This window comes from Temnothorax longispinosus, chromosome 4 (genome assembly GCF_030848805.1).
Source record: "Temnothorax longispinosus isolate EJ_2023e chromosome 4, Tlon_JGU_v1, whole genome shotgun sequence".
Lineage (NCBI taxonomy): Eukaryota > Metazoa > Arthropoda > Insecta > Hymenoptera > Formicidae > Temnothorax > Temnothorax longispinosus.
In genome coordinates, this window is record NC_092361.1 from 16890564 (window position 1) to 17032603 (window position 142040).

The 142040-nt window shown below is 32.6% G+C and overlaps 15 protein-coding genes and 1 pseudogene across 40 annotated transcripts in view; 15 read left to right on the forward strand and 1 right to left on the reverse strand.

The window, feature by feature from the left end:
- Positions 1-1141: 1141 nt before the first annotated feature.
- LOC139811669 (uncharacterized) lies at positions 1142-6144 on the forward strand. The gene is made up of 2 exons (XM_071775991.1): positions 1142-3654; positions 4084-6144. Exons 1-2 carry the CDS (start codon positions 3455-3457, stop codon positions 4367-4369), a joined length of 486 nt encoding a protein of 161 aa, XP_071632092.1. The 5' UTR covers positions 1142-3454; the 3' UTR covers positions 4370-6144.
- Positions 6145-23633: 17489 nt separating this feature from the next.
- On the reverse strand, positions 23634-76845 carry LOC139811332 (putative odorant receptor 85d). 6 transcript variants are annotated; one of them, XM_071775570.1, is made up of 19 exons: positions 76243-76427; positions 75607-75999; positions 74436-74765; positions 74095-74296; positions 73742-73897; positions 72445-73347; positions 69617-69857; positions 69107-69277; positions 53579-53731; positions 52888-53090; positions 51930-52809; positions 49659-49792; positions 48814-49008; positions 47936-48061; positions 47715-47844; positions 45045-47325; positions 35774-42149; positions 35100-35486; positions 23634-32981 (listed from the first exon to the last, which is right to left on the reverse strand). In XM_071775570.1, the coding sequence occupies exons 2-6, from the start codon at positions 75966-75968 to the stop codon at positions 73291-73293; spliced, it is 1107 nt and encodes a 368-aa protein (XP_071631671.1). In that variant the 5' UTR covers positions 75969-75999; positions 76243-76427; the 3' UTR covers positions 23634-32981; positions 35100-35486; positions 35774-42149; positions 45045-47325; positions 47715-47844; positions 47936-48061; positions 48814-49008; positions 49659-49792; positions 51930-52809; positions 52888-53090; positions 53579-53731; positions 69107-69277; positions 69617-69857; positions 72445-73290. The 6 variants fall into 6 exon arrangements, 4 of the variants coding, with proteins under 4 accessions (XP_071631671.1, XP_071631672.1, XP_071631670.1 ...); XR_011731606.1 differs by lacking the exons at positions 23634-32981; positions 69107-69277; positions 69617-69857; ... (4 more) ...; positions 75607-75999; positions 76243-76427 and adding an exon at positions 58520-58655 and having other exon boundaries at positions 32993-35486; XR_011731605.1 differs by lacking the exons at positions 23634-32981; positions 69107-69277; positions 69617-69857; ... (4 more) ...; positions 75607-75999; positions 76243-76427 and adding an exon at positions 56899-57039 and having other exon boundaries at positions 32993-35486.
- On the forward strand, positions 48057-51846 carry LOC139811329 (putative odorant receptor 85d). The gene is made up of 5 exons (XM_071775559.1): positions 48057-49140; positions 49546-49881; positions 49994-50198; positions 51143-51298; positions 51639-51846. The coding sequence occupies exons 1-5, from the start codon at positions 48779-48781 to the stop codon at positions 51687-51689; spliced, it is 1110 nt and encodes a 369-aa protein (XP_071631660.1). The 5' UTR covers positions 48057-48778; the 3' UTR covers positions 51690-51846.
- LOC139811333 (odorant receptor Or1-like) lies at positions 52721-55463 on the forward strand. The gene is made up of 5 exons (XM_071775573.1): positions 52721-53082; positions 53419-53754; positions 53887-54091; positions 54236-54391; positions 54567-55463. The coding sequence occupies exons 1-5, from the start codon at positions 52721-52723 to the stop codon at positions 54612-54614; spliced, it is 1107 nt and encodes a 368-aa protein (XP_071631674.1). The 3' UTR covers positions 54615-55463.
- Positions 56923-60135, forward strand: LOC139811314 (odorant receptor Or1-like). 2 transcript variants are annotated; one of them, XM_071775524.1, is made up of 5 exons: positions 57150-58086; positions 58522-58857; positions 59148-59343; positions 59667-59819; positions 59940-60135. In XM_071775524.1, exons 1-5 carry the CDS (start codon positions 57725-57727, stop codon positions 60006-60008), a joined length of 1116 nt encoding a protein of 371 aa, XP_071631625.1. In that variant the 5' UTR covers positions 57150-57724; the 3' UTR covers positions 60009-60135. The 2 variants fall into 2 exon arrangements, with proteins under 2 accessions (XP_071631626.1, XP_071631625.1); XM_071775525.1 differs by lacking the exon at positions 59667-59819 and having other exon boundaries at positions 56923-58086.
- Positions 60282-71730, forward strand: LOC139812126 (uncharacterized). The gene is made up of 12 exons (XM_071776749.1): positions 60282-61466; positions 61678-62013; positions 62335-62539; positions 62639-62794; positions 63167-63219; positions 67861-67891; positions 68317-68322; positions 68919-69301; positions 69545-69880; positions 70013-70217; positions 70369-70524; positions 70700-71730. The coding sequence occupies exons 1-12, from the start codon at positions 61108-61110 to the stop codon at positions 70745-70747; spliced, it is 2274 nt and encodes a 757-aa protein (XP_071632850.1). The 5' UTR covers positions 60282-61107; the 3' UTR covers positions 70748-71730.
- LOC139811322 (odorant receptor Or1-like) lies at positions 63702-68167 on the forward strand. Its single transcript, XM_071775541.1, has 5 exons — positions 63702-65028; positions 65969-66304; positions 66637-66841; positions 67148-67303; positions 67681-68167. The coding sequence occupies exons 1-5, from the start codon at positions 64670-64672 to the stop codon at positions 67735-67737; spliced, it is 1113 nt and encodes a 370-aa protein (XP_071631642.1). The 5' UTR covers positions 63702-64669; the 3' UTR covers positions 67738-68167.
- Positions 76846-77079: 234 nt separating the features above from the next.
- On the forward strand, positions 77080-89581 carry LOC139811340 (putative odorant receptor 85d). The gene is made up of 8 exons (XM_071775582.1): positions 77080-77143; positions 83766-83803; positions 85403-85433; positions 85619-85826; positions 86685-87020; positions 87170-87371; positions 88789-88944; positions 89327-89581. The coding sequence occupies exons 4-8, from the start codon at positions 85681-85683 to the stop codon at positions 89381-89383; spliced, it is 897 nt and encodes a 298-aa protein (XP_071631683.1). The 5' UTR covers positions 77080-77143; positions 83766-83803; positions 85403-85433; positions 85619-85680; the 3' UTR covers positions 89384-89581.
- An 11949-nt stretch (positions 89582-101530) lies between these two features.
- Positions 101531-112611, forward strand: LOC139811330 (putative odorant receptor 85d). Of its 8 annotated transcripts, XM_071775563.1 has the most exons (7): positions 101616-101727; positions 101811-101823; positions 102033-102424; positions 107218-107553; positions 107710-107911; positions 108757-108912; positions 109297-112611. In XM_071775563.1, exons 3-7 carry the CDS (start codon positions 102063-102065, stop codon positions 109345-109347), a joined length of 1107 nt encoding a protein of 368 aa, XP_071631664.1. In that variant the 5' UTR covers positions 101616-101727; positions 101811-101823; positions 102033-102062; the 3' UTR covers positions 109348-112611. The 8 variants fall into 8 exon arrangements, with proteins under 8 accessions (XP_071631663.1, XP_071631667.1, XP_071631668.1 ...); XM_071775562.1 differs by lacking the exon at positions 101811-101823 and having other exon boundaries at positions 101531-101674; XM_071775566.1 differs by lacking the exons at positions 101811-101823; positions 108757-108912 and adding an exon at positions 108554-108681 and having other exon boundaries at positions 101574-101727.
- LOC139811336 (odorant receptor 94a-like) lies at positions 112484-115077 on the forward strand. Of its 2 annotated transcripts, XM_071775577.1 has the most exons (5): positions 112484-112608; positions 112851-113243; positions 114093-114425; positions 114563-114764; positions 114935-115072. In XM_071775577.1, exons 2-5 carry the CDS (start codon positions 112882-112884, stop codon positions 114935-114937), a joined length of 900 nt encoding a protein of 299 aa, XP_071631678.1. In that variant the 5' UTR covers positions 112484-112608; positions 112851-112881; the 3' UTR covers positions 114938-115072. The 2 variants fall into 2 exon arrangements, with proteins under 2 accessions (XP_071631678.1, XP_071631677.1); XM_071775576.1 differs by having other exon boundaries at positions 114563-115077.
- A 1311-nt stretch (positions 115078-116388) lies between these two features.
- Positions 116389-123705, forward strand: LOC139811323 (putative odorant receptor 85d; annotated as a pseudogene).
- Positions 123173-127922, forward strand: LOC139811318 (odorant receptor 94a-like). 4 transcript variants are annotated; one of them, XM_071775533.1, is made up of 7 exons: positions 123173-123786; positions 124187-124350; positions 124636-125027; positions 126368-126703; positions 126850-127051; positions 127256-127411; positions 127794-127922. In XM_071775533.1, the coding sequence occupies exons 3-7, from the start codon at positions 124666-124668 to the stop codon at positions 127848-127850; spliced, it is 1113 nt and encodes a 370-aa protein (XP_071631634.1). In that variant the 5' UTR covers positions 123173-123786; positions 124187-124350; positions 124636-124665; the 3' UTR covers positions 127851-127922. The 4 variants fall into 4 exon arrangements, with proteins under 4 accessions (XP_071631634.1, XP_071631633.1, XP_071631632.1 ...); XM_071775532.1 differs by having other exon boundaries at positions 123175-123786; positions 124187-124332; XM_071775531.1 differs by having other exon boundaries at positions 123176-123786; positions 124187-124478.
- A 145-nt stretch (positions 127923-128067) lies between these two features.
- LOC139811325 (odorant receptor 4-like) lies at positions 128068-131702 on the forward strand. 5 transcript variants are annotated; one of them, XM_071775545.1, is made up of 6 exons: positions 128068-128741; positions 129001-129427; positions 130002-130337; positions 130481-130682; positions 130895-131050; positions 131437-131702. In XM_071775545.1, the coding sequence occupies exons 2-6, from the start codon at positions 129066-129068 to the stop codon at positions 131488-131490; spliced, it is 1110 nt and encodes a 369-aa protein (XP_071631646.1). In that variant the 5' UTR covers positions 128068-128741; positions 129001-129065; the 3' UTR covers positions 131491-131702. The 5 variants fall into 5 exon arrangements, with proteins under 5 accessions (XP_071631646.1, XP_071631647.1, XP_071631648.1 ...); XM_071775546.1 differs by having other exon boundaries at positions 129039-129427; XM_071775547.1 differs by having other exon boundaries at positions 128068-128723; positions 129039-129427.
- A 151-nt stretch (positions 131703-131853) lies between these two features.
- On the forward strand, positions 131854-134616 carry LOC139811327 (odorant receptor 46a-like). 2 transcript variants are annotated; one of them, XM_071775554.1, is made up of 5 exons: positions 131854-132832; positions 133100-133438; positions 133675-133879; positions 134041-134196; positions 134478-134616. In XM_071775554.1, exons 1-5 carry the CDS (start codon positions 132471-132473, stop codon positions 134523-134525), a joined length of 1110 nt encoding a protein of 369 aa, XP_071631655.1. In that variant the 5' UTR covers positions 131854-132470; the 3' UTR covers positions 134526-134616. The 2 variants fall into 2 exon arrangements, with proteins under 2 accessions (XP_071631655.1, XP_071631656.1); XM_071775555.1 differs by having other exon boundaries at positions 133100-133252.
- Positions 134617-135989: 1373 nt separating this feature from the next.
- Positions 135990-138952, forward strand: LOC139811324 (odorant receptor 46a-like). 3 transcript variants are annotated; one of them, XM_071775543.1, is made up of 6 exons: positions 135990-136125; positions 136198-136405; positions 136687-137025; positions 137980-138184; positions 138346-138501; positions 138783-138952. In XM_071775543.1, the coding sequence occupies exons 1-6, from the start codon at positions 136044-136046 to the stop codon at positions 138828-138830; spliced, it is 1038 nt and encodes a 345-aa protein (XP_071631644.1). In that variant the 5' UTR covers positions 135990-136043; the 3' UTR covers positions 138831-138952. The 3 variants fall into 3 exon arrangements, with proteins under 3 accessions (XP_071631644.1, XP_071631643.1, XP_071631645.1); XM_071775542.1 differs by having other exon boundaries at positions 136044-136405; XM_071775544.1 differs by having other exon boundaries at positions 136044-136405; positions 136687-136839.
- A 369-nt stretch (positions 138953-139321) lies between these two features.
- LOC139811315 (odorant receptor 46a-like) overlaps positions 139322-142040 on the forward strand; it is a 3129-nt gene continuing 410 nt past the window's right edge. Inside the window, exons 1-5 of one of the 2 annotated variants that reach the window (XM_071775527.1) lie at positions 139322-140617; positions 140763-141098; positions 141342-141543; positions 141769-141802; positions 141885-141924. In XM_071775527.1, coding sequence (XP_071631628.1) covers positions 140256-140617; positions 140763-141098; positions 141342-141543; positions 141769-141802; positions 141885-141904 — 954 coding nt within the window. In that variant the 5' untranslated portion in view covers positions 139322-140255 and the 3' untranslated portion in view covers positions 141905-141924. Of the gene's footprint in view, positions 140618-140762; positions 141099-141341; positions 141544-141768; positions 141925-142040 lie in introns of both variants that reach the window. The other variant, XM_071775526.1, reaches the window with a different exon arrangement.

Genomic DNA, 142040 nt, shown 5'->3' on the forward strand with positions numbered 1-142040 from the left:
GTAAAACAATTTTTTTGCATTGTTGCAAGTTTACAATTCTTATACATTTCACTTTTGAGTGAAATATGATTATTGTCACATGGTGTCGCAAGTTTCTATATATTATATTCTTATTTTTCTTTCAATTCTTATCGTATTTCTTTCGTACATTTATAAATGAAATCTCAACGTTGTCAATATTGGTATTAACTAATATGTATAGCAGTACTTAGGATCTTTTTGATGTCAAGTCCGCATTCGTACCGCCGGAGATTGACGGCCGCATTTAAACGCAGTAGATCGGATGTGCGGGCGATTATAGTTCCGTATGATTTTTAATAAACACCGATCAGACAGCCAGATGTATCGTATGGTGCTTGACTCGACCCGATACGAAGGGCCACTCGTTCGGCTTATAGCCGGTGCCACTCGTGACGCACAAAACTGACGGATGGACAGACGTGCACTGTGCGTCGAACACATATTACGCGCGGGAGCGCACCGAACAAAGCTACGCCATTGTTTCGTGCCGTCAATAATCCACTTGCCGCGACTTGGAGGACCCGAGCGCACGGCACGGGGGCGGCACAATTGGAAAAAGGCACCCGGAAGAACCCGGGAAACCGGGACGCCCACCCTCCGCGAGAAAGAAAAGGGAAGACAAATCGTCGGGGTTTCGGAGCCAACCGTTCGTTTAAGGATCGCGTAGCTCCTCGAATATTGTTGTCGGATTTTTATTCGACCTAAGTCTATGATAGTTTTTTGCATGGAACTGTAAAAACTCACATCATGCTAATTACTGATGCATAAAACAGTTCAAGATAAAATATTTATAATTGTATGATTAACTTACTATATATACGTTCACCTTTATAACTGAGCTTCATCTTTATGCAAGTGTATTATTCACATAAGTTATGTCCTCTCTTTTTTGATACTATACAAGTAATAATTACATTTTTAGACGGCAGTTCTTAAAATAGATAGATTGGAAATTGCGAAAAATGGCATGCATGTGTAGATGTGTAAATAAAAATTAAATTTTAATTATATATTTTATAGCATTTTTATATTCTCTAAAGCATTTTCTAGACGCTTTAAAAAATTCAAGTTACTTCGCTTGACACTGCCAACGTTCGTAATTATGAAAATAGAGTGTAGTTATAGTACCCTTTTAAAGAAGTCGATGTTTCCGCACCAATTTTCTTGGAAAGAACTTCTCAGAAAAATTGAGAGAAATCCTCGATCTTCCAGTTCCGTGCAGAAAACTTCACGGGCTACTCAACGGGACGGAAAGTAGTAATTTAGACCTAATATTTAACAATCTGCGCAAATATATTTTACTAGCTCTGCTAATACAATAAGGTCATCGTTTTCTTTTGCTCTTAATGCCGCTATGTAACATTCAGTCGGTAGAACGAAAGAACAAAATTGCAAACAGTGATCTTTGGCACATCGCTTTGCGTAGAACGTTTTTATTCCTTATTATAATTATTTGCAATTAGGAGTATACTTCTCATATCCAGTTTGCCTTAGTCGCATATAAGAAGATTTATAATTTATATTATTACAAAATTATATATATCAACAATTTGTTTTGTAAAAGCACACTCAGGAAAAAAGTCGTTATTCAGTTTTCTTTTAAAATCTGTATTTTAACTCGATAAACTCGAAGTATATTCGACATTATGTAGAAATCACCGGGCACACACACAATAACTGCTCATTGATAACGGGAGATTTCTGCTTTCACGACAAAACACCTCGAATTAATCCACCGTTTGTTTTTCGAGACGTCCAATCGTCAAAATGATAAGCAAACAGTTAGATATCGACATCCTAGATATCGGCATCGCCACCGTGGCAGAAAGAAGGATCCGGAGCATTGGCAATCGAATGATTAAAGGCGGCTTCACTTCGGTTACTCCGGTAGAGCGAAACTCCCGACGGAAATCAGAATCGCCGACCATCCAGGCGGATTCCCTCTTTCTAGACACCAGGACTTCTCTTCGTTTTCATCCCTCTCTCTCCTCGTGCCTCTTCTTTCCCACTCCGACTTAAGCTTTAGCCCCCTTTGCCAGACCCATCCCCCGAAGTCGCCTAGCCATCCAAACCCGAACTCCTAAACTCTCTGCATCCCTCTCAGCAAACAGCGGGCTGCTCCGAGTATCGGAACAGAGCTCTGGAGTACATGTACATACATATGTATATACATATATATGAGTATGTATAATATATATACGTGTATGTGTATGTATATGTATATATATATTTGTATGTATGTATATATTATATATATATTTTTTTATGTAAAACGTGCGTGTGTCTGTTAGGGATGAGCGCTCGGACGAAGGGGCATATCGAGCAAAGTCGATACATATATCACACTCGCATATATCAAAGTTTATTGTTGTCGCTTTTCCACGATGCCGATTGGTTCTCTCGTTACATTTACTTCGTGAGCGGCTGTCGTCGCATATTTTGACAGTTATGTGTATCGAGGGATTAATAGTGTATTAGTAACAGTATAATATTAACCCTGGAACCCTAAACATGAGTAAAACTTAGACCAAACCCAGACCAAATGTTATCACTCTTAAAATATGAGAAGTTATCAGCACTACATTAGGCCTAAAATTAGTTTATTAGTCTTTTTATTGGAAGGCATGCATGACTTAGTTGCTTTGTCATCTAAGTGTTCTGAACAAGGAAAACAGTAAAATTTTATTTCGGTAAATTTTATCCAAGTTTAGGGTTTTTGTTCGAAAATTTACTTTTATATATATATATATTATTTTCAATATATAATATAATTATTTTTTTTCTACTTTTTAAAATTTAAAACTTAGTTGAAGACTAAGGGTTTGTCCAAAAACGCGACTGTTCTGTGCTGATATAATATGATTCCTATATAATATAATTTAATATAATATTAATATGACATAAAATACAATATGATTCTGTCTTTCATTTTGAACTAAAATGTCTTATTTTTTTATAACAAAACATTTTGAAATAGTAAAATAGCGAAGCGCCGCGCTTTGTACTATATTCTAGTTACACATAAAGCTTGAACAGCACAGTATGCAAATCGGTATACGCTCTCATCTTTTTGTTATTACGTGCGTAATACATACACGACAGAAATAAAAATAATAATCAACACCGCCAATGATATGTGCATGACGGCTTAATATTCTTTAATTCGGTGTAAAATATAATAAAAGATCAACTGGGAATAGTGAAGAGTGAAATATTTTCTTAGAAAATTAAGTGTCGTTTATAATTTTAATTTTATATAATTGTGCTCTTCAAGCATGTCTATGTGCGTCAGCGTATACGCGAAGCTTGTCATTCGTGAGAGATGCATCAAACTTCAGCGAGCTTTGGCATTCTTCATGATTGGCAATTATGAAATGGCTGGTTAGGTCCGATTGTAACAAATATTTTCGTAATAAGTCACATTTGAACAAGCATGGTGCGTCGATCCGCCCTCGTTTACGACCTGCTTCGTACCGAGCAACCACCCGATGGCTTTTCCAAGAAGGAAATACTGACGCACATCAGCGACAAATATGACATCGCGGTCGGTAAAACTCTTCGAAGAGACGTCGCCGTCGCTTTGCGCCGCGGTCTGGACTTCGGTATACTCGCTAAGAAGAGAAACAAATTCAGGTGCCTCTTCCTTGAAAAGCTCTTTTAGCAAATAACTTAAGATTCTTGGGAAAAATCTCCGAGCGAAACTTATATAACTGTGTCTCTGCGAAAGCAACTGCAGCTCTCTTCCAATAACTTCCTTCTCGATAAATCTTTAGTATTTGTTTTTATTTTGATAAAATAAAAATTCTGATAAAAACAATATTATAAAAAAATGTTGTATCATTATAACTTAAAAATAATTTGAAATCGTATTTTCAGAGAAATAGGTAATGCATAAAATTTTATTGTAAATTGTTACTAAATATCTTATTGCGTAAATTATAAATAGTTGCAACGGATATTTCAATACCTATGCGGAAGTTTATAATCCCAAGGATTCCAGCGAATTACATTCTCTCTCCACGTATATGTGTATATACATATATATACACATTACTTCGGTAGGTTTGATCCCGACTTTCATCAAACTACAAACTCAAGACGCAATATCGTCAGAACGAATACGAGGACAAAGAAGAGGAAAAGGAGCAGCAAGAAAAAGGCAACGGGCAGATCGAATGCAACTAAAGGACGACGACAGCAACGAAGACGATCTCCGAATCGCGATAGAGGTAGAGATCGCAAACAATCGAGCCCGGTACCGCGACCTAAATTGCCCAGACCGCCTTCGTGGTCTCCGAAAAGGCGACTCCTCATCGAGGAGCCTATACCGAAGGTTAAACATTCCTAAATCAGAACACGATCTCTCCATTTATAATTCTTATCAAATGACTCAATATTCGTTCAAGTACACGAATCCAGCGATCATAAAATGAAACATATACAAAATATACCGGTATAATCGCGTTACACATATATATCGTATAATAATGTTTTATACGCTATTTTCATTTTTTACATTATGTACTTATAAATACGTTTATGTGCATCGTAAATTACGAGAAGTGATTTGTCTTTGTATAAATATATTCTCCTTCTTTCTATATTTTAGTAGCCTTTTGTTAAAAAAGACTGTTATTATATTAGTTTTTTTGCTGTTAGTTAGGAATTTTTTTTATATTGACGCTTAAAAATATAAAAAGAAGAATGAAAACGAAAATGAAAAATGTGCGGTTGAGACATGAAGATATAATTATGCGACACGATAACACCTGCATTACGAAATATGTAGCTTTTAGTTCCATGTAATTAGTCATGCCGACTTTGTATTCTTTGGCGAATCCCAGTAATGCGTTGCGAAAGTGACCAGATCGAAGACGTCGGTGTGAACAACCCTGAGAATCTTGCCGAGGTGCTTTGGCCAGTCTACGTCTTTTAAAGCCGGTTCGATGCACCGGCCGTGGCTAATCGACGGACAAATCGTCCACCATATAGCCTTGGAAGATCCTTCGCGGTACGCGGGTGCAGTTCCTCCCCGGATCATCCCATGAGATTATAAGAATCCGGGATCTTGGATTAGTCGCATCGTTTGAAGCAGTCTCGCTTAACAGGATCGCGATCTCGGCCAGCGGAAGATTAATTTCATGGGAACAGATTTGTCGATCTCGAAAGTATCGAGATAGATGATTTCCCGTTAATTGTAACATTGATCGTTCGTGGAAGGTATACGAGGAGGTTTTCCGCTAATATCCGGTCATCGATTTCTCCTTGTAATATATATCCTGGATAAAAATTTACTTTTGTTAATTGTTATTTTCGCTTACAGTTTGATATAGTTGCCACATAATTATAGTCTTGCAGATCTCATAGTTGTAATTGACATAAGTGTCATTTTCTGTATTAGCAACGTTTTTAATTATTCCGGAAAGCATAGTTTCGTATTAATTATTTTCAATGTAACTAGTTCACGCTTCGATTTCTGTTTGTGTAGCGCGTTCCGTGAATGCAGCTTGCGCGTTTATGGTGTCCAACTTGTCAGTAAGTAATCAGCTACTATAATTTCTCGCGTTCGCCTAATGCCGTCGGCTCATAGAATAGCAACCCCCGATGGCGATGAATATTTCACCTAGCGTATACCGGGTTCTACCTCGTAAAGAGCCGCCGCATTGTTGTGGCGCAACAATGAGCGGGTATATCGTAAGCATCGGCAGCAACGTGCTCTTTTGTCCGCAAATTACACGTTGCGTAATATACCTACAACGGTAGGCGCGCGGGCCACTCGGGCCTCTTCTGTTCGGACCCCTATCGGATTAAGGGTGGCGACGCGAGCGATCGTAGAATCGTAAAGATGACCAACATATGTTCGACGGCTGTCCTAACTAATCAATTAGCAACTGGATAATCACACGGTCCGACGTGCGTCGCTCGGCACCGAGGGTATCGACAGAAAGGAAACGGTTTTCCGATCCATTCCGTCGGCTGGCCTTACGTGTGATTCTGATTTTTCCCAGGATTAATTCCGTAATCTTTTATGGAGGATTATGAGACTCTCCGAGAATTAAATTGGAATTCGGCGCAAGTTATTAACTCCTTTCGCTTGAGAGGAATATCGTTAAACACATTTGATCCGCCTTTAATTGTAGCGAAAAAATTAATATAAAGAATTCGCTTGTAATGATTAATTTATAATGATTAATTATTTGCCATATTTAATTTTTAATTATTAAATTAAGTGACCAACACATTGCAGATTTGATTCTGAAATCAGGCAAATTTTCATAATACTGTGAAGCTTGAATTGTTCGGGAGCTGTCTATAAATTCTTAACGTTGTTACATGCTAGATACAAATAGATAAATAAAATTCAATAATAGAAACATGGGATGAATAAACAAAATTCGACGCGGCAATGAGAGGCCTGAGGTTAACAACCTCGTATCTAATAATCTCGCGATCAACGTGAGGAAAGGTGTCTACACAGTTAGGCACAAAGAACGTCGATAGCTCGCGTCGCGTCTGCTTTCCATTATTTCTCTCACCGTCGCGCGTCGGCCTGTTATAAATATTTCAATGAACAAGTGCATCGTGAATGGGGGAAGGGGCAAGGGGCAAGGGGCAAGCGGGAAGGGAGAAGGGGACCGAACTCGAAACCGATGGAATGCGGTCTTTACATCGGTATGTATTGTCCACCAATCAGTCGTCATTTAGCTCACTTTCCGCCGTTCTTTTGAGAGGCAGGCCCGTGTCATGCGAGACCTCCCGCGTGCGTAGGAATAATCGCCGTTGCCCTCCTTCGGCGCCCGCTGCTTTTCCGTCGTCGTCGTAGCTCGAAGGAGTGGTGCACGCATAGATGATGCATCGCGGTGCATTTCGTGTGTCCGGGCGCGTGCCGCAGGTGTTCTCGATTCTTATCGAGATGCTCGCGACTGTTCTTCATTGCGGCACTCGCGTGGGTCGACTCCCGACACGTGTCACGAAACAGTATCCACTTCCGGCGTACACGATGACGAGCGGTCGTCGCGAAGGCCTGTTATTTTCAGCTGCTTTTTATTTTATCACGTTCAATATTGAAATGAAGTAATTGTAGTGACAGGAAATAGTAAGAAAAGAGCTAGGGATATAAAGTTCAGTTGAAGAGAAAGAAGTTTTATTGATGATTTAAAGTATACATATAATATTGTATAATAAATTAATGTATGAAAGTGTTAAATTAAAACTTGTAGCTAATATAACACGTAAAGAAACCAATTACATAAAATAAGAGAAGGTTTAAGTAGTACTAATTTAAAATTTAGACGGCGTATTGCACACAAAATTACCGTAAAACCTCCCGAAATTCTTCTACCGTATCGTGTTAACGCCCATTTGTCCGGAGTTTAACGAAACAACGGACAAGAGGTTGTCGATCGTAAAGACTGATTGCCGTGCTAAAGTTCCCGTATACGTGTCGCAGTGGGTCAGTCGAAGGCCGGACGAACGTTAAGGGTCGCGCAACAAAGAACAGGCCCACGTCGTCTCGAACGTCGTACCAATTAGGAGGCCCATTGTTATGCGGGGTCGGTTCATCCTATTGGCGTCAACACGTGATATATATCGCGAGATATATTACCGCCCTTGTTTCGGGACCTACATGCACGCGCGCGCGCGCGTCACGTCCCGTGAGTCATCTCACGGCTTTTAATCGGGCCTCGTTAACGTGAATAAACGCCACGCGGGTCTATGCAAACCCGCGCAAACCCATCGGCATCGTTAGCATCAACGACAGGTAAATATCGAAGCGCCAGCCTGAAATCGGAATCAGAATGTGCGAATCGCTGTCCGCGGAGTTAAGAGCTTTGATGCGCGTTACGCATTCTGACGGCTGATACACACCGATGAATAACCGGTTGCTCAATGAATGATCATTGAGCCCATGCTAATAACTAATTCATCGTGTTACGGGAGGACAGAGAAATGAAATCATATTTATGGCAGATATAATTGATAATTATGTTAGCACGAAAAATAGATTTAATAAATAAAAATTTATTTCAACGATTATGTGGGACGTTTTCAGAAAATTACTTTTATAGTCGTGGGAAAGATATAATGTAACCGAGGAGTATATCAAGAACAGATAATAAATTATCTGAGGATATTTTTTGAATAAAATGGTCGTAACCGAGCTGCTATATCTTTTAATGTTTGTCCAACAGTCAAACGTGAATTCGGTAACAACCTTGTTTCTCTTATAACCGTGCCTCACATCTGGACGCGATTATCTTCCTGTTATCTTACCCAAGGTTAGGTAGTCGCGTATTTGTTCTGCACCGTGTATTACTTTCTCTGCATTTCTGTCTTTGACCCTATCGAACTTCCCGTTTCTCTTCTACCTTCCCTTAAAGAACTTTCACAATGATTTCTCGTAGAATTGTGACGCGAAAAGTTTTCCTGGAATTTATTTCTTTACCTTCACCTACCTTTTTCTATTCTTATATTCTGTTAATATATTTCTAATCGATTCTCGTTAATTGTTCATTCCCTATAAGCGCATAATATTCCTAGAATATTATATGAATATTAAATTATTTATTTAATATTCTAAGGATATACCAAATTAATATCAAATAATATTACGCGCTTATAGGGTTAGAATTGAAATTTTTATCTAAACGTTGTCTAAAAGAACAACGTTTCTTATTTGTTTTTGCTGTTTATGAGAAATACGATGAAAAGAATATAAGTACGTTGCTTAGTAAAATTATTTGCAATTTTTAAATAGCACAAACAATATTTAAATATTTAATGACATTTTTTGTCGTTAAACATCAGATAGGTTTAATAAATTGTTTTTTTAAGATAACAATTGTTTAAAATTGTTACAGGTATTGTTAAACGTCGACTTGAATGAAGTAAGTTGAATAGAAGAAAGACACCGCAATGTGCGTTGCTGTAACCGAAACCAAGACTGAAGAAGGTTATCTAGAAGATTTCTCAGTGCTGAGAAGGCGATAACGCGGGCCTGAATAAACAGTAACGCCTTTACTTACATTAGGATGTGGGATAACACCAATTGGTGGTGAGTGGAACATATATTTCTGGGATATTACCTACGTGTTAGCAATATTAACCGCTTCAATAAATCATGTATTCAGCCGGTTATAAACGGTGGCGAGCGTTATGTAGCATCCAATGATAACTACGTAATTAGGTATTACATATAATCACGTTATTACGTGTGTGCGTTTTAAATAATATCAAATGGAAAGCAAAGTTTAATTTCCAAGTTTTATTTTAGAATTTTCTAAGAACGGTAATAAATGTAAATAACAGTGTTTTATCTGTATTATTCTTTTAAGTAGATATCCAAGTTTTTTAAATATCTTTGGGGGATGAACTTCTAATTTGTCTCTTCTGCATTCAGTACATTTCCATTTCCTATTTTTCAACGTCGGAATTAATTAGGTTGTCGTTAATTTAATATCAATACAAATCTCTAGCTTTCCATTTGAAAGGTAGCTAATCATCCGAAGGGATGTTTTCGTAACTGTGCGTGATTCTATGGAACGCGTAGGGCAAGGTCGTGGAATGATGGTATTTGGTCGGCGTCTCATTCTCAGTTATATCAGCGAGAATGATACGCGGTGTGCACGGTGGAAGATGGTAAAGTATCCAATGTTGGAGTGTGAGAGAAAGAGAATGTACGCGCGCTCAGAAGAGCGAGATGACAAGGAGGTGTAGAGAAAGAGAAAGAGCGACACGGATCAAGGATAGTCTTTGCCAAATACCAATATTTGCGACCGCCCTGTTGGTACCCCTGCTCGACTCGACCTAACCCGACTTAACTCAACCGATCCGGCCGCAACTCACCTCCCGTTTACCCCCTTCTACCACCCCCTCTTCTTCCCTCCTCCACCTCCTCCTCATCGCCTGTTCACAAGCTGCCTGTGGAATTGGGAACCGCTTGACGCGCCGCGACCTTCAAAAATTGCTCGGTCTTGGTTACCACGAAGAGGAGAGTACAAAAACTAACGGCCATAACATAATCCTCATGAAGAACCTGCGCCTTTAATATACCGTTCTTCAAACTTTATTCATTCATTCTGCATTATCTTCCTTTAACTCTTCAGTCATTCCTTCGTCTTATCTTAAAACTAGGCTTGAAGTGCAATGACCTTGGGCAGGTGTGAGATGTCGAGATGTAAAATTTAAAGAAATTTCAAACAACTGTCAAAAGTGTTACAACTACTTAATATATACCGAAAAGAATGGTCTCCTTGTTACTTCGATCGTACAATGGTATTTTTTTACTCGAGTCAGAAGAAAGTGCGTGGAAGATGGATAAGCCAGAAGTATAAATAAGTTATTATATGATTGGGCGGATTTATCCCAATCGGTTCTCCGTCTAAACATCATATAGCGACTATGAGCTGCGAAATTGTCCGCTCGTTCAACGGCGACAACCCAGATTGATTCCGGGCGTGTGCCGAATCGTACCCTGGCCTCGATTGGCTTTTCGCCCGCGGGCAACCAGGCGGAGAGTAGTGCCGGTCATATTACGTGGTGTGTCGCGACGGTTGGCGGTGCGGGCATCGAGCGCGGGTCGCGTCCGATGCAATAAATAATAATTAGGCGCTAATTAGCGGCGGCCATGTTGGCCGCCGGCAGTTGTTGGCGAGCCGCGGCAAGCGAGCGCCGCCGGGGAGGACAGGAGGAGGTTTTGGGGGCGAGAGGAGGACAGAGAGGGAAACGCGGGACGGTTGATGCGGCGAGGGTGGGCGAGGGTGGTTGCTCCCTGCGAGCGGAGGTAGGGAGGGAGGAAAGGGGGGGTTGGAAACGGGCGGTTTAATCACGTCACACACCGACGCGGTACATTGCCGGGGCGATAGTGCTCTCGCGTACCCCGAAGCACACGCCGATATCCATGCGCGCCTGTATCCACGCATACGTGGGGGTGTACGCTTGTGAGGGTGTGCGCGAGCGCGCTTGCTTGTTCCGGACATGTTGACGATGTAGGGGCTAGCCTGTGCGGCCGTACGATAATACAACGAGCACGAGGGCGGATAGTGGAATTGGGGGTAGCGGCGGAGAGAGAGGAAGATAGAGAGAAAGAGGGAGGGAGGAAGGGAGAAAAGGAGGAAGGGAGGGAGGGAATCTCGCAGGACGGTGGTATGCGGAGGAAGAGAGAGCGGCGGGGGTGAACGGGTGGAGGAGTAGTGCGAGGTGGTCGATTTCACGCGGTCGATTGCTGGACCTGCAGCTCCACCCCCGTGGAGGCCGCTTTTGGCCATTCGCCGGCATACGCTCCCAGCATCGTCTTGCCGCCTCGCGAAGATTGTCCAACGACCCTATGCACGCGCGCGCGCGCGATGCCGACAAATTTAGGTAAGATAAGTACTTGTATACACTAATAAGTCCGTTAATCGTTGAATCTCTCCTGTTATTAAAATGCAGGACATTACAATTTTTAATTTTTAAAAGTCAAATAATCTGATGAAAAGAATATGAAAAGAAATACAATGATCTTGATAAATATATGTATATATTATATATGGAACATAGATTATGATGTTAATAATTTTGGAGCTTCAACAAAAACCGTAATCAAGAAAAAGATTAAACACATAAATGTAAATAAGAAGTATCTTCTCTGTTTTTTGTGCAAGAAATAATTTTGAGGAATTGATAGACCTTTCTTAATAAGAAATTATTCTATATGTTCGTGATTAGAAATAAGGTTTTGGTTTCTTGCCATCTGCATATTGGCCTTGCAAATAAAACATTACGCCAACAAGATGATCGAATGTTAAGCATTGCTTGTCACTTGCTAGGCGCGGGGCCTATCCTCGTTCAACGCTAAAAGAATTGTTAAACCAACGCGGACGTTTCTGCTTTTACCTGCGAATCGTGTGAAACTTTCGTCGCCAGAGTTTCTGCAAATATTGAAATTGGCCGCGGTGCCCGATGCGTGCTGCATTCCCCTTTGGAGGAAAGACTCGAGGTCTCACGTACGACGCCATTTGCGCGAATCCGTTTCCTTGCCATTTGCGTCATCGTCGTGAAACGCCGAGGAAACTAGATAAAAGTCATGAAACCAAAATCAATTCGATATATATAGATAATTGGTAAAGTTACCGTAATATTAGGATTTATATATCATTGGCGGTAACACAATTATACCTAAGTGTTGATGAGTTCTCACACCCTGAGAACATTATCATCTCTCATTCCTCATCGTATTTCACACTCGCTGTAAATCTAACTTCAAATAACCGAGCTCATTATGAATTTAAAACTCATCACACGTACACCGAAAGCTAACCGGTGGACATTTTTACGAGCGGAAAACGTTTGTTAACGCGTCGACGATGAGGAAAGAGGGGAGCGAAGAGGTGGCGAGTGAATCGGTGGACTGAAAGGGATCCGGGGAGTGGCTACGGCCGCGTATCGTAATTCCGTCGCACATTACCATTTAGATTAGTTAGATTTGCAGGTAAACAGGACGCGCGCGGCGATCGCGGAGCACAAACACGAGCGAGCTTGCCGCCCCCGTTGACATTTTAATTTCATCGCGATAATTACTTTCAAACGGATGGCTTTTTAAGTAGATTAAAATATTCCCGTACCGCGCGCACGTCCACATTCGTATAATTAATGCACTTTCGGGCCGCGAGCGCGGCGACGGGGTGCGGATCGGGTGACAGAGGTTGAGGAAGCGGGGGCGGCGGACGGGGGCTCGGGGTCAAACCAGGACCGGACGATATATTCGTCTGGCGATATATCGCCATTCGTTGGACGAGTTTTAACGGGCGCCACGTTCATACGCGCGAGTGATTTTAACTCGATTTTAATTCGGCGTCATACAGCCAGTTGCGCGAATTTCATTATCGTTATTGCAGTCGCGAAATAAAATCGTCGGGGGCACGCCAATGAAACAATGACACCTCTGCCGTTCATTATATTTAGTTATTGGCATCTTATTTGCGGATTGCTGAAGATTAAAAGATATACAGTGTGATTTTATTTATGTTAGATATGAAGATATTTATTTCTATAAAATTATCACAAACATGTTTTAAGAAGAATTTTTATTAAGATAATGATATAATTAACTGAACCTAGTTATCGTAAAATCACTGCTAAAATGTAAAACAGTAACTGTCCGAAAAACATACAACCAACATTTTTTTCGAGATGGTACATTTTATTCTTCTTAAATAGAACTATCATAAAGAGATCCCTTTTAAAGATTTCGTTAGGAAGCATTGCATTTTTAACATTGAGCACTTGGTTGAAGTTGTACTCGCAACGAATATTAGACACCAAATCATCCGTGAAATGGCCGATAGAAAATATGAGACAATTATTGCGTTTACCAATAAACAGTTTTGTTTATCCAATCGGTGCTGTTTCCGCACTCCAACGATCTCCATGCTCATCCACCGGGATTTGTATCTCCGCTTTTTTCATCGCTACTTTTTTTTGCTTCGATAACCATGCGATGAAACGGGCTATTGGCAGAGAAGGGGGGAGAAGAGGGGAAAGAGAGAAAGAGAGAGACAGAGTTTTGTTCGATAAATAATCGTTTTTCGTCATACGATCTTGTTAAAGAAAATCACTTACAATTAGTTAGCGTCGCGAGAAAATATTTAGATTTTATATACATATAATATGAGACATATTAAAAGATAAAGAAGGAATATATTTTTTTGTTAACATCGACCATCAACTATAATTAATTCGAGAGTTTGTTTTTAACAATTTCATTATTAACAGAGGATCGAAGAAGAATAGATAGACGTACAGACATGTTTATTGATATCGTAACAATAATTGATATAAAACGGTCTAGTTCTTCGCGAAGAACGTTCACACATAATCTTGACAATTATTATCGGCGATCAATTCCCATGATTCAAATCCAACAAATTGATGTCGTCAGTCGTGTGGCGGCTGTTGTATGGGGATGGTTTAAAGCCAGGACCCCTTCCCACCTTCTCCTAAGGGATATGGCGGAAGAGGTTTCGCGACAGACGGGCTGCAGCTCGTGTAAACAATGGCACCACCTCCTTCGGGGAGGCCAGGCGTAGGTGGACGGGCACGCGTGTGCACGCGCGCGCGTGTGCGTGAGGTGCTTATTGGGTCCGTCGGGGGTGGGGTGCGCAGAAACAACCCTCTGGCCAAACATCGCAACATCAATCAGCACCAGTCACTCGAGCGCGGACCATTGGCGCCAACATTGCGATATTGCCTGCATTTACATTTGACTAGGAAAAAGATAATGGTGGTGCGATAGTATTGAACAACGGTTGACCGAGCGGCCAGGTTAGATTTAAAGTTTCAGATTCGAAGCTTACGGAAGCTAATTATCGCGATGTTTCAGTCTGATTGCGTGCGTCTGTGCGTGCATGTGGCGACAGAATACGCCGGGAAATTTCATTGAAAAATTCACGCAATTACAAATTTCGCAATCGATTTTGCAAAATCGCGGAATACGATAAACTTGCGTGCGGGATTGTGCGGGAATGTAATTGTGCAATTTTCCGTTCGCTTAATCGTTACGGGAGAATAAATTGAAGTACGATGAGGAATGTAAATAATGCATATTTATCAAACGCGGCGAAAATCATATAACAACTAATTACGAATCGCCTGACGTTAAAGGACGTTTGCGTATAACGGCAACAAATTGATATTACGCGACACGTTTGTGTTGAATTGACATTTACGAGTAGAGACGTACTAACCGCGCCCCAGTTACGCCACTGGCATTTCAAATAGCCTAAGGACATCCTCTGGGTGCCGTACAGATATCCTCCGAGGAATATCCCGGAACATTAAAAGAGCGAACAATAGCGCGTATCCTCTGTGCGCTCGAGTAAACTGAATGAGATATCCTAGAATTGCCCTTAATATTTCGGGAATACTTTATAGGGGAAGATATTACACTTTGAAAGAATAAATATAGCGTTACAAATACTTCTATGGGTTATAATGGAATTTATTACTTTTGATGAGAAAAATGTACTATCCATTGAATTATTTGCCAACGTTTTTTCTTTTTTTATTGAAAGATTCGTTGATAGCTCGTTTCGGATGAAAAGTAACCGGCTCTGTTTTGCATAGCATTAGCCCATATTATTGTAAGCCGACACACTTAATTCTCACCCTAACACGCGCCCTAACGATTTAAGCTCCTGCATGCCCCTTTGCTTCGACGATTCAACTGACACGCCACTCGATGTGACACATCGAGTTCTGTAATATCTTCAGAGAATTTAAGCACTTTGAACTACGCGAAAACATTTAATGCAATTCTTTTCTTGAGAATATTAATTTTTGATGAGTGGAAAATATTTATATTTATAACTAAATCATTATATGTTGTTATACATTATCATGGTATTTAAGTTACATGGTAGCATCTTTTTATTATTTGAAAAGTAAATAAAAACGCACTTATTTCTTCGTGCGTGTTCGGTCGATGCATCGCTTCGTTCCGCACGTGACACTAAACAACCGACTGTTTCTTCCCCACGGGTGATACCAGGCAATCAGCTGAGCTTTCGACCCCCTGCTCGCCGCTATGACGTAGATGAAGATGGTAGATCCACTGTTGTCGTAGTGAGTCAGTATTTGGACAAGAGCCCCGTGCTCCTTTGCCAACGTGCGATTCAACTTTTAACAGCTTACACCCCGGGATGTCGTTTTTGCAAGCAGTGCGCCGCCAGAGAAGGCCTGCTGCATACATCAGTTATGCTCAACTGAAGATGCTGGTAATACTGCAGAAATCCTTGTAATACGAAGAGCAATTGACACAAATACGTGATGAGGGTTCAAAGCTACGAGATGCTAAAGTCACATGATGGAGAACACCCTGAGACTCTTGGTATACGCTTATTTACATGTACGATCTTATGATTGCAATCAAAAGCTCTTGAATTTCTAGGAAGAACGTATCAAGAGATAAATAGAAAAGGATCATTTAGGATTTGTTACTCATGTGTGTGCAGTTTATTTAGATTAAATTTGAAAGACGACCAAATTTTTTTACATCCGAAAAGATGCATCGAAGAATACAAGAGTACGAATTACAGGGATCTAATTTCGAGTTAATGCACCATCCACTTATAATGTTACAGCCGATGGAGAAGCGTCGACCGAGTTAATACTGTGCAACTACTTCCTCGCAAACTTACATCCAACGCGCCGGCACCCACCTCCCATCTCTCACCCTCCCACCCCCCGCGCCGTTGGATATTCCTCCTCAGCACTCCGATCAAAGCCCCTCGGGCCCTCAGTGTAGACGTTGCAGGCCGTGAGCGAGCTCGCGCGCGCGCGCGTACACACACGCACACGTGCGCAGAGATGCAGCACACTCGCCGTCTCGCGTACCTGCCGGGAATAGATTAGGCGTGTGTTGGCGCATTGTCGTAGGGACACATGTAGGCTCTAAGTAGGTTGCGTGTGTTAGTTGCGCAAACATGTCTGCAGCGTTGTCAGGCGGGCAGGAAATTACGTCCGCCTTTAGCCGCTCTCTATATTACGCCACCCCCGGGTACACCCGCTCTCCCACGCGCATGCATATACGTACCCACACACACACATACTCAGACAAGACATATACACGCCTAACTCTTGCGCACCGTCACGTTCTGGCGAGGTTTATGTATGCGTATGTGTGTCCGCACGTACGTGTACGAGCGCACAAACCCACCCGGTCTCAGGACGAGGCGGGGGCCTCGTACCTATCTACCTACCTGCCTGAACCGGAGATATGTGTGTACACAGGCGTGTGTACCGCGCGGTATGGCAGAGATACCTCGGGCTAACAATAATGCGACTAGTTGCAAATGGGACGGATACCCGTATACCTGCCGACGTGACGACGTGTAAGATGGCAGCGGCATATGACGCCACCTCGAGATCCCGCGAGATCGGCACGTGGACGTGGAGCGCCATTAGCGTCCAGATATCGTGCCGCGATATCATGACGGCTCGCTGTCATGACATCGGATGTCGGCGTATAATGTAATCGTGAGGAAAACGAATAGCGCAAATGTGAAATTTAACGGTATTGCGCTACGACGATTAGGTTGAATGCAAATGGAGAACACAGACGTATTACGTAGAACATAGTTCGTGGATAATACGAGATGTCGTAAAGAATCGCGTTCTTTTTGTATTCATATCCAACTTGATATCGAGTCATACCTTTACTTTCTTTAATACCTTCAAATCATATTGCGGACATTACGTTTCTAAGTATTAGGTACGCGTATCTGTGTCGAAATGAAGACATCAACATTAATTGCGTGACGTAATCAATATCAATGCAGAAATGATTTTTTAATGCTCCAGTATTGTTGGTAAGAGATCTGCCGTTCTCGGTCGCCGCCGATATCGATTGACAACTTTTTTAGGACGATCGATCGACGGGACCTGGTTACCGGTCTAGGACATCAAACTGATCAAACTAGCTCGCCTCTCGCGCGCGTCGGCGTCGACGAATCACGGCAGATTTCCGCAGGTGCTCGAAAAGATGGACGTTCTCTTCATAGTCCTTTTATCCGCGCCGTCGACTCTGGTGCCTACCATTGAATCATTGAACATCTTATGCGGGCGTGCACGGGCCCGTCCAAACATTTCGGACAGCCTAAGGAAACACATTTGCCTGCGGGCAAACACGCCGCGCGGCGAGTTGCGTCTTGTCGCGCAGCCTCCGGCTCCAAAGTGGAACGCAGAATGTGTCTGGGACTCTGTTTGCACTGCAGGACAATATTCCGAGTCTTTTAAAGGACGAGGAGAAAGAGAGAGAGAGCGCGCGGTGTTATTGCGTTTTCTCTACGCGCGCGATCCCCTTTTCTTCCTTTCGCAGCGTTATCGCCACCTTTACTTCCGCTTTACGGATCTAAGCGCATTAGATGATTTTTCTTTTGATGTTTACGTGGAAGGCACCAAATTAAATATCGTTATTTTTTATTTATAATTTACATAAGTAATTATATCTCTTTTGCAACTTGAAAATAGAAGGAAGGTATCTGCGCATTTCATCTCTTCTGCAAAGTCACAAAATAATTTCGGTGCTTTTCGAAGATATTAAAAAGAAGAATCCTCTTTGTCGATCTTCTATTGTATTATATGGGTCGAGTTGGCTGCGTTTGAAACCTTGAATTTTATAATACGCTATCAACGGTACGTATATCTTAATTTCATAAAGAGATATGCGTTTCCGTTACAATCTGATTTATTCTCGCACAACGCATGACTACGTGTGCAGCGTGTGCTGCTTGGCCAGCAACCGCGGGACGAGGAAAAGGAGACGAAGAAACGTATGCAAAATTAAAGAGGCGCGGGAAGGCGAGAGGCACGATGCGCGCACCAACGGCGAGTTAACGTGACCTCTCTTCGTACTTGCCGGGAATTCCCCTTCTGCTCCCCGCCTATCAGCCGGCGACACCGAAATCCTCTGGTGCGGCGGGAAGTCGTTAGGCGTTTTCCGACGCGAGATAAAATTCCGGGAAGCACGTTGGAACGACTCTCCGCGCGCTCCACGGGGCTACGGGTATTGTTTTAACGTGTTTGAGTCAAATATTGACGCAAGTTGGGCTCGCGAGGCGGCCCGGAACGAAACGCTCGCGGAACAAGATGAGACGGAACGACCCACATAGCGTCCACGTCTCGGAGAACCGAGAACCGAGAACGCGCCGCGCCGCGCCGCGCCGCGCCGCGCCGCCTTCTTCGTAACGAAAGAGAGGCAGAGACGTAACGAGGGAAAGAAAAATAGTTTTCCTTCATTTTTCTTCTTCTCTCTCTTTCTCTCTCTTTCGCTTTCTTCAGGCGTTTTCCATCACCGTTGCTTGTGCGAGGTTACTGCCATCGGAATGTGTCGCATAATGCACAGGTTTTCTCTATATCGCTTACAATCGTGTTTGACTTTCTACAACAGATAGGGTTAAAGCCGAAGACTTAAGAAAGGAGTGATTTTTTTTAGCTTTTATCGAGACATCGCTGACTTCATTCTCGTTGTGTAGAAGACACCATCGACTATGTTCTATTATCGGTTCCATGAAGGCGCTTTTCGAATCACTCAATTATTTCACATCCTTCCTCGCTCATATCCTGTCAAACAATCGCGACCGGGAACGCGCTTCGGACGGGAAATTACCACGTCTAGATCATCAAATCCCACGAACAATGTGCGCTGCACGACGTGAGTCTCGGGAAACTCCAAAATGCAAGTTACGTGCGTCATCTTCGATTTCTGAGATTCTTAAATTATGCCACTTTATTTTAATTAATTAAAATTTTATTAAATTAGGTTTTATAAAATTGAAAAAAACCTATAAAATATAACAGCATGATAAAAAAATTATAGAATATAATAGTATAAAATTATTTCCATACATACATTTTTACATCTTTATTTTATGAACTTTATTAAAGAATAATTTTTTGTATTAAATTTCTGTATAATTTTTTAAAGTATTCGTAAAGTATTCGAACTTTTACTGTTTTGTTAAGTACTGTTATTACACTCACCCTTTTTTGAAACGAGCGTTTAAATTGACATGTGACGGCGTTATTACTTCTTGAGGCCTCGCGAGTACTCGTGCGACAGCCATTGCCGTTAGAATACGAAGAGAAAAGCAGATCGGAGGAGATCCAGGGCGCGTAAACCGCTTTGGCTCTCATAAAATCTCATAACCCCGGGGCGAGCGGCGGCGTGTAGCCTCGGATTCGAAATAGAAGAGGGGTCGATATATACGATGGGGTATCCCTGAGAAGAAAGCGAGAGACAGCGAGGAGGACTCGTTCTATGGCGACGAAAGGGCAGCAGCGCCGACGTTGTTGTAGCCTGCGGTGAATTTTCAATGGGGCACCATAGGGCCCCCGTGGGGGAACGTTTGTTTGGACTTCGGATCGCGTCTTTTTGCCGGAACCCCGGGATTCCGTCGCGTGTACACCCGCATGGAAATCTATGTTGTTTAGCGGGGGTGTGCTTCTGCAACGTGTCGCTCGCGTTAGCGAATAGAATTTTAAACAGGAAACAACGGATGAAAAAAGATGAAAAAGGTTTAATATTTAGTTTAATTCGATTTTTAAAACATTTTGTCGTGTCTGAAAGTTAGAAATCAGGTTGGTTTTCACAGAGAAGCAACATATTTTTGTATTGAATAATTTTATATTTAAAAATTTGCTTATTATATTATATTATGTTATATCACAGTACGCAATGTCGCGCGCTATAACGTGACGAATCACATTCGGTGATGAGATAATCCAGTTTTTAAATTTTCGATTTTTTATTCACCGATATTAATTATCAGTGATGATGCGACACATCAGGGTTGTCATACCTTCGTGTCCTTGTCAAAAATGGGCGACAGTTTTATAATGTCCATGCCAGAGAAGAGTGGCGTGACAGAAGACTTTTATGAATGAGATCCGTCTGTAAAGGATCCAGGCGCCAACGAAATCTCGATTCACTGGGCAACGAGTGTGACACCAGTCAGCGGTCATTCTCCTCGGCTATTTCTTGACCATTGCACGGCATTTAGGTGCCGTTTATCCCGAACATTTTCCGAAGTTTGAATGCCCGTGTAACACACTGTAAACATTTTGCCGTTGGCGGCACACAGCCGAATACAAGGAAGGGGGAAGGGGCAGAGAGGTAAAAGCGGGTAGCAGTGGGCTTTCGATGCAATTCTAAACCGGTGGACGACATTGTGCCTAATGTTTGGACATGTGTTCCGCCTCGGTCACGCCTTTTGTTATCATTTTTCATGCACGTTTGTCCGCTTAAAATGTTGTTTTAGCGCTCGCGCCATCACAGTCATCAGGGTTGTTCGCAAACGGCTTGACACGAGCCGACGTCGTCAATGAGATTCACCGTCTTGTTGATTCTTACGTCAAAAGATATCTTATCTAACTTCGACTTTTTTCGGAAATTTACTCCGGAGTACTGTATGATTTTCTAATAATGTAACACTTGGCTTCTATATACAAGATTCTGTTTCGAAATTTCCGTCATTTTTTGAGAAATTAAATTAAATATAAATTATAATAGTAATGATCGTATGCTTATATTGTCACTTGCATAAGTATCTTGTATATTGTTCTGAATCAGTTAATATTAGTCTGTCCAAATATTTTGCAAGTCACCTAGTTATGAAGAAATCTATAAAGCTAAATTAAAGTTCCACTTTTTCTATGTGACAAACAGCTTTTAGAACTATTAAACTTTCCTCGACGATCGGAAGTGCCGGACAAAATTCTCACAGGTTTGCTCATTTTCCGCGTGCTATTGCCGTCCGACGTCGATATATCATTCCGTAACGTATACATCCTTTCAGGCACCACGCCCCAACGATATACGATCGACATTAGTCTCGTAAGAGTGCTAGCGACGAAATTGCACGATCAGGGACTGGTAGAGGGGCGTTATGCTTTGAATACTGACATTTCCTAGGGGCGGTTTGGGCGGCGTAGGGGTATTCATCGAGTAACAGACAGCTCCGACAGATTGGCTGGGAAAGACTCTATAGATCGATTGTCGATAACACAATTTTTTATCAGACAACCAAAAATTTATTTGAGTCATGTTGAAAATTTTATGTAAAAATAAATCGTTAAAATATTTTAATCTGTCATATTAATTATTCTTATCTGATCGTTGATAAAAATTAATAATACAGTATCGAAAGACGTTAAGTTTAAAGTGTAATTTTGTTATATTAATTGCGGAAGTGACGTTATTTACTCATTATAATTACAATTTAATATAATTAATTTTCTTGGAAAAAAATATATGATTCTTTAGATAAAAATTAATTTTTTTGAAATTCGTGATTTTTAACAGTCGTTATTATCACATCCGAAATAATATTTGATTTTTCGCAAGAAGGAAATTGCGTTAGGTATTCTTTACTCTCAACGCTCTTTTTCATCACGAGAATTCTAATTGCCGATCAAATTTGTTTAGGGGATGTTTTCGTAGCCTTAAGTCCCTTAGACAGGCCGCGGCATTCTTCGCTGGAAATAAATATTTTCCGCGCAGGTACGAACACGTGGTTTCTCACAATCGATCACCGATCCATTACAAATCTCGTACACGACTCATCCCCTCCTCATCAAAAGACACCTTCCTGCTTCTCTCCCGTTTATCTCGCGAAGAAGCTCCGAGTCCGAGGAGACGCGCCTGGCCACGTTTATTGAAAGAAAATATGTCAAAGGAATTTACAAAAAAGGCACAACTGAATTTCACGACAGTTCAGTCGTGGACAATACGGTCCTGCATCCGGACATTTGACTTTTGTCCGGGGTTTCGACTATTACGGTTTCCTCTGCTTCTCGTCTCGTAGATCTTACGTTCAGGACGTTCACATCACTGAACGTTCATGATCCTGATCTCGAAGACGCTTCTTCTTGCCATTCATGACGTAAAAGCGGCGTAAAATTTATGCGAACATTGTTCGGATTATGCATGATAACTTGTCAAATCATGCATAATCCGAAAAGTTATCGATCTTTTAATTGATGATGTTAAATTAAAGTGTAAGAAACAGAATATTTTAAATATTTAAATAAATGTATTTTATAAAGTATTAAATATTTGAAGTAACATTTCAGGGAAATATGTTAGAATGGCCTTTGGTTGCAACGTACAGTTGTTTTGTACCCAAAGCCGCTGTGTTGTTATATCCATACGGCGAGGATAAGTAGGCACGGTATTACTCTTCAAGATAAGGTAGTACACCATCACGATAAGTACTGGCAATGAGACGCAAAACGCGATTCTCTTATAATTAACGATTATCAAGGAACGATTAACTAACTCTCGTAATTAATAAGTCATAATAGAATCAAGACAAATGGTACTTCTATCAGCAAATAATTATCTATTAGTTTTGTGTGTTTTACTCATTTAAAGTATTGTATAATTCAAGTTGATAGAGACTAGGAATTATAATTATATACGATATTACTTACGAACGATAATGACTTATTTAATTATTAACTGATTACTTAAATTTGAATATATCTTATTGTGTCATGCTTTAAATTTTAATAATTAAATATAATTTATTTAATAATTATTTATATAATTATTTACTATCTTTGAGCGCGGAGCATAATATGTATCATATTAATCTCATCGGATCGATAACTTAAGTGGCAGAAAATTGATATATCAATTTATATTATTTATTTATAATAAGTTATAAATTATAATGTACACATTTTATTGAATTTACACAATTGAATTACATTTTGCATATATATAATACTGAATTTTCAATTGCATATTTTCGAACAATCTTCGGACGCTGTTGCGTTCAATTATCAAACTCCATTTTATTAATCTCGTTGTTTCGTATAATTGTTAAGTTGAAGCTACAGATTTTACTTTAAAAATTTTCAATTATTTACGGAATGTAAATGAACGTAATTGACTCCAATGGATTGACTGCAAATTAAACGACGTGCTTAATTAGTAAGCCATTAATTAACTTTGCATTTTTATATTTAGTTACGTGGCATAAATTCGGGGTACATTGATAAATTATGTTCCCTTCGCTCGAGATTCGCCGTTACTAATTAATAAGATATAATTAATGTCAAGCGGATAATAGTTTCGTATATGAGCATACCTTTTCACTTTATTCTTTCGTCGCAATACAATACAATAAAGTGAGCGTCACATCGGGAGTGTAAAGTGTCGTGCGTGCAATTAACGTCGGGAGTGCCGTATTACGAAGTGTCTCGTATTCTGGTGATTAATACACGCTCGGTCGTAATTAACTGTGTTTTCGCGAGTGAGAATTGTACAAGTGACATGCGAAGGAGCCGCAATGGAGAAGTAAAAGAGGAGGAAAGGAGATCTAAGTTGCAACTCGACCGCTGCGCATCATATCCGTAAGTAATAGATTATATTTTATTATAATTTGAGAAAATGGATTTTTATGACGTTTTTATGTTAGATATACGTAAGATATGTATAGATGTATTAATGTAACATATATATAAATATATATAAATATAAATTATACAGATAAATATAATATCTCACAAATCCACTCATTTAAAATGTATATATGCAAGAACAGATTAACTTGTAAGTAAAAAGAACCAATTATATAAAACAAAGATAAGAATACATAGAGTAAGTTCTGGTACAAAGCAGTACATAATAGTCATTTTTACAAAAGATTGCTGTACAATGAATCTTTGCACTTATGTATCTATTACATGGTAGGGTACATTATTTTCTTTTGTTTCGCGATACTATAGGCTAGCTACTATAGGCTTTGATTATAATTTAAACACTATTGTGATCTTGACTTTTGTATTAGAATTTTCAATTTTAATTAATTTTTAGAATAGGTACGTTATTAAAGATAGTTGTGGGACATCTCATATATAAAAACATAAAAAGTATTTCAAATTTTTTGTATATGCGAAACAATATAAAGAATACTCCTGAATATTCTCCAAAAGCTTTTCCGGACATCCCTGACGAATCGCGAGATCGAAGTTGAAACTGCAGGATGTGAGCTTGATCGATAAGTCGACCTTGTGGCTACACAAGAATCTCGATTTCTAATCCTATCGTTAAATGTATCCCGTAGCCTTGTTCTTTTGCGCGTGTATCGGGATGTACGGGCGTTTCACCCCAAAGTTTTTGGGCTCCGCAGAAAGGGCAGAAAAGGGGCCGCTTGCCTCGAAGCACGGATTGGATTGGATCAGCTTAACGTTGATTTAAGCCAATCAGCAAACAACCGGTCACCAGTGCCGAATCTCAGCATTGATCTCGTTAGAGCTCTTACAACTCCAATGTTGCGTTCCACGCAGCAATAGACATCGCCATTCGATTCACACGCCGCGCACCGGTTCTTTTCAGTTCTTTCTACTTTTACCGTTTCCTTATAGGGCAGTTACATTTTACTTTAATTACAAGGTCTGGAACTATCAACCCTTTGTACTCGAAGCTACTTTCATAAAATTGAAAAGTAAAAATTAGTAATCGAGCAAGGCTTTTTTTAATACTACGAAATTTACGAATAATTATATATTATAATAATGCCCAAATAATTTTTATAAAGTAAGAGACATGGGGTAAAAGTAGACAATTTCTATAATTAGAAAATAATCACGATAGATAACAGTGACAAGCAATCCATAAAATCCATTATTTAACTTGGTTATATTAGAGAATTTAAAGCGTTTCGTGCTTTTATTGTTATTTCCATTTATGACGTGAATGAAACAAAGCCACAGATAGATTCGTGCCTGTACGTACATTTGATTTACATAACGTCATATTACTACCTTTTGATCAGACGAAACTGGATGCATAAGCAGCTAAGTGGTCGCGAATGATCGTATAATTTGGGCGAGTATTTCCGCGCTGGCGGCATAACGACGTGGCTAAACGCACTTCTATAAAGTCGCACACATTGCACGCAAATAATTCACACAACGGCGGAGGACGCGAGGTGGATGTTAGTATTTTAAGCCTATTTAAGTGTGTTTGTCGTATAATATTGACATCGTACACACAAGCAAAGAGAGCACGCGTACACCCTTGTTCGCGCGCGAGCGCCCGTTCCTCTCCGTCTTTTTCTCTCTATCTGCGTGCGCCTGCTCATCTCTCTCTCTTTCTCTCGTTTCTTTCGTATGCTCGTGTGACACTACGACCTGCACTACCCTCCTTCCCTCCATAAACTTATAGATGTGTATGCGTAGAGTCCCGCATATATACATATATACGCGCGCAAAAACGGGAAGAAGCCGAGGGAGCAAGTGAATCAAATCGCGTTGTGTGCTCGGCAAACGACGCTTGGCGTCGCGACGATTTTCTTGTAGGAACGAAGAATGAAAGTTTCTTACTCAGGAACTGACTCGCCGACTGATGCATCGCGATTACGGATTTGCATGTACTTAACACTTTATCCATTGACGCAGTGCCTACTGCGGATATTTTCAAAATTTGCCAAAAGAATCTTTAAAATATAAAATAAAAATTCTTAAAAAAATAATAAATTATTATTAATCGTACTACAATACGAATTACATAACATATGTATGGCAATGTAATAAATATATAATGTGTTATTTAAATATATGAATATATAATAAATATAACAATAATCAAATAATTAGGTTTAGCTTTATTTCTTCAGATTTTTGAAAATATAGAGTTTGAATTTACTAATTTATTTTTTTACAAAAAATTTATTAATGACAAGATAATGTTAATAGTTAATTTCTTTTAAACATATTTGAAAGCTGTACTTTTTATGTTTAAATTGGTATTATATATTATATATTGTGCAAGTAGCAGGTAAATTATTTATTGAATGTAAGGTTTATTGTAAGGAATTGTTTTCTAATATATTACTACTTTTTTAATTATCATATCTTGAACGATTACGATCAGTTAAAATCTAATAATTCGAAATAATCGCAAAATCTAATTGCAATTATTTGCTCCCTCGATAATTGTTTGCGGATTTTAAATGTTTCAAACGCGGTCGGCTGCTCGTTAAGCCTGATAATTAAAACCTGAGTCATCGAGCACATTCGATCGGCGCTACAATGAAAGTCGAGTTTCCGGTTCTTCGTCGTCTCGCGATGAGAGATGATCGGTATATGACATTCCTTTAATCCGTCTCATGCTCACGGTTCTTCCTACAAGGGAGGGAGCAACAGTTCCGCTTGTAAACGGTAGCCGAAAAGTTGTCAGCGAGACCGATAATCTCCGGGTAGTCATGACAAATTACGGACGAAATTATGGGCCTGGCAGGGTTCTGCGTCAGGACCCGCCAGGATAAATGAGCGACCTGGTGCCAGGTGGGGCGTGTTCGTCCCATGCTGCGAGGCGAACAATTACGTAACACCATAAAACGCGCCACGAACGCAGCGGGGATTCCCCTGGAAGAGCCACGAATCGATTTGTACACGAAAAGATATGTGTGCAGTCGGCATATCGCCATCTCTTTACACCCATTGTAAAGTTGTATGTCAAAAATTGTGAAAACGAGAACGGAGACAACTGAGAACTCGAGGGATACAATGTTTAATTTATATTAATATTTTTGTAACTGCACATACAATTTGACAGTGTCGTGTTATATTTTGTGGAAGGTTACATCAGTAACCTTCCACATGAAATGTAAAGCAATCGAATTTATGGAAGCGTGATGGTTTTTTTATTTCTTATTTATGACAATGAACATGTTTACGTATAATGACAATAATAAAATCCGTATTAAAGCTCCATTTTATTCGGCCCAGTGACGTGCACGCATATATACTTGGCGTAATGTTTTAAATAAATTCCTGAGTGCAATTTTTGAACCATGCTAATGCGATTTGATACGTCGAACTTGTTTTTGTTTGTCACAAATATTTGCGCGCTGCAAAATCACACGGGAAAAATCGGGGGGGGGGGGAGAGGCCCGGTTTCTCCAGTATGATCGAATCGGTGCATTCAGAAATCGGGTTCGTTTGCGCACGGGGGTCTGTAGTTAAGCGCGGCGGTCGCAAACTACCGCCGCCGCTCGTCGCCGTGCCGATGTTTAGGTAAGATATTCGTTCTCGCAAATATTTGGAGATTGTCTACAGCCTCTAACCACCGCGCACCACTCCATCGGCTCTTACATTTAATTAATGACGTGCACTAACGTCCGGGGCGTTAATGCGCCTTAACGCAAATGTCACTTTATCCGCGCTGTTTGCGTTCCGCGGGCATTGCTGACTTTATTACTATTATTATTCGGATAATCCGCGAAGCGAAACGTCGATTTGTCCTACGTAAATCACGCGATTCAATATTGTGATGATCTGTGGTTTGCACGGGAAATTTATACTATTAAAATACTGATGATGATGTAGAATAGAGACGTCAGATATATATTGTAGATAGATAAATTTATTATTATTTATTACTAAATACAACACTTTTAGGAAAGATTTATGAGGAATAGCATATGATTGAGAATCGAAAATACCTACCTTACAAATCCATTAGGAATATGACTCATGTTAATAAAACACGGAAAGAAAGTAACGTATTATTAATGCAGCTATAATATTTCTATGAATTAAAGTACTAAGTATACGTTAAAATATTACTTAAAATAATAGCAAATTTTTTTTATTATTTATATATTTTTTATTAATTTCTCTAAAATATATATTAAAGAATATTGATTTTTTCAGTGAGTTATATTAGTTAACAAGAATGGCACAATTCAATTTTATGATTAAAACTAGTATGAGTACAGTAGGTGCTTTAAAACTTTTTGATGAAAATGTAGCACATATATGGAACAAGACACAAGACAAACATGGAAAGGTGATTTTATAGTGTTCGGGTTAATCATGCGTGATCGTAAACCGCAAACCTTCGGGGTAGATAGAGGCTTCGTAAAAAACCGCAAGTCCTTCTGAATAATGTGGTCAACCATTAATCGGTTGTTAGGGTTGTCGAGGGCTACTATGGTATATTTCAACACCGATTATCCGTGAATAATCTAATTATGTAATATCAAGCGTACGATATAATTGATTTTAGTATAGCGTATTCAATTAATTATAAAAAACCTGTTATTAAAAACCTGTGACAGAATCAATAGAAAGGAATCTATATAATTAAAAAAAGAGAGAAAGAGCGAGAAGGAAGGAAAAAAAACCAATGCACATGTCGACCGTCGACTCTCCAATCCATCGAGGTTGTTTTGATTTATCCTTCCAATATTCCGTAGCCAATTCCACTACGGCCGTTTCTTTCATTTATAAAATGGTTTTTGGCCACGCACACATGTACGTATATTTCGGATTTCCATTGCAGGATATCGCGTCGACCGATTTCGGTCATAGCTCTTTGAGACATATGTGGGAATTGGTACGCGTCCACGAAATCGCGATTAATCCGAATTCACGCGCGGCTGCACGGCACGTCGCGATACGTAAATCGAAATCGCGGCGTGTAGGTGAATATATACGGTTTTTTTCATTTCGGCGCGAGTGCTCATGGTTTTTTCTGGAATCGTTGGGTGGAGATGGACGATCGCATGAAGGTAAACGCGATGCATGGTAGACGAACATGCGAGCACGGAGGACAAGCGAATCGGTTACATTAATCTTCAGCTATTATTAACATAGTAATGGACGGAAAAACAGAAATGAAATAAAAAGTCACAAAGAGATCATTCTTTAATTAAAAAAAAAATAATAATGAATAAAAATGAAAAACATGTTACAAAGTATATCTTTTGTAAAGTTTTATTTTATGTTTTAAACATAAAATAGAACTTTACAAAAGATATATTTTGGGGCGAGAGGCTGCCGTTAATACGAAATGCGCGCAAAATTTGTAGGATTGTGCACGTCGTACAGTTAGAAAAAAAAAGAGAGTCGTTGATTAAAACGGATTTTTCATTCGCACTTGTTTTCGGTTCTGCGGAGGACCGTTGTTGCAATCGAACGACTGCGCCAGGAGGCAACGACAGAAATGAATAGTTGATTAGCGCGCTATGTACGTGGTTGCGAGCGTCGTGCGGGCCGGCAACTCCACCGGTATCTGGTCACTTATAATGTATGGCCTAGTCAGGTTCGTGGCGCGGTCCAGCAGGGGGTTCGGTTGACAAATCATTAACTATGCATCGAGCCGGCCTGCAAATACACGTTACTAGTGCTTCTCCGTACTGGCCCGATCCCTACCCCGCGCCCTCCACGGTATACCCTTGTCCTACTCCTGCCCACGTCAACCTCTTGTTTCCTCTGGCCGTTTCGCGTTCGCCACCATCACTGACCTCCGGGTGCAATAGTCGACCTCCGCGTCAGTCCCCGAAATTGGCAATTCTAGTCGATCGGTTAAGCATTATGTATGATATTATGAAAAATTGTTACTTTAAGTCATTTCTCTCGCAATAAAGAGTTATTTTTTTTATTTAATCATTAGCCTTGGATTATACATCATAATTATAAGAAAATATGTAAAAATAGTACGTCTTGTGTTTACACTATAACATTGTAGACATACAAGAAGTTTTTGTCCCATATAACATCAACTTATTTATTTTTTAGAAAAATGCAAATTAATATTGAACGATTATAGTAATTATGAATATTCCTGTGATTGACAAAGGTAGAGATGCTTGTAAAATCCGAAGATAGAATTTGTAAGTAACAATAAATAATATGCTGACTATGGAATCAATTTTACAATTTTCACAATACTAAAATCCTTTTCTCTTTATATTGAAAAAGAATTCAGCTGATATTCCTTATATATGACTCTATATAAAGTGTTTACCTTTTTTCCTTTTTAAATCAGATCGTACAATATATAGCGTACAATGAGCGGAAAATCAGCGTCGCGAATAGTCGACAGTTACGATTAATGGGGATGCACCGTGGGCTTTCATCTCGCTAATGATCCGCTGCAATTTGTCGGCCAAAAGCACAATCGCGGTCGGGCCTTGCGAAAAAAACTCGTTAAAAGCGCGCTGTTTGACTGCGATCGGCATAGGTCGGTCAGCGCGACGGGGATAAACAGGGATAAAATAGAATCCGCGAGATGCGGCGCGGGCGGCGGGGTAGGACGCGAAGCCGCGGAGGGTAGCACGGGGCGGCTGATGATGCGGTTTGAAGCCACGCGTACACGGGAATTTGTTGTGCGTTATGCGGCCTCCAGGTACGTGGCGGCCCGGGGGATGAAGAGTCGGGGGGTGGTGGAAGGAAGAATCAGTGGAGGACCAGATCGGACCGGGGTTAGGGTCGGCACCAGGGTTGCTCTGCACGCTCGGATACCGGGGGGAGCGTCGCGGGAACGAGGGTGGCAAACCCCCTCGGCGTGAGGGTGAGAGCGAATTCGCGGCATTAAACATGGTGGACTCGCGCATTGGTTGCGCAGTAGCTGGGCGTTACGGGCCGCACCATCGACCAGCACGGCGCACTATACCGGTCCGCTGTATACCAACCATCCAGCGGCGTGTTCATCCCCTCTCATTGCGGAGAGAGAGAAAGAGAGAAAGAGAGAGAGAAAGAGAGAGAGAGAGCGAGAGAAATAGAAAGTGAGAGAGTCGGGCTTCCTCGCTTTCTCCATAGCTCCTAAGGCGAATTTGCACGGTGCATTTTTGATGATCAGAGGATGCATTATTTGTGTGATAAAACGCATGCTAGTCTTCCAATTTTCTAGGAAAAGCAACGCTATATCTATGGTAAATCTAATTATAAGAAAAATTTTAATTATAGATTATAAAAAATAATTATATTAGAGGTATATGATTAAAACTATACCATAATTATAAAATAAGTTCTGAACAAGTACATTAAAAAGCATCTTTTAATTTCTTAAAAGAAATATATAGAAAAGTATGAATAATAATAAAGTATAATAATCGGTTCAATACAATATCAAAAATATAAATAATTTTTCGTATATAAAATCAAGAATGTACTATGAAAATTTACTTTTACTTTATGTGCATGATATTTGTATCACTTGTATGTGAACGAATACGCATAATTCTTTCTTGAAATGTGTTTCTTGTCAAATTTGTCTGATTGTGAGTCTCATCAAGCCAGCTTTAGTCAAAGCCTGGAAGCATCGATCGTGTAACTTAATTTGATTCGATAATGTTCAGGATCGATTGTAATCGGTTCCGGAAGACGCTTGATTCTATGATGCATATTAATGCGATTGCGTGCTCGGGATAGGGCAATCGCATTAATATGCATCGGCTACTTAAGTATTCGTTTGTCGTTAAAAAATAATTGCCAGGCATTTAATGAAAGATAATGTATGCGTACGTAATTTTGTTCTATCATTAATTTTATAGAGGAAAATACAAGTAATAAATGAAGCTTGCACAATTACTGAAATTAGGATTTACGTGTATGCACGCGTATTTCCTCACCGAAAGTGCGTCGTAGGTAACGCCCGCGTTGCAGTACGTTTTAAACGTAATTCAAACAATATTCGCATACAATTGATATAGCCAAGTGCGATATTCAATAAAACGCGTAACCGGAAATATTTACTTTAGAAAGAGCTAGGAAATCGAATAAACGGCCAAAAATTAACTTGCAAATTTGCTTTGTAGTCTAGATATCCGCGCTGTAGTTCGCGTATCACTAATTAAAAAGACGTTACAAAATGCAACATTGAAAAAGACGCGATTAGTAAAAGTATGTTTGTTTAACTTTAAAAATTACACAAATCCCAAGTTATTCTAGTATGAAATAGAAAAAGTGAATTAATTATTATTTATTACATATATAATTTACATAACTTAATACTTAAATGAGTAAAAGAGTTTGTTCCTTGTCTTATTACATTTTATTAAGAAAGTTATAAAATACTTTCTCTATCTAAAGTCATTTTGTTTAAAAAGCGTTATAGCCTCCAAATATTTAGCTGTCTGAAAATAACTTATAAAAATTTTATAATCTTCTAATACACATGGCACATATACAAATACGGATTTATAATAAAAGGATTGCTACAAGATATGTTCTAGTTCTCTTTACACGAGAAAAATATTGTTTACACAGGGGCAATAAAAGTTACAAACGCAAAGATAATAAAAAGCACACGGAAGAATTATTTCAAGCGAGTGAGCCAGAGAGAGAAAGAGAGAGAGAGAGAGAGAGGGGGGGGGGGTGGACTGAAAGAGGGAAGGAGGAAGACGCAAAGGCGATTCGGCGGGTCTGATAGTCTGATAGAAGAACGAGGGCTTGGAGAGGAGAGGATGCGCGAGTATAATAAAGGGTAAACACATTCACCGGAGCGGCGGAGGGTCCTTCGCGATTTCGTGAGATTTTCAGTTAATTTTCTGGTTCTCTCTCACGGACCACTCCATCAGGCGCTCCTTCCAGGCTTCCTGGGCTATCTCCCGTCCACCATTTGGATCCTCGGCCCCCGAGCCCTACCCTTCCGTAAGAGTTTCCAACCCTTCCAGCGAGGTAGCCTGGTATAATATTCAATTACATAGCTGCAAGTAAAGTCAAACAAGCCCACAGGGCCTGCAAATCTTTCTCCCTCTCGCTCTTTCTCCTTCTGTCTCCTTCCCTCGTCCTCTTTCGCCCTCTTCCCGGGTTGGACGAGTGAGCCCGCGGGGAGTGGGAGGAAGTATACACCCACCCGGTGTATATACACACCGCGTTACTCCACGTTACTTTATCGTAGCGTTCGCGCAGTTTGCAGAGACGCCTGGCCATCGTAACGAAGAGAGTGCAAATTCTTGTTTGGAAAAGGAGGGACTGCAGGCTACTCCAAACGTAAACGCTCGTCTCATCCCGTCGCGTCGCGCCGCGGAGGAGTAGCGCGTGCAGTTTGCGAGGGTTGCACCGTCTCAAATCCCTCTTTGTTATGAGATGCAGAAACGATATCCCGTTCTTCCAAAATGTACGTAATTAGATAATAGCTAACTTGAGGAGAGGGGAGGGGGCTGGGGAAAACAAAATGCTATGGTCCCTTACTTTATCTAATACCATATGTGCGTAAGTGCTATAAAACGCTGAAATACATATAATTATTTTTTATTCTTTAGGAATACTAATTTATTATTTTTGCAAACTTGTATCATGTATTGATTAAAATATCCTGTAGCTAAGTAAATTTAACTTCAGTGGTGCCATCTGTAGAGATCTCGTGGAATGAATAGATCCTAAATTTATCTAGATTATCTAAGATCCTAGCTAAATATTGTGGGAATAAATTAAAAACACATTACTTTCAAATAATGCATTGACATTGCTGCACCTGATAAAATTAAAACTCTTTTTTGTTTAAAATGATTAGGTTTTAAATCTTTCTATTCGTTTATTATTATATAATATAAAAACACGTTTTATATTGCTAAAATAAATTATACATTATTGTAAAACAATAATGAGAAATTATTACAGAACTAAAAATAAAAAAATATATATAATTAACAGAATCAAATAAGAGCAGTGACATATTTAAACAAAATGTAATTTCGTATACTACGATTTACTCAAATAATAGCACGTAAGTCTCGAGTTATACTAATTCGCAAATTGAGGAGGGATGATTTACTTCTTTTCTGCCCCTCAATTATCAACGATGATGCGCCGACAATAGACCCCGAAGTCGCCCGGAAACGCGGTATAATATCTCACGTTTAACCGTGGCGAACCCCTACGATCGACGCCCGTAACTACCCCTTGACGTACTAGGTGAATTAAATATGAATAAGCAGAATGCCGGTCGACCGAGCAATTCTCATGGCTCGTCCGGCCGATGAGACAAATGGTCATTTAATGGCGCTCGTATGGGGTAATTGAAAGAGAGGATTATTGGGCCCGAATTACTCGTCTGCGTAATGTATTTTCGCGAAATCTAGTCAGCCTTGTAATTTAATCTTGCGATCAAACGGATACAACATTTAGCGTAATATATACATAGATCCGCTGCATGCACATGTGTGAAATCTGATTGAAAACGCAGATTGATTACATAGCATTTTTTTACGGATAAATATACCGTCATAAAGAAAAAGAAGTGTCATATCATTACATATGTCATTTTTATGAATTATTGATATGTAATAGTATGATATTTTTCATTCAAGGTGCGCAGATAAAAACAGTTTCCCGTGGATATCGTGCGCGTTACCTACCCTCTCTCGTGCGTCCTTAGTCTACCTCGACAAACGGAGTCGCAATTATATCTTGAACATCGAGAATTACATCGAGACGGTCGATTAGTCAGTCCGAGATTATCAGTGAGGAATAAAGGTTGTCTCCCATCTCGATTTCTTGCTTTTGCGTTTCTTCTGCCTCTCCTTTCGCCTTGATGAGGAATTCTCGCCGGCTCTCACGAACACCGGGCCAGCCGCCGCTTAATTCCAGCTAATTAATAAACTTTTACCATCTCCGTGTTTGTACTCATTCCCCGCGCGTACTCGTCCACCTTCCTCCCTCGCCCCCTTTTGTACACTCCTCCGTGAAGAGGGAGAGAGAAAGGAAGAGAGAGGGAGGTGGGAGGGGGAGAAAGCGAGAGCGAGAGCGAGAGAGAGAGAGAGAAAGAGGAGAGACAGCGTTCGAATTCATCTACTAACCAGTTCGCTTCAAAGGGTGGCTTTGCTCGTTCGCTCGGTCCTTTCTCTCACCGTTCTATCATCCTTTCTCTCCCTCCTGCGTCGTTTCCACCTCCTCTTTCTGCTTTTACTCCGTTTTCCCCTCAACTTTACCCTTTCGAGAGCGAATTCAATCCGCTTCAAAGACACCGTACAATCATCCGCCTTCTGGTATCCGACGTTCCACCTTGAGATTTTCTATTCCTTCTCCCTCATTTTCCACGCTGTGAAAGAACCGTCCATTGTAGCCGCAACATTTCCAACCCGTTCGTCGAGTGTTTCCAACTGCATGCGGATGATCCTCACATGTTCACACGCACACGCATATATATGCGCGAAGCGGTGTAATTGTTTCTCGTGACATGATAACTGTAAGATTATAAAATGTAATGTTAATGGAAACAAGCAGAATATCACCATTCAGTATACAATTATAATTTTAAGTATGCTTCTTGATAAAATATTATTTTGCTACTTGAACGATTGTGTGAATTTCTCAATTAAAATTTGAAGTATTTTTTATTTTTATTTTATTATTTATATATGTATGTATATCTCAATGTATAGCCAACAGAAATTATTTATGTAGGATGAACACACAGTAAAAAGATCTGTTTTAAGTTAATTTAATTATTTTTGCCAATAAAAGTAAGTACCTAGTCGCAAATAAAATGAGCGAGGATAAAACGTATTCGCGGTGTCTTTCATCGGTATTCATTAGGCGAGTGCGAGCGGGCGAATCCTGCGGTAAACGTGCTTTATCTGTCGACGGAGCGCAACGAGGACCCCCCCGAGGCCTTTATTGGAGCATAATTCCGCTTAACACACAGTACGATAGTTATTGCGGGCGGGACTTTCGGGGGGGGATGAAAGATCTTTAAGCCGCCGTTTCTCCGCCATGTGCCCTGACTCCTTCGCTCGTCCTGCCCCCCTTTCATACATCGTTGTATCGTAGGACAAACACTAGTCGTCGGGTCGCTAATAAACCCGACTTCGGGGGACGTGATTTACACCGTCGTCGTCGTCGTCGCTGCGAGAGAGAGGTAGAGAAAGAGTACAAGAGAGAGAAAGAGAAGATTGTGCACCAGCACAGTTTACACGCGCGTGTATATTTACGATCAGCTCCGACTACTGCCACGCACCTCCATATGTATAGGTATATACGTGTATGCACTCGGCTGTAACTCGAAAAAGTGCTCCGCAGCCGCTATTTGTTTTTCGGTTCACTCGAGCCGCCGGTTATGATCATCGGCGCGATGTAATTATCCGCGCGTTAGCTTTGAGCGCTTGTATACAGGGTCCCATCCTACTCGATGATAAAACTTGCTCGCGTTATCGCGCGACGTTTCTAAAATGCTCTCGAATGTGGGTACAACAAAATGATCAGCGATCGTGATTCTCTCAGTTGATCGTGTGGGATAATCTATAAATAATACAATAAGTAATTGACTAATTGACTTTGTAAGTTTTAAATCGGAACAAATGTTTCAATTAGAGTGTTCTAAAATAAAAACTCAATCTTTTAATCCTGGTAAGTCCCAAGTGTTTCGCACAATCTGTATCATTTATTCATATAAATGAGAGAAGCAGTCGCAAATCACCCTTTCGCGATTTATCTTCCTCATCTCGTTCGCTTGGCAGCGCGGCGCCTCGATGCGCGGCGATTAATTATTATTACACAGCGTCGTGTCATTACACGTGGATGCGATGTCCTCGATGTCCTCGATGTCCATCGTTTTCGCTTCCGGTCACGTGGACACCGCGGGAAAAAGAGGGTCAAATGTGAAGGGCCACCCTCATTAGGCGCCGTATATCAGGACATTGGCGCGTGGCGGCGACGCGTAATTGCGCGCCTCACCTGAAGCATAACCCGTGGCGTGTCACTCGTGTGTTACATTCGTTACATGCCGGTTGCGCGTAACGCGAACGTGTTCGTGAGCATTAATTGCGTAGGACCGGCCGCCTAATTTATTTGCTTCTTCGTGTCCTTCCTCCCAGACGTGTGTAAACCACTCGCGACGGAATCTTTTGAGTTTCCCACGCGACACGGGCACCACGGTCCTGTTTCATTTGCCCAGCACAAATATTTTGCCCGGCCGGCATCTCCCAGGTTACGCCGCGACGCCCTTACGCGAATACCGTGGAAAAAAGAGTAAAAACTGTGGGGGTGGAAGCATGAAAGCTCGAGATTGTTGTCTATACGGTAAATGCAAGCCAACCTTTCCCTTTTTCTCGCTCGGTTCTTGTCGATCAAATTATGAACTTAATAATATTGTTTACTTTGATTATATAAATTACGATTATAATTTATAAAATTGTAAAAAGTAATATATTATTATTTTAATATATTTAATTATAATTATCGGAAGTTAAAAATTAAAATACGTCGCTTGCTAATTAAGATACGTCTGGCCAATAACGATATAATAACTATAATTGCCTTGTGTCAACAAAATTCTTTTTCCAACAAAAAATAGGTATTTTTTTTTTATCTAACTGTATTCTTAATGTCTTTCGTCGATATCTATCGTGTGCCGCACAAACCGCGGTTTCATAGTTACCGTCGTTCTGGCAAATGCCAGGAGTCTCTTTCCCGGAAAATTTGCCAACTCGATCGGCCGATATATTATTCAATCCCATCCCCAAACACTATAATTAACCAGAGTATCTTTGCGGAGTAACGATGACAGCACGGGGGACTGGTTACAAGCGAAAAAACGACGAGCGGAAAGTGGAGCTCGCTTGCCGGTGTCTCGCTTTAAATCGACGCGCGGATGTCTATGTATCTAACGCGAACAACTATGTATATTTGCCAGACATAAACGGAATGGCACAGTGGAGGCACCATGGGGTTGCTGCACCGGGTATCTATGCCGCGCCACTACCCTGTAATAATAGGCACTCAAATATTTCCCGATTAAATATTTGATCTCGTTTTTATGCCATTTATTAAAAGCCACAAGTGAAACGCAAGCGCGCGGGTGCAATCGAAATTCGCTAGAGCGACGATTCTTTGATACAACGACGTTTGACTACTAGAATTCAGATTAGGCCGTCATTGGCATTATGTAGGGCGTAGGACGTAAGGCATCCAGAGATTTAATACCAAATAATTTTATTTTCTGTATTTTATCGCGGTATTATAGTGCGATGTTCCCCTTCCCCCCCAATGTTTTAAGCATAGAATACATGTGCGTAATTACTTTTTGCGATAGTGAATTGCACGTGAAAAATTAGATATATGCACGATATTAATGTGTAGCAAGTTCTATTTGTTGAACTTTAAAAACCGCCCACGCTGGTAAAAGGACGCGATTGGCATCTCTCGTCAGTGTAACTTCTTTCGCGATGAAGTCAAACGTTTCTATCGTCGTCATCTCTCTTTTTCCTCTCTCTTTACCTCTCTTCTCCGCTTCTCCTCGTCGTTTCTTTTTATAACTTTTTACCGTCGATGGCGTACGTCGTCCAATATCAATATTTTCATGCGCCGATGCGCATTTCGCACACATTCGTTAATTCGCGATTAAGTAAAAATTGCGATCGGTTGACCGGCGCGTTTTTTTCCTCCTTCACTTCTATATATGAGGTTATTTTTTTTACATTGGCATATTACCGTCCGCGATGGATTCCACACTTTCTCTCTTCTTCTCTCTCGTGCTATCCGAGCCGAGGATTCTTTATGGTCAGAATCAGTCAATATATTCGGGACGATGAAGAAGGGAGTGAGGGATCCTCGGTAAAAGGGACGGCAGAGAAGGGGTGCAAAACGTTCGCAAAGGGGGAAACGGACGGGCGAAGGGAATAGAAAGTGGCGGCTAGAGACACGAAGGTGGAGAAGTAGGAAGAACAGGAGAGAGAGATGGGTTGTACGATCGAGGGGGAGTGGCGCAAACATTTGCCTGCCGCCCGGTAAATTAAAAGCACACAGAGAGGAGAGAGAATAGAAACGAGAGAGGAGAGTGAGTAAGTGAATGAACGAGCGAGCGAGGAACGGATCGTAGGTGGCCATCGTTTTCTCTCTGTTCCCCCTGCTCCATCCCACATCCTCCTTCTTCTTTTCCCCTCCAACCGTGTCATTCGCTCTTCTCCTTGCCCAAAAAGGTCCATGTGAATGAAGAGACTCGCTTCCTACGCGGATACTTTTCTTCCTCTCCGAACCAAAGCGTGAGCGCGCGGTTATTTTTGGGAACCGAGTTTTTGTACCTTCTCCCCTAAAGAATCTTCCTGTATTGTGATAATTTTTACATAAAACATGATATTGTTGATAGAGACTAACACAAACAAAGTAACTTTACGTAATGTTTCATAAATTGTGAGTATTGCTAAACAAGACGAAAAAGTAGAGGGCTAGTAAATAGTAATTAATTGACGAACGCGCAAATATAGGAAATGAGATGGTTTTGATAATATACATACCTCGATACATACGTTTTAGTTTTTAGTATTATTTGAAATACCTGTTTTTCATAATCAGTTATTTATTCATTTTGTTTCCTATTTATATTGTATATAGTATTGTATTATTCTACATTACGAATGCATTCATGACAATCTAACTCTCTTATCTGTGCAACGTTCGGTTCTTGCTACTCAGCAACCGCGCGTGCAAACACCTCCGATCATTATCCCGCTCATCGCGGCGCGTTAGTATGCTGACAAACTGTCGTGATCGGGTCGGAACGCCGGGAATCGAGTTCTCCGTGTTCTTATCGCGCGTCGTTACCCTCCTCATTCCACTTTGTCTCTCAATCGGGCCCTTTTATGATTCGTTTGGTTGCCGTCCTCCTGCACCTCCCGTCAAACGTTCCTCTCCCTCGGCTATGCATGTCGTTTGCGGCGCGCATAGGGATAGAGCGGGATGGTAGCGCGAGCCTCTCTGTGTTGACAGGCAAATATTTGTCACGGCATACACCACCACCGTCAACCACCTCCGCCACCGCCGCCGCAGCCCGCCGTCGTTGCCTCCGTCTTCGTCTCGTCAACGCGTCCATCGTGTTCGCCAACCCTTTTCCCGCTCTCCTCTCCCGCCACGAGTCGCGTTTTCGCGCGACGAACCTGAGGACGTTATACGCTCTGAAAGACGCGCTGAAAATTCCCCGGTAATGCAATGATGACGTTCCGCTTCGAGAACCCTGCGTCCTCCAGCCTTCGTACAGTCAGCTCGCACGTATTTCGAGACACGCATATCTCGAGACCTACATACTTTGAGATCTGAAAAAGAAGAGCTAAAATGAATCCTCGTCTGAAAACATTGATAATAATAAAGATAAAATGTTAAATATTTGTGCTATTTTCTATCTACTTTTTGTTATTATTATAAAAATGAGATATTTATAGATATTATTCACAGAGATAGAATCTTTATAAAGATAAATGTGCATTCTAAGATTAATTTCAGTATGTTCTATCTTTATACGAATTTGCAAGTCTGGAATATGTCTAAGTGACTTAAAAGTTGCATGAGGTGTGCAGCACGATGAATATTAAGTATATACGGAACCTGCCTCACAATGAAATACAATGAATAAGGTCAGCGTGACCAAGCGTAACCACTTTAAAGCGGGAGGTTAAGTATCATTTTAAGTTTCCAGGTACGCTCGTGTGCTTATATCTACCTATACTTGAGCCAAGAAAGGCTGGCGCCACATGTAAATTCCGTCGCATTATACGCAAAGTTAATTAACATATATCAACAGTAATAATATTTTTTATGTAATTCATGTATAAAGGTAATAACGATTCAAATTTTCTCTATGCAAGAAACCTCGAAATATGAAAACTTACATTGTGTATTTTCACTTTCGTAAAAAAATTTTATAACAAAAATTCAGAGGACAGAGAAAAGAGGCAAAGAGATTCAATTCCTGTATTTGTTTAATAATGCTTTAAAGGTATAATTACATTTTTGTTGGAAAACTTTTTAAAATAGAATTTTGCACACATAAGACAGAAGACTCTCTCTTACAACTATAGTTATAAAAAGTTATACGATTAGATAAGATTTTATGAAAGATAAAACGACACAATTGTTTTCTGCCATTCTACCTATTTTATCTAATCTTTTCGCGGAATGTACGATTTACGAGATATTTTGGGACAACATGTACAACGTTGATCGAGATGAGAAATCGAGTGTTTGAGATCCATTATGATACTCCCGCGCAGCCGATAACAATATTGTGACAACGTGAAGTGTGTTTGACGGAAGGGTAAGCATTCGAATTAAGAACCAACTCAACCAACAAAATGACTTTTCGATGATCACCTATTGAAACACTCTTTCCTCCTCTCTTCTTCTTTCTCTATAATTGTATAGAAATAATTAATTATTTAGCAGAGCGAGCAAATTAGAAATCTGAATTTCAGTTAACAATATAAATGAGTGAAGTATAATTCAATGATTTTGTTTTAAAAAGACACATAAAAAATTGTTTCAGATTATTATTATTAGAATTGTGTTGCTTAAGCAGACATGACTTATAAAATTAGCGGAATTTTTCCTTTATTTATTACATAAACAGATTTACATGTAATATGTCAGCGTCGGAATCAAGTCAACAATTCGGAATCTAATCTAATTTTTCACGGTCGTCTCGCGCAGATCTCCGAGATTCGGAAACTGGATCGAGTTTGATCGGGTTGGCGATATTCGACGGCGCTTTATCATTCGATTAGCGACTGTGTGACGGAAACTGGGGTAGAAAAAAGAGAATTCTACGGGTGGGAACGAAATGCAATTGAGTCTTTGTTGCGCTTTTGACCCCGAAGTCGACTAGACTGGCTAGTGTCTGCCCGTGTTTGTCCCGCGCAAACTTTGTTTTTGCAAATAGAACCACGTGTTCCTCCGTTCACCCTCTATCCCTCCCTGCTCTCCGTGCACTTCTACCCCTCTTCGCTTCGTTCTCTCTGTGTCCCTCTTCACCCTTTCTCTCTCTTTCTCTTTCCTTCTCTCTCTCTTCTTCCCTCTCACATCCTCCATCTCTGAATCCACACCCCTTTGCGCACACATGCGACAGGTGCCCGACTGGTAAACTATAACAAAAAAGCAAGCTCATTCAGACGATTTGCGCACGATTGGCTTCGCTGTTTGATTAAGGAGTTTATCCGGCATCGGAATCCACGGCGATTTCGCCGCTTCGGTGTTCGTTCTCGTTCGGGCTGGTTCTCGCGTGCGAAGCAGCTAATAAAATTCTCCTAATGTACACAGTACTGACTATTAATTTACGAATGTTTATAAAGGATTAAATTGTGGGTAAAAAGATATCGCTACAAATAGTGTAAATCAATCCTCACGTACCAAAAATTGCAGAAATTGTATATAGTAATATTGGTACTGTGTACTGTGTTTTCCGTAAAATAACATTAAAAGTGTAATAAATCACATAGTTATTTTATGATTAAATTATAAAACGGCAAAGCAGTAAAATAGTCAATGAGATTTAATAACACGATTTAATGAAAAACTTCGAGTCAAACAGGAATGCTGTATACTCTTCAAACAGATTTCTTGTTTCCTTAAAATTCATTGTGGATATGTCTGATGAGACCGAGACGCTGCGTCACGTGACTCGAAACATGTGTGGCACATACTAATTGAAGGGCCGGTCAGAAGCAACACGGTAGCGAGCCAGGCGATTAACACTTCCCGAAGACCACACGCATTTCGGGTTCCACGTATTAGAAAGCCGTTTTTGTGTGAGAAAAAGAGAGTTGGATTCGAATGTACGAATTGAATGAAACACGATAGATGTATTATCAGATAATCGTTTATTAACGAGATCATGCGCGCGGACATTGCGACACAAATGATATAACGATGATACATCTAAAGTTAACATGTCTGAAGTTTTACTTCTTTAGGCCGCAGATCGTAGACGTGTGATTTTATAAGAAATGATGAGAAAAAAAATTTTCTCCGAAAATTTCTCAGATTTATTAAGGTGAACCTTCGACTGATAGGTTCTCTCATTTATTGCCCACACGCGAATTTATAAACTACGGGGTTTTAGTATTGTTATTTGTACAAACTATACACACCTCGCGCGAGCGCGCAAAAGGATCGTGCCGAGGATGGCAACGACAGGGAAGATGTGAAAAAGCGACGACTTTCGGAAGTTCATGAAAGTTCGTTTACACAACTCTTTCCCTCGCTGCGATGCATTATGCTCTCGAGACGTAGTGACCTGAAATCTTCGACCTCTGCCGCTCTTCTCGAGGGAACAGCAACGCGTCTCGTTATTCAGGTGTGCTTTCTATAGGTTTGCGTTATACAACGTGTTTCGAAAATCGTGTATAGAGAATGGTGAGATTTTCTATTATTAGCAAACGCGTAAGATTTCAGAAAGTGTTTCTGCTCTTTGGCAAAAATACCGCTTTCGAAGCGCCAAAAGGTTTACGTAGCAATATCGTATAACAATAACTTGTTCTTGTAGGTAAACAGAATTATTTCATAATTGTCATCATTATCTATGATTATATCGAAACCATAGGTATCCTAGATTTCAAACAAAGAAGGAAACTATATTATATATATGTCGAAAGTTTGCGAGATATGTGTAAGAACTTCTCTAAGAATTATGAAAAACTAATATTAAATGTGCATATAGACAGAAAAGCTTATGCAGTTTAATTACTAGACAAACATAAGAAAATCTACAATATATTATATATTTTGTCTCACTATGTATATAAATATTAATTTTATTTAAAGAACTTATTTGTTCTCAAATAATTTTGCCGCAAATACTTATTGTTTTATCATATATAGATAAACTTTGCCAACGCAGGCTGAAATCAGCAAGCTTGGCTTGTAATAAAATTTATGTATTATTGCACGGTTGTTGTCTAATTTTCGCGCAAACGCGAAAAGAGAAAATACGGTTCGAGAGTTCGATTTAACTGATACGAAACGTGCATCTCGAGACTGGTGTCATTTTCTACCCGGTATGCTGTCCGGCCGACTACTTCTTCTGATGGAGTGCTTCGTCCGCGCGCGCAATCCCGAAGTGCACTCGAGGCCGAGTCGAGAGAGACCTCTCTACATGGGTGGTCCATTCTTCTTACGCATGCATTATATAAGTCTTGTAAAGTTCACACTAAGGACAACAGAAGCCGGCCAGACGATAGGATTCGTTAATTGTACCCGGTGACCGACCCGAGAAGAATGCGGGGAATGAGTTCAATCCAGAAATGCGACAGAAATTGAGATTTCGTTGTTACGTACGTCTATGAACCATTAAATATTAATATGACGCGCTTAACGAGGAAAGGCAGTAATTTTTGCTTCGAGATACATTTGCATTCACCAATAAGACACGAATCTGAATTGCGAACGTAAGAAATTCTTTGGAAAAAATACGGTTAATCCCCGTAGCAATGGTATAAAAATTACTTTTGGAACACTCTATACATGGCGTGCAATTCAGACGAATACAGAATCCGTCGGTTGTGGTCATAACTGATGCTCTAAAGCATGACTTGAGAATATAAGAGATACATATGCTCAGAATCGGTTACCATACGAAGTTGTCACGTTCGTTGCTACTGATATGGTGATTTGTCATCTTCCCACGCTGGGATCGTGGGTAATAAAATTACATACATAAACCCTGCAAATTTCTTTCTTTCCTTCTCTTTCTCTATTTTAATTTTTGTAAATTGTACGTTAAAAGAGGTATGTCGAGAGACTGAAGTTTTATAATAAAAAGTATTTATAATCAGTTTTTTCAAATCTTAATCTAAGTTTTACTTACAAGAAAATTTATTATTTACTTTTTGCTTTAGAAAATGCTTATTGCGCACATAGAAATTAATTTATAAAGAAACAAAAGGAAAGAATAAACCCGAAGATTATTTGAAGAGCTTTGTTATCTTAAATTGTGTGATAGTTCGCTGTAAAATTAAAAAAGGAATTACATTTTACCGTACTTTTTATTCGCCAAAGTGACGCAAAAATATGTGTGACTAGGCGTGAAAATAACAGTTCATAAGCAGGATTAATCCTCTTTCAAAAATGGTCCAGAGCAATATGGCCGATTCATCATGGTGTGTCCTGTTCACTCTCCTCTTTTGGACTTTGGACAATGTACACGTGGGATCTAGAATTCTGGGAGAGAGCGGGGAGACATTGCCTGTATTTTGAAGATAAGGACAGACCCTATATCGTAACGCTGACAAGCCCGACCCTTTCAGTACGATCAGATTTATCTCGCTTGCCCTTTAGGTTTCGCTTCATCTTCACCCTCTCATTGGAATTTCACACGGCCACGGTCCATCCCGTGCAGATGTAAAATATGAGACGCTTATATAATTGATGACAAATCTCGATTTAAATATTAGACAATTTATAATTCATTCCAGAATTCAGAGAATTGACTTCTATTTATAATTTTATATACCTATCACATACTTTGACATTCTAGTGATGACTAAAAATTTGTTCAAAGTCTGAACCGTGATTGCACATACTTTGACATATAATTTATATTCTCTTTTAGGTATATACATATATTTCAAATGTTTAAATGTTTTCCACATTGTAGAATACATACAATTATAAAAATAAAACTTTGATTTGAATTACAGATTGTATAAAGTAATTTATTTAAAGCAGAGCTGGGATTTAGTTGCATATTTCGGGCTGATTTTGTTAACGCCTACTATTTCCCATTTTGCCACTCATGCCATAGCGTAACATAGATATTGCAATGTAGCATAGATATTGCACACAATTTTTTAAGACCGCTTAAAATTGCGGATAGTTTTTTAAGACCGCTTAAAAACGTGAGCGGTTTTTTTGAAAACGCATAAATGGGCGTTTTTTTTTTCAATACGCTTAACATACGCCGGAGTTTTTTTTAAAGCGCGTAAGAAACTCCAGCGTTTTTTTTTTTTAAGCGCTTAAAGTTGTCTAGTTAAGACTTTCACAATTAATAAATTGAAAGTTTTCTGCTATTAATAATTAACCAGATATTTCATATTGATTAATATGATTACATTTCTGTACATTATAGTACGAGCGCTCGTGAGTTGAAATATCCCGCGTTGTGTTTACACGCGTTTGCGGCTCGCGTTGTTAAGACAACGGCGTCGACAACGAAATCGGCCCGAAATGGGGATTTCGTTTAAATTTAAGTTCCAGCTCTGATTTAAAACACACTTGTTGTATCATGTCATTGTATCCAGCTAAATAAGTAGTATGTTTTTAAGTATATTGTAGCTACTATATACCGGTTATTAATTTATATAAACATTAAAAAGAAGTTTTCATATTTTTGACTAACAATATAGATTTTTTGATATAATTTTGTTGCTGAAAATTAAATGAAATATTGATTTTACTTTAGAGTAAATATTTTATATATGAAATATTAGTTTACGCAGATTGATTTTTATTAAAATTTTGTTTCATTATAAATGTTTAGAGAAAAACTAACAATTATTATAGTAATAGTATATATGTATACATAAAATGGAAGCTCGAGCTCGAATTTTTTTTTATTAAACTAAAAAAAGAAACATATAAAGAGCTCGAGCATTTACTAAACAGTAGAGTCATCTGGTAGATTTTATAAGAGATAGTTCAGGACGAATAATATGCCGTCAGTTTTGTATATCTCGAAGTTAACGATTGACGATAATTACGAAATAAAGATAATTAACTTATTAGAAAATACTGTGAATGTATAGAAATATAAATATATATTATTTTGGCTATTTATTATTATGCAGTAACCCTAGATCCGTAAAAATTTAGCTATAACTTTCACCAAGATATCTCAGAAGCTTGTTACAACACAATTTAATCATTTAAGATATGAGAACGATTGTATTCATATTAAGTTTTTTTATATTAATACTTTTTATATGCACAAGATGCTTAAATATTTTTCGTAACGTCTTTATGTATTCTTCTTTAATATTAAAAATTCTTCTAAATTTCCTTATTGACAAAACGAATTATTATCAGTCGGCAAATTCAATAGATGTTCGATCGCAATAGCGTTACTCTATAGATAATATTCTTTCGTTTCACATTTTGTACCTTGAATCAATAATCATTGCACCACTAACGTTGTTATCCTTAGTCGATCACCTTAGTCGACTTGTTTTTATTATATTATCGATCCTTTTTTAATTTATATATTAATTTATAAATCGATACAAAATTATGGTTATCTGGGTATATGTGATACTGACAGCGGATAATCTGAAATAAAAACAAAACTTTAAAAATTTCATTTGGCGGCAATTTAATTTGTAAAATTAAATTGCAAAATATTGTAAAATTAAACGCAAAATTCTAAATCTATACATATATGTTGCAAATATTATATAATAAAGTTTAAATAACGAATCTAAAATTAATAAGTAAATTGATAATTAAATTAAGTTAATGCATTTTATACTTTTACATAATTGCAATATTTTTAAAGTATCATTTTATGATTATTTTTAATGGTTTTTTGTACAAGGATATTATTATTAAATATTATTGTTGAAGATAACAAAACCTATCTGATTTACTTTAACAGTTATAATCATATATACATTTGTATAATACATATATTCTATATACTGTATTTTGTATTTACTTACTATATTTTCGATATGTTGTGATAAACTTTTATTGCACTTCTTTAACATATACAATTTTCATTTTAAGCAAATAATTTCTCTTTAGATGGTCTGGGATGATGTATACATAGATGTAGGTAGAGACAGGACACTGCAGGATTTAATAGATGTTAATTTATTGTGATTAATATTGTTCTCTTAACACTATATCTTTTTTAATCTTTCAACACGTATTTCCTTACAATGTATTCTAATGATTTTATCTATATCTTTAAACAACCACTTTCTTCTTTTGCTTTAACAAAAGCGACCGATTCGGCAATTTAATCAATGAATGTCGGGATGAAACATTCAACTGTACTTCGTGACTGCAATAAATAAAATATTTAAGCTACGTCTGCATCAAGATTTCATAACCCGTAATTGATAGTTTGCTGACATTGTGCGACATAACGTTGAACTGTAAGCCACAGTTTGGCATAAAAGTATAGCAGAGCACGACATCATGTATAAGATATGTATTTTAAAACTGTTGCGTGTGCGAAAACATCGTTCTGCGTGGGGACGCAAAACTGCAAGTTTTATGCCACGATAATAATATAGTTGTCGACTGCATAGACGGAAGTCGCAGATAAAAAATTGAATTGCGAAAATATAGACTTTTTTATGGTCAGTTAAATCTTCTTATTTGTCTACATTTGTGCTACAAAGAATTATATTCGTCGTATATTGCAGTGCTCAATACACCTGTATTTTTTAACTACCGATAATCAAAAGACACTAAATTAAAAACTATCACCGTTCTTTTATTTTACAATTAGTTTCTTTTTAACGAAAATTTAATTATGCATTATTATTTTACAGTTATTTAATATATGTATGTAATTTGCTAACTGAAAATTATGTTTTTGTAAATTATAATAAACATTTTATTTATGATGAAATAATCAGAATCTTTCTATGATATCGAAAGTAATATTTAAAAAAAATAAAAAAATATATATGAAACTTATATAATACAAGAACGTTTTGTATAATAAAATCTTTGCCTTATAACGTTACTGGGCACGACAAGTAAAAAAGAAATGAGCGTTTTGACTTTCACATTTAAAGTTCTTACCATTTGCGGATGTTGGCTACCAAATTCGTGGACGTCATGGTACAAACGTATCCTGTATGATGTATATACAATCCTCATAGGTTTGCTAGTAAATACATTTACGTTGTCACAATTGATGGATTTAATTCTATCTGTGGACAACGCTGACGACTTCGCCGAGAATTTCTATGTGACGCTTGCCAGTTTCGTGTCATGCTGCAAGATGTTTAGTTTATTGAATAATCGTAACAATATTGCGATGCTGATCGACACTCTGATGAAGAAACCATATAGGCCTACTGAACACGATGAGATAAAGATTCGACAGAAATTTGACAAAATCGTACAGCAAGTATTTTAATAATAATTATTAGTTATGCGTAATTAGTTAAACGTAATAATGTGTTATACAGAATTAAATCGTTATGTGAGAGAATAACAGTCACACAAAAAATATTGCGCATAATATAACATATTGTCATATAATTAGGCATTGTTCATATAGGACCCAAAGCCACAAATACAAAGCACCTTTTTTTAAAAATTGATTTATTCGAGGATTAATTTTACATGACGTTAAATTAAAGTGTTAGAGTGTATTGGTTACGGCGTTATGTACGTTTCTTGTGCGTTGACCTACGTTACGTTACGTTACGTTATCATACGAGAGTCTTGTGCGGAGGCTCTTACTATTGGTTGGTAAAGTCTAATGAAAAAGATGACAAAAAAAATCTGAAAATGTCTATTTTACAGAACAAATACGCTCTACTACGCAACTCTGGTCGAATTGACATGTGCATTTGCTTTAGTAACACGTGTGTTTGAAGACTACAGAAAACACAGACTAGCTTTCCGAGCATGGTTACCGTTCAACTATTCTTCGCCGATGCTATTTCGAATCGCTTACGTTCATCAATCGATAAGCTTGACGGCTGGATCGGTCCTTCATATTGCTTGCGACAGCCTAATTTGCGGATTATTGATGCACATTTGCTCTCAGCTGGAAATATTAGAGTGTCATTTGAAAAAAATCGTGGACAAGCCACATTTTCTTCGTGAATGCGTCGTACGGCATACATGCATTTTTCAGTCAGTGTTCTTTATTATTATTTTTCGAAACATACATATAAGAATATAATTAAAAGTATAAATATAAAAATATAACCAGAAATGTTTGAAAGTTACGTCCAATCAATTTTAGATTCGCATTAATGGTGAATGAAAGATTTAGATTAACAATCACCATCCAGTTTTTAGTGAGTATGTTAGTAGTGTGCTTCAATCTGTATCAACTAACGCAGACGAGCATGTTAAGTGCGAAATTTATTCAAATAATGTTGTATATGTTTTGCATGCTGGCACAAATCTCTTTTTATTGCTGGTACGGAAATGAAGTTAAGCTAAAGGTATGCATAGATATATATTTTTAATATATATAATTTTGTATTTTTTCTCGCATTTTTTTTTGTTTTTTTTTGTACATATTTGAGATAGTATATATGCATATATTTTAATGTCTAATACACTGAGAGAACAGTATATTAATAGTTAATATACATGCTTTGTCGTTAATGTAAGAATTTTTTATGTCCGTCCCTAATAAATATTTCTTCATAATTAATATATGCTATATTGCGTATCACTGAATATAACTACATTTATCAGTATAAAAATAATATTACTGCATACCTTTATTAATAATAAAGATTATTAGTAATAATATAACATTGACTTTCTTTGTCATAAATAAATGTATGTTTGCGTAAAATATTTTATCAATTTCGACAAATGAAATAATTTATTTGAGATTATTGATTATACTTATATTAATAATTAATATAAATTTGTTATTTACAAAGACATTACATTTAATATACATACAATTTCATATAAATTGATGGTATTTTTACTATACAGTTACGTATATTATTATTAAATATTACGAATTTACATTGACATTTGTATATTTCTGACAAAGATATCAAGTCTAAACTCATGGTATATTAATAATTAAAAAAGTATTTCTCTCAGTGTATGACAGTAACATGTTAAAGATATGTCAAATTGTTGTATCACAAAAATTAATTTATACATTATTAAAGTAAAATATTAAGAGAGAGACAGAAAGAGTGAGTGAGAGAAAGAGAGAGAGAGAGAGGGCGGGTGAAAATACTTATGTTTTGAATTAGTTTATAAATTTTATTTCATTTTATCATACTTTGTATACATATAGACATATAAAATCAATTTGCAAAAAATGCAATTTGAGTCTTTCTCTATTTTATTTTAAAATTAAAGTTAAAAAAATTGAAAAATGAATTTCTCTCTCTATATATATTTTTAAATACAGAGTCAGCAACTGGTCAGTAGTGTGTTCGAAATGGAATGGTATGCATTGGATTATCCAGTGCAAAAGAGTTTGTTAATAATTATGAAACGCGGTATGGTACCTATCGAGTTCACCAGTGCCTACGTTATCTCTGTGAATCTTCAATCATTTGTCAGTGTTAGTATAAAAATTGATTTTTAATCTAAAATTAGTGAGAAAAACTCTATTTTTAATCAACAAAATTAGTGATTGAGTTTAAATTATAACTAAATTTATGAAGGTTTTTTTGCATTTAAGTAAACATAAATATGCAATAAATTGATTTAAAATAGAATGTATGATTAAGTTAAACCTAACTTTTTTAGCGTTTTATGTTACACGGTTGGATAGTTTATTAAAATAATTTATAATTTAATTATAGTATTAATTTTTCCATGTTTTGTTTGTGTTGTTAAATATAAATTGTTAATTTATAATACAAGTATACATAGTAAGCAAATAATTTTATTTATTGCAGTTACTCAAGACATCGTATTCTGCGTATAATCTGCTTCAACAAATGCGATAATAAAATAGTAAAAGTACGAAAGTAAAAGAAAATTAATATTTATGTTTGTATAAACGTTATCTTTGTACGAAACAAATGTGCGTATAAAAGTAAAACATTAAGTTAGAATATCGTAATCAATAATTTGTGTATTAAATAAAATTACTAGATAAAAAGATATCTCATATGTTGTACAATATTTCCTCTTGTGCGCACCATTTATAGGCAATATCTTTATAATACTTTAAAACTTTTACTCACGGTTTATGTCAACGGTATGATTATCTTAATATGTTTAATATGTTTGTTAAATTGTTATTATGTTTGTGAGAATTTGTTCAATTACTTGTATTTTAAAAATCATGTATATATTAAAAATATTTAAAATTTTACTATTTGAAGAAATAGAGCAGTCAACATAAAGAGAGAAGATTTTCGCTACTGTCGCTACTGCCACTTATACAATCAGCTTGAAGTAAAACAATTTTTCAGTAAAAGAAATATACTTAATTATTCACGACGGTGATCGAGGACTTTTATTCTTTATTCTCAATACTTCGCAAGACATTATTTTATTCATGATTTTATTTTCATAGAGCTACATGTCATAGTAATATGAGACTTATATCTAACGATTGCATTTTTCTCTACTTGATATATGACAAAATTATCTGAGGAACACAGTTGTACAATTTGAATAATAAAAATCTTGATTCACAAAGGGAGGCAGAGAATATCTTCGTCAGAAAATTGCGTGGCTATAGATAACATCGTCAGTCTCTTCAAAGCTTTTATTGCGAGCTATACCACTGTAGAAACGATTTTGACGTTACTGCAATCAAAGATATTTTGTCGAGTGATAATTTTTCGATAGCTAAGTATTTTAATTACTAGTTTACATAACGTAGTGTATATAATTTATCTGTAAATTAATTTACGATAAATAATTATGTAATATGCTTATCTGCGACATTGTCTTCGAAATAAATGGAAAGAGATATATGTTGAACGTATCTTTCGTCACATACGGGAAATAGACGGAGAAAGTTACAATGCGCGTGTTAGATTTTACACTTAAAATCTTAACATTCTGTGGTTGCTGGGTACCGGATTCCTGGACGTCATCATATAAACGCGTAATCTACCATGTACATACATTTTTCGTGCTTGTGTTAGTAAACACATTTACCTTATCACAATTACTGGATATTATTCTTACCGTGGACAATGCAGACGACTTCACCGATAATTTTTACATGTTACTTACAACGACCGTCGTTTGTTGTAAAATGTTTAGTATGTTGGTAAATCGCAAAAATATTGCAATGTTAACCAATATACTTACGGAGAAACCATGTAGACCATTGGAATCAAAAGAAATGGAAATTTATTACAAATTTGATAAGGGCATGCAGTAAGTACCTTGAAAATGCCAAATAATTCTATAATTATAATTAAATTAACTGCTTAGTTATACGAAACATACGATATAATTTTAAAATAAAAACTAGAGATTTAAATATTTCTGGTCGATATTGTTCACATTTTATATCTCTAAGTAGTAAATTAAAATATGTATAATATTATAATTTAAAAAATACAATAATATTCTAATATTACTAAAATTACATATTAAGAATATTAAGAATATTAAGAAACATTACATATTAAAAAAAAAAATAGTAAATTGATATTAAGTGATAGATTGAATTACAAATGAAACGCGACAATGTCTACAGCTATTTTGCAGAGCAACCACGATACATTATGCAATTCTGGTTGAGACGACTTGCGTGTGCATTACGTTAACGTCGTTACTCACGGACTTCAGAAGACGGACATTGACATTCAGAGCCTGGTTACCGTATGATTATTCATCGCCAGTTTTATTTTACATCACGTATGCTCACCAACTGATAAGTTTGATAATCGGATCCGTCCTTCAAGTTGCTTGCGACGGCCTGATTTGTGGACTATTGGTGCACATTTGCTGCCAAATTGAAATACTGGAATCTCGTTTGAGAAGAATAGCACACGAGCCTGATATTCTTCATGAATGCATTCTGCAACACAATCGTATTTTTGAGTTTGTATTTATGATGTATTTATGATACAGTTAATATCACAAAAGTATTAATATTATTGTGTTAATAAAGATGTTAATGCAGTGGTATTTTGACTTGCAGATATTAAAATGACAAAATGTATTTAATTGCAGCTTTGCTATCACGGTCAATGAAAAGTTCAGGTTTACTATTGCTATTCAATTTATGGCGAGCACATTGGTGGTGTGTTTCAATTTATATCAATTGACTAGGTCGACCACGACTAATGCAAAATATGCTCAGCTGGCGTTATATATGTGCTGCATGCTGACGCAAATCTTTTTTTATTGCTGGTATGGAAATAAGGTGAAACTAAAGGTACGTGATTCTTTAAAATAATAATTATGAATAAATAATAATTTAAACAAATAAATCAATTAGGTATAGTAAATAATAATTAAATTAATTATTTTTTTATACAATTGATGTTAATATTTTAATATTATTTTATCACAAATATAGAGCCGACAACTTGTGAGTAACATTTTCGAAATGGAATGGTATATGTTGGATCAGAATGTTAAGAAAGCTTTATTATTGATTATGAAACGTAGCGCAATACCCATTGAATTCACCAGCGCTTATATTATTTCTATGAATCTTGATTCTTTTGTGGGTGTTAGTATAAAATGTTTGTTTTATCACAGGATTAAATGAATCTAATTGGATTTGCAATTAATAACAATATTATAAATTTATCCAAATAAAGTAAAATAAATTGTTTTAGTTTATTTTTGTATATTTTTTTCTTAAATTATTTCTAATTAAATTTTCTAATATTTATTTTTTACAGTTGCTTAAAACATCATATTCAGCTTACAATATCTTGCAGCAAGTGTAATACAAACTGATACGATAAAAATAGTAATTACAATAATTTATAACATTGTAATTTGCATTCAAATAATTTTAAGAAATAATGTAAACAGAAACAATAGAATATTATAATTAATATTGATTATGGTAAAACAGTAGTGTTTGTTAGTTAAAAGAATAAAAAGAAGTTATTTATGTTTATCTTTCTACGATAGTAGCAATCGAGTTTAGTAAGAAGATTATTATATGCTTGCGTACACGTAGTGTACGCTACGCGTTTATGCAGTGATGACCAAGAATTTGGTCGCCAACATCCACATATCGTTAAAAGTATAAAAGTCAAGTTAAGTATGCGTATTTTTTAAAAGATTATCTTCTTTTATATCACCTGCGAAGCACACAATACATGTAATTGTTTTCTGTAAACTTTGTGTAACGTACAATATTATTAATTAAACGTAACTTTAAAGTAATTTGCAATTTTGTCAATTAAAGAATGCTTCTATATTTATATCTTAAATGCCACCCGGGGTCCAGCGGACCCCAGACCCTTTAGAATGAAATGTTTTCAAATGTTCTTGCCAAAAATAGAGCTCATGCTCCCATTGATGATAGTTGAGTAATTGACCTACCCGTTTGTACACTTAGCAGTACTCGGTTTACTTAATTTTTTATACTACGTTGAAATTGAAATTTTAACAATATAAGCATTTTATTCTCTTTTCTAAGCCTTGAACAACATTGAAAATAATTTTCATAACTAAATATAAAAAAATCAATGAGTAAAAAGACATTTTTCATGCTGGGGTCTTTTAGACCCCATGTGTCATTTACGAGATTCTTGAGAGGTGTGGCATTTAAGGGTTAATAGATATTTCTTTATTTTCTATTATTTACAAATGATATTTGTAAATAATAAAAATATTACATTTCTACCCATATAAGCTTCCTAATTAATTTAATAATTGTAAGTAAACATTGTGATATTTGCCATAAAGAAATAAATCAAATTATTATTATAATAAAAAATACTTTAAGCGATCACAATTGGTAAGTATAGTAAACGCCAAAATCTTTAGACTGACTGGCAAATGTCGACAGTCTATACAGCTTTGTTGTCGGATCGAATTTCTTAGATGTAGATATCCATATTTGTGTCCATAATTCCACCCTTCGCAACTGGTAAATGCATGGCATTAAACATTTCATAACGTATCCCTCACAATATATTTTACCTCGTAAAATAATATATTTATGAGTCGATATGCGACATGGTAACAAAATTCACATACTTTACGGTAATATATCTTTAGATGCAATATTTTTCAGAAGCGGAGAAAGAGAGAGAGAGAGAGAGAGAGAGAGAGAGAGAGAGAGAGAGAGAGGAGGGGGGCAAATACTTATGTTTTGAATTAGTTTATGAATTTTATTTCATTTCATCATACTTTATATACATATAGACATATAAAATCAATTTGCAAAAAATGCAATTTGAGTCTTTCTCTATTTTATTTTAAAATTAAAGTTAAAAAAGTTAAAAAACTTAAAAAATAAATTTTTCTATATATATTCTTAAATATAGAGTCAGCAACTAGTCAGTAGTGTGTTTGAAATGGAATGGTTTGCGTTGGATTATCCAGTGCAAAAGAGTTTGTTATAATAATTATGAGACGCGGTATGGTATCTATCGAGTTCACCAGTACCTACGTTATTATTTCTGTGAATCTTGAATCATTTGTCAGTGTTAGTATAAAAATTGATTTTTAATCTAAAATTAGTGATTGATTTTATATTATATAATAGCCAAAATGAAGGTTTTTTTGCATTTAAACATAAATATGCAGTAAATCGATTTAGAATAGAATATATGATTAAGTTAAACCTAACTTTTTTAGCGTTTTATGTTACAGTTAAATTGTTTGTGTTGTTAGAAATAAATTGTTAATTTATAATAAATTGGTTATTATTAATTTATAATACAAGTACGTAAGCAAATAATTTTATTTATTGCAGTTACTCAAGACATTACATTGTATTCTGCGTATAATCTACTTCAACAAATACGATAATAAAATAGTAAAAATACGAAAATAGAAGAAAATTAATATTTATATTTGTATAAACGTTATCTTTGTACGAAACAAATGTGTATATAAAAGTAAAACATTAAGTTAGAATATCATAATCAATAATTTGTGTATTAAATAAAATTACTAGATAAAAAGATATCTCATATGTTGTACAATATTTCTTCTTGTGCGCACCATTTATAGGCAATATCTTTATAATACTTTAAAACTTTTACTCACGGTTTATATATATGTCAACGGTCTGATTTTTAATATGTTTAATATGTTTGTTAAATTGTTATTATGTTTGTAAGGATTTGTTCAATCACTTGTATTTTAAAAATCATGTATATATTAAAAATATTTAAAATTTTACTATTTGAAGAAATAGAGCAGTCAACATAAAGAGAGAAGATTTTCGCTACTGCCGCTACTGCCACTTATCATAGAATCAGCTTGAAGTAAAACAATTTTTCGGGAAAAGAAATATACTTAATTATTCACGACTGTGATCGAGGACTTTTATTCTTTATTCTCAAGTATACTTCGTAAGATATTATTTTATTCATGATTTTATTTTCATAGAGCTACATGTCATAGTAATATGAGACTTATATCTAACAATTGCATTTTTCTTTACTTGATATATGACAAAATTATCTGAGGAACACAATTGTACAATTTGAATAATAAAAATCTTGATTCACGGAGGGAGGCAGAGAATATCTTCGTCAGAAAATTGTGGCTATTTTGAGCGTGGCTATAGACATTCGATAACATCGTCAGTCTCGTCAAAGCTTTTATCGCGAGCTATACTACTGTAGAAACGATTCTGACGTTATTGCAATTAAAGATATTTTGTCGAGTGATAATTTTGTCGATAGCTAAGTATTTTAATTGCTAGTTTACATAACGTAGTGTATATTAATTTATCTCTACAAAATTAATTTACTATAAATAATTATGTAATATGCTTATCTGCGACATTGTCTCCGAAATAAATGGAAAGAGATATATGTTGAACGTATTTTTCGTCATATACGGGAAATAGACAGAGAAAGTTACAATGCGTGTGTTAGATTTTACACTTAAAGTCTTAACATTCTGCGGTTGCTGGGTACCGGATTCCTGGACGTCTCCCCACAGACGTTTGCTGTATCATGCATATACAATTTTTATATTTGTACTAATAAGTACGTTTACGCTGTCGCAGTTTTTGGACTTGATCCTGAGCGTGGACAACGCGGACGACTTTATCGATAATTTTTACATGTTGCTTGCAATGATAGTTTCCTGTCAAAAAATGCTTAGTTTGTTAATAAATCGTAGTGATATCGCATTGCTAACGGACATCCTTAGGAAGAAGCCGTGTGAACCGATCGATCTAGAGGAAGTGGAAATTCGACAGAAATTTGATAAAATTATTGAGTAAGTATTATGACGTAACAGCTTTCTAATTATTATAGGAATTAAATATAATTTATATTCGTATTATTTGAAATTTGCCATTAAATTTGACTATAGTAAACTATAGTGAATTTAGAATTAGTCAATTGGTCTTTCAGTATAATATTAATTTTTGTCAATACTAATTGTAAGTTATTAAATTGGAGCTCTATTACAAATCTCTCTTATATTATTTATAAAAGACATTATATGTTTAATTTTTTTTTGCGTCTGCTTTTACATAACGCTTTGTTTTCTATTAGATTAATTTAGTAAAAGCTCATATTAGTATAATTTTTTCGGAAAAATATTGCATACCACCACTTTATTTTAGAAAATATATCGATTGCAGCAGATAATATTGACGAAGATATTAAATAATAAGTGAGATGTAAAACCGCTTGTAGTTACTTACAGGATGAATACGCTGCATTATGCGATTTTAGTTGAATTCTCAAGTTCGTTCATGGGAGTAAGATCATTCTTTACGATCTACTGGGAGAAGAAGTTAACATTCAGAGCGTGGTTACCATTCGACTACTCAACGACAGTACTTTTTCACTTTACATATTTCCACCAATTAATAGGCTTGCTTGTTGGAGCTATTATGCATGTTGCTTGTGACAGCATAATATGTGGACTACTGTTGCATATATGCTGTCAAATAGACATACTGAATTCTCGCTTGAAAAAAGTCGTGTATAACCCAGAAATTCTTCGTGACTGTGTCACTCATCACAATCTTATAATGAAGTTTGTTTTATACAATTAATATTAAAATATTAATATTAACATTAATATTAAAATAAAAATTAGAATTTTGCAATTTATGTATAATTGTACATATGTAGCATAGTTTTATTTGCACAAAAGATAAATTACAAAAATGTTATAGAACAATATTGATTTAATTTTCTTGTATTCAATATAAATTTTTTAAAAAGTAAAATATCTTTTTTGTAATTTTTGTAAAATACATTATTTATATTTGTGAAGTTAATTTATATTTGTAAAAATTAAATAGTATATCTGATTACTTTCAGGTTTGCTGTTAAGGTGAATAAAAAGTTTAGGTTGACCATTACCTTTCAATTTATAGTAAGTTCGTTGGTGATATGCGTTAATTTATATCAAATGACCAAAACGAATGCAAAAGTCATCGAAATGGGATTGTACACGTCATGCATGCTGACACAAATTTTTTTGTATTGTTGGTATGGAAATGAAGTCAGATTGAAGGTGATACATTGTTAAAATAAATCTATCTTGTGCGGTCTTTTTATTTTGTTATTATATCTAAAAAAATTAAATATTCTACGTTATGTCTCTTGTACACTTTAACAATGTAAACTTTTTATTTTTTTAACATTATTTAAATAAGGTATTTAAACGATAAATATGTAACTGTTATGTATTATTGATGTGCAAGACTTCTCTTAGTTTTGTTTTAATACTTACATTTTTACATGTTCGATATCTTTTTTAGTATAATTGTTTAACTCGATACCTATTTTTATTACAATCGGGATAAATAAATAAACATTTTGTATCTTTGAATACAGAGTTTGCAATTGATCAGTAATCTATTTGAGATAGAATGGCTCAAATTAGAATCAGATGTAAAAAAAGATTTGTTAACAATTACAAGATGTGGTAGCATCCCTATCGAATTAAGCGTCTACACTATTCCTATGAATCTCGATTCGTTCGTGGCTGTTAGTACAAATTTATTTTGATTTGTAATTATGTCTCCATGTGGCGTGATGAATACTGATTTTTATAACAATTCTAAAATACGTATGTATTCTAAATTTAATTAAATTTGCTTGCTGCAGTTGCTCAAGACATCGTATTCGACTTACAATATTCTTCAGCATATGCGAGATGAAAGTATCGAAGACTAAATGAGAGATTATTATTTAATATTGTTATTTGTGCTTTTTATGTTCTTGGAGTAATTGGTGCGAAACCAAAAATTAAAATAAAATTTTCTTGACTCTATAATTTAATATTGTCATAATTGTATATTACACTCACATAAAAAGGAAATTATTTTAATAATGCCGTTATTTGTGCTATATTTTTTCCTCTTACACATCTTTACTTACAATATATATATATTTTCATATATTATTTTACATTATAATGTACACGTAAGATTATGGCTTATTACAATGTGACAGAATGTTAAAGGCTTGACTGGAATATAACTTGATGATACAGCCGTAGATATTTCCTAACGTTCAGCAATAGTTCCAACAAGTTATAGAATATTTACCGTCGATTAATAATTACCGTGGCCAAAATCAATATAAAGCTGCAAAATTTATTGCCACTTACATCCTCTGATCTCTGATTCAGAAGAATATCTAATACTGTAATATACAATATGTATGAAATGCTGCATTATCTAAAATTTTCAAACGTCTAATATTTTGCTTTGCTTTTTAATATTTTATATTTCTCCGGAAGTATTACTATATGTCAAGATACAATATTGTGTGTCTATATTTAACTAGAAAAAAAAAAGAAAAAAAGCACACTGAGAAGTTGATGCATAAAGAAAAATATTATTATCTGAAGAACATAGCAATCTGAATAATAGAAATTGCCGCATATGGGAAGGGGACATTAAGCAATACATATTATTATTGGGGAAATCGCAAGGCTATAGACGTTCTATGAACGTCAGTCTCCCTCAAGAGTTTACTGTGCACCATAATATTTCTCGAGAAAATATTTTTATTCTAACATGATCTGAACCTGAACTAGTAAATGGTGAAAATCCTTCAACGAGTTGTAATTTAACTTAATCAATTTCTTGTTGTTTTATATTGTGAGATACACGAGATTTCACGTTTAAAATAAGAAAAAATATACATATACATATATGTAGAGAGAGGATATTATAATCTCTAAAAAATGATATACGGGCACACGCGGTTTATCTGGAGAAAAGATACTGATTGAGACTCTTCGACGGAAATCAATTGAAGATTAAAAATGCAAATATTAGCTTTTACGTTTAGAATATTAATGATTTGCGGATGCTGGATACCAGATTCCTGGACGTCGTATCAACGGTCAGTTTATCACGTGTACACTATTTTCGTAATGTTACTAATACACACGTTTATGCTATCGCAATTGGTGGATCTTATTATGATCGTGGACAATTCCGATGATTTCACCGATAATTTCTACGTGCTACTCGCTATGATTGTTTCTTGCTGTAAGATGTTCGCTCTATTAATGAATCGCAGCAATATTGAGATGTTAATCGAGGTTCTTGTGAGTAAACCGTTCCAACCGGTTGAACTTGACGAGGTGAAGATTCGGCAGAAATTCGAAAAACTCATACAGTAAGCATCGCGAGCTAGCATCAGCTATTATTGCTCTACTAAAATACATACAACAATATTGCATAACCAAAATATATATTAACTTGCTTGCGCGCCGTTACATTAAGTTTGCTTTTTATTTATATGAATAAATAAATCAAACGTAACGCTTTAGCAATTGAAGAAAATATTGAATAAAAATTGAAACGCGAAAACGTGTATCATTTTACAGGTCGAATACGCTTCATTATTTTATCTTAGTCGAGTCATCGTGTCTATCTGTCGTTGTGGCGTCATTACTGACGGAATTCGGGAAAGGAAATTTGACATTCCGAGGATGGCTACCGTTTGACTATTCCTCGCCGCTACTTTTTCCATTCGTATACGTTCATCAATTGATAAGTTTTACAATTGGATCTGTACACCATGTGGCTTGCGATAGTCTCATATGCGGATTCCTGGTGCACATTTGCTGCCAGATAGAAATATTGGAGCACCGTTTGAAAAAAAGCCTATATGATCCTAACATTATTCGCGAATGTGTTCTTCAGCACAACCACATATTCAAGTTTGTTTCTATATTTAACATAAAATTATGTAGTACAAACTTTCCACTATTTTTTAGATATAATGGCATTTTAGGTTGTAAAGATAATAGTTTTGAAGATAAAGGAGTAATGAAGTTCCTTCTACTAAATATATTTCTTTGTTAAATTGTACATATTCATATACTTTTAATTGATGTATATCTACTTTACGTTAATTAAAAGTTTGTAATTTTTAAAATGAATTTTATCTGCTGTTTATATACTTTTATCGTACATTTTTTACATTTTTAAGTTTTATACATTTTTTCAATTATTGTATTATTACTTTTTACTAATTTTAGATTTGCTCGTACCGTAAATGAAAAATTCAGGATAACTATATTTGTCCAGTTTGTTGTAAGTACATTGGTGATGTGCTTTAATTTGTATCAATTTACCAGATTATCGGCGTTAAAAACAAAGTACATGCATTTAATATTGTATACGTGCTCCATGCTATCACAAATCTTTTTCTATTGCTGGTACGGGAACGAAGTTAAATTAAGAGTATGTATATTTAAAAAAAATAGATATTTCTTATAATTTAAATATTTAGTATATTATGTAGATAAAATAAACAGTAGGTCTTTTGATTGTTAAATACAGAGTCGACAATTAATAAATAATGTGTTCGAAATGGAATGGTTTAAGTTAAATAAAAACGCTCAGAAAGCTTTATTAATGATCGTAAGACGTGCTGCAGTTCCAATTGAATTTACTAGCGCCTCTGTTATTTCTATGAACCTGGATTCATTCGTGGGTGTTAGTATCGAAATGTGTTATTATATGTATAATTAAACAGAAGCCGTAAATAAAATTTTAATAACGAATGTACTTTCTTTTTTTAATAAGATATATTGTTTAATATATTTAAATACTGATATTCGTATGTATATTTAAATATTATTATTAAATATGAAACATTATGCTACATATTATTTAATATATTTTTTATATTAATTATATAATATTTAATGAGAAATATTATTTTGTGTGCCTATATGTTAATAGTAATTTAGATATTTAGTACACTTAATAAAAAAAAATTTATTTCAATTAATTATATATTAATATATATTAATTATAGGTTAAAAAATAATTATATATATTTACATACAATAATTTCTGTTGTAGTTGCTCAAGACATCGTATTCAGCTTATAATATACTTCAGCAAACGCAAGGATCGTAATGTTGGACACATGTAGTAAAGCAAAATATTGGTAATATAGTATACGCAATGTGAATCTATGTCACAAACATATGTATATGGATATAAATATCATACAATATATATATATATATATATTGTTTAATACTAACAATTAACTCTTGTATTGTTGATATTATTATTATTAAAAAAAAAAAAAAAAAAAAAAACACCTGAAATACTTGTATTACAATTTTTTTATTGCAATTTATCTTAACATGTGGGTTTTACTTACGTCATATGCTAGTAATACATTATACTTATGTTATTTAAGATTGTATACATATGTATTATATTAGAAATTGTAATTATGGGAAAACTGGAAAATCAATAATAATAGGGTCAATACAAAAAAATAGGAATCAAGTCAGTAGGAATCAAACAGAAAGAAAGAGAAAATCTATCATCTATGAAGTCGATAAACTAATATTTTTGTTATTCTATAATTTAATATTGTCATAATTGTATATTACACTTACATAAAAAGGAAATAATTTTAAGAATCCCATTACTTGCGCTATATTTTTTCCTCTTACGCATCCTTACTTACTATATATCTATATTTGCATATATTATTTCTTATTATAATGTACACGTGAGATTATGGCTTATTACAATGTGACAGAATATTAAAGTGCTTGACTGGAATATAACTGGATGATACAGCTGTAGATATTTTCTAACGTTCAGGAATAGTTCCAACAAGTTATAGGATATATACCGTCGATTAATAATTACAGTCGCCAAAATCAATATAAAGCAGCAAAATTTATTGCCACTCACATCCTATGATCTCTGATTCAGAAGAATATCTAATACTATATGTAATATATGTATGGAATGCTGCATTATCTAGAATTCCCAAACGTCTAATTTTTTGCTTTGCTTTTTAATATTTTATATTTCTCCAGAAGTCAAGATACAACACTGTGTATTTATATTTAATAACCAGAAAAAAAAACTGCATACGGGGAGGTTGATGCATGAAGATATTATTATCTGACGGACATAGCAATCTGAATAATAGAAATTGCCGCATATGGGAAGGGGACGTTAAGCAAAACATATTATTATTAGGGAGGGCTATAGACGTTCTATGAACGTCAGTCTCCCTCAAGAGTTCTCTGTGCACCATAATATTTCCCGAGAAAATATTTTTATTGTAACATGATCTGAACCTGAACTAGTAAATGGTGAAAATCCTTCAACGAGTTGTAATTTAACTTAATCCATTTCTTGTTGTTTTATATTGTAAGATACACGAGATTTCACGCTTAAAATAAGAAAAAAATATACATATACAATATATACATATATGTAGAGAGAGGATATTATAATCTCTAAAAAATGATATACGAGCACACGCGGTTTATCTGGAGAAAAGATACTGATTGAGACTCTTCGACGGAAATCAATCGGAAATTAAAAATGCGAATATTAGCTTTTACGTTTAGAATATTAATGATTTGCGGATGCTGGATACCAGATTCCTGGACGTCGTATCAACGGTCAGTTTATCACGTGTACACTATTTTCGTAATGTTACTAATACACACGTTTATGTTATCGCAATTGGTGGATCTTATTATGATCGTTGACAATTCCGATGATTTCACCGACAATTTCTACGTGCTACTCGCTATGATAGTTTCTTGCTGTAAGATGTTCGCTCTATTAATGAATCGCAGCAATATTGAGATGTTAATCAAGGTTCTTGTGAGTAAACCGTTCCGACCAGTTGAACTTGACGAGGTGAAGATTCGGCAGAAATTCGAAAAACTCATACAGTAAGCATCGCGAGGTAGCATCAGCTATTATTGCTCTACTGAAATACACATAACAATATTGCATAGCCAAAATATATATTAACTTGCTTGCGCGCCGTTACATTAAGTTTGCTTCTTATTTATATGAGGGGTTATAACCGTTTCTCGACCCTGAAAAGTGGTCCAATAATTATGAAGGATTGCCAGAAAACTATTAGACCGATTAAATTGAATCTTCTTTTATTGTAAAGAGTGTCTTTTGCAGGAAAGAAAACTTATACTAAAAAAAAAAAAAAATACAAAAAAATGTAGCGGCTTTTCGTTTTTCTCGAAACACTACTTTTCAAGACGGTGGGCATGCATCTGCCTCAGCATTCGTCCGATTAACTTCATATTTTTTATACATATGCTTAATGAGATTCTTTATCGTGCTACGAGAGCTTTTATTGATAAGTTCAATCATGTTTTAATAATAATAAAAAATGTAACAACTTTTTCAGAAAAAATCACGATAATTTTTTGAAAGTGTGACTATTTCCGTAATTTTTTGTTTTCGAAAAATCCCCCTCGATACACGAGAATCACGATCCCAAAAAGTAAAAAAAAATCCCAAAATTTTGTTTCAGACCAATCCTACGAGCTGAATCACGCCCACCGTTTGTGCTTGCGCGAAAAAAAAACGTCTTACGCCAATGCACGCAGCCGCTACATTTTTTTGTATTTTTTCTTCTTTATGTATGTTTTCTTTTCTGCAAAAGACACTCTTTACAATAAAAAAAGATTCAACTTAATCGGTCTAATAGTTTTCTAGCAATCCCTCATAATTATTGGACCACTTTTCAGAGCCGAGAAACGGATATGACCCCTTATATGAATAAACAAATCAAACGTAACGCTTTAGCAATTGAAGAAAATATTGAATAAAAAGTGAAACGCGAAAACGTCTATAGTCATTTTACAGGTCGAATACGCTTCATTATTTTATCTTAGTCGAGTCAACGTGTCTATCTGTTGCTGTGACGTCATTACTGACGGAATTCGGGAAAGGAAATTTGACGTTCCGAGCATGGCTACCGTTTGACTATTCCTCGCCGCTACTTTTTCCATTCGTATACGCTCATCAATTGATAAGTTTTACAATTGGATCTGTACACCATGTGGCTTGCGATAGTCTCATATGCGGATTCCTCGTGCACATTTGCTGCCAGATAGAAATACTGGAGCACCGTTTGAGGAAAAGCGTATATGATCCTAACATTATTCGCGAATGTGTTCTTCAGCACAACCATATATTCAAGTTTGTTTTTATAACTAACGTAAAATTATGTAGTACAAACTTTCCACTATTGTTTAGATGTAAGGACATCTTAGTTTTTAAAGATAATAGTTTTGAAGATAAAGGAGTAATGAAAAATTCTTTCTACTAAATATCTTTCTTTGTCAAATTCATATTTGTCATATTCATATACTTTTAATTGATGTATATATACTTTACGTTAATTAAAAGTGTGTAATTTTTGTAAAATGATTTTCATCTGCTCTTTATATACTTTTATCGTACGTTTTTTACATTTTCAAGTTTTATACATTTTTTTCAATTATTGCATTATTACTTTTTACTAATTTTAGATTTGCTCGTACAGTAAATGAAAAATTCAGGATAACTATATTTGTCCAGTTTGTTGTGAGTACATTGGTGATGTGCTTTAATTTGTATCAATTTACCAAGTCATCGGCGTTAAAAACAAAGTATATGCAATTAATATTGTATACGTGCTCCATGCTGTCACAAATCTTTTTCTATTGTTGGTACGGGAACGAAGTTAAATTGAGAGTATGTATATAAAAAAAATAGTATATTGTGTTACAAGTGCTGTAAGATGGAAATTGGACGTGCGGAGTGGAAGCACGAGCCGGAGGCGAGTGCGATCACCCGCACGTCCAATTTTCAACTTAACACACGTGTTACACACCCTATTTTATGTGGCAAGTGCCTGGAAAGTGGTCTATCACGCACGCGTAGCGTGCGTAATAAGGCACTTTCCATGCACGTGTTGCATAAAAGATATTTCTTCTAATTAAAATATTTAGTATATTATGTGGATAAAATAAAGAGTAGGTCTTTGATTGTTAAATACAGAGTCGACAGTTAATAAATAATGTGTTCGAAATGGATTGGTTTAAGTTCAATAAAAACGCTCAGAAAGCTTTATTAATGATCGTAAGACGTGCTGCAGTTCCAATTGAATTTACTAGCGCCTCTGTTATTTCTATGAACCTGGATTCATTCGTGGGTGTTAGTATCGAAATGTGTCATTATATGTATAATTAAACAGATGTCGTAAATAAAATTTTAATAACGAATGTATTTGCTTTTTTTAATAAGATATATTATTTAATGTACATATTTTATATTACTTAATATATTTAAATACTGATATTGTCTATATTTAAATATTATTATTAATTATGGGACATTATATCACATATTATTTAATATATTTTATTATTTAATGAGAAATATTATTTTGTGTGCCTATATGTTAATAGTAATTTAGATATTTAGTACACTTAATAAAAAGAAATTTATTTCAATTAATTATATATTTATATATATTAATTATAGGATAAAAAGTAATTATATATATTTACATACAATAATTTCTGTTGTAGTTGCTCAAGACATCGTATTCAGCTTATAATATACTTCAGCAAACGCAAGGATCGTAATGTTGGACACATGTAGTAAAACAAAATATTGGTGTAATATAGTACGCAATGTGAATCTATGGCTGCGGTCGACTTGACGCTACAAATGCTTTGAAGCATATTCCTCTTCTCCTTTCTTTCAAGGAAGAAAGAAGAAGAGGAAGGACGCTTCAAAGTATTTGTAGCGTCGAGTTGACCGTAGCTTATGTCACAAACATATGTGCATATAAATATCATACAATATATATATTTTGTTTAATACTAACAATTAACTCTTGTATTGTTGATATTATAAACGAAAAAAAAACCTGAAATACTTGTATTACAATTTTTATTGCAACTTATCTTAACATGCGGGTTTTACATACGTAACTTTACTTACGTACTTTTACTTACGTCATATACTAGTAATACGTTATAATTATGTTATTTAAGATTGTATACATATGTATAGATATTAGAAATTGTAATTATGGGAAAACTGGAAAATCAATAATAATAGGGTCAATACAAGAAAATAGGAATCAAGTCAGTAGGAATCAAACAGAAAGGAAAGGAAAATCTATAAAGTCGATAAACTAATATTTTTGTTATTTCCAGATAGAGGTAATATTTCCTAGGATACTGAATGTCTCCTAGTAGAAGCATGGGAGTTACCAATGTCAATATTTTATGCGGCGTACGGATATACATCTCGTTCATGCGACATTCGATTGTCATTTTCTTTTTTTCATCGGTGCTTTCTAACGTATCATTTATTTTTAAAGTATTAATATAACATACTACTATCAGACAAAGTCTATGCTTAACATTTGTGTTGCATGTGGAGGGACATCGTTACAAATTAAATATTAAAAACAGTCAGATAATGAGGGGTAAGTTAGAGGAAGGAACGAGGAGAGTATTCTTACTGGAAATTCACAAATCTATAGACATTCTATACTTGTCCTCCTCAAGAGTTTGCCGCAGATTAGATTATTACTTGTGCAGACAATTTTATGCAAATCATAACGTTTTACTTAGAGTTTTATTTGACAACATTTTTCTATATTTATTTCAACTTATTAGAAAAAATTAATTTCTCAATTTTTTTAGTTACTTTTATGTATCTAAAATTTCACATAACTAAAGAAAGATAAGAAAAAATATATAAAAAGTATATATAAATTTTTATTACGATTTAATTTTCACAGTAAATAAAATTTCAAAAAATATATTATAAAATGCGGGTATTAGATTCCACTTTTAAATTTCTAATAATTTGCGGCTGCTGGCGACCGGATTCTTGGACGTCATCATATAAACGCGTAATCTATCATGTGTATACATTCTTCGTGCTTGTGTTAGTAAACACATTTTCTTTATCACAATTACTGGATATTATTCTTACCGTGGACAATGCAGAAGACTTCACCGATAATTTTTACATGTTACTTGCAACGACTGTCGCTTGTTGTAAAATGTTTAGTATGTTGGTAAATCGCAAAAATATTGCAAAGTTAACCAATATTCTTACGGAGAGACCATGTAGACCGTTGGAATCGAAAGAAATGAAAATTTTCTACAAATTTGATAAAGGCGTGCAGTAAGTATTATACCTCGAGAACTCGAGATTTAAATATTTCTGATTGATATTCTTCACATTTTATACTTCTAAGTAGTAAATTAAAATATGTACAATATTATAATTTAAAAAGTACATAATATTGTAATATTTATATTTATACTTATACTAATATTACGTATATTAAGAAAAAGTAGTAAATTGATATTAAGTGAAAGATTGAATTACAAATGAAACGCGACAATGTCTACAGCTATTTTGCAGAGCAAACACGATACATTATGCAATTCTGGTTGAGACAACTTGCGTGTGCATTACGTTAACGTCGTTACTCACGGACTTCAGGAGACGGACTTTGACATTCAGAGCCTGGTTACCGTATGATTATTCATCGCCAGTTTTATTTCACATCACGTATGCTCACCAATTGATAAGTTTGATAATCGGATCCATCCTTCATGTCGCTTGCGACGGCCTGATTTGTGGACTATTGGTGCACATTTGCTGCCAAATTGAAATACTGGAATCTCGTTTGAGAAGAATAGCACATGAGCCTGATATTCTTCATGAATGCATTCTGCAACACAATCGTATTTTTGAGTTTGTATTTATATATAGAGATGTAGTTGACGCTATACAAAAATATTAGTAATCCCGTGTTAATGAAAATGTTAATGTAGCCTGTCATTTGGATTCGCAGATTTTGAAACAATTAACTGTATTTAATTGCAGCTTTGCTTTTACGGTTAATGAAAAGTTCAGGTTTACTATTGCTATTCAATTTATGGTGAGCACATTGGTGGTGTGTTTCAATTTATATCAATTAACTAGGTCGACCACGACGAATGCAAAGTATGGTGAGCTGGCGTTATATATGTGCAGCATGCTGACGCAAATCTTTTTTTATTGCTGGTATGGAAATGAGGTGAAACTGAAGGTAAACGTGATTTTTAAAATAATAATTATGAATAAATAATAATTTAAACAAATAAATCAACTAGGTATAGTAAATAATAATTAAAATAATTACTTTTTTATATAATTAATGTCTAATTTTATATTTTGATATTATTTTATCACAAATATAGAGCCGACAACTTGTGAGCAACATTTTCGAAATGGAATGGTGTATGTTGGATCAGAATGTTAAGAAAGCTTTATTATTGATTATGAAACGTAGCGCAATGCCCATTGAATTCACCAGCGCTTATATTATTTCTATGAATCTTGATTCTTTTGTGGGTGTTAGTATAAAATGTTTGTTTTATCACAGTATTAAATAAATCTGATTGGATTTGCAATTAATAACAATATGTATAAATTTATCCAAATAACGGAAAATAAATTGTTTTAATTTATTTTTGTATATTTTTTCTTAAATCATTTTTAATTAAATTTTCTAATATTTATTTTTTACAGTTGCTTAAAACATCATATTCAGCTTACAATATCTTGCAGCAAGTGTAATACAAACTGATACGATAAAAATAATAATTACGATAATTTATAACTAACATTGTAATTTGCATTCAAATAATTTTAAGAAATAATGCAAACAGGAACAATAGAATATTATAATTAATATTGATTCTGGTAAAAGTAGTTTTTGTTGGTTAAAAGAATAAAAAGAAGTTATTTATGTTTATCTTTCTACGATAGTAGCAATCGAGGGAGAGATAGAGAGAAAAAGAAAGAGAGACAGGGATAGAAAAAATTATTATATAGTTTAATAATATTAAACTATATTGTAGCATGTGTATATATGTCGAATGTATATAGATATTATAAATACATATAATGAAATTATATGCATATGCACGTTCAAATTTTTTATTAGAAGTTGTAGCATCAAAAGTCTACATGTAGAAAAAAGATGTATGGTATAATAGTATTATATATACATCTAGCATTTCGCTATGTAATAAAGGTAATATAAATGCTTTTTCTCAGAAATATATAATTTTACCTATACAAATAACAGTACATGAATATTATAACTATAAATGATTGAAATTCAATATTTGATTGTTTTTTCCTCTTTCGTTTTCTTCACTTCGTCCCCAAGAGCAAATACATTCGAAAATCGTCACACAAACGTGATATTTGTGCACTATACTTATATTTCTAATTCGTGATAATATTATATTGCAAAGCATATTATTGCAAAATAAATAATATAATTCCAGTGGTTATAAAAAGGTGGTTGAACAAGAAATATCACCATTTGCAAATCGACCAATAAAATTATATACATTTTTGTCAGTTAATCGTAAAATTATATATTGCGTCTTATTTTTTTATTCGTGTATGTTAAGGATACAATTTGGGAAGCGGCTCCGTTTGCCTACATTCCCGATTGTCAACAGCTTCGTTTGCCTACAACATTTTGTCGACAGCTTCGTTTGACGACATTCCCGATTGCCTACAGAGCGATTATAAGCATTATTCCGTACATGTAATAATTAAAAATACGAACGTTTGCGCACATGGCCTTATTATATGCACAAATACATTGCACACATTGCACACATGACTTTATTGCACACATAAAATAAGAAAATCATATTAACACTTTGCACACACGACTTTGTTGTGTACATACACTTTGCATACATGACTCTGTTGCGCACATACACATTATTATAAAATAATATTAAAATAGAAACATCACTTATATATGTATGACCAAAAAACATTAATTTTATGATTGATTGCTATAATTTATTTATTTAATTTAATAATGATTATTTATTTGTAATTCATTATTCTAAAATTGCGTACCTTTAGTTTTATTTAATTTCCATACCAACAATAAAAAATAATGTGCTACGCCAGCTGAACATACTTTTCATTCTTTGTGTCGACCTAGTTAACTGATATAAATTGAAACACACCGCCATTGTACTTACCATAAATTAGATAGCAATAGTAAACCTGAAATTTTCATTGACCGTGATAGCAAAGCTGCAATTAAACACATTTAAACACATTTTGTCATTTTAATATCTGTAAGTCAAAATGACTGCACTATAACATCTTTATTCACAACAATATTAATATTTCTGTGACATTAATTCTGTATCATAATAAATACAAATTCAAAAATACGATTATGTTACAATATGCATTCATGAAGAATATCTTTTGTACGAAATTTTATTTACCACTATATTTCCAAATTTTTGGCATCTTGAAAATATTATACTAGGAAACGAACAAAACATTCTTTGAACGAATTACAATCGTGGAACGTTTATAGATCGCACAATTTTTCTTTAAGACCACGTTGTCCTCACAGTTATGTTATTATCAATAATAGATATTGGATTTGAACCTCTCATTGCAGATATTCTATAAAAATATTTTTATCATGCCGTGGTATTGTAGGTCTCTAAAAATGTAAACAGTACCTACCTCTTTTATTCTGACATTTGTAACATATGACATCGTTTTTAGTTAGAAGTGGCATATAAGAAACGAAAGAATATGTGATCACTGTCGACAATTTTATCATTTTTATAAATTTTAATAAAGATAATGCAATTTATTACTTTTCTTTAGTTAAAAAATATTTTATTTTTTTTATAACCATTCTGAATAGTTGCCGTATATGATTCTGTCTTTGTATTGATTTTAGGTACTGTAATTTTTTATTCTCACCTTACAAACAGAACATGTGAAAATTACATTACAAAGTGTGTCACAGTACAGTAGGCAGGATAGGTAAGAAAGTATAAAATGTAAAAGACAAATACAAAACACATGTTAATAAATGTAAAAATATAAGAAAAATATGCAAAAGAATAAACAACACTTTTTGATCATTCTTTTCTATTTTTTTACTTTAATAAGGTGATACATTAAATGTAGTGTGTTAGGTGACAATAACTAATGCTAATTGTTACTACTAATTGCAAATATACTATCTTCTTTCTTCTTTTTTTGCCTCTTCTCAGATTTAATATTATATGATCTGAGTAGTGATCTAAGTCCATCAGTCTCTCATAAAATCACACTTGCATATTTTGTGTAAGTAAGTTGTAAGTGGAATAAGACATTTTAAGTATCTAAAATTAGTAAACAAATAATCTTCATGGTTATCTAAATAGGTTCAGTAATTAATAAATTTAGAGCTAATTTTGTCAACAATAATATTAGATACATTAAATTTTAACATTAAATACATATAGTGCTGAATTTGTTTATATTATTCCAAATAATGATTCCAAATTTCCAGTATTTTCCAAATTTATTTCATAAATAGCGTGAACAATTTTAATTTATTAAATACTTAAAATTAAATGACTACATATTTGTTTTTGTTAAAATAGTTTTAATAATATAATAAATTAATATCTATATTATAAATCATAAATCATAAATTTTTAAATGCATAAAACATATTTAAATATATCTAAAATTAAAATTTGGCGAAATTAGCTTTATAACATTTATACTAACACCCATAAAAGTTTCCAAATTTATGGGAACAATATAAGCACAAGTAAGCTGAATAGGTACAGTTGTTCGCCTCATTATTATCATTAAAGACTTTTTTCTATTTTTGTCCAATGTCAACCATTCCATTTCGTAAATATTGTCAATTATTTGTTGACTCTATTAAAATGTGTGTAATGTTTGTATAGATAACATTTGTGTAATAAACAAAATATATTTATATTACTGATACTTCGTAGATATTAAAATTATTTAATAGATACTATTAGAATTTTGCAACAAAAATACAGAACAGATTCAGCATTTAATTGAGAACATCTATACCTACCATACCAGCTAAATATCTATTACCATACCTTTATCTGTAATTCGTTCCCATACCAACAATAGAAGAGGTTTTGAATGAAAATACAAGCAATATATAATATCATTTCAATATGTTTGTCTTTCGTTGTTGCTATACTTGTTTGATAAAGGCAGAAGCATGTCACCAATATGGTTAATATAAAATGGATAGCAATAGTCAGTCTAAACGTTTTATTTACAATAAACGCAAGTCTAGAATTTAAAAAAATTTTCATATAATAACATATTTTAATAAAATATACTGGAAGAATGATATTCAGATGTACACGATATTAATTTAAAAACTAATGAATAAATTTTGTAAAATTAGCAAAATTGTGTAAAACTTAACCTGAATATATCATAATGATGACGCACGCAATCGCGAAGAACGTTTGAATGAGAAATTTTTCTCAAACGATAAGTTAAGATCTCAATTTGACAGCAAATATGGACTAATAATCCACAGATGAGAGTATCGCAACCAATACTAACAACTGCTGCGACAGCCATACCTATCATTTGATGAGTGTATGCCAGATAGAATAGTAACGTTGATGAATAATTAAATGGCAACCATGTTCTGTATGGCAATTTTCCATTTTTCAAGCTTGATAAAGAAGCTAATAAGAAAAATGCGAACGATACCGCTCCCAAATATACAAAGCGCCAAGTATTAATTCTAAAATAATTATTAAATGTTCCTCAAATACATACATTATCTTCATAGATTGTATATAAATTTTTTATTTTTATATTTATCTATTTATTTATTTATTTTTTACGTTCTTAAATCCTTGTAACTCCGTATGCAATAAAAATTTTTAGACCGCATTTGATACATACATATAAAGGTAATTTTTTTCCAAAAATGTAGTTGGCATTAAAGTGGGAGATCCGGAAAAAATATAAGGATTGAAATTAGATGTAAATAAGTAAATAACTTGGCCTATTTACTGAAAAATATTTAACTAATAAATAATTTTGTCTATTGTTTTAAGTAGAATTTATATTATAGGTCAATAATAATCATATAGATTTATTCTTCTCAAGAAGGTAGAGGAAATTAGTTATTAGTTGAATATTTGTCAGAAAGAGATAAAGATTACTTATTCCTTTACTTTCACTTTCAACTTTTGTATCTTCTTTTTCAAGTAATCCACTACATCGCTAACCAGATTTTTGAAAAGAGCAACTCACTTTATGCCAGAATACCAATGCGGTCCAAAAATTTTGATTAAAACTCAAGATACATGGTAACAAAACAGAAAAGTCTTCGAGAACTTCATGGGTTAATAAAAAAAAAACAATATATTTTTAATAACTCTTGCGCATGTTCTGTTGAATGTTTCTATTTACCGTACATTAATTTTATTAAACATTTAAATAGAAAAAGAAATATTTACGTAAAAGATCTAGATACGAAAAGTAACACAAAGTAAATTTCAATAGTTTTATTAATATTAAACAATAATAAAATATATTATGATATTATTGATGATTTGTTAATACTCTATACTTACTCTATACTTTTATCGAATTTATAGAGAATGTTTATTTCAGTCGATGTCGACGGTTCACATGGTTTCTTCATCAATATGTCGATTATCATAATAATGTTTTTGCAATTTATGAGCAAAATGAATACTTTAAAGCAACAATTTAACATGTCCACTACAAATAAGAAACTATCGCAAAAATCGTCGGCATTGTCCGTTATTAGGGTGATGTCTATTAATAGCGATAGCATAAAGGTATTTAGTAAGAAGATTATTATGCTTGCATACACGTAGTACGTTACGCGTTTATGCAGTGATGACCAAGAATCTGGTCGCCAACATCCAGCCATCGTTAAAAGTATAAAAGTCAACTTAAGTATGCGCATTTTTTAAAAAATTATATTTTTTTAATATTACCTGCGAAGCACACAATACATGTAATTGTTTTCTGCAAAAATTTAGTACAACGTACAGCATTATTAATTAAACGTATATCTTTAAAGTAATTTGCAACTTTATCAATTAAAGAATGCTTTTTGTAAATAGTAGAAATATTGCATATCGAACGATATAAGCTTTCTAATTAATCTAATAATTATAAGTAAACGTGATATTTGCCGTAAAGAAACAAATCAAATTATTATTATAAAAAAAGAATACTTTTTAAGTGATCACGACGAATAAATATAGCAAGCACCAAATTTTTTTGACTGACTGGCAAATGTCTAATGACAGTCTATAGTTTTGCTGTTGGATCGAATTTCTTAGATGTATAAGATACATCCATGTATCCATATATTTCCACCCTTCGCAACTGGTTACTTCATCATTCATTTTATAACGTATCCCTCACAATATGTTATACCTCGTGAAATAATATATTTATAAGGCGATATGCAACACGTATATATACAGTAACAAAATTTACATACCTTACGGTAGAAGAAGAACAAATAACAAGTAAGAAAAAACTTTGAGAATTCAACGCGGTTGCCAATGCGTAGTTTAACGTAGGTTATATCGATCGTTAATAACTAATAGAATACACAGCCATAAATCAAACGTTTCAGCTCCGCTATTCTAGAAGTATCTGTAAAGTCAATAGCTATAGCAAGATTAAAATTTCAAAGAAAATTTAAATATCTATAACTTAAGTATCATAAAATTCTAACCTATGCCGATATTAAATAAAGATATAATTATTTATTCAATATTTGAGAATTCTATCTCGTATTTTCTTTACTCCGCCTCTGAAAAACATTATTGCATCCAAAGATATATTACTGTAAGGTATGTAAATTTTGTTACTGTGTATATACGTGTTGCATATCGCCTTATAAATATATTATTTCACGAGGTATAATATATTGTGAGGAATACGTTATGAAATGTTTAATGCAGTTACCAGTTGCGAAGGGTGGAATTATGGACACAAATGTGGATATCTACATCTAAGAAATTCGATCCGACAGCAAGGCTATAGACTGTCATTAGACATTTGCCAGTCGGTCAAAAGATTTTGGTGCTTGCTATACTTATTCGTCGCGTGATCGCTTAAAAAGTATTCTTTTTTTATAATAATAATTTGATTTGTTTCTTTACGACAAATATCACAACGTTTACTTATAATTATTAGATTAATTAGAAAACTTATATGGGTAGAAATGCAATATTTTTATTATTTACAAATAACATTTGTAAATAATAGAAAATAAAGAAATATCTATTAAACACTTATAATATAAATATAGAAGCATTCTTTAATTGACAAAATTGCAAATTACTTTAAAGTTACGTTTAATAATATTGTACGTTACACAAAGTTTGCAGAAAACAATTACATGTATTGTGTGCTTCGCAGGTGATATAAAAGAAGACAATCTTTTAAAAAATGCGCATACTTAACTTGACTTTTAAACTTTTAACGATATGTGGATGTTGGCCACCAAATTCTTGGTCATCACTGCATAAACGCGTAGCGTACTACGTGTATGCAAGCATAATAATCTTCTTACTAAATACCTTTATAATATCGGTATTAGTAGACATGACCCTAATAATAGACAATGCCGACGATTTTTGCGATAGTTTCTTTGTGTTAATAGACATATTAAATTCTTGCCTTAAAGTATTCACTTTGCTCATAAATCGCAAAAACATTATTATGCTAATAGACATACTGACGAAGAAACCATGTGAACCGTCGACATCGACTGAAATAAACATTGTCTATAAATTCGATAAAAGTATAGAGTAAGTATTAACAAACATCAATAACATCATAATATACCAATAATTACTTAATATTAACAAAACTATTAAAATTTATTTTGTGTTATTTTTCACATATAAATTTTTTACGTAAATATTTCTTTTTTTATTTAAATGCTTAATATATTTAATGTATCGAAAATAGAAACGTGCAATAGAACATACCTAAAAATTATTAAAAATATATTGTTTTTTTTTAATTTAACCCATGTTCATGAAGTTCTCGAAATCTTTTCTGTTTTGTTATTATGTATCTTGGCTTTTAATAAAAAATTTTAGAATGTATTGATATTTAGGCGTAAAATGAGTTGCTCTTTCTGAAAATCTGGTCGGCGAGAGAATGGAATATCTGAAAAAGAAGATTTAAAGTTGAAAGTGAAAGTAAAAGAAGTAAGTGGTTAGGTCTGTACCTCCCTACTGACAAATATTCAACTAATAACTATATAATTTCATCTGCTTTCTTGAGTAGAATAAATCTGTATGATTATTATTTGAGTGACCTATAATACCTGTAAATTTTACTTAAAGCGATAGACAAAATTATTTATTAGTTAAATATTTTTCAATAAATAGGCGAGATCACTTACTTATTTACATCTAATTTGAATCTTTGTATTCTTTTTGGATCTCCCACTTTAATGCCGACTTCATTTTTGGAATGAGCAACTCCTTGATTTTACTATATAAAAGGCGGTCTAAAAATTTTTATTACAACCGGAGTTAAGGATTTAAAAGGGTATAGACCGTATTTTAAAAAGTGCATATTATAAATAAATAAATATAAATAGGTAGATAAATAAAAAAATTTATATAAAATCTAAGAAATAAGATTATTATATATGTATATGAGGAACATTTTATAATTATATTTTAGAAATAATACCTGGCGCTACGTATATCTGGAAGTGATAACATTATTATGTACGATGTTATCTCTTTTATTCATGAACTTCAGAAATAGAATATTACCGTACAGAGCATGGTTTCCATTTGATTATTCGTCAACGTTTCTGTTCTCTCTGATGTTCACTTATCAAATGATAGGTTTCTGTGTCGCAGCAGTCGTTAATATTGGTTGCGATACTCTCATCTGTGGATTATTAGTCCATATTTGCTGTCAAATTGAGATCTTAACTCATCGCTTGAGAAGAATTATATCTCATTCAAACGTTCTTCGCGACTGCGTGCGTCATCATTATGATATATATAGGTTAAGTTTTTTCCAATTTTGTCAATTATATAAATTTTTACAATAGTCTTTAAATTAATATATATCGTTTACATCTGAATATAATATCGTTCTCATCAAGTATATATTTTATAAAAATATATGTTATTACACAAACAAAATTATTAAATTTTAGGCTTGCGTTTATTGTAAATGAAAGGTTTAGACTGACTATTGCTATCCAATTTATAGAAACTACATTGGTGGTATGCTTTTGTCTTTATCAATTAACTATAGCAACAACGAAAGCCAGATATATCGAAATGGTATCATATGTATCTGTTATTTTGATTCAAAACTTCATCTATTGTTGGTATGGGAACGAATTAAAAACAAAGGTATGGTAATAGAGATTTAGTATTAGGAGTGATGGGTATCAATGCTTTTAATTAAATGCTGATATTATTCTGTATAAATTTTGTTGCAAAATTCTAACAGTCTGTTATCAAAACATTTTAATACTTACGAAGGAGAGGGTCCCGTTTACCTGCAATTGCCAGTAGCTTTGTTTGCTTACAACATTTTTGTCGACAGCTTCGTTTGCCAACATTCCCGATTGCCTAGAGAGCGATTGCCAATATAAGCATTATATTGCGCACTTGTAGTAATTAAAAATACGAATGTGCGTTCGCGCACATATGGTCTTATTATGCACAAACACATTGCACACATGACTTTATTGCGCATGCCGATTGCGCACATGACATTATTGCGTACATACACAAAAGTTGGAAATCCGTGTATGTGCGCAATAACGTTATGTGTGCAATGTGTATCTCTTACAGAAATTTAATACTGGAAGTGATTATTTGGCTAGTGATTAATTATTCATTTTGAGTATTAAAAGCATTAAAAACAGTGCTTTTAATACTAAAAATAAGTAATTAATCACTTGCCAAATAGTCACTTACAGTATTAAATTTCTGTAACGGATGTGCGAAATAAAGTCATGTGTGCAATGTGTTTGTGCGTAATAAGACCATGGGCGCAAATTTTGTTCGTATTTTTAATTATTACATGTGCGCAGTAATGCTTGTAGACAATCGCAAATTGCTCTGTAGGCAATCGGGAATGTCGGCAAACGAAGCTGTCGGCAAAATGTTGTGGGCAAACGAAGCTGTTGGCAATCGGGAATGTAGGCAAACGGAGCTCCCCCTCCTCTACAAGGTATCGGTAACATAAATATATTTTGTTTCTTACACAAATGCTATCTATGAATACATTGCGCACATTTTAATAGAGTCAACAAATGATTGACAACATTTACGAAATGGAGTGGTTGACATTGGACAAAAATAGAAGGAAGTCTTTAATGATAATAATGAGGCGAACAACTGTACCTATTCAGATTACTTGTGCTTATGTTGTTCCCATGAATCTTGAAACTTTTACGGGTGTTAGTATAAATGTTATAAAGCTAATTTCGCCAAATTTTAATTTTAGATATATCTAAATATGTTCCATGCATTTAAAAAATAATTTATGTGTCTGTGAAGTTGGCATATCATTTTCCAGCAGATCAAAAATAAAAGGAAGTTCTTGTCGCATGTAGTCGAGTTCTATAGTTCCTGATACATTTTAGTAATAGTTCTGGCGATTTTACCCAAAAACCAATCGATCGAAAAAATGATCTGCTACCTTCCCGTAGCAGATCATTTTCTAGCAGATAAAAAATAAAAGAGAGTTCTTCTCGCATACAGTCGAGTTCTATAGTTCCTGATACTTTTTAGCGATTCATATTCAAAATGGCGCAACAGTCCTATATAGTCGGATCTGGGCCTCCCTCAAAGTCATGTGCTTGTGGTGCGCACGCTGGTTGTACACATCAAGCACATGAAACCTACAGTTTTAACGCCGAATCCGAACGGCAAAAGTAGAGGGGGTTTCGAGGCAAGGGATACTCCTGACGGGCTGCCATTCCGTCGAAGAAGAGAGACAAGCGATACAATTTTATTTATTTTGGTTTCTACCAGGACTGGATTCGAACCTGAGATCTTTGCTTTAGCAGACCAGTGCGCTGTCTGCTACGCCACGCTCGCTCTCACTTTTTAGCGATAGTTCTGTTAATTTTACTAAAAAAATCCATTGAAAAAATTATCTGCTAGTTTTCCATAGCATAGAGTGAGATGCCGACGAAATCTCGGTTTATATAAAACATTTTTCGAATAGTTCTGAACATACTGAAGCATTTTCTAAAAAGTTCCCGGCACCACCAATATTGTATGATTTTTTAATAAATTAATACCCCCCGAACGCCGAGTACTTAGAAAGAATAGAGTGATATGCTGTGCAAAATGTTGGAGTTCCGGTTTATCTAAAATATTTTTCCGGAACTATGACATTTCGTACAGCATATCACTCTATTTTCTCAAAATACGCATTGCTCGGGTGATATGAATTTATAAAAAAATCTTGCAATATAGCTAGTGTCGGGAACTCTTCAGAAAATGATTCAGTATGCTAAGAACTATTCAAAAAATATTTTAGATAAACCGGTTCTCCGACATTTCGTACAGCATATCATTCTATTCTCTCTAAGTACTCGGCTTTCGGGCGGTATTAATTTATAAAAAAATCGTGTAACATTGCTAGTGCCGGGAACATTTTAGAAAATGCTTCAGTATTCTCAGAACTATTAAAAAAATATTTTACATAAACCGTAACCCCGAGATTTTGTCGGCACCTCACTCAATGCTACGGAAAACTAGCAGATAATTTTTTCAATGAATTTTTTTGGCAAAATTACCAGAATTACCGCTAAAAAGTATCAGGAACTATAGAACTCGACTGTATGCGAAAAGAACTCCCTTTTATTTTTGATCTGCTAGAAAATGATATGCCAACTTCACCGACATATGATTTGTAATATATTGATTTATTATATTATTAAAATATTTTAACAAAAACATAATATTATATCCTTTTAATTTTAAGTATTTAATAAAAAATTCTTCACGCTATTTTTATGAAATAAATTTGGAAAATACTGGAAGTTTGGAATAATTATTTGGAATGATATAAACAAAAATTCAGCACTATATGTATTTAATGTTAAAATTTATTGTATCTAATATTATTGTTGACAAAATTAGCTGCAAATTTATTAATTACTGCACCTATTTAGATAACCATAAAGATTATTTGTTTATTAATTTTAGATACTTAAAATGGCTTATTCCACTTACAACTTACTTACACAAAATATGCAAGTGTGATTGTATGAGAAACTGATGGACTTAAAGTACTACTCATATCATAATATTAAATCTGAGAAGAGAAAAGAAAAGAAGAAAGAAGATAGCATATTTGCAATTAGTACTAACAATTAGCATTAGTTATTGTCACCTAACACACTACATTTAATGTATCACCTTATTAAAATAGAAAAATAGAAAAGAATGATAGAAAACTGTTGTTTATTCTATTGTGTAATTTTCTTATATTTTTACATTTATTAACATCTGTTTTGTATTTGTCTTTTACATTTTAAACTTTTTTGCCTAACCTGCCTTCTGTGACACGTAAATATAATATAATTTTAACATGTTTTGTTTGTATCGTGGGAATCAGAAATTACAATGCTTAAAATCAATACTGAGACAAAACCTTAAATCACTTTTGCAAATAGGGAATGTGGGACAAGACACGGTATTTAAAGTTTAACCATGTGAAATGAGCACTAAGCATAAGTATAAAAAAAACATCCACTTTTTCAACACACAAATCCTGTTATTGTGTATCCTTCTTTACATGTAAAGATGGTTGAAACTAATAAACATGTATATGAATATGATTGGTTTAGAAAGCAATACTTGAAAAAACGTCTTTTGCAGCGCCTTGCAAATAGGTAGGACAAGACGAGGTACTTCCATTTACCCGCCCTAAATATTTAAATTTAACATTGAAAAGTCAAAATAAAGGAATGAAATGTTTATTACTAGTTAAGACAATCGTAAATATTCCATATTTATTTATTTCTCACATAAAACGCATGCAGACATGAACGTCTTTATCCTTATTGTCAATACCTGCGCAAGAGTTATGTGCCCATCGCGCACAAGCGGTGCAACGAATCCACTCGATCTTCGTCGAACTAATTATGACACTGGTCATCTTAAACAACTTCGCTACAAAATGTTGTTGGGGTATAGTACCTAGTACCCCGTCATGCCCCATCCAGTTTTGCCGCGAAGCAACACTTTTATGTTATTTCATAATAATGCAAAACTTGTGCATTAAAAATAAAAACGTCGACTGTTTTGGAACTCAGGAATCCATGTCGCAAGATAGTGCAAAAAGAGAGCTAACAATAAGAAAGTAAGAAGATTATTATGCTTGCATACACGTAGTACGCTACGCGTTTATGCGATGATGACCAAGAATCTGGTCACCAACATCCAGACATCGTTAAAAATATATAAGTTAATTTAAGTATGCGCATTTTTTTTAAAGATTATCTTCTTTTATATCACCTGCGAAGCACACAATACATGTAACTGTTTCCTGCAAAGTTTGGGTAACGTACAATATTATTAATTAAACGTAACTTTAAAGTAATTTGCAATTTTGTCAATTAAAGAATGCATCTATATTTATTATAAGTGTTTAATAGATATTTCTATTATTTATAAATATTATTGTTAACTATTGTTAACAAATATTATTATTGTAATTTATTTTTCAGTAAATAGGCGAGGTTACTTACTTATTTACATCTACCCGGTAAATATTTTTTATATAATAACATCTAAATATATATATAATCATATAATGTTATATAAAATATTATATAAAATATCTCTATATATGTTTTTTTCTCTTGTATAATCTCTGTTCGTATGTTACAAGAAAAATAATAAGAGAAAGAATTGGAAAATAATTAAAAAGATAATTTTTGCATAGTTTTTTTTATTGTTTTTGCATTGTTCATTTATTTGCCTATATGTATATAATCATTTATAATCGTATATATAAATATAATAATACATATAAAATTTAATTTTCTCTATCTCTATACATATAAAAATGAATGTATGTATGTTTGTCTGACTGCGAACTCATTCATTCATTAATGGACCGATTTTCTGGAAACCAGTACCAAAATTTGTTTAATTTTTCGGGGGATGGTATCGAGATGAAGAATAAATTAATATAAAAAAATAAAAATAAAAATTAAAAAAATTAAAAAAGGGGCCCTATATATATATATATATATATTATATATTACAAAATTATATAAAAAAGGTTCCTTTTTTCAAAAAAAAATTTTTAGGGGTAAATATTACTATTCGGGGAAAAAACATCGTCTACTGTCTAATAAATATAGCCCGCAGAGGGTTTTGGGAAGGGGTTGAAGCGAGGGGTAAAAGTCTGCTGGAAAAGAATGTTTATTAGCATCAGTTGCGTTTAAAATTTGATGATCAATTTAATTTGTGATATTATTATTCTACTCTCACAGTTTTCAAATTAGAACAACCAAATTTAGATTATCTCTGATACTAACTTAGACCGTAGAGAGTTTTTGGAAGGGGTCTAAGCCCGGGCCCAGCAAACGAAAAAAGATTGAAAAGAATTAAAACAGGATTGCCAGGAATTCAATTAAGGTCTTTCCGAATTCCATTTTGTCCAAAAAAGGGTTGAAATAGTTTCAATATCATGGAATTCCTTATTTTGGAAAGAATTTGTCTTTTTTGAATCCTATCCAATTCCGACACAAAAACGTAACGAAATGAATACCACTGAATGCCAGGTTAGGGATTGGAAAGTTTCGTCATGAATTCCATTGAATACCATTGATTCCGTCAACGAAATGAATACCATTAAATGCCAAACTACGAATTAAAATTTTCCGTATTAAATTCAATGGAATTCAATGGAAACTCTTTCAACTCTTTTTTTTTGGACAAAATGGAATTCCTGGCAATCTCGTTTTAATTCTTTTCAATCTTTTTTTGTTTGCTGGGGGGACAACGGGCCCCCATACAAAATTGTTTAAAAAAAGTCACTTAAAAAAAAATTTTTTTGGGGTGAATGTTACTATTCGGGGAAAAGAAGGAAGAGCTGCTGAGCCCGCGCGAAGCACGGGCGAAAAAGCTAGATATAATTACATATGAGCAAATTTTTCACATTTGCAGACTTTTTTTGTAAAAAAACAATGCAAAAATTTTCCTTTTAATTATTTTCTAGTTCTTTTCTTATTATTTTTTTTGTACATATTAAGCACTTATAATAAATATAGAACCATTCTTTAATTTACAAAATTGCAAATTATTTTAAAGATACGTTTAATTAATAATGTTGTACGTTACACTAAATTTGCAGAAAACAATTACATGTATTGTGTGCTTGGCAGGTAATATTAAAAGAATATAATCTTTTAAAAAATGCGCATACTTAAGTTGAGTTTTATACTTTTAATGATGTCTGGATGTTGGCGACCAAATTCTTGGTCATCATTGCATAAACGCGTAGCGTACTACGTGTATACAAGCATAACAGTTTTCATAATAAATACCTTTATGCTATCGCTATTACTAGATCTCATTCTAATAGTGGACAATGTCGACGATTTTTGCGATAGTCTCTTTGTACTAGTAGACATGTTAAATTCTTGCTTTAAAATATTCCTTTTGCTCATAAATCGCAAAAACATTATTATGATAATCGACATACTGACGAAGAAACCATGTGAACCGTCGACATCGACTGAAATAAACATTGTCTATAAATTCGATAAAAGTATGGAGTAAGTATTAACAAACATCAATTAACAAACATCATAATATACCGATAATTACTTAATATTAACAAAACTATTAAAATTTATTTTGTGTTATTTTTCACATATAAATTTCTTACGTAAATATTTCTTCTCTTATTTAAATGCTTAATATAATTAATGTATCAAAAATAGAAACGTGCATAAGAACACACCTAAACATTATTAAAAATATATTGTTTTTTTTAATTTAACCTATGAAGTTCTCGAAGTCTTTTCTGTTATGTTATTATGTATCTTGGCTTTTAATAAAAATTTTTAGAATGTATTGATATTTAGTCGTAAAATGAGTTGCTCTTTCCGAAAATCTGGTCGGCGAGAGAATGGAATATCTGAAAAAGAAGATTTAAAAAGTTGAAGGTGAAAGTTTCTTTTGAAATAAGTGGTTAGGTCTGTACCTTTCTGCTGACTAATTTCATCTGCTTTCTTGAGTAGAATAAATCTATATGATTATTATTTGAGTTATCTATAATACCTATAAATTTTACTTAAAGCGATAGACAAAATTATTTATTAGTTAAATATTTTTCAGTAAATAGGCGAGGTTACTTACTTATTTACATCTAATTTGAATCTTTGTATTCTTTTTGGATCTCCCACTTTAATGCCGACTTCATTTTTGGAATGAGCAACTCCTTTATTTTACTATATAAAATGCGGTCTAAAAATTTGTATTACAACCGGAGTTAAAGATTTAATAGGGTAAAAAATGCACATTATAAATAAATAAATAGGTTGATAAATAAAGATAAAAAAAATTTATATGAAATCTAAGAATTAAGATTATTATATACGTATTTGAGGAACATTTTATAATTATTTTAGAAATACTACTTGGTGCTACGTATATGTGGAAGGGATAGCATACTTATTTACGGTGTTATCTCTTTTATTCATGAACTTCAGAAATAGAGTATTACCATACAGAGCATGGTTGCCATTTGATTATTCGTCAACGTTTCTGTTCTCTTTGATGTTCACTTATCAAATGATAGGTTTGGCTGTCGCAATAGTCGTTAGTGTTGGTTGCGATACTTTCATCTGTGGATTATTAGTCCATATTTGTTGTCAACTTGAGATCTCAACTCATCGTTTGAGAAAAATTATATCTCATTCAAACGTTCTTCGCGATTGCGTGCATCATCATTATGATATATATAGGTTATGTTTTACAATTTTGTCAATTTTATAAATTTTTACAATAGTTTTTAAATTAATATGTATCGTTTACATCTGAATATAATATTGTTCTCAAGTATACATTTTATTAAAATATATGTTATTACACAAACAAAAATTTTAAATTTTAGGCTTGCGTTTATTGTAAATAAAAGGTTTAGACTGACTATTGCTATACAATTTATAATAAGTACATTGGGTGTATGCTTTTGCCTTTATCAATTAAGTATAGCAACAACGAAACCCAGACAAATTGAAATGGCATCATATATGATTTGTTTTTTGTTTCAAACCCTCTTCTATTGTTGGTATGGGGACGAATTAAAGACAAAGGTATGGTAATAGAGATTTAGTATTAGGAGTGATGGGTATCTATGCTTTTAATTAAATGCTAATGCTATTCTGTATAAATTTTGTTGCAAAATTCAAACAGTCTGTTATCAAAACACTTTAATATCTACGAGGGAGAGGGTCCCGCTTACCTACATTCCCAATTGCCAATAGCTTTGTTTGCTTACAACATTTTGTCGACAGCTCCGTTTGCCAACATTCCCGATTGCCTAGAGAGCGATTGCCAATATAAGCATTATATTGCGCACATGTAAAAATTAAAAATACGAATGTGCGTTTGCGCACATGGTCTTATTATGCACAAACACATTGCACACACGACTTTATTGCACATGCCGATTGCGCACATGACATTATTGCGTACATACACAAAAGTTGGAAATCCGTGCATGTGCGCAATAACGTTACACAGTAAAAAATAAAATGTTAATCGTAACATTTTTCAAATGTCCCAGAAAGTCCACTCTAAATTTTGAGTTAAAATAACTTATTCATCGCGTGTTACTTGTTGACAAATTAGAAATGTTAATTTATTGACACTATATTTTACATTTATATTTGTTCTTTTAACTTTAAGTATAATTTTAAAATAACTTGTAAAAAATGTCGATATAACATATTTGAATAAACGATAGTTATTTCAACTTAAGAGAAATGTTGTTTTGAACATTTGATTGTAGTAAATTTGATTATTTTGTATGTCAAAGTTTACGATTATTTGAAGATTTACTTTAACTTTTGTTTATGTTAAAATAACTTTAAAGCGTGTTGATTTTTTGAAATAATTATGTTAAAAGAACTCAAAATAATATTCAATTTCTAACTGACATACATAAAGTGTTAAGTTTTCACGTTGACATTAATATAACACATAAAAATGTTACGAAAATAATAACATAGCTGTTGTATGTTAATTTTACATTGAAATAATAGTCAAATCTTGGTAACACAAGAAAATTTTAACATTTGGACGCACGATTTTTTACTGTGTATGTGTGCAAAGAGTATGTGCGCAATATAAGCGTGAGTGCAAAGGGTTAATATAATTTTCTTATTTTATGTTTGCAATATGGCCATATGTGCAATGTGTATGTGTGCAATAAAGTCATGTGTGCAATGTGTTTGTGCGTAATGAGGCCATGTGCGCAAACTTATGTTCGTATTTTTTATTATTACATGTGCGCAATAATGCTCGTAGACAATCGCAAATCGCTCTGTAGGCAATCGGGAATGTCGGCAAACAAAGCTGTCGGCAAAATGTTGTGGGCAAACGAAGCTGTTGGCAATCGGGAATGTAGGCAAACAAAGCTCCCCCTCCTCTACGAGGTATCTGTAACATAAATATATTTTGTTTCTTACATAAATGCTATCTATGGATACATTGCACACATTTTAATAGAGTCAACAAATGATTGACAATATTTACGAAATGGAGTGGATGACATTGGACAAAAATAGACTAAAGTCTTTAATGATAATAATGAGGCGAACAACTGTACCTATTCAGATTACTTGTGCTTATATTGTTCCCATGAATCTTGAAACTTTTATGGGTGTTAGTATAAATGTTATAAAGCTAATTTTGCCAAATTTTAATTTTAGATATAGGTATTTAAATATGTTCTATGCATTTAAGGAATGATTTATAATATATTGATTTATTATATTATTAAAATATTTTAACACAAACAAATATTATCCATTTAATTTTAAGTATTTAATAAATTAAAATTGTTCACGCTATTTATGAAATAAATTTGGAAAATACTGGAAATTTGAAATCATTATTTGGAATAATATAAACAAGTTCAACACTATATGTATTTAATGTTAAAATTTAATGTATCTAATATTATTGTTGACAAAATTAGCTGCAAATTTATTAATTACTGAACCTATTTAGATAACCATAAAGATTATTTGTTTACTAATTTTAGATACTTAAAATGTCTTATTCCACTTACAACTTACTTACACAAAATATGCAAGTGTGATTGTATGAGAAACTGATGGACTTAAAGTACTACTCATATCATAATATTAAATCTGAGAAGAGAAAAAAAAAGAAGAAAAAAGATAGTATATTTGCAATTAGTAGTAACAATTAGCATTAGTTATTGTCACCTAACATACTACATTTAATGTATCATGCACCTTATTAAAGTAAAAAAATAGAAAAAAATGATCGAAAAGTGTTGTTTATTCTTTTGCATATTTTTCTTATATTTTTACATTTATTAACATCTGTTTTGTATTTGTCTTTTACATTTTATACTTTCTTGCCTATCCTGTCTTCTATGACACGTAAATATAATATAATTTTAACATGTTTTGTTTGTATCGTGGGAATCAGAAATTACAATGCCTAAAATCAATACGGAGACAGAATCTTAATGCACTTTTACAAATAGGGAACGTGGGGCAAGACAGGATATTTAATGTTTAACCACGTGAAATGACCACTAAGCATAAGTATAAAAAAAACATCCACTTTTTCAACACAAATCCTGTTATTGTGTATCCTTCTTTACATGTAAAGATGGTTGAAACTAACAAACATGTACACTGAAAAAAAAATGATGTTGTATCAACAGCATCAGTGTAATTGAAATAAAATTGGTTGATGCAACATCAATATTAATGAACGAAATGCATCAGATAGTCAATTCATAATCCAGACATTTGGTCCAATAATATCATTGTAGTTGGAATATCTCGTTATATCAATCATATATCTACTCATCCCAAACACATAATTCTTTATTATAATTACATATGAATTAAATAACTTTCTTGATGTATAATTGAATACCATGTAATCTATGTAACTACATCTGCTGTCACTTCAACTGCGTGAAATACTTAAAAGAAATCAACGGTACGGTTAATGTTATTATGGTTACTACATATGCACCATCTTATTGATTCAAATATAAATTTATTTAATCTGTATACTTTGTGTATATTGCTACAAATCAGTTATTTGTCAGATATTGCACTTAAATATTATTGATTTATATGCAATGATTTTTTAGAGGAAATAGAAATGTGTGTATATTAATTATACAAATGCTCGATGCAATCGACACGTGTAATCCTTAATATCTTTGTGTATATATATAGACAAAATATTATAAATACATGTTTTAATCGTATCAAACGAATGTGTAATCAATATGAAAACATTTCTATTTCCTCTAAATAAAAAAATGCATATGATTCAATAATATTTCACTATAACACCTGACACGCGTAATGCTGTTAATTTAAGTACGGCAACTACGTAAAATACTTAAAGCAAGTCAACGGCACAGTTAATATTATCATGGTTACTACATATGCACCATCTTGTTGATTCAAATATAAATTTATTTAATCTGTATACTTTGTGTATATTGCTACAAATCAGTTATTTGTCAAAAATTACACTTAAATATTGTTGATTCATGTACAATTGTTTTTAGAGGAAATAGAAATGTGTGTATATTAATTGTGGCGGTTCACGCCACCAGTGATACACGCCCACGCGGCAACTGTATTACCGGCAGTTCGCATTGACGCCGCTAGGCGTCGCATCGCCTATACATTCTTTCGAGTTCAAGATTCTGCACCGACTTGTATAAGAGAAGACCCCCTACGGGAATAAATCATATATTTGTAGGCGCTAGTCGCCTTAGGCAAAAGTGCTTGGACGCTACGTCTACCCTACGAGTATAACATATTTAAGTTTAATGTAATTATAAATGTGTAACGTAGTTTGAAGCTTGAAGCTTCATCTATATGAAAAATGTAATCAAATAATTTTGTGTTTACTTTTAAAACAAACTGATGAAACTGATACATTTCAAATAAAAATACTTTTAAAACAATTACTTTTTTATTCTCAGGGCAAGCGACAATAATAATTAAATCAATCTTACGTATAAAACAACTAAACGTATAATTTGTATATTGAATAACATATTTAATCAATTAAAATATATTTAGGTTTAATATAATTATACGTAACATAGCTTCATCTGTACGAAGAATTCAATCAAATAATTTTGTGTTTAGTTTAAAAACAAACTGATACATTTCAAATAAAAATACTTTTAAAACAATCACTTTTTTATTCTCAGGGCAAGCGACAATAATTAAATCAATCGTACGTATAACACAACTAAACGTATAATTTGTATATTGAATAATATATCTAGTCCAATAAAATATAAATTGATATATATCAAATAAAAATGCTTTTAAAACAACTATTTTTTTATTCTTAGAGCAAGCATCAATGTTCATTTAATCATTAATATAATCGAGCGAAACGTATAAGTTATATATTGAATAACATATTTAATCAATTAAAATATATTTAAGTTTAATATAATTATACGTAACGTTGCTTCATCTGTATGAAAAATGTAATCAAATAATTTTGTGTTTAGTTTAAAAACAAACTGATACATTTCAAATAAAAATACTTTTAAAACAATCACTTTTTTATTCTCAGGGCAAGCGACAATAATTAAATCAATCGTACGTATAACAAAACTAAACGTATAATTTGTATATTGAATAACATATTTAATCAATTAAAATATATATAAGTTTAATATAATTATACATAACATAACTTCATTTGTATGAAGAATTCAATCAAATAATTTTGTGTTTAATTTTAAAACGAACTGATACATTTCAAATAAAAATACTTTTAAAACAATCACTTTTTTATTCTCAGGGCAAGCGACAATGATTAAATTAATCGTACGTATAAAACAACTAATTACAATGTAATTCAATTCGTAATTTAGTAGCGTTCTTACAATTCAATATACGTTTAATGCAATATCCTTATCATTAATTGAAATTTATATATTGTTCTTTTAACATACATATTTAAAATAACAATCAATAGCAAATACTATTAAATGAACTATTTATTTTTGTGGATGCCCGTGACGTCGACGTTTAATTGAAGCAACCGCATTTTTTTTTAATTTAGCAGCATTTTTTTTTCAGTGTATATGAATAATTGGTTTAGAAAGCAATATTTGAAAAAGCGTCTTTTGCAGCGCCTTGCAAATAGGCAGGACAAGAAGAGGTACTTCTATTTACCCGCCCTAAATATTTAAATTTAACATTGAAAAGTCAAAATAAAGGAATGAAATGTTTATTACTAGTTAAGACAATCGTATAAATATTCCATATTTATTTATTTCTGACATAAAACGCATGCAGACATGAACGTCTTTTCCTTATTGTCATTACCTGCGCAAGAGTTATGTACCCATCGCGCACAAGAGATGCAACGAATCCACGCGATCTTCATCGAACTAATTATGACACTGGTCATCTTGAACAACTTCGCTACAAAATGTTGTTGGGGTAGTATCTAGTACCCCGTCATGCCCCATCCCGTCTTGCCACGAAGCAACACTTTTAGGTTATTTCATAATAATGGAAAACTTGTGCACTAAAAATAAAAACATCGACTGTTTTGGGAACTCAGAAAACCATGCCGCAAGATAGTATTAAAAAAGAGCTAACAATAAGAAACTATCACAAAAATCGTCGGCTTTGTCCACCATCAGGGTGACGTCTATTAATAACGATAGTATAAAGGTATTTAGTAAGAAGATTATTATGCTTGCATATACGTAGTACGCTACTTGTTTATGCGGTGATGTCCAAGAATCTGGTCACCAACATCCAGACATCGTTAAAAATATATAAGTCAATTTAAGTATGCGCATTTTTTAAAAGATTATCTTCTTTTATATCACCTGCGAAGCACACAATACATGTAACTGTTTCCTGCAAAGTTTGGGTAACGTACAATATTATTAATTAAACGTATATCTTTAAATTCAAAGTAATTTGTAATTTTGTCAATTAAAGAATGCATCTATATTTATTATAAGTGTTTAATAGATATTTCTATTATTTATAAATATTATTGTTAACTATTGTTAAAAAATATTATTATTGTTATTTATTTTTTAGTAAATAGGCGAGGTTACTTACTTATTTACATCTACCCGGTAAATATTTTTTATATAAAAACATCTAAATATATATAATTATATAATATTATATAAAATATTATATAAAATATGTCCATATATGATTTTTTTTCTAGTATAATCTTGTTCGTATGTTACAAGAAAAATAATAATAGAAAGAATTAGAAAATAATGAAAAGGATAATTTTTGCATTGTTTTTTTATTGTTTTTGCATTGTTCATTTATTTGCCTATATATAATTATTTATAATCGTATATAAATGTAATAATACCACATAAAATTTAATAATATATAATTGTATATGAGCAAATTTTTCACATTTGCACAGACTTTTTTTTGCAAAAAAACTGCAAAAATTATCCTTTTAATTATTTTCTAGTTTTTTTTCTTATTATTTTTCTTGTACATATTAAACACTTATAATAAATATAAATTCTTTAATTGACAAAACTGCAAATTACTTTAAAGTTACGTTTAATTAATAATATTGTACGTTACAAAAAGTTTGCAGAAAACAATTACATGTATTGTGTGCTTCGCAGGTGACATAAAAGAAGATAATCTTTTACAAAATGCGCATACTTAAGTTGACTTTTATACTTTTAACGATATGTGGATGTTGGCGACCAAATTCTTGGTCATCACTGCATAAACGCGTAGCGTACTACGTGTATACAAGCATAATAGTTTTCATAACAAATACCTTTTTACTATCACTATTAGTAGACATCACTCTGATGGTGGACAATGCCGATGATTTTTGCGATAGTTTCTTCGTACTAATAGACGTATTAAATTGTTACTTTAAAGGATTTATTTTGCTTATAAATCGCAAAAACGTTATTATGCTAATCGACATACTGACAAAGCAACCATGTGAACCGTTGACATCGACTGAAATAAACATTGTCTATAAATTCGATAAAAGTATAGAGTAAGTATTAACAAGCATCAATGTCATCATAATATACCGATAATTACTTAATATTAATGAAACTATTAAAATTTATGGTAATTATGCAGTTTAGGGGAAGCACTTCCGATGACCTTGACCTTGACATATGTTGTCAAGGTCACCCTCCTGAGTGACCTTCAGAAGGTTTTAGCCGTCGCTCGTTTTTTATTAAAAAGTTATAAACAAAAAAGTTTCAAAAATATAGCAGTTATTTTAAGTACTGAGAGGCATAAACGACTAATATTACGTTTTTCTTTAAAGCAGAGAATACTTTATTTCGCGAGAAAGTCGCTGCTTTACCAAAACACAACATTTAAAGCAGTAAATTGTTGATAAATTGAAGTCTTTTTGTTAAAGCAGACAATACTTTATTTTAAACGTCGCTGCAGAGAATAAAGCAGAGAATACTTTATTTTGCGAAAAAGTCGCTGCTTTACCAAAACACAACATTTAAAGCAGTAAATCGTTGATCACTAACCTACATAGGTTAGTTGACGCGCTAACTAACCTATATATATGCACTTATATATACTATATTTTCCAAACTTTTTTTGTTAATAACTTTTTAACGAATAGCGAGCGATGGCTAAAACCTTCTGAAGGTCACTCGGGGTCATGACCTTGACAACATATATCAAGGTCATTGAAATCGGTGAGGTCGCCAAACTTTTTTTTGTTAATAACTTTTTAATAAAAAACGAGCGACGGCTAAAACCTTTTGAAGGTCACTCAGGAGGGTGACCTTGACAACATATGTCAAGGTCAAGGTCATCGGAGGTGCTTCCCCTAAACTGCATAATTACCAAATTTATTTTGTGTTATTTTTTACATATAAATTTTTTACTTAAATATTTCTTTTTTTTTTTTAAATAAATGTTTAATATAATTAATGTATCAAAAATAGAAACGTGCAATAGAACACACCTAAAAATTATTAAAAATATGTTGTTTTTTTTTATTTAACCCATGAAGTTCTCGAAGTCTTTTCTGTTTTGTTATTATGTATCTTGGCTTTTAATAAAAAATTTTAGAATGTATTGATATTTAGGCGTAAAATAAGTTGCTTTTTCCGAAAATCTGGTCGGCGAGAGAATGGAATATTTGTACCTCTCTACTGACAAATATTCAATTAATAACTAATTTCATCTGCTTTCTTCTGAGTAGAATAAATCTATATAATTATTGTTTAAATGACTTGTAATACATATAAATTTTACTTAAAGCGATATACAAATCTATATATTAGTTAAATATTTTTCAATAAATAAACGAGGTTACGTACTTATTTACATCTAACTTGAATCTTTGTATTCTTTTTGGATCTCCCATTTTAATGCCTACTTCATTTTTGGAATGAGCAGCTCCTTTATTTTACTATATAAAATGCGGTCTAAAAATTTTTATTACAACCAGAGTTAAGAATTTAAAAGGGTAAAAAGTAAATTTTATAAATAAATAAATAAATAAATAAATAAATAAATAAATAAATAAATAAATAGATAAATAAAGATAAAAATAAAAAAATTATATAAAATCTAAGAATTAAGATTATTATATATGTATTTGAGGAACATTTTATAATTATTTTAGAAATACTACTTGGTGCTACGTATATATAGATGGGATAGCAGTCTTATTTACGGTGTTATCTCTTTTATTCACGAACTTCAGAAATAGAATATTACCGTACAGAGCATGGTTGCCATTTGATTATTCGTCAATGTTTCTGTTCTCTCTGATGTTCACTCATCAAATGATAGGTATGGCTGTCGCAGCAGTCGTTAATATTGGTTGCGATACTCTCATCTGTGGATTATTAGTCCATATTTGCTGTCAAATTGAGATCTTAACTCATCGCTTGAGAAGAATTATATCTCATTCAAACGTTCTTCGTGACTGCGTGCGTCATCATTATGATATATTCAGGTTAAGTTTTACAATTTTGTCAATTTTATAAATTTTTACAATAGCTGTCTTTAAATTAATATATATTGTTTACATCTGAATATAATATCTCGTTCTCTTCAAGTTTATATTTTATTAAAATATATGTTATTACACAAACAAAATTATTAAATTTTAGGTTTGCGTTTATCGTAAATGAAAGGTTTAGACTGACTATTGCTATCCAATTTATAATAACTACATTGGTGGTATGCTTTTGTCTTTATCAATTAACTATAGCAACAACGAAAGCCAGACATATTGAAATGGTATCATATGTGGCTTGTATTTTAATTCAAAAATTCTTCTATTGTTGGTATGGGAACGAATTAAAGACAAAGGTATGGTAATAGAGATTTAGTACTAGGAGTGATGGGTATCTATGCTTTTAATTAAATGCTGATGTTATTCTGTATAAATATACCTACGAGGGAGGGAGTTTCGTTTACCTACATTCCCAATTGCCAATAGTTTTGTTTGGTTACAACATTTTGCCGACAGCTTCGTTTGCCAACATTCCCGATTGCCTACAGAGCGATTGCCAATATAAAGCATTATTGTTGTGCACTTGTAATAATTAAAAATACGAATGTGCGTTTGCGCACATGGTCTTATTATGCACAAACACATTGCACACATGACTTTATAGCGCATGCCGTTTGCGCACATGACATTATTGTGTACATACACAAAAGTTGGAAATCCGTGTATGTGCGCAATAACGTTATGTGTGCAATATGTATGTGCGAAATAAAGTCGTGTGTGCAAAGAGTATGTGCGCAATATAAATGTGTGCGCAAAGGGTTAATATGATTTTCTTATTTTATGTGTGCAATATATGGTCATGTGTGCAATGTGTATGTGTGCAATAAAGTCATGTGTGCAAACTTATGTTCGTATTTTTAATTATTACATGTGCGCAATAATTCTTGTGGGCAATCGCAAATCGCTCTGTAGGCAACAATCGGGAATGTAGGCAAACGGAGCTCCCCCTCCTCTACGAGGTATCAGTAACATAAATATATATTTTGTTTCTTACATAAATGCTATATATGGATACATTGCGCACATTTTAATAGAGTCAACAAATGATTGACAACATTTACGAAATGGAGTGGTTGACATTGGATAAAAATAGAAGAAAGTCTTTAATGATAATAATGAGGCAAACAACTGTACCTATTCAGATTACTTGTGCCTCTATTGTTCCCATGAATCTTGAAACTTTTATGGGTGTTAGTATAAATGTTATAAAGCTAATTTCGCCAAATTTTAATTTTAGATATATTTAACCCGTAGTAAAACTTTCTGAATTTGCTTGAAACTTGTTACTCGGAGGTTTCTGGGGTCGCTGATTACGAATCCGAAGTCAGATGTACAAAATTCACAATGGCGGATTCAATATGGCGGATCAAAATTATAAAAAAGGTCTGATTTTCATGAAATTTGGTACCTTTATGTTTTTTGGGTCTCTAAATCCGAATATAAAGTCAGATTTTCAAAATTCAAAATAATAATAATAAAATTCCGTCTATTTTTTGTAATTTTGATCCGCCATATTGGACCCGCCATTTTGAATTTTGTAAATCTGACATCATATTCGGATTCAGAGACCCAAAAACATAAGGGTATCAAGTTTCATAATAATCCGATAAACTTTTTTTTCAATACACTTTTGGCCCAAATAGTAAAATTCTCTTACACAGCCAATGGGTTAAATATGTTCTATGCATTTAAGGAATGATTTATGTGTCTGTGAAGTTGGCATATCATTTTCTAGCAGATAAAAAATAAAAGAGAATTCTTTTCGCATACAGTCGAGTTCTATAGTTCCTGATACTTTTTAGTAATAGTTCTGGCGATTTTACCCAAAAAACAATCGATCGAAAAAATAATCTGCTAACTACCCGTAGCAGATCATTTTCTAGCAGATAAAAAATAAAAGAGAGTTCTTCTCGCATACAGTCGACAATTAATATGCCAACTTCACCGACATATGTGATTTATAATATATTAATTTATTATATTATTAAAATATTGTAATAAAATCAAATATTATCCATTTAATTTTAAGTATTTAAGAAATTAAAATTGTTCACGCTATTTATGAAATAAATTTGGAAAATACTGGAAATTTGGAATCATTATTTGGAATAATATAAACAAATTCAGTACTATATGTATTTAATGTTAAAATTTAATGTATCTGATATTACTGTTGACAAAATTAGCTGCAGATTTATTAATTACTGAACCTATTTAGATAACCATGAAGATTATTTGTTTACTAATTTTAGATACTTAAAATGTCTTATTCCGCTTACAACTTAATTACACAAAATATGCAAGTGTAAGAGACTGATGGACTTGGATGACTACTCAGATCATAATATTAAATCTGAGAAGAGGCAAGAAAAAAAGAAAGAAGATAGTATATTTGCAACTAGTAGTAACAATTAGCATTAGTTATTGTCACCTATAATACACTACATTTAATGTATCACCTTATTAAAGTAGAAAAATAGAAAAGAATGGTTAAAATGTGTTGTTTATTCTATTGCATATTTTTCTTATATTTTTACATTTATTAACATCTATTTTTATATTTGTATTTTACATTTTATACTTTTTTGCCTATCCTGCCTTCTATGATAGGTACACTTTGTAATATAATTTTAACATGTTTTGTTTGTATCGTGGGAATCAGCAATTACAATGCCTAAAATCAATACGGAGACAGAATTTTAATTTATTTTTGCAAATAGGGAACGTGGGGCAAGACAGGGTATTTAATGTTTAACCATGTGAAATAACTACTAACCATAAGTATAAAAAAAAACATCCACTTTTTCAACACAAATCCTGTTATTGTACATTCTTTACATATAAAAATGGTTGAAACTAACAAACATGTATATGAATAATTGGTTTAGAAAGCAATATTTGAAAAAGTGTCTTTTGCAGCGTTTTGCAAATTGGCAGGACAAGACGAAGTATTTTCATTTACCCGCCCTAAATATTTAAATTTAACATTGAACAGTCAAAATAAAAAAATGAAATGTTTATTATTAGTTAAGACAATCGTAAATATTCCATATTTATTTATTTCGTACATAAAACGCATGCAGACATGAACGTCTTTATCCTTATTGTCAATACCTGCGCAAGAGTTATGTGCTTATCGCGCACAAGCGGTGCAACGAATCCACTCGATCTTCGTCGAACTAATTATGACACTGGTCATCTTGAACAACTTCGCTACAAAATGTTGTTGGGGTAGTACCTAGTACCCCGTCATGCCCCATCCCGTCTTGCCACAAAGCAACATTTTTAGGTTATTTCATAATAATGCAAAACTTGTGCATTAAAAATATAAACATCGACTGATTTGGAAACTCAGGAAACCATGCCGTAAGATAGTGTAAAAAAGAGTTCAAAATAATACTCACGTTTCTAGTCCAAACAGTATAAAATATGAAGTCGCAATATTGTAACACGGTGCACAAACTGGACGGGCGCGACGGTCTGGACGCGACTCATGGAAACAACGCCTCTGAATCTGAATGAAGTCAGCGACTATCGAACCAAATGCTGGTTTTTGCATGATCAAATTCCAAAAAATCCAATGGATATCTCCACGTCGTGGAAAAAACCAGGTGCCCCGGGTTGCTCTACGTTCCCCTATTGGTAAATATTTGATATTATCACAGTACATTAAATTAATCTGACAATATCTGCATTTAATAATAATATGTATAAATTCATCCAAATGAAGTAAAATAGACGATTTTAGAAAATTTTATTTATTTATTATATTCTCTCTTAAATAATTTCTAACTGACATTTTAGTATTTATTTTATTGCAGTTGCTTAAAACGTATTTAGTTTATTTACAATATAGATATTGCAGCAAGAATAATACATAGTGATATAATCTAAATAGTAATTAAAATAATTTATACCATTGTTATTTGCATTTAAATAATTTTAAGTAATAATGCAAACAGAAACAATGGAAAGTTATAAGTAATATTGATTGTCGTATTGATTCTTGGATCTTTTTTATTCCGTCTCTCTGAGAGAAATACACTCGGAAATTGTCAAACAACCGTGACATTTGTGCGCTATAGGTATGTTTCTAATTCGTGATAATACTATATTGTAAATTGCATATTATTACGAAATAAATAATATGATTCCAGTGGTTATAAGAAGGTAATTGAACAAGCAATATATCACTAAAACATCTGCAAATCAACCAATAAATTTTTATAAATTTTTGTCAGTTGATCGTAAAATTATATTACGCTTTATATTCTTTTATTCGTGTACAATTTTATTACAATTATTCTTTAACTATTACTAAATTATTTGTTAATTATTTGAATTAAATTATTCTTTGACCTATATAATTCAATTAAATCTTCATTAAACTAGATTAAAAAATTACTATTTAAATAAATGTTTTTAAAACTATTTTTTATTCAATTGTATATTTTATATTACTATTACTACTACTATATATCATAATACATTATTAATCTCTTTTTATCTGTAATGGCTTATGCAGAATGAGAAAAATAAGGAATAAGAAATTAAACACAGAGAGAGTTTATAGTCGCATCTTTTTTCAACACGGTTTTTTCTCTTTTTTCAAGACACGGAATTCTTTCTTTATTTAATTCCTTGTTCTTTATTCCTCTCATTGTGCATGAGCCCTAAAGGTATATTTGAAGGATAAATGCTGCTCTACTTCGACGTTATGATTTCATGAAAAAAGGAAGGGAGATTTGAGCACCAGTAAAAAAAGAACAAGAACAAATGACAAGTAAGAAAAAGCTTTGAGAATTCAACGCGGTTATCAATGCATAGTTTAACGTAGGTTATATCGATCGTTAATAATTAATAGGATACACAGCCATAAATCAAACGTTTCAGCTCCGTTATTCTAGAAGTATCTGTAAAGTCAATAGCTATAGCAAGATTAAAATTTCAGAGAAAATTTAAATATCTATAACTTAAGTATCATAAAATTATAACCTATGCCGATATTAAATAAAGATATAATTATTTATTCAATATTTGACAATTCTATCATGTATTTTCTTTACTTTACCTCTAAAAAACATTATTGCATCTAAAGATATATTACCGTAATATATTTAAGTTTTGTTACTGTGTATATACGTGTTGCATATCGACTCATAAATATATTATTTCACGAGGTATACTGTATTGAGAGGGATACGTGAAATGATTAATAAAATTACCAGTTGCGAAGGGTAGAATTATGGGAACACATGCATGTGGATATCAACATCTAAGAAATTCGATCCGCTACAGCAAGGCTATAGACTGTCGACATTTGCCAGTCAGTCTAAAGATTTTGGTGCTTGCTATACTTATCAGTTGTGATTGCTTAAAGTATTTTTTATTATAATAATAATTTGATTTATTTCTTTACGGCAAATATCACAATGTTTACTTACAATTATTAAATTAATTAGGAAGCTTATATGGGTAGAAATGCAATATTTTTATTATTTACAAATAACATTTGTAAATAATAGAAAATAAAGAAATAAATCTATTAAATAATTATGATATAAATATAGAAGCATTCTTTAATTGACAAAATTGCAAATTACTTGAAAGATACGTTTAATTAATAATATTGTACGTTACACAAAATTTGCAGGAAACAATTACATGTATTGTGTGCTTCGCAGGTGATATAAAAGAAGATAATATTTAAAAAAATGCGCATACTTAACTTGCTTTTTGTACTTTTAACGATATGTGGATGTTGGCGACCTAATTCTTGGTCATCACTATATAAACGTGTAGCGTACTATGTGTATACAAGCATAATAGTTTTCATAATAAATACCTTTATACTATCGCTATTAGTAGAAATGACTCTAATAATGGACAATACCGATGAGTTTTGCGATAATTTCTTTTTACTAATAGACCTGTTAAATACTTTCTTTAAAGCATTCATTTTGCTTATAAATCGCAAAAACATTAGTATGCTAATCGATATACTGACAAAGAAACCATGTGAACCGTCGACATCGGCTGAAATAAATATTGTCTATAAATTCGATAAAAGTATAGAGTAAGTATTAACAAGCATCAATAACATCATAATATACCGATAATTACTTAATATTAATGAAACTATTAAAATTTATTTTGTGTTATTTTTCACATTTGTAGGTAAATTTTTTTTTTTATTTAAATGCTTGATATAATTAATGTATCGAGAATAGAAATGTGCATTAGAACACACCTAAAAATTATTAAAAATATATTGTTTTTTGTATTTAACCCATAAAGTTCCCGAAGTCTTTTCTGTTTTGTTATTATGTATCTTGGCTTTTAATAAAAAATTTTAGAATGTATTGATATTTAGGCGTAAAATGAGTTGCTCTTTCCGAAAGCGGCGAGAGAATGGAATATCTGAAAGAGAAGATTTAAAAAGTTGAAAGGGTGAAAGTAAAAGAAATAAGTGGTCGGGTCTTTCTACTGACAAATATTCAATTAATAACTAATTTCATCTGCTTTTTGAGTAGAATAAATCTATATGATTATTATTTGAGTGACCTATAATACCTATAAATTTTACTTAAAGCGATAAACAAAATTATTTATTAGTTAAATATTTTTTAGTAAATAGGCGACAATATATATAAAAGGTTAAAGCTCTCGCAACAATAAACAATTACAATATAGGCAAATGAGAGCCAAAACGTCGGTAGCAAGGCGACAAAATTAACTGTATTTAAACACTTATATAAAGAACGATCAAACGTTTCGATCCTTTGCTTTGGACCATCCTCAGTGATGAAATATAAAAAAAATTACATGCAATCAAGTCGTCGTCAAACAATAAAAGATCGCCATTTCAGCCATGCCGTCAATTCCGCAGAGTTCGCATTGCCATAAATCCTTCGATCGAGTACGTCGTCTCAATTCGTTAAACAGCGGAACGATGCAATTTCCCGGGGCAACTGTTGCCTTAATTAAACACAGAACTATTACAAAATCTGACCAATCAATCAGGAAACAGAAGACAAGCAGTATTACCTGACAATCACCACGTGGAAATTAACGGACATCGTCATCGAAACGTAACTTATTATCATTGTGTTTACTGTAAAATGTATAGGTCGCGTCGTTATTGCGGGAGAGCGAAACTAATACTGTTCACGGGAGACACGACGTGTCGAGCACAACAAATAGGCATTAAATATTATATAACCCCGAGAGGCGAAGTTACATATGCGAAATTCTCCCGATGATCGGTAAATAAACGCTGGTCGTCTTTGCCGTGTCCTCCTGCAGATTAATGCCATTGGCTTGGCGCTTAATGTGAACCATCTCCAAGACGCTCCTTCGGGTATAAGATCTCTCTCTGTCCAAAATCGTGACATTATCCCAATCGAACTCATGTCCTTCTAAGCGGTGCTGGGAAACGACCGACAAATTTTCCGCCCTTCCGCTAAGCTGATTACGGTGTTCTTTAACCCGCGTGCCAGACTGTCTCTTCGTTTGGCCAACATAAGAGGCGTCGCAATCACGTCAGTTAATTTTGTAAACCACCCCACTCTGTGCAAAACATCCTTGTGTGGCTTAACAAACCGATTTAGCTTATTTATACCGACGAATGCTGTGCGGCAGCTAAACTTTTTTAACGTGTTGCTAAGGGCGTTAGAAATTTTGTCAATATAAGGAATGACAAAAAACTGATCAAATTCCCCATTCTTAGGAGTCGAAATACGCGAATCCGTTACCCCCGTCCTCCTCTGTTCGTCGACCAATTTGAGCAACCTTGTCTTTACGTGCTTAAAAATGAAATCCCGAGGATACCCGTTGACCAAAAGGATATTGACAAGTTTACTCAAATTTTCTTGGTGATATCTCGGGTGAGACAATAAAAACGACCTATCAACCAGCTAATAATCGTGCCTATTTTTTGACAGGTCGGGTGGTGGGAGAAAAAGCTTAAACATCGCTCCGAAAAAATTGGCTTGTGATACCAATTGAATTCAACGATTCCATTGTTGATCATTACCGTGGTATCAAAGAAATTAATCGCCCGATTACGTCCAACTTCAACCGTAAATTGTAATCTCTTATGAAAGGAATTAAATATTTCCAAAACTGTCTTGACAAGTGAGAGCGCGATGGACATCAAAACGTCGTCCACGTATCTGCGATAGATCGGTGTAAAAATGGGGAGGCGTTCTAATGCCTTTCTCTCCAAATCCTGCATTACTAAATCAGCCACCACAGGAGACAGAGAGGATCCCATCGGTGAACCAAACGTTTGCTTATAAACTACCCCATCAAAAACAAAATACGTTGAATCCAGTACAAACTGGATAGCTCTCAAAAATTCTTCCTGTGGTATCGTAGTGTTAGCCGCGATGTAAGGCCACCTATCCTTAATACCAGTCAGAACTAACTCCGTAGGAACGTTTGTGAACAGCGAGACCACATCAAGGGAAATCAGCTCGAAATGGTCTTCCAATCGTGTACCCGCCAGGCTCCTAATTAGCTCGAAGCTATTTTCCACGCGACTGTTAGCTTTAGGCACGCTCCCCTGTATTATATCTTGTAAGAACTTAGCTAATGGTTGTAGCGGACTGTTAACCGACGATACTATGATCCTGAGCGGACAGTTGGCTATGTGAATCTTCGGAAGACCATATGCTCGTGGGATAACGTCGTCAGTGCAATTGAGGAAATTATACTGTCTCTGTGTGATAAATTTCTTTCCTAGCCACGCTTTAAGGAGAACCTTGAGATCTGTAGTTATTTTACCTGTAGGGTCCTTATTTAACACTAAATACGTATTCTCATCTCCGAGCATCTCTTTCATCTTCCCCATGTAAGTGTCCCTGTCCAAAACTACAGTGGGGTTACCCTTGTCAGCCTTAGTGACTAATACGTTAACATTATTTTTAAGAAATTCCTTTGTCTCACGGAGCGCTTGAATTAATGGACGATCGTGGAGCTGGATCGGCATATTTCCGAAAACTACTTTCTCGATGGCTTGTATACAGTGCTTGCGAACGCCTTGACGAAAGTTGGGGGAAAAACAATTCACACTCGACTCGACGTACTTAATAAATTCACACGCTATTTTTCCCCCGCTTTTAACCTGTTGCATGGAAAAATTTGGACCTAATTGTAACAGTCCTTGCACCGCGGCTGGCAATGTGACGGACGAGAGATTGGTTAGCCATTAAGGGGGTAGCCTGGTGTAGAACGCCAAAAACAAGCTCTTTTTCTGGATTTTTTTTAAAAGAAACTACTTAATATATATTTTTGCAATTAACACCATTTATTGTGTACATATTGAAATGTTCAAATTAATTTTTTTGAATAAATATATGTAAGTACACAGGAGTTATGCGATCAAATACGAAGGTGGCTTCGAAAATTCTTTCTGAATGGCGTACACTCTAGCACTCCGTAGAACAATCTGACACAAAAAAAAAAATTTTTTTGTAAAGTTTATGAATGTAGTTTCTAGTTATACCTAAAACATGCTTTGTTTTATCATAAAAAATTTTAAAAATAGTGGTTTGAAAAAAAAAATTTTTTTTGCATGAATTTTGCACTTTCTTTTGTTTATAACTTTTTTTGAACAAAATTTTTAGTACATATTATAGGTATAAGTTCAAGGCAATTTAATTACCTTTAATTTAAAAAAAAAATAATTTGGATCCATAAAAAATATTTTGAGTTATTGTGTACGCCAATTTCAAAAACATGGTTTTGAGAAAAACGCGTTTAAAGTTTTCGAATAAGAAAGAAGGTTGATAAAAGCTTATTATTATTGATTTACCTAATACTTTTTGGTCAATCTGCTATCCTTGCTCCATATAATATCCCCTCAACTTCTTCATACAGCTCGTTGTGCTCCAACAGCCGTTGTTTATGTATATTTTTTAGTTCGCGAGCAATGATTTTACTTCAACGATTCTGATCGAACGGTCGTACGGCTATTATTAATTTTGTCGGCATAATCTCTGCATGCTGTCCCAATAACTATTTCCAAATCTGACATTGTGTTTAGCACTGACAGATAGCCTTCGTTAAATATTCCAGCTGCTATGTAAGCAGCAATCTCTATGATCTTCCGGCTGCAGTGGAGGTGTTTTGGAGCAAACCGCCAAACAGTAGAGTTGAAACTCTCGTTCGCATTTTGGATATGCCCACCCAAACACCTTTCGAGCAGCTCTTTCTTCGACAAATCTTCACAAATCAGCCGGCAACGAGCCTTTTCAAAGACCGTTGAGAGCTCCCCCCCAGCATCCTGCTCTTCGGAGCGCTCGACCATGCGCACCGATCGAGCTCATTTTAGCCCGCTAAAATCTAAATTCATGCTTAGGGTTTAGAGAGCGTATTCTAGAGATAGAATACTATCGATTTAAGCAAAAAAATTCGATTTTTTGAAGCCGCTACACCAGGCTATTCCCTTAAAGCGAAGGACCGAAACGTTTGATCGTTCTTTATATAAGTGTTTAAATACAGTTAATTTTGTCGCCTTGCTACCGGCGTTTTGGCTATCATTTGCCTATATTGTAATTGTTAAATAGGCGACGTTACTTACTTATTTACATTTAATTTGAATCTTTGTATTCTTTTTGGATCTCCCACTTTAATGCCGACTTCATTTTTGGAATGAGCAACTCCTTTATTTTACTATATAAAATACGGTCTAAAAATTTTTATTACAACCGGAGTTAAGGATTTAAAAGGGTAAAAAGTGATTATTATAAATAAATAAATAAATAAATAGGTAGATAAATAAAGATAAGAATAAAAAATTTACATAAAATCTAAGAATTAAGATTATTATATATGTATTTGAGGAACATTTTATAATTATTTTAGAAATACTACTTGGTACTACGTATATCTGGAAGTGATAGCATATTTATGGATGGTGCTATCTCTTTTAATCAATAACTTCAGAAATAGAATATTACCGTACAGAGCATGGTTCCCATTTGATTATTCGTCAACGTTTCGGTTCTCTCTGATGTTCACTTATCAACTGATAGGTATAGCTGCGGCAAACATCATTAATATTGCTTGCGATACTCTCATCTGGGGATTATTAGTCCATATTTGCTGTCAAATTGAGATCGTAACTCATCGCTTGAGAAGAATTATATCTCATTCAAACGTTCTTCGCGATTGTGTGCATCATCATTATGATATATATAGGTTAAGTTTTACAATTTTGTCAATTTTATAAATCTTTACAATAGTTTTTAAATTAATATACATGTATCGTTTACATCTGAATATAATATCGTTCTCATCAAGTATATATTTTATTAAAATATATGTTATTACACAAACAAAATTATTAAATTTTAGGCTTGCGTTTATCGTAAATGAAAGGTTTAGACTGACTATTGCTATGCAATTTATAACAACTACATCGGTGGTATGCTTTTGCTTTTATCAATTAAGCATAGCAACAACGAAAGCCAGACATATTGAAATTATATCATATGTATCTGTTACTTTGATTGAAATCTTCTGCTATAGTTGGTATGGGAACGAATTAAAGACAAAGGTATGGTAATAGATATTTAGTACTAGGAGTGATGGGTATCTATGCTTTTAATTAAATGCTATGTTATTCTGTTATTCTGTATAAATTTTGTTGCAAAATTCTAACAATCTGTTATCAAAACATCTTAATACCTACGAGAGAGGGAGTCCCGTTTACCTACATTCCCAATTGCCAATAGCTTTGTTTGCTTACAACATTTTCCGACAGCTTCGTTTGCCAACATTCCCGATTGCTTACAGAGCGATTGTCAATTTAAGCATTATATTGCGCACATGTAATAATTAAAATTACGAATGTGCGTTTGCGCACATGGTCTTATTATGCATAAACACATTGCACATGCCGATTGCGAACATGACATTATTGCGTACACAATACACAAAAGTTGGAAATCCGTGTATGTGCGCAATAACATTATGTGTGCAATGTGTATGTACGAAATAAAGTCATGTGTGCAAAGAGTATGTGCATGCGCAATATAAGCGTGTGTGCAAAGTGTTAATATAATATTCTTATTTCATGTGTGCAATGTGTATGTGTGCAATAAAGTCATGTATGCAATGTGTTTGTGCGTAATAAGGTCATGTGCGCAAACTTATGTTCGTATTTTTAATTATTACATGTGTGCAATAATGCTTGTAGGCAATCGCAAATCGCTCTGTAGGCAATCGGAAATGTCGGCAAACAAAGCTGTCGACAAAATGTTGTGGGCAAACAAAGCTGTTGGAAATCGGGAATGTAGGCAAACGGAGCTCCCCTTCCTCTACGAGGTATCAGTAACATAAATATATTTTATTTCTTACACAAATGCTATCTATATGGATACGTTGCACACATTTTAATAGAGTCAACAAATGAGTGACAATATTTACGAAATGGAGTGGCTGACGTTGGACAAAAATAAAAAAAAGTCTTTAATGATAATAATGAGGCGAACAATTGTACCTATTCAGATTACTTGTGCTTACATTGTTCCCATGAATCTTAATACATTTATGGGTGTTAGTATAAATATTATGAAAGCTAATTTCGTCAAATTTTAGTTTTAGATATATTTAAATATGTTCTACGTATTTAAAGAATGATTTATTATATATATTGATTTATTGCATTATTAAAATATTTTTACAAATTCAAACAAATTTTATGAATTCAATTTTAATTATTTAATAAATTAAAATCATGTATATGCTGTTTATTAAATAAATTCGAAAAATACTGAAAATTTGGAATTATTATTTGAAATAATATATAAACAAATTTCAGCACTATATGTATTTAATGTTAAAATTTAATGTATTTAATATTAATATTGACGAAGTCAGCTGTATTAATAACTGAACACATTTAGATAAAGATTAAGATTGTCTGTTTACTAATTCTAGATACTTAAAACGTCTTATTCTTTTTACAACTTACTTATACAAAATGTGTAAGTGTGATTTTATGAGAGACTGATGGACTTAGAGCACTACTCAGATATTAATATTAAATCTGAGAAAAGGCAAGAAAGGAAGAAAGAAGATAGTATATTTGCAATTAGTAGTAACAATTAGCATTATAGTTATTGTCACCTAACACACTACATTTAATGTATCACTTTATTAAAGTAGAAAAATAGAAAAGAATAATTAAAAAGTGTTGTTTATTCTATTGTATATTTTTCTTATATTTTTACATTTATTAACATCTATTTTTATATTTGTATTTTACATTTTATACTTTCTTGCTTATCCTGCCTTCTATGATACACTTTGTAATATAATTTTCACATGTTCTGTTTGTAAGGTGAGAATCAGAATCAGAAATTACAGTGCCTAAAATCAATACGGAGACAGAATCATATACGGCAACCTTTCAGTAACACGCAGAATAATTATGAAAAAATAAAATATTTTTAAACTAAAGGGAAATAATATTATAATTGCATTATCTTTATTAAAATTTATAAAAATGATAAAATTGTCGACAGTATTCGTATTCTTTCGTTTCTTATATGCCACTTCTAGTATATTTTAAAAATGCTAAAATTTTGGAAATATAATGGTAAATAAAATTTTTTGCAAGAGATATTCTTCATGAATGCATAATGCAACATAATCGTATTTTTGAATTTGTATTTATGATACAGTTAATGTCATAAAAATATTAATATTGTTGTGTTAATAAAGATGTCAGCGCAGTCATTTTGACTTGCAGATATTAAAATGACAAAATGTGTTTAATTGCAGCTTTTTGCTGTCGCTGTCAATAAAAAGTTCAGGTTTACTATTGCTATTCAATTTATGGTAAGTATGTACAATGATGGTGTGTTTCTATTCATATCAGTTAATTAAGTCGACCACACAAGGAATGAAAAGTACGTTCACCTGGCGTTATGGAAGTATGTATTATAGCATATGCTGCATGATGAGTGACGCAAATCATTTTTTATTATTGATATATAAATGAGATAAAACTAAAGGTACGCAATCTTCGAAATAATAAATTATGAATAAATTATTATTAAATAAAATAAATAAATAATAATAATTAATTATGAAATTTTAAAGCCTTGTTTATACATATAATTGATGGCTATATTTTAATATTATTTTGCAACAGATCTATAGCCGGCAACTTGTGAGTAACATTTTCGAAATTGAATGGCATATGTTGGATCGAAATGTTAAAAAAGATTTTTATGCAACACGTGCATGGAAAGTGCCCCATTACGCACGCTACGCGTGCGTGATAGACCACTTTCCAGGCACTTGCAACATAAAATAGGGTGTGTAAGCCGTGTGTAAAGATGAAAATTCCCGGGTGCGGAGTTTACGCACGAGCCGAAGGCGAGTTTTCATCTTACCTCACTTGTTACACAAATAACTATTCCTATTTTATTATTTCCTAACGCAAGCGTGAAATGGGCCGCTTTTCGCGCTTGTTTTGAGTGAGCAAAACGATCCATTTCTCCAGTAGTTGAAAAATGGAGCCATTTCTCAACTAGTGGAGAAATGAAATTGTAAAACAAGCGCGAAAAGCGGCCTGTTTCACGCTCTTGTTAGGAAAAATAGTATGAACAACTCGTGAGAAGAGTGGTCGAGCCCAAATGAGTGTGATGGTCGCACTCATTCAGAATCGACCACTTTTCCCACTAGTTGTACAATATACTAATTATTGATTATTAAACGTAGTACAATGAATTCATTAGTGCTTATATTATTTCTATTAAATCTTGATTCTTTTGTGGGTGTTAGTATATATAAAATGTTTGTTTTATCACAGGATTAAATAAATCTGATTGAATTTGCAATCAATAACAATATGTATAAATATCCAAATAAGGTAACATAAATCATTTTAGTTGTTTAGTTTTAGTTATTCGTGTACGTTAGGGATTCAATTTTATCGTCGCTACAGCGGACTGCGCTATAGAGTAACAATACAGTAACAAAGGAAAATAGATTCCAACTGTTAAATCATTTTAAACTATTCTTAATTAAATTATTCTTTGACTACTAATTTAATTAAATTTCTATTAAATTAATATAAAAACTTATTGTGGGGATGCGTGTGTCGATGTCGATCAGGGATGATAGCGATGGAGAGGATCGAGTGTATGATTGGAGGTAGCGATGGTATGTGGAGGATGCGTCCCCAAAAATACCATATGACTCTTCGGCGAGTCGCGATGGTGCCACTCCACTATATGCTCGTCTAACTCTTGTCCGATGAGGCGTCGGTGAGAGTGTCGATCGGGGCAATAAATGTTGCTGTCGAATTTGTTTATACATTTGGTCGGCGCGTTCGAGCGCTCGCGAGAAAACGTGGCTGAATGTGTTGCTGTCTTGGTAGAGGCGCACGCGCGGCCGCCACACTTATTATTTTTAAATAAATGTTTATATAAAAATGTTTTTTATTCAAGTGTACATATTTCATTATTTCTACATGTTATTATATTAAAATCAATTATCAATCTTTTTTTATATGAAAAGCTATATTTGAAGAATAAATGCTGCGCGATTTTGACGTTATAATTTAATGGAAAAGAAGGAAAAGAAGAATTGATCACTACAAACATTCTAAAAGAAGAACAAGTGACAAGTAAAAGAAAGCTTTAAAAATTCAACGTGGTTGACAATGCGTTAACGTAAGTTATACCGATCGTTAATAATTAATAGGATACACAATCATAAATCTAACGTTTCAGCTCCGTTATTCTAGAAGTATCTGTAAAGTCAATGGTTATAGAAAGATTCAAATTCAGAGAAAACTGAAATATCTATAGCTTAAGTATCATAAAATTGTAACCTATAGGTACCGATATTAAATAAAGATATAATTTTTTATTCAATATTTGAGAATTCTATTTCGTATTTTCTTCACTTTGCCTCTGAAAAACATTATTGCAACCAAAGATATATTACCGTAAGGTATGTAAATTTTGTTACTGTGTATATACGTGTTGCATATCGCCTCATAAATATATTATTTCACGAGGTATAACATATTGTGAGGGATACGTTATAAGGGATACGTTATGAATAATGAAATTACCAGTTGCGAAGGGTGGAAATATATGGACACACATATGGATGTATCTTATACATACTAAGAAATTCGATCCGACAGCAAAGCTATAGACTGTCGACATTTGTCAGTCAGTCTAAAGATTTTGGTGCTTGCTATACATATTCGTTGTGATCGCTTAAAAAGTATTCTTTTTTTATAATAATAATTTGATATTTCTTTACGGCAAATATCACAACGTTTACTTATAATTATTAGGTTAATTAGAAAGCTTATATCGTTAGAAATGCAATATTTCTATTATTTACAAAAAACATTCTTTAATTGACAAAGTTGCAAATTATTTTAAAGATACGTTTAATTAATAATGCTGTACGTTGCACTAAATTTTTGCAGAAAACAATTACATGTATTGTGTGCTTCGCAGGTAATATTAAAAGAATATATTCTTTTAAAAAATGCGCATACTTAAGTTGACTTTTATACTTTTAATGATGTCTGGATGTTGGCGACCAAATTCTTGGTCATCACTGCATAAACGCGTAGCGTACTACGTGTATACAAGCATAACAGTTTTCATAATAAATACCTTTATGCTATCGCTATTAATAGACATCACCCTAATAACGGACAATGCCGACGATTTTTGCGATAGTTTCTTTGTACTAATAGACATGTTAAATACTTGCTTTAAAGTATTCATTTTGCTCATAAATCGCAAAAACATTATTATGATAATCGACATACTGATGAAGAAACCATGTAAACCGTCGACATCGACTGAAATAAACATTCTCTATAAATTTGATAAAAGCATAGAGTAAGTATAGAGTGTTAACAAATCATCAATAATATCACCAAATATTTTATTATTGTTTAATATTAATAAAACTATTAAAATTTACTTTGTGTTACTTTTTGTATTTAGATCTTTTACGTAAATATTTCTTTTTCTCTTTAAATGTTTAATAAAATTAATGTACGGTAAATAGAAACATGCAATAGAACATGCGCAAGAGTTAATAAAAATATGTTGTTTTTTTTTAATTAACCCATAAAGTTCTCGAAGACTATTCTGTTTTGTTACCATGTATCTTGAGTTTTAATCAAAATTTTTGGAACGCATTGGCATTCAGGCATAAAGTGAGTTGCTCTTTTCGAACATCTGGTTGGCGATGTAGTGTGGATTACTTGAAAAAAAAGATACAAAAGTTGAAAGTGGAGATAAAGGAGTAAGTGATCTCTATCTCTTACTGACAAATATTCAACTAATAAATAATTAAATTCCTCTACCTTTTTGAGTAGAATAAATCCATATGATTATTGACCTGTAATATAAATTCTACTTAAAACGATAGACAAAACTATTTATTAGTTAAATATCTTTCAGTAAATAGGCAAAGTTATTTACTTATTTACATCTAATTTCAATCCTTATATTTTTTCTGGATCTCTCACTTTAATCCCAACTACATTTTTGGAAAAAAAAATTACCTTTAAATGTATGTACCAAATGCGGTCTAAAAATTTTTATTGCATACGGAGTTACAAGGATTTAAGAGCGTAAAAAATAAATAAATAAATAGATAAATATAAAAATAAAAAATTTATATACAATTTATGAAGATAATGTATGTATTTGAGCGAACATTTTATATAATTATTTTAGAATTAATACTTGGCGCTTCGTATATTTGGCAGCGGTATCGTTATCATTTTTCGTGTTATCTTCTTTATCATGCTTGAAAAATGGAAAATTGACATACAGAGCATGGTTGCCATTTGATTATTCATCAACGTTACTGTTCTATCTGGCGTTCATTCATCAAATGATAGGTATGACTGTCGCAACAGTCGCTAGTATTGGTTGTGATACTATCATCTGTGGATTATTAATCCATATTTGCTGTCAAATTGAGATCTTAACTTATCGTTTGAGAAGATTTATATCTTATTCAAACGTTCTTCGCGATTGCGTGCGTCATCATTATGATATATTCAGGTTAAGTTTTACAATTTTTCCAATTTAACAAAATTTACTCAATAATTTTTAAATTACTATCGTGTACATCTGAATATCGTTCTTTCAGTATATTTTATTCAAATATGTTATTATACGAACAATTTGTTAAATTCTAGACTTGCGTTTATTGTAAATGAAAAGTTTAGACTGACTATTGCTATCCAATTTATATTAACTACATTGGTGCAATGCTTCTGCCTTTATCAAATAAGTATAGCAACAACGAAAGCCAAACATATTGAAATGATATTATATATAACTTGTATTTTAATTCAAAACTTCTTCTATTGTTGGTATGGGAACGAATTAAAGATAAAGGTATAGTAATAGATATTTAGCTGGTATGGTAGGTATAGATGTTCTCAATTAAATGCTGAAATTCTAATGGTATTAAATAATTTTAACATCTACGAGGTATCAGTATATAATATAAATATATTTTGTTTCTAACACAAATGCTATCTATGGATACATTTTACATATTTCAGTAGAGTGTCCAAATGATTGACCATATTTTCGAAACGGAGTGGCTGACATTGGACAAAAATAGAAAAAAGTCTTTAATGATAATAATGAGGCGAACAACTGTACCTATTCAAATTACTTGTGCTTATATTGTTCCCGTGAATCTTGAAACCTTTATGGGTGTTAGTATAAATAACTGTTATAAAGCTAATTTCGCCAAATTTTAATTTTAGATATATTTAAATATAGAGATGTTCTACATTTAAAGAATAATTTATAATAAATCGATTTATTATATTATTAAAATAATTTTAACAAATTTAGACAGATATTTTAATTTTAATTTTAATTATTTAATAAATTAAAATTATTCACGCTATTTATGAAATAAAGGACCCCGCAACGGTCATGGGGGGTTTTGGCTCCCAGTCAAATTTGACAATAATGTAGGATAATGTAGTTCATAACATGCTGATAAAAAGTGTCCATAGGCACCAAGCTCAAAAATGGACAGTTTCCGAGATATAAACCATTAAAGAGTGGAAAAATGAGGGTTTCAGGTTTCAGCTAATGGCAGTTTGCAACTGGCTGAATGCCATGCTTTCACTAAAACATTTACTTGATTGCTGAATTATACTTATGCACAGTATGCGTGTTCACACAGTCAAGTCAATAATCAAACCATATACGTAATATAATGTCATTGCATCGAATGACATGTATGCTACATATATAGCAAGCAAGAATCATTTACTTATTTAATGTTAATTTTTGCAATGTATGAAAAGTACAATATAATATTATAACTGTAATTCACAAGTCGGTTTAGTAGTATTATATTGTACTTTTCATACATTGCAAAAATTAACATTAAATAAGTAAATGATTCTTGCTTGCTATATATGTTGCATACATGTCATTCGATTCAATGACATTATATTACGTATATGGTTTGATTATTGACTTGACTATGTGAACACGCATACTGTGCATAAGTATAATTCATCCAGCAATCAAGTAAATGTTTTAGTGAAAGCATGGCATTCAGCCAGTTGCAAACTGCCATTAGCTGAAACCTGAAACCCTCATTTTTCCACTCTTTAATGCCTTATATCTCGGAAACTGTCCATTTTTGGGCTTGGTGCCTATGGACACTTTTTATCAGCATGTTATGAACTACATTATCCTACATTATTGTCAAATTTGACTGGGAGCCAAAACCCCCCATGACCGTTGCGGGGTCCTTTGGAAAATATTGGAAATTTGGAATAATTATTTAGAATAATATAAACAAATTCAGCACTATATGTATTTAATGTTAAAATTTAATGTATCTAATATTATTGTTGACAAAATTAGCTGCGAATTTATTAATTACTGAACCTATTTAGATAACCATGAAAATTATTTGTTTATTAATTGTAGATACTTAAAATGTCTTATTCCACTTACAACTTACTTACACAAAATATGCAAGTGTGATTCTATGAGAAGACTGATGGACTTAATGTACTACTCATATCATAATATTAAATCTGAGAAGAGAAAAGAAAAGAAGAAAGAAGATAGTATATTTGCAATTAGTCATAATAATCAGCATTAGTTAACTTTCATCTAACATAGTATTTAACATATCACGTTATTAAAATAATAGAAAAAAATAATCGAAAAATGTTGTTTATTCCATTGTACATTCTTCTTACATTTTTACATTTGTTATTAGCTGTTTTATATTTGTATTTTACATTTTATACTTTCTTGCCTATCCTGCCTTCTATGACACGTAAATATAATATAATCTTAACATGTTTTGTTTGTATCGTGAAAATCAGAAATTATAATGCCTAAAATCAATACGGAGACAGAATTTTAATTCACTTTTGCAAATAGGGAACGTGGGGTAAGACAGGATATTTAATGTTTAACCACGTGAAATGACCACACTAAACATAAGTATAAAAAAAACATCCTTTTTCAACACAAATCCTGTTATCGCATTCTTCTCTTTACATATAATGGTTGAAACTAACAAACATGTATATGAATAATTGGTTTAGAAAGCAATATTTGAAAAAGTGTCTTTTGCATCGTCTTGCAAATAGGCAGGACAAGACGAGGTATTTCCATTTACCCGCCCTAAATATTTAAATTTAACATTAAAAAGTCAAAATAAAGAAATGAAATTTCTTACTAGTTAAGACAATTGTAAATATTCCATATTTATTTATTTCGTACATAAAACGCATAATGCAGACATGAATGTCTTTATCCTTATTGTCAATATCTGCGCAAGAGTTATGTGCTTATCGCGCACAAGCGGTGCAACGAATCCACTCGATCTTCGTCGAACTAATTATGACACTGATCATCTTGAACAACTTCGCTACAAAATGTTGTTGGGGTAGTACTTAGTACCCCGTCATGCCCCATCCCGTCTTGCCACAGAGCAACATTTTTAGGTTATTTCATAATAATGTAAAACTTGTGCATTATAAATATAAACATCGACTGTTTTGGGAACTCAGGAAACCATTTCGCAAGATAGTGTAAAAAAGAGTTCAAAATAATACTCACGTTTCTAGTCCAAACAGTATAAAATATGAAGTCGCAATATTGTGTAACACAGTGCGCAAACTGGACGGGCGCGGCGGCCTGGACGCTGGACGCGCCTCATGGAAACAACGCCTCTGAATAAAGTCAGCGACTATCGAACCAAATACTGGTTTTCGCATGATCAAATTCCAAAAAATCCAATGGATATCTTCACGTTGTGGAAAAAACTTGGTGCCCCGTCTTGCTCTACGTTCTCCTATTGGTATATTTTTGATATTATCACAGTACATTAAATTAATCTGACAATATCTGCATTTAATAATAATATGTATAAATTCATCCAAATGAAGTAAAATAGACGATTTTAGAAAATTTTATTGATTTATTATATTCTCTCTTAAATAATTTCTAACTGACATTTTAATATTTATTTTATTGCAGTTGCTTAAATCATATTCAGTTTATTTACAATATAAATATTGCAACAAGTATAACATATAATGATATAATCTAAATAGTAATTAAAATAATTTATACCATTGTTATTTGCATTTAAATAATTTTAAGTAATAATGCAAACAGGAACAATGGAAAGTTATAATTAATATTGATTGTCGTATTGATTCTTGGATCTTTTTTATTCCGTCTCTGAGAGAAATACACTCGGAAATTGTCAAACAAACGTGACATTTGTGCGCTATATAGGTATGTTTCTATCGTGATAATACTATATTGTAAATTGCATATTATTACAAAATAAATAATATGATTCCAGTGGTTATAAGAAGGTAATTGAACAAGCAATATTACTAAAACATCTGCAAATCAACCAATAAATTTTTATAAATTTCTGTCAGTTGATCGTAAAATTATATTACGCTTTATATTCTTTTATATTCGTGTATAATTTTATTACAATTATTCTTTAACTATTACTAAATTATTTGTTAACTATTTTAATTAAATTATTCTTTGACCAATATAATTCAATTAAATCTTTATTAAACTAATTTAAAAAAATTACTATTGAAATAAATGTTTTTAAAACTGTTTTTTATTCAATTGTATATTTTATATTACTACTACTATATCATAATACATTAGTAATATCTTTTTATCTGTAAGGGATTATGCAGAATGAGAAAAATAAGGAATAAGAAATTAAACACAGAGAGAGTTTATAGTCGCATCTTTTTTCAACACAGTCTTTTCTCTTTTTTCAAGACACAGAATTCTTTCTATATTTAATTCCTTGTTCCCTATTCCTCACATTGTGCATGAGCCCTATAGATATATTTGAAGGATGAATGCTGCGCTACTATCGATGTTATGATTTCATGAAAAAAGGAAGGGAGATTTGAGCACTAGTAAAAGAAGAAGAAGAACAAATGACAAGTAAGAAAAAGCTTTGAGAATTCAACGCGGTTATCAATAATGCATAGTTTAACGTAGATTATATCGATCGTTAATAATTAATCGATACACAGCCATAAATCAAACGTTTCAGCTCTGCTATTCTAGAAGTATCTGTGAAGTCAATAGCTATAGCAAGATTAAAATTTCAGAGAAAATTTAAATATCTATAGCTTAAATATCATAAAATTATAACCTATGCCGATATTAAATAAAGATATAATTTTTTATTCAATATTTGACAATTTTATTCTGTATTTTCTTTACTTTACCTCTAAAAAACATTATGTCATCTAAAGATATATTACCGCAATATATGTAAATTTTGTTACTGTGTATATACGTGTTGCATATCGACTCATAAATATGTTATTTCACGAGGTATACTGTATTGTGAGGGATACGTGAAATGATTAATAAAGTTACCAGTTGCGAAAGGTGGAATTATGGGCACACATGCATGTGGATATCAACATCTAAGAAATTCGATCCGCTACAGCAAGGCTATTATCGACTGTCGACATTTGCCAGTCAGTCTAAAGATTTTGGTGCTCGCTATACTTATAATACCAGTTCTGATTGCTTAAAGTATTTTTTAAAATAATAATTTGATTTTATTTCTTTGACGGCAAATATCACGATGTTTACTTATAATTATTGGATTAATTAGAAAGCTTATATGGTTAGAAATTGTAATATTTCTATTAAACCCTTATAATAAATATAGAAGCGTTCTTTAATTGACAAATTTGCAAATTACTTTGAATTTAAAGATATACGTTTAATTAATAATATTGTACGTTACACAAACTTTGCAGGAAACAGTTACATGTATTGTGTGCTTCGCAGGTGATATAAAAGAAGATAATCTTTTAAAAAATGCGCATACTTAACTTGACTTTTATACTTTTAACGATAACTGGATGTTGGCGACCAGATTCTTGGTCATCACTGCATAAACGCGTAGCGTACTTCGTGTATGCAAGCATAATAGTTTTCATAATTAGTACCGGTATGCTATCGGTATTAATAGGTCTCTTAACAGTGGACAATGCCGATGATTTTTGCGAAAGTTTATTAATACTAATGGACATGGTAATAACTTGCTTTAAAGTATTCACTTTGCTCATAAATCACAAAAACATTATTATGATAATCGACATACTGATGAAGAAACCATGTAAACCGTCGACATCGACTGAAATAAACATTTTCTATAAATTCGATAAAAGCATAGAGTAAGTATTAACAAACATCAATAATATCATAATATATTGTATTATTATTTATAATAATAAAACTATTAAAATTTATTTTGTGTTACTTTTATATCTAGATTTTTTACGTAAAGATTTATTTTTCTATTTAAATCTTTTTATATAGTTAATGTACGGTAAATAGAAACATATACGCAAGAGTTAATAAAAATAAAATGTTTTTTAAATTAACTTATAAAGTTCTAGAGTTTCCCCACAATGTTTCTGGAAGATTCCGCATTTTTCTGTTTTATTACCTTGTATTCCAAATCTTATAAATTTTTAGAACGTATTGGTATTTAGGGGTAAGATGAATTGCTTTTCTGAAAAGGCCGTAGCCGGTTTTCATACGGCGAAATGCCTCCAGCGATATCGGGCTGATTTTCACACATAAGAGACCACATAAGGGACTCATGACCCAACACTAAATTATCATTTATACCAGCTTCTGGAACAACGTGGTTCCAGAGTTATAATGTAAAACTCAAAATCCAAAAGTTTTTTTTTTCTTCGAAACGAAAAAAGTTAGGACCTTGAAAAAAATCTGGGGAGTAGGATACCTTAGAAGGGCTCAAACAAGTATGGTTTAATTTGATTCCGACATCTATAGGGTGTTCAAAAAAATATTTTAATTTTTAAAACAAGATTCTTTTAAACAATCCACGTTGTTTTAGAAGGTGGGATGAATGGTAATTAGTGTTGGGTCATGAGGTACCTTATGTGTAAAAATCAGCCGATATCGCCAGAGGCATCCTGCCATACGAAAACCTGCCTCGGTCTTTAGTCGGCGAGGGAATATCTAAAAAGAAGATTAAAATTTGAAAGTGAAGGTAAAAGAAGTAAGTGATCTCTACCTTTTTACTAACAAATATTCATCTAATAATAATTTCAACTTCTTCTTCAGTAGAATAAATCTATATGATTATTATTATTTGAGTGGCCTATAATATAAATTATATTAAGAAGATAGACAAAGTTATTTATTAGTTAAATATTTTCCAGTAAATAGGCCAAGTTACTTATTTACTTATTATATCTAATTTCAATCCTTGTAATTTTTTCGGATCTTTCGTTAATGCTAACTACATTTTTGGAAAAAGCAACTCCTTTTACCTTTATACATATATGAAATACGATCTAAAAATTTGTATTACGACCGAGGTGACAAGGATTTAAAAGCGTAAAAAATAAATAAATAAATAGATAAGTAGATAGAGATAAAAATAAACAAATTTATATAAAATCTATGAAGATTATTATATACGTATTTGAGGAAGTTTATAATTATTTTAGAATTAATTCTTGGCGCTACGCATCTTTGCCAGCAGCAGCATCATTATCTTACCTGATATCTACTTTATTTATGAACCTGTTCAGAAACAGAACATTAATATTCAGAGGATGGATGCCATATGATTATTCATCAACGTTACTGTTCTATCTGACGTACACTTATCAAATAATAGCTATGTGTGGCGGAGCAGCCGTTAGTGTTGGTTGCGATACTCTCATTTGTGGATTATTAGTCCATATTTGCTGTCAAATTGAAATCTTAACTTATCGTTTGAAAAGTTTTATATCTTATTCAAACGTTCTTCGCGATTGCGTGCGTCATCATTATGATATATTCAGGTTATGATATATTCAAGTTTTACAATTTTGCCAATTTTACAAAATTTACTCAATAGTTTTTAAATTACTATCATGTACATGATAGTAATTAAAATATCGTTATTCCAGTACATTTTATTAAAACATGTTATTATACGAACAATTTGTTAAATTCTAGACTTGCGTTTATTGTAAATGAAAAGTTTAGACTGACTATTGCTATCCAATTTACATTAACAACATTGATGACATGCTTCTGCCTTATCAAATGAGTGTGGCAACAACAACAGAAAGACATATTGACATGATGTCATATGTGGCTTATATTTTAGTTCAAAACTTCTTGTATTGTTGGTATGGGAACGAATTAAAGATAAAGGTATGGTAATAGACATAATTTAGCTGGTACGGTAGGTATATAGATTTTCAATTTAATGCTGAATCTATTCGGTCTAAATTTTATTGCAAATTTTGACAGTATCTGTTATAAAATCATTTTAATATTTACGAGGTGTCAGTAATATAAATATATTTTATTTCTTACACAAATGTTATCTATGCATACATTTTTCATGTTTCAATAGAGTCACCAAATGATTGACAAAATTTTCGAAACTGAGTGGCTGACATTGGACGAAAATAAAAAAAAGTCTTTAATGATAATGATGAGGCGGACAGTTGCACCTATTCAGATTACTTGTGCTCGTATTGTTCCCGTGAATCTTGAAACCTTTACGGGTGTTAGTATAAATAAATGTTATAAAGCTAATTTCGCCAAATTTTAATTTTAGATATATTTAAATATGTTCCACATTTAAAGAATAATTTATAATAAATTGATTTATTATATTATCAAAATATTTTAACAAATTTAAACAGAAATTTTCATTTTAATTTTAATTATTTAATAAATTAAAATTATTCACGCTAATTATTAAATAAGTTTGGAAAATATTGGAAATTTGGAATCATTATTTGGAATAATATAAACAAATTGAGCACTATATGTATTTAATGTTAAAATTTAATGTATCTAATATTATTGTTGACAAAATTAGCTGCAAATTTATTAATTACTGAACCTATTTAATAACCATTAAAATTGTTTGTTTACTAATTTTAGATACTTAAAATGTCTTATTCTGCTTACAACTTACTTTCACAAAATATGCAAGAGTGATTCTATGAGAAATGATGGACTTCAAGTACAACTCATATCATAATATTAAATCTGAGAAGAAGCAAGAAAAAAAAGAAAAGATAGTATATTTGCAATTAGTGATAATAATCAACATTAGTTAACTTTCATCTAATATAGTATTTAACATATCACGTTATTAAAATAATAGAAAAAGATAATGAAAAGTATTGTTTATACTATTGCATATTTTTTTATATTTTTACATTTGTTATTAGCTGTCTTATATTTGTATTTTACATTTTATACTTTCTTGCCTATCCTGTCTTCTATGACACGTAAATAGAATATAATTTTAACATGTTTTGTTTGTATCGTGGGAATCAGAAATTACAGGGCCTAAAATCAATACAAAGATAGAATCTCAAAATTTACTTTTGCAAATAGGGAACTTGGGGCAAGACATAATATTTCATGTTTAACCACGTGAAATGACGACTAAGCACTAAGTATAAAAAAAACAATCCACTTTTTCAACACAAATCCTGTTATCGCATCCTTCTTTACATGTAAAGATGGTTGAAACTAACAAACATGTATATGAATAATTAATTTAGAAAGCAATATTTGAAAAAGTGTCTTTTGCAGCGTCTTGAAAATAGGCAGGACAAGACGAGGCACTTTCATTTACCCGCCCTAACCGTTTTCAACACGGTCTTCCCTTTTTTTTCAAGACACGAAATTCTTTCTATATTTAATTCGTTGTTCTTTATTCCTCTCATTGTGCATGAGCTCTAAACGTATATTTGAAGGATGAATGCTGCGCTACTTAGACGTTATGATTTCATGAAAAAAGGAAGGGAGATTTGAGCACTAGTAAAAGAAGAAGAAGAACAAATGACAAGTAAGAAAAAGTTTTGAGAATTCAACGCGGTTGTCAATAATGCATAGTTTAACGTAGGTTATATCGATCGTTAATAATTAATAGGATACACAGCCATAAATCAAACGTTTCAGCTCCGCTATTCTAGAAGTATCTGTGAAGTCAATAGCTATAGCAAGATTAAAATTTCAGAGAAAATTTAAATATCTATAGCTTAAATATCATAAAATTATAACCTATGCCGATATTAAATAAAGATATAATTTTTTATTCAATATTTGACAATTTTATTCTGTATTTTCTTTACTTTACCTCTAAAAAACATTATGTCATCTAAAGATATATTACCGCAATATATGTAAATTTTGTTACTGTGTATATACGTGTTGCATATCGACTCATAAATATGTTATTTCACGAGGTATACTGTATTGTGAGGGATACGTGAAATGATTAATAAAGTTACCAGTTGCGAAAGGTGGAATTATGGGCACACATGCATGTGGATATCAACATCTAAGAAATTCGATCCGCTACAGCAAGGCTATAGACTGTCGACATTTGCCAGTCAGTCTAAAGATTTTGGTGCTTGCTATACTTATCAGTTGTGATTGCTTAAAGTATTTTTTAAAATAATAATTTAATTTATTTCTTTGACGGCAAATATCACGATGTTTACTTATAATTATTGGATTAATTAAAAAGCTTATATGGTTCGAAATTGTAGTATTTTTATTAAATCCTTATAATAAATATAGAAGCCTTCTTTAATTGACAAATGTGCAAATTACTTTAAATATGTTTAATTAATAATATTGTACGTTACACAATGTTTGCAGGAAACAATTACATGTATTGTGTGTTTCGCAGGTAATATAAAAGAAGATAATCTTTTCAAAAATGCGCATACTTAACTTGTCTTTTATATTTTTAACGATATGTGGATGTTGGCGACCAAATTCTTGGTCATCACTGCATAAACGCGTAGCGTACTACGTGTATACAAGCATAATAGTTTTCATAATGAGTACCGGTACGCTATTGCTAATAATAGATCTCATCCTAATAGTGGACAATGCCGACGATTTTTGCGATAGTTTCTTATTTATAATGGACATGTTAAATTCTTGCTTTAAAGTTTTAATTTTGCTCATAAATCGCAAAAACATTATTATGCTAATCGAAATACTGATGAAGAAACCATGTAAACCGTCGACATCGGCTGAAATAAACATTTTCTATAAATTCGATAAGAGCATAGAGTAAGTATTAACAAACATCAATAATATCATAATATATTGTATTATTATATGTATAATATTGATAGAACTATTAAAATTTATTTTGTGTTACTTTTTATATCTAGATTTTTTACGTAAAGATTTCTTTTTCTATTTAAATGTTTTTACATAGTTAATGTATGCAATTAGAAACATGCAACAGAACATGCGCAAGAGTTATTAAAAATATAATGTTTTTTAAATTAACCTATATACAGTTCTAGAGTTTCCCACAAAGTTTCTAGAAGATTCCGCATTTTTCTGTTTTATTACCTTGTATCTCGAATCTTATAATTAAAATTTTTAGAATGCATTGGTATTTTTAGAAGTAAGATGAATTGCTCTTTCTGAAAAGGCCGTAGCCGGTTTTTGTATGGCGAAATGCCTCCAGCGATATCGGGCTGATTTTCACACATAAGGGACCACATAAGGGACCTCATGTGACCCAACACAAAATTATCATTTATACCAGCTTCTGGAACAATGTGGTTCCAAAGTTATAACGTAAAACTCAAAAGTCAAAAAGTTTTTTTTTTCTCCGGAACGGGAAAAGTTAGGACTTTGAAAAAAATCTGGGGAGTAGGATACCTTAGGAGAGCTCAAACAAATATGGTTTAATTTGATTCCAACATCTATAGGGTGTTCAAAAAAATATTTTAATTTTCAAAACGAGATTATTTTTAACAATCCACGTTGTTCTAAAAGGTGGTATGAATGGTAATTAGTGTTGGGTCATGAGGTACTTTATGTCTAAAAGTCAGTCCGATATCGCTAGGGACATCCTGCCATACGAAAACCCGCCACGGTCTTTAGTCAGCGAGGGAATATCTAAAAAAGAAGATTAAAAGTTGAAAGTGAAGGTAAAAGAAGTAAGTGATCTCTACCTCTTTACTGACAAATATTCAACTAATAAGTAATTTCAACTTCGTTCTTGAGTAGAATAAATCTGTATGATTATTATTATTTGAGTGGCCTATAATATAAATTTTACTTAACAAGATAGACAAAATTATTTATTAGTTAAATATTTTTCAGTAAATAGACCAAATTACTTATTTACTCATTTATATCTAATTTCAATCCTTGTAATTTTTTTGGATCTTTCTTTAATGCTAACTACATTATTGGAAAGAGCAACTCCTTTTACCTTTATACATATATGAAATACGATCTAAAAATTTGTATTACAACCGCAGTTACAAGGATTTAAAAGCGTAAAAAATAAATAAATAAATAAATAAGTAGATAAAGATAAAATTTATATAAAATATATGAAGATTATTATTTGTATATGTATTTAAGAAAATTTATAATTATTTTAGAATTAATTCTTGGCGCTACGCATCTTTGCCAGCAGTAACAATATTATCTTTAATGTTATCTTCTTTATTTATAAACCTCAAAAAGAGAACATTAATGTTCAGAACATGGTTGCCATTTGATTACTCATCAACGTTTCTGTTCTATCTGACGTACACTTATCAAATAATAGCTATGTTTGCCGCAGCAGCCGTTAGTGTTGGTTGCGATACTCTCATCTGTGGATTATTAGTCCATATTTGCTGTCAAATTGAGATCTTAACTTATCGTTTGAGAAGTTTTATATCTTATTCAAATGTTCTTCGCGATAGCGTACGTCATCATTGTGATATATTCAGGTTAAGTTTTACAATTTTGCCAATTTTACAAAATTTACTCAATAGTTTTTAAATTAATATCGTGTACATACATCTAAATATAATATTGTTCTTCCAGTATATTTTATTAAAATATGTTATTATACGAACAATTTGTTAAATTCTAGACTTGCGTTTACTGTAAATGAGAGGTTTAGACTGGCTATTGCTATCCAATTTACATTAACTACATTGATGATATGCTTCTGCTTTTATCAAATAAGTATAGCAACAACCAAAGGCAAACATATTGACATGATATCATATGTGGCTACTATTTTAGTTCAAAACTTCTTGTATTGTTGGTATGGGAACGAATTAAAGATAAAGGTATGGTAATAGATATAATTTAGCTGGTACGGTAGGTATAGATTTTCAATTTAATGCTGAATCTATTCGGTCTAAATTTTATTGCAAAATTCTAACAGTATCTGTTATTAAATCATTTTAATATTTACGAGGTATCAGTAATATAAATATATTTTATTTCTTACACAATTGTTATCTATGCATACATTTTACATGTTTTAATAGAGTCACCAAATGATTGACAATATTTTCGAAACTGAGTGGCTGACATTGGACGAAAATAAAAAAAAGTCTTTAATGATAATAATGAGGCGGACAATCACACCTATTCAGATTACTTGTGCTCGTATTATTCCCGTAAATCTTGAAACCTTTATGGGTGTTAGTATAAATAACTGTTATAAAGCTAATTTCGCCAAATTTTAATTTTAGATGTATTTAAATATAGAGATGTTCTACATTTAAAGAATAATTTATAATAAATTGATTTATTATATTAAAAATAATTTTAACAAAAGACAGATATTTTTATTTTAATTTTAATTATTTAATAAATTAAAATTATTCACGCTATTTATTAAATAAGTTTAGAAAATATTGAAAATTTGGAATCATTATTTGGAATAATGTAAACAAATTCAGAACTATATGTATTTAATGTTAAAATTTAATGTATCTGATACTATTGTTGACAAAATTAGCTGTAAATTTATTAATTATTAAATCTATTTAGATAACCATTAAAATTGTTTACTGATTTTAGCTAGTTAAAATGTCTTATTCCACTTACAACTTACTTACACAAAAGCTGCAAGATTGATTCTATGGGAGACTGATGGATTTAAGTATTACTCATATCATATTAAATCTGAGAAAAACCAAGAAAAGAAGAGAGAAGATAGTATATTTGCAATTAGTTATAATAATTAGCATTAGTTACTTTCACTTAACATACCACATTTAATCTGTCACGTTATGAAAATAATAGAAAAGAATAACCGAAAAGTGTTGTTTATTTTATTACGTATTTTTCTTATATTTTTACACTTATTAACACATCTGTTTTATATTTATATTTTACATTTTAAAGTTTCTTATCTATCCTGTCTTCTATGACACACTTTGTAAATGTAATATAATTTTAACATCTTCTGTTTGTAACGTGGAAATCAGAAATTACAGTGCCTAAAATCAATACGAAGGGATAGCACAATAAGTATTGTCAAAGTATGGGTAACATCAATAGCTATAGAAAGATTAAAGTTTCATAGAAAATTTAAATATCTAGAGCTTAAATAGCATAGAATTATAATAGTATACCAATATTAAACAAAGATACAATTTTCTGTTCAATATTTGACAATTCTGTCTGGTATATTTTCTTTACTCCGCCTTTGAAAAACATTGTTGTATTTAAGGGTATAATTTCACTATGTCATCGTAATGTATGTGAATTTTTCAACTGGTGTATATACGTGTTGCATATCGATTTATAAAAATATTATTTCCCGAGGTATACCTATATTGCGAGGGATACGTTATAAAATTAATAATGAAGTTGCCAACTGCGAAGGGTGGAAATATGGTATATCTTATATACATCTATGAAGTTCGATCCACAGCAAAGCTATAGACTGTCGACTTTCGCCAGTCAGTCTGAAGATTTTGGTTCTTGCTATACTCTTATTTATCGGTTGTGATATCGCTTAAAGTATTTCTTTTTCACAATAATAATTTCATTTGTTTTTCAAGGCAATTACCTAATGTTCACAGTTACAGTTATTAGATTAATTAGAAAGCTTCATTGATTATAAATGTCATGTACAAATAACATTTGTAAATATAATTTAAAAAAATTGAAGAAATATCTATTGAACTTCTATAACAAAAACAGAAGCGTTTTTTAACTGTCAAAATTGCAAATTACTTTCAAAATATGTTTAATTAACAGCATTGTACGTTACACAAAGTTTGCAGTGAACAATTCCATGTATTGTGTGCTTCGCAGATGATATTAAAAAAGATCTTTTAAAAAATGCGCATACTTAAGTTGACTTTCATACTTTTAACGATATGTGGATGTTGGCGACCAGATTCTTGGTCATCATTGCATAAACGCTTAGCATACTACGTGTATGCAAGTATAATAGTTTTATTATTAAATACCTTTTTGCTCTCCCAATTGATGGATGTAATCCTAACAGTGGACAATGCTGACGATTTTTCCGATAATTTCTTTGTACTAATTTGCATGTTTATTTCTTGCTGTAAATCATTCATTATGCTCATAAATCGTAAAAACATTATTATGCTGGTCGACATATTGATGGAGAAACCGTGTAGACCGTCGAGATCGACTGAAATTAATATTCTCTATAAATTCGATAAAAGCATACAGTAAGTACTATCAAAACATCAATAATATTATAATATATTGTATTATTACTTAATATTAATAAAACTATTGAAATTTATTTTGTGTTTCTTTCTATATTTAAATTTTTTACGTATAAGAGATTTCTTTTTCTATTTAAATGCATAATAGATATAATTAATGTATGGTAAATAGAAACATGCAACAGGAGAACATGTTTACCTAAAAATAGAAAATTTTTTATTTAACCCATGAAGTCCTAAAAAACTCCGCGTTTTTCTGTTTGATTTGTATCTTGGATCCCCAAAAAAGTTACTCTTTTCGAAAATTTTGTAAGGGATTGAATGGAATATTTGAACAAAAGATATAATTCCTTATATTTCCTATTTTATAATAAATTTTTTTACTCTTAAATAACAAATGCGGTCTAAAAATTTTCATTATGACCGAATCCAAAATTAGAAGAATTTAAAACGCGTAAAATCCTTTTAAGACTTAATTGGTGAATAAAAATAAAGATATTAATAATAAAATTTATATGTTATAAAATCTAGAAAATTTATTCTACATTTGACAAACATTTTATAATTATTTTAGAATTAATACTTGGCGCTTCGTATGTTTGGGAACTGTAACATTATCATGTATCATGTTATCTTCTTTATCTATAAACTTCAGACATAGAAAATTAACATACAGAGCATGGTTACCATTTGACTACTCATCAACGTTACTGTTCTATCTGGCTTACGTTCATCAACTGATAAGTTTGACTGTCGCAGCATTCTTAAATGTTGGCTTCGATACTCTCATCTGTGGATTATTAGTACATGTTTGCTGCCAAATAGAGATCTTTACTTATCGTTTGAGAAAAATTGTATCTTATTCAGACGTTCTTCGCGATTGCGTACGTCATCATTACCATATTTTCAGGTTGAGCTTTACAATTTTGCCAATTTTACAAAATTTTATATAATAAGAATTATTATCCTATACTTCTTAACATAATATCGTTTATATCAAGAGTTAATTTTATTACAATATATTATTAAACAAACAAAATTGTTATATTCTAGACTTGTGTCTGTTATAAATACGAAATTTAGACTGATTATTACTATCCAATTTATAATGAGTACATTGGTGATATGCTTCAGCCTTTATCAAATAAGTAAAGCAACAACGAAAACCAAACATATTGAAATGACATTATATGTATCTTGTATGTTAACGCAAATCTTCTTCTATTGTTGGTATGGAAATGAATTAAAAATAAAGGTATGGTAATGGAGATTTAGTAGGTGTGATAGGTATATGTACTTTTAATTAAATGCTAAATCTATTAAGTCTATATTTGCAAAATTCTAACGGTACATACTATTAAAGCATTGTAATATATTATGTTACTGATACAAGGTATGAGTAATATAAATATATCTCGTTTCTTACACAAATGCTACGTTATGGATACATTTTACATATTTCAGTAGAGTCATCAAATAATTGACAATATTTTCGAAATGGAGTGGCTGACGTTGGACAAAAATAGAAAAAAGTCTTTAATGATAGTAATGAGGCGAACAATTGTACCTATTCAAATTACATGTGCTTATATTGTTCCCATGAATCTTAATACATTTATGGGTGTTAGTATAAATGTTATAAAGCAAATTTCGTCAAATTTTAATTTTAGATATATTTGAATATGTTCTCCATTTGAAAAGAATTATTTATAATATATTAATTTATTATATTATTAAAATATTTTAACAAATTTTATTAATTTTAATTAATTGATAATTTAATTTTAATTACTTAATAAATCAAAATTATGTTGTTGTTTATTAAATAAATTTGGAAAATACTAAAAATTTGGAATTATTGTTCGGAATAACATAAACAAATTTAGCACTATATGTAATTAATGTAAAAATGTAATGTATTTAATATTAATATTGACGAAGTCAACTAAATTTATTAATAATTGAACAAATTTAGATAAAGATTAAGATTGTCTGTTTACTAATTCTAGATACTTAAGACGTCTTATTCCACTTATAATTTACTGCAAAATATGCAGGTATGATTTTGTAAATGGTCAATGGAATTAAAGAGCTACTCATATCATAATATCATTAACTGTGAAAAGAGACAAGAAATGAAAAATATATATATACATATGTATATAAATATATTTGCAATTAATGTTAATAATTAGCATTAGTTACCTTCACTTAACTATCACATTTCACAAATCATGTTATAAAATAATTAAAAAATTATTAAAGAATGTGTTTTTATTCTATTGCATATTTTTCTCACTTTTTTACATTTATTAACATCTGTTTAATATCTGTATTTTACATTTTATACCTTCTTGTTTATCTTGCCTTCTATGACACTCTTCGTAAGCATGATATAATTTTAACATGTTGTGTTTGTAACGTGGGGATCAGAAATTGCGGTGTCTAAAATCAATACAAAGATAGAATCATATACCTACGGAAACTATTCCATAACACACAGAATGAGAAATAAAATAAGATTTTAAATTGAAGGGACGTAATATAATTGCATTATTACCTTTTTAAAATTTATGAAGAAAGATAAAACAGTCAACAGTATCTATACATATTCTTCTGTTTCTTATATGGCATTTTAACTAAAAATAATGTTGTCTTACAAATGTCAGCATTTTCAGAGACCTATAATATCGGTACGATACAGATATTTACAGGATTAATGATTCAAGTCCGATATTATGATAATAACATACTGCATTGACAATGCAATCTCAAAGGAAAAATTGTGCGATCCATAAACATTCCACGCTTGGCAGTTATTCAAAAAATGTCTTGTTCGTCGTTTCTCAGTTTATTATAAAGATGTCGAAAGCTTCAGAAATATTGTAGTAAATAAGATTTTGTGCAAGAAATATTCCAGCATTTCGCAAGCAGTTCTATTTGTGGTTTATTGATGTGCAAATAGTGTGCAAATATCGTGTGAAAAATTTAGCTAAATTAGAAAATATAAAGAAAGAGATATTATATAACGTGAAATAAAAAGATGCGTATCTTGCAACTGACTTTCAAGATTCTGACGATTGTTGGATGTTGGCGACCACAATCATGTTCATCATCTTGCTTGCGCATAGTTTACGACACGTATACGGTTCTTTTCGTTATATTATTGCACACTTTTCTGGTATCGCAGTTTTTGGACATTATTTGGAATGTTGACAATGCCGAAGATTTCACGGAAAATTTCTATGCCACGTTGGCATCGGTAGTTTCGTGCTCTAAAATGCTTAGTTTGTTAGTAAATCGGAAAAACATTAACATGTTAACCAACGTACTTCTTGAGGAACCGTATAAAACGTTGGAAGTCGACGAAATGAGAATTCGATATAAATTCGATAGACTTATATAGTAAGTTTTACTGCCTGACAATCTTTCTGGAATAAATTAAATATATAAATTTAGAAAAAGTTTATTGTACAACATTTTTATTTTACTTTTTGATATAAAAATTATAAATATTTAGTATTATATAATGTGTGATATCTAATTATTATACAAGTGCATACAGTACAATGTGTAAGTACAATTATTACAAATTACACTTTTTAATAATGTATTGTTAATAGAAGCTATATTAAACAAATTAGTGTAATTATCTCCACAGTCATTTTGCAGTATCAATACATTCCGCTATATTATTTTGGTGGAAACAACTGGCGTGTGTTTCACCGTAACGTCCTTGTTCACGGTGTTCAGAAAAAGAGATCTAACATATAGAGCATGGCTGCCGTATGACTATTGTTCGTCCACCATCGTATTTTGTCTCACGTACGCTCATCAACTTATTAGCCTATCGGTTGGATCACTCGTCAATGTGGCTTATGACAGTCTCATTTGTGGATTAATGGTGCACATTTGCTGCCAGTTTGAGATTTTAGAATGCCGATTGAGCAAAATATCAAATAATTTCAATACTCTTCGCGACTGTGTACGTCATCACGACGGTATATTAAAGTTAGTTTTATCTTATTATTTTGAAAATATCTTATACATTTAACTGAAAAAGGAAAAGTAACAGGGAGCACATATTATAATTAAAAAAACTTTTTTCTTATATATTTGCATACTCTTTTTTGATTCGAAGTATTTTGATATAACTTCTTTTTGCACATTGTTATATCTTTTATCTTCGACTTTAAATTTCTCTTGATTAATTTCGAAAAGGCGGTTACGTAATATGCATTTTATAGGTATGCACTCAAATTAAACAGTAAATTCAAAATGACTATCGCCATGCAATTTGTAGTGAGCACGTTGGTGGTATGTTCCAATTTGTATCAAATGACTAAATCAACAGCTTTAAATACGAGTTATCTTCCCTTACTATTGTACATGTTTTGCATGTTGACACAAATTTTCATTTATTGTTGGTACGGAAACGAAGTAAAGTTAAAGGTACGCATAATAAAGTTGTTGCGCATTTTTCAAATTAAAAAATACAGAATATATGTAATTTTGAATTAAAATTTACATATTTATGTAATAATACATTATTTTTGTAAGTAAGTTCCTTAAACCTGAAAGATTAACAACATTGTCTATGGTTTGAAATATAGAGCACTCAACTGCTCAACAACATTTTTGCGATGGATTGGATAACGATGGATAGAAATCTCAAAGAAGGTTTATTATTCATTATGACTCGTGCAGCAGTTCCAATAGAATTTACCAGCGCTTATGTTCTGTCTATGAATCTCGATTCTTTCGTTGGGGTTAGTAAAGAAATTAATTTGCAATTTCATAAATTATATATTTTATGATAATGTATGTATTTTACTGGTGCTATTAACAATAGATTTTTATTCTTGAATATTTTGTTTAGTTTTGGAAAGTAAGAAAATAAACAATTTATAAGAAAATTAGTTGGAAAATTATTGTGACGTATCAGTAAATATTGCGATAACAGTTATAATGTTTAACATAGTACTTGTATTAGACAAATGTAATAACAAATTGTAAAATAAAATACAAATTTTGTTTATATTTGTTACAGTTACTTAAGACGTCATATTCAGCTTACAACATTCTAAAACAAGTATAGGAGTTACGAGTATCAAGTACAAATAAAATTGAGATTACTAAAATGTTTTCCAATATATCATGTTGTTGTTGATAGTCATTAATATCTGTATTAGAAGTTTGGATCACAGCTATTAGTATTGCATCTGTGAACAAATAAACGGCAATTGCTTTAATGAGTTTATTATAATTATTTATTTCATGAATTCATATACAATGTATTAGTAAAAAGTAAAAATTTAAAAATATACATTTTTTTATATATAAAATAAATACCAAATAATTCTGTATACATGTATACATAGATGTAGAGAAGAGTGGGGTGCGAACACGAGGTAAACGCGAGCGATACTATTGTAGTAGGTATATTAGAGTAGTATAATATTCTCCCACATCTCGTACTCGTATCACTGAGCGAAGGTATATCGGACTATCGCTGGATGCGAGAAGTAGGAGAATATCACTATTTTAATATACTACAATAGTAATCGTTTGCGTTTACCCCGTGCTCGCAGTTACCCCACTTTTCCTTACACTTATATAAAATGTTTTTTCCTATATTATATATTTTCTCGAAGATCACGACTATTCAAATCAATACCAGAAACAGAATTGGACACTAGAATTTGAGGCAAACGGAAAAATACATATATATATATATGTACATATATTTGCAATTAATGTTAATAATTAGCATTAGTTACCTCTACTTAACTTACCATATTTCACAAATTACGTTAAAAGATAATAAAAAAATTATTGAAGAATGTTTTTTTTATTTTATTACATATTTTTCTTATTTTCTTACATTTATTAACATCTGTTTTATATATGTATTTTACATTTTATATTTTCTTGCTTATCTTGCCTTCTATGACACACTTCGTACGCATGATATAATTTTAACTTGTTGTGTTTGTAACGTAGGAATCAGAAATTGCAGTGTCTAAAATCAATACAAAGATAGGATCACATACCTACGGAAACTATTCCATAACACACAGAATAAGAAATAAAATAAGATTGTAAACTGAAGGGAAGTAATATAATTGCATTATTACCTTTTTAAAATTTATGAAGACGATAAAACAGTTAACAGTATCTATACATATTCTTCTGTTTCTTATATGGCATTTTAACTAAAAATAATATTGTCTTACAAATGTCAGCATTTTTAGAGACCTATAATATCGGTACGATACAGATATATTTATAGGATTAATGATTCAAGTCCGATATTATGATAATAACATACTACATTGACAATGCAATCTCTAAGGAAAAATTGTGCGATCCATAAACATTCCACGCTTGGTAGTCGTTCAAAAAATGTCTTGTTCGTCGTTTCTCAGTTTATTATAAAGATGTCAAAGCTTCAGAAATATTGTAGTAAATAATACTGCGTGCAAGAGATTTTTCAGCATTTCACAAGCAGTTCTATTTGTGTGGTTTATTGTGCAAATAGTGTGCAAATAGCGTGTGAAAAATTTAGATGAATTAGCAAATATAAAGAAAGAGATATTATAACGTGAAGTAAAAGATGCGTATTTTGCAACTAACTTTTAAGATTCTGACGATTGTTGGATGTTGGCGACCACAATCATGTTCATCATCTTGCTTGCGTATAGTTTACGATACGTATACGGTTTTTTTTGTTATATTATTGTACACTTTTCTGATATCACAATTTTTAGACATTATTTGGAATGTTGACAATGCCGAAGATTTCACGGAAAATTTCTATGCCACGTTGGCATCGGTAGTTTCGTGCTCTAAAATGCTTAGTTTGTTAGTAAATCGGAAAAACATTAACATGTTAACCAACGTACTTCTTGAGAAACCGTATAAAACGTTGGAGGTCGACGAAATGAGAATTCGATATAAATTCGACAGACTTATATAGTAAGTTTTACTGCCTGACAAGAGATTACTTTCTAGAATAAGTTAAATATATTTTAGAAAAAGCTTATTGTATAGATTTTCATTTTACTTTTTGATATAAAAATTAAAAATATTTAGTATTATATAATGTATGATGTCTAATTAATATACAAGTGCATACAGTGCAATGTGTAGGTAAGTTCAATTATTATAAATACACTTCTTAATAATGTATTGCTAAATATTATAATAGAAGCTGTATTAAACAAATGAGCGTAATTATCTCCACAGTCATTTTGCAGTATCAATACATTCTGCTATATGATTTTGGTGGAAACAACTTGCGTGTGTATCACTGTAACGTCCTTGTTTACGGTGTTCAGAAAAGGAGATCTAACGTATAGAGCATGGCTACCGTATGACTATTGTTCGTCCACCATCGTATTTTGTCTCACGTATGCTCATCAACTTATTAGTCTAACGGCTGGATCACTCGTCAACGTGGCCTGTGACAGTCTCATTTGTGGATTAATGGTGCACATTTGCTGCCAATTTGAGATTTTAGAATGCCGATTGAGCAAAATATCAAATAATTATAACACTCTTTGCGACTGTGTACGTCATCACGACAGTATATTAAAGTTAGTTTTATCTTATTATTCTGAAAATATCTTATACATTTAACTGAAAAAGAAAAAGCAACAGGGAGCACATATTATAATTAAAAAAAAACTTTTTTCTTATATATTTGCATACTCTTTTTTGATTCGAAGTATTTTGATATAACTTCTTTTTGCACACTGTTATATCTTTTATCTTCTACTTTAAATTTCTCTTAAAAGGGTCATCCCGTGTGACGGCTTCAAAAAATCGATTTTTTTTGCATAAATCTAATCTAGAGCATGCATAGAATATACTGGCAAAGTAATTTTCCGAAATTCGAAAACTATATGTGTAAATTTTTTATTTAAAAATATAGCGTCGATGGCGAGTTACATCATTGGAATGGCACCCATGTAAAAAAAAACAGACAAACAGTGCCCACGATTCCGGCAGACTTTATCAGAAATTAAAAAATTAAATTGCATTTTAATCTATAGGTGAATGGCTATCGTGGGAACTAGAATTTTTAAAAAATATTGAACCGTTTTTTGTCCGCATAAAAAAATAGTCGCAAAAAATCATGCTATTTTGAGTTATAATCTTTAAAAGCATGCAAAAAATTGAATTTTTAATATTTTCAAAAAATCCTAGTTCCTACGATAGCCATTCACCTATAGATTAAAATGCAATTTGATTTTTTGATTTCAGATAAACCAGTCTGCCGGAATCGTGGGCACCGTTTGTTTGCTTTTTTTTTACATGGGTGCCATTCCAGTGATGTAACTCGCCATTAACGCTATATTTTTAAATAAAAAAATTTACACATATAGTTTAAGATGTAATAAATATATAGTAAAAATTTGGAAACTCTGTATTTTTTCATTTCGCCGCAAAAAAATGCAAAAAAACCTTAAAAAAAACGGTCGTCACACGGGATGACCCCCTTAATTAATTTCGAAAAGGCGGTTACGTAATATGCATTTCATATGCAGGTATGCACTCAAATTAAACAGTAAATTCAAAATGACTATCGCCATGCAATTTGTAGTGAGCACGTTGGTGGTATGTTCCAACTTGTATCAAATGACTAAATCAACAGCTTTAAATGCGAGTTATCTTCCCTTACTATTGTACATGTCCTGCATGTTGACACAAATTTTCATCTATTGTTGGTACGGAAACGAAGTGAAGTTAAAGGTACGCATAATAAAGTTGTTGCGGATTTTTCAAATTAGAAAATACAAAATATATGTAATTTTGAATTAAAATTTACATATTTATGTAATAATACATTATTTTTGTAAATAAGTTCGTTAAACCTGAAATATTAACAACACTGTCTATGATTTGAAATATAGAGCTCTCAACTACTCAACAACATTTTCGCGATAGATTGGGTAACGATGGATAGAAATCTCAAAAAAGGTTTATTATTCATTATGACTCGTGCAACAGTTCCAATAGAATTTACCAGCGCTTATGTTCTGTCTATGAATCTCGATTCTTTCGTTGGGGTTAGTAAAGAAAGTAATTTGCAATTTCATAAATTATATATTTTATGATAATGCATGTATTTTACTGGTGCTATTGACAATAGATTTTTATTCTTGAATATTTTGTTTAGTTTTGGAAAGTAAAAAAGTAAACAATTTATAAGAAAATTAGTTGGAAAATTATTGTGACGTATCAGTAAATATTGCGATAACAGTTATAATGTTTAACAAAGTACTTGTATTAGACAAATGTAATAACAAATTGTAAAATAAAATACAAGTTTTGTTTATATTTGTTACAGTTACTTAAGACGTCATATTCAGCTTACAACATTCTAAAACAAGTATAGGAGTTACGAGTATCAAATACAAATAAAATTGAGATTACTAAAATGTTTTCCAATATATTATTTTGTTGTTGATAGTCATTAATATATGTATTAGAAGTTCGCATCACAGCTAGTATTGCATCTGTGAACAAATAAACGGCAATTGCTTATAATGAGTTTATTATAATTATTTGTTTCACGAAATTACATACAATGTATTAGTAAAAAGTAAAAATTTAAAAATAGACGTTTTTTAATATATAAAATAAATAGCAAATAATGCTGTATACATGTATACATGCATGTAAAGGAGAGTGGGTTGCGAACACGAAGTAAACGCGAACGATACTATTGTAGTATATTAGAGTAATATAATATTCTCCCACTTCTCGTACCACTGAGCGTAGGTGTATCGGACTATCACTGGGTGCGAGAAGTGGAAGAATATCACTACTCTAATGTACTACAATAGTAATCGTTTGCGTTTACACCGTGTTCGCAGTTACCCCATACTCTCCCCTACATTTATATAAAAGGTTTTTTTTATATTTTATATTTTCTCGAAGATTACGACTGTACAAATCAATACCAGAAATAGAATTGGACACTAGAATTTGAGGCAAACGGCAAGAACATAGTGCTAGCGACACTGATAAATATTTACTAAGTAAATTGGTGGGTTACTTAATATATTATGATTCTATAAAGGTAAAACGCAATCCATAATTTATTAAGTTTCTATATACGACTTTCTTATCGTTTTCTTATATTTTCCCCGCTGTATTTAGATATATCGTTATATTACATGGTTGTGCCGTAAATGTATAGCGTTTGCATTTGAAAATGATTGTCTATGCAAACCGCTTCAAGAAAGAGAACGATATTGCGAGTTTGGTATTACGATAATTATATAGCTACCGAATATGGAGGGGAAACTAGAAAACAGTAGGGTTCATATAGTCAGAAAGTCATATGGTCATATCATGCGGCTATAGACATTCTGAGGTTTGTCGCATGGAATTACGCAAGTTGGTTCACGGTGCTATTGATAGAAAGAATGACTTTCATATTTTACACATATGAAGAAACTCTGAATTTTTTAATCCTCGTATTTACTATTACATGGGTAGATTGTGGCTTGATACTGAAAAATTGATTATATTTATATACGACATACGTGAAATCTTCTTTGTATCATATTACTTATATTACACAAATATCTATGTCGAAAAAGCGTGCTACATATAATAATCAATCAACAGTTAATATATTTTGTGAGGACAGCTTAATTTATTAGCATTTACATTTAATATTATTATTAATTAATAAAGAAACGTTAATATATTTTGTCATACAATTTACATAAATTACAATAACAGAAATAATTTAATATAACGTTATTAACGTTTTGATATTTTCGAGAGTGAGATTAAGAACACGAGAAACATGCAAGTTCTTGAATTAACATTAAAAATACTTATGGTTGTGGGATGTTGGCCACCGAATTCTTGGACATCACTGTGCAAACGTACTGTGTATAACATATATTCGGCTCTTTTAATATCGTTGCTGTTCACCTTTCTGCTGTCTCAACTTATGGATATCATTCTGAACGTCGACAATACCGACGACTTTACTGATACTTTCTACGTCATGCTTGCCATGGTCATTTCTTGTTGTAAAATGATCGGTCTTTTGGTAAATCGCAAAAATATAAAAATATTAACCAATATTCTTACCCAGAAACCATTCATCCCATTGGAGGCTGACGAAATAGAAATTCGCCACAAATTCGACAAAACAATACAGTAAGTATAAAAAAACTCTTTCTCTCTTTCTCTCTCTCTATTTTTAAAAACGCAAAAATATTTCAACTTTTTAAGATTAATTAAATTGTACAAAACAACAGTACAAAGAAAAATGTTCTTAATAAACCGCTTAGTCATTATATAGAAACAACACTCTATGGTACACAATTTTGATCGAATCGACGAGTGCATGCATTGTGTTGACATCATTATTCACAAATTTTCGGAAAAGAAATTTAACATACAGAGAATGGACACCGCATAACTACACATCCGAGGTGTTATTTTGTGTCATGTACACTCGACAGTTAATATGCTCGACTGTCGGCTCCATAGTGAACATAGCATGCGATAGTTTGATTTGTGGATTATTATTGCACGTATGCTGTCAGATCGAAATACTGGAGTGCCGGCTGAAAAAAATCTCCCTCGGCCAAAACAATCTGCGTGAATGTGTACGTCAGCACGACTGTATATTTAAGTTAGTTTCTTTAATAATTCTGCAGATTGTGAATTGGTGAAAAAATATTTGAAAAATTAAAAATCAGTTGTACGTAGCGCTTCTTTGAATAATTTTGCTATTGAATGTTAACAAGAGCTCAATATTAATTATTTTTATATTTAAAATGTATATATAATTATTTTAAAAAATATCTTTGAAATAAAAATATATGTAAGAGTTTTCAAGTTAATATGTTTTCTCTAAAATATATTTACTTTGTAGATTTGCATTAATGGTGAACGAAAAATTCAAAATTATTATAGCCATTCAATTTGTGGTGAGTACGCTGGTGGTGTGCTCCAACTTATATCAATTGGCGAAGATGACGTTGAGTGCCCAATGCTTTCCATTGATATTATACACATGCTCCATGCTGACACAGATTCTTATCTATTGCTGGTATGGAAACGAAGTGAAGCTAAAGGTGCGAATTATGTGAATATTTCGTAAAACTTGAACATATATCATATAATTTATTAAAAACTTACGCGATATTAACTACTCACCTAAAATTGTTAGTTTATTACAAGTAACTGTAACAAACTTAATAATACTCTGATATAATCGAAATAAGAAAACGTTAGTTATAATTTCTTCTTGAGGCTCTTGTATAATGTTTTAATTCATGTGCGTGTTATATTTTTTACAGAGTGTTCAACTCGCCGCTAATATCTTTGGAATGGGTTGGTTGACAATGAAGCAAAGCAGAAAACAGAATTTATTAATAATTATGATTCGTTCATTAACACCAATTGAATTTTCTAGCGCGTACATTCTCACAATGAATCTCGATTCTTTTGTAGGCGTGAGTATAACAAGTCACTAAATAATTAATAATTAATTAACAAAGATATTTATTTGAAAAATAGTGAACACTGATTTTTATAATCTGCACATTGAAAAATTTATGATACACCACGT

What these genes read in the sequence shown, in the direction of transcription:
- LOC139811669 (XM_071775991.1), top strand. Translation starts at nt 3,455, where the DNA reads ATGGTGCGTCGATCCGCCCTCGTTTACGACCTGCTTCGTACCGAGCAA. An exon ending in AAGAAGAGAAACAAATTCAG is followed by an intron (nt 3,655 to 4,083) that starts GTGCCTCTTCCT and finishes TTACTTCGGTAG; the next exon opens with GTTTGATCCCGACTTTCATC.
- LOC139811329 (XM_071775559.1), top strand. Translation starts at nt 48,779, where the DNA reads ATGAGCGTTTTGACTTTCACATTTAAAGTTCTTACCATTTGCGGATGT. An exon ending in CGGCATACATGCATTTTTCA is followed by an intron (nt 49,882 to 49,993) that starts GTCAGTGTTCTT and finishes AATCAATTTTAG; the next exon opens with ATTCGCATTAATGGTGAATG. An exon ending in GAAATGAAGTTAAGCTAAAG is followed by an intron (nt 50,199 to 51,142) that starts GTATGCATAGAT and finishes TTTTAAATACAG; the next exon opens with AGTCAGCAACTGGTCAGTAG.
- LOC139811333 (XM_071775573.1), top strand. Translation starts at nt 52,721, where the DNA reads ATGCGCGTGTTAGATTTTACACTTAAAATCTTAACATTCTGTGGTTGC. An exon ending in GAAATAAGGTGAAACTAAAG is followed by an intron (nt 54,092 to 54,235) that starts GTACGTGATTCT and finishes TCACAAATATAG; the next exon opens with AGCCGACAACTTGTGAGTAA. An exon ending in ATCTTGATTCTTTTGTGGGT is followed by an intron (nt 54,392 to 54,566) that starts GTTAGTATAAAA and finishes TATTTTTTACAG; the next exon opens with TTGCTTAAAACATCATATTC.
- LOC139811314 (XM_071775524.1), top strand. Translation starts at nt 57,725, where the DNA reads ATGCGTGTGTTAGATTTTACACTTAAAGTCTTAACATTCTGCGGTTGC. An exon ending in AAATTTGATAAAATTATTGA is followed by an intron (nt 58,087 to 58,521) that starts GTAAGTATTATG and finishes AGTTACTTACAG; the next exon opens with GATGAATACGCTGCATTATG. An exon ending in CATCACAATCTTATAATGAA is followed by an intron (nt 58,858 to 59,147) that starts GTTTGTTTTATA and finishes GATTACTTTCAG; the next exon opens with GTTTGCTGTTAAGGTGAATA.
- LOC139812126 (XM_071776749.1), top strand. Translation starts at nt 61,108, where the DNA reads ATGCAAATATTAGCTTTTACGTTTAGAATATTAATGATTTGCGGATGC. An exon ending in CAGCACAACCACATATTCAA is followed by an intron (nt 62,014 to 62,334) that starts GTTTGTTTCTAT and finishes TACTAATTTTAG; the next exon opens with ATTTGCTCGTACCGTAAATG. An exon ending in AAATTTGATAAAGGCGTGCA is followed by an intron (nt 69,302 to 69,544) that starts GTAAGTATTATA and finishes GCTATTTTGCAG; the next exon opens with AGCAAACACGATACATTATG.
- LOC139811322 (XM_071775541.1), top strand. Translation starts at nt 64,670, where the DNA reads ATGCGAATATTAGCTTTTACGTTTAGAATATTAATGATTTGCGGATGC. An exon ending in AAATTCGAAAAACTCATACA is followed by an intron (nt 65,029 to 65,968) that starts GTAAGCATCGCG and finishes GTCATTTTACAG; the next exon opens with GTCGAATACGCTTCATTATT. An exon ending in CAGCACAACCATATATTCAA is followed by an intron (nt 66,305 to 66,636) that starts GTTTGTTTTTAT and finishes TACTAATTTTAG; the next exon opens with ATTTGCTCGTACAGTAAATG.
- LOC139811332 (XM_071775570.1), bottom strand. Translation starts at nt 75,968, where the DNA reads ATGCGCATACTTAAGTTGACTTTTATACTTTTAACGATGGCTGGATGT. An exon ending in CATCATTATGATATATTCAG is followed by an intron (nt 74,297 to 74,435) that starts GTTAAGTTTTAC and finishes TTTAAATTCTAG; the next exon opens with ACTTGCGTTTATTGTAAATA. An exon ending in GGAACGAATTACAGATAAAG is followed by an intron (nt 73,898 to 74,094) that starts GTATGGTAATAG and finishes ACATTTTAATAG; the next exon opens with AGTCAACAAATAATTGACAA.
- LOC139811340 (XM_071775582.1), top strand. Translation starts at nt 85,681, where the DNA reads ATGTTAAATTCTTGCTTTAAAATATTCCTTTTGCTCATAAATCGCAAA. An exon ending in CATCATTATGATATATATAG is followed by an intron (nt 87,021 to 87,169) that starts GTTATGTTTTAC and finishes TTTAAATTTTAG; the next exon opens with GCTTGCGTTTATTGTAAATA. An exon ending in GGGACGAATTAAAGACAAAG is followed by an intron (nt 87,372 to 88,788) that starts GTATGGTAATAG and finishes ACATTTTAATAG; the next exon opens with AGTCAACAAATGATTGACAA.
- LOC139811330 (XM_071775562.1), top strand. Translation starts at nt 102,063, where the DNA reads ATGCGCATACTTAACTTGCTTTTTGTACTTTTAACGATATGTGGATGT. An exon ending in AAATTCGATAAAAGTATAGA is followed by an intron (nt 102,425 to 107,217) that starts GTAAGTATTAAC and finishes TAATTATTTTAG; the next exon opens with AAATACTACTTGGTACTACG. An exon ending in CATCATTATGATATATATAG is followed by an intron (nt 107,554 to 107,709) that starts GTTAAGTTTTAC and finishes ATTAAATTTTAG; the next exon opens with GCTTGCGTTTATCGTAAATG.
- LOC139811336 (XM_071775576.1), top strand. Translation starts at nt 112,882, where the DNA reads ATGCGCATACTTAAGTTGACTTTTATACTTTTAATGATGTCTGGATGT. An exon ending in AAATTTGATAAAAGCATAGA is followed by an intron (nt 113,244 to 114,092) that starts GTAAGTATAGAG and finishes TAATTATTTTAG; the next exon opens with AATTAATACTTGGCGCTTCG. An exon ending in CATCATTATGATATATTCAG is followed by an intron (nt 114,426 to 114,562) that starts GTTAAGTTTTAC and finishes GTTAAATTCTAG; the next exon opens with ACTTGCGTTTATTGTAAATG.
- LOC139811318 (XM_071775533.1), top strand. Translation starts at nt 124,666, where the DNA reads ATGCGCATACTTAACTTGTCTTTTATATTTTTAACGATATGTGGATGT. An exon ending in CATCATTGTGATATATTCAG is followed by an intron (nt 126,704 to 126,849) that starts GTTAAGTTTTAC and finishes GTTAAATTCTAG; the next exon opens with ACTTGCGTTTACTGTAAATG. An exon ending in GGAACGAATTAAAGATAAAG is followed by an intron (nt 127,052 to 127,255) that starts GTATGGTAATAG and finishes ATGTTTTAATAG; the next exon opens with AGTCACCAAATGATTGACAA.
- LOC139811325 (XM_071775545.1), top strand. Translation starts at nt 129,066, where the DNA reads ATGCGCATACTTAAGTTGACTTTCATACTTTTAACGATATGTGGATGT. An exon ending in CATCATTACCATATTTTCAG is followed by an intron (nt 130,338 to 130,480) that starts GTTGAGCTTTAC and finishes GTTATATTCTAG; the next exon opens with ACTTGTGTCTGTTATAAATA. An exon ending in GAAATGAATTAAAAATAAAG is followed by an intron (nt 130,683 to 130,894) that starts GTATGGTAATGG and finishes ATATTTCAGTAG; the next exon opens with AGTCATCAAATAATTGACAA.
- LOC139811327 (XM_071775554.1), top strand. Translation starts at nt 132,471, where the DNA reads ATGCGTATCTTGCAACTGACTTTCAAGATTCTGACGATTGTTGGATGT. An exon ending in AAATTCGATAGACTTATATA is followed by an intron (nt 132,833 to 133,099) that starts GTAAGTTTTACT and finishes GTCATTTTGCAG; the next exon opens with TATCAATACATTCCGCTATA. An exon ending in CATCACGACGGTATATTAAA is followed by an intron (nt 133,439 to 133,674) that starts GTTAGTTTTATC and finishes TGCATTTTATAG; the next exon opens with GTATGCACTCAAATTAAACA.
- LOC139811324 (XM_071775542.1), top strand. Translation starts at nt 136,044, where the DNA reads ATGCGTATTTTGCAACTAACTTTTAAGATTCTGACGATTGTTGGATGT. An exon ending in AAATTCGACAGACTTATATA is followed by an intron (nt 136,406 to 136,686) that starts GTAAGTTTTACT and finishes GTCATTTTGCAG; the next exon opens with TATCAATACATTCTGCTATA. An exon ending in CATCACGACAGTATATTAAA is followed by an intron (nt 137,026 to 137,979) that starts GTTAGTTTTATC and finishes TTTCATATGCAG; the next exon opens with GTATGCACTCAAATTAAACA.